General features: G+C 40.5%; 8 protein-coding genes across 11 annotated transcripts; 6 read left to right on the forward strand and 2 right to left on the reverse strand.

Annotated features, from left to right (window-relative positions):
- Positions 1–5,725: 5,725 nt before the first annotated feature.
- On the forward strand, positions 5,726–11,405 carry LOC5502806. Its single transcript, XM_048731527.1, has 7 exons — positions 5,726–6,024; positions 6,372–6,420; positions 6,668–6,703; positions 10,115–10,200; positions 10,669–10,755; positions 10,959–11,018; positions 11,319–11,405. The coding sequence occupies exons 1-7, from the start codon at positions 5,998–6,000 to the stop codon at positions 11,403–11,405; spliced, it is 432 nt and encodes a 143-aa protein (XP_048587484.1). The 5' UTR covers positions 5,726–5,997.
- A 344-nt stretch (positions 11,406–11,749) lies between these two features.
- Positions 11,750–12,972, forward strand: LOC5507435 (allatostatin-A receptor). Its single transcript, XM_032376093.2, has one exon. The coding sequence runs from the start codon at positions 11,764–11,766 to the stop codon at positions 12,871–12,873; it is 1,110 nt and encodes a 369-aa protein (XP_032231984.1). The 5' UTR covers positions 11,750–11,763; the 3' UTR covers positions 12,874–12,972.
- Positions 12,973–17,737: 4,765 nt separating this feature from the next.
- On the forward strand, positions 17,738–25,693 carry LOC5507442 (5-hydroxytryptamine receptor 1A-alpha). 2 transcript variants are annotated; one of them, XM_032376055.2, is made up of 3 exons: positions 17,738–17,964; positions 22,342–23,131; positions 24,722–25,693. In XM_032376055.2, exons 2-3 carry the CDS (start codon positions 22,388–22,390, stop codon positions 25,028–25,030), a joined length of 1,053 nt encoding a protein of 350 aa, XP_032231946.1. In that variant the 5' UTR covers positions 17,738–17,964; positions 22,342–22,387; the 3' UTR covers positions 25,031–25,693. The 2 variants fall into 2 exon arrangements, with proteins under 2 accessions (XP_032231946.1, XP_032231945.1); XM_032376054.2 differs by lacking the exon at positions 17,738–17,964 and adding an exon at positions 18,562–18,842.
- On the reverse strand, positions 25,692–48,519 carry LOC116614733 (ankyrin repeat and EF-hand domain-containing protein 1). Of its 2 annotated transcripts, XM_032376052.2 has the most exons (17): positions 48,117–48,519; positions 44,279–44,473; positions 43,418–43,527; positions 43,189–43,293; positions 42,549–42,983; positions 38,828–38,960; positions 37,736–37,848; positions 37,440–37,463; positions 37,244–37,285; positions 36,623–36,718; positions 35,981–36,068; positions 35,291–35,465; positions 34,203–34,400; positions 33,015–33,148; positions 28,992–29,089; positions 27,323–27,466; positions 25,692–26,973 (listed from the first exon to the last, which is right to left on the reverse strand). In XM_032376052.2, the coding sequence occupies exons 1-17, from the start codon at positions 48,244–48,246 to the stop codon at positions 26,842–26,844; spliced, it is 2,352 nt and encodes a 783-aa protein (XP_032231943.1). In that variant the 5' UTR covers positions 48,247–48,519; the 3' UTR covers positions 25,692–26,841. The 2 variants fall into 2 exon arrangements, with proteins under 2 accessions (XP_032231943.1, XP_032231944.1); XM_032376053.2 differs by lacking the exons at positions 25,692–26,973; positions 27,323–27,466; positions 28,992–29,089 and adding an exon at positions 29,937–30,821.
- Positions 48,520–48,581: 62 nt separating this feature from the next.
- LOC5507418 (peptidyl-prolyl cis-trans isomerase-like 1) lies at positions 48,582–53,483 on the forward strand. Its single transcript, XM_032376057.2, has 8 exons — positions 48,582–48,787; positions 48,904–48,969; positions 49,827–49,874; positions 50,625–50,686; positions 50,922–50,993; positions 51,517–51,578; positions 51,949–52,033; positions 52,880–53,483. Exons 1-8 carry the CDS (start codon positions 48,737–48,739, stop codon positions 52,917–52,919), a joined length of 486 nt encoding a protein of 161 aa, XP_032231948.1. The 5' UTR covers positions 48,582–48,736; the 3' UTR covers positions 52,920–53,483.
- A 4,510-nt stretch (positions 53,484–57,993) lies between these two features.
- On the reverse strand, positions 57,994–70,840 carry LOC5507417 (McKusick-Kaufman/Bardet-Biedl syndromes putative chaperonin). 2 transcript variants are annotated; one of them, XM_032376061.1, is made up of 9 exons: positions 70,675–70,840; positions 70,481–70,572; positions 69,946–70,125; positions 68,825–69,062; positions 63,327–63,548; positions 60,616–60,789; positions 59,704–59,858; positions 59,187–59,437; positions 57,994–58,866 (listed from the first exon to the last, which is right to left on the reverse strand). In XM_032376061.1, the coding sequence occupies exons 1-9, from the start codon at positions 70,720–70,722 to the stop codon at positions 58,094–58,096; spliced, it is 2,133 nt and encodes a 710-aa protein (XP_032231952.1). In that variant the 5' UTR covers positions 70,723–70,840; the 3' UTR covers positions 57,994–58,093. The 2 variants fall into 2 exon arrangements, with proteins under 2 accessions (XP_032231952.1, XP_032231953.1); XM_032376062.2 differs by having other exon boundaries at positions 58,644–58,861.
- Positions 70,841–70,881: 41 nt separating this feature from the next.
- On the forward strand, positions 70,882–74,820 carry LOC5507440 (ethylmalonyl-CoA decarboxylase). The gene is made up of 5 exons (XM_001628012.3): positions 70,882–71,565; positions 72,267–72,309; positions 72,627–72,802; positions 73,383–73,513; positions 74,334–74,820. The coding sequence occupies exons 1-5, from the start codon at positions 71,074–71,076 to the stop codon at positions 74,404–74,406; spliced, it is 915 nt and encodes a 304-aa protein (XP_001628062.2). The 5' UTR covers positions 70,882–71,073; the 3' UTR covers positions 74,407–74,820.
- Positions 74,821–75,284: 464 nt separating this feature from the next.
- Positions 75,285–94,651, forward strand: LOC116614735 (serine/threonine-protein kinase 31). The gene is made up of 31 exons (XM_032376059.2): positions 75,285–75,548; positions 75,968–76,020; positions 77,613–77,646; positions 77,957–78,007; positions 78,516–78,620; positions 79,082–79,156; positions 80,459–80,617; positions 81,227–81,305; positions 81,781–81,932; positions 83,123–83,148; positions 83,297–83,360; positions 83,844–83,957; positions 85,048–85,091; positions 85,384–85,534; positions 85,880–86,002; positions 86,330–86,357; positions 86,816–86,898; positions 87,225–87,314; positions 87,601–87,705; positions 87,827–87,921; positions 88,113–88,143; positions 89,475–89,600; positions 90,363–90,395; positions 90,489–90,557; positions 90,873–90,953; positions 91,385–91,516; positions 91,851–91,964; positions 92,430–92,507; positions 92,792–92,950; positions 93,321–93,479; positions 93,804–94,651. The coding sequence occupies exons 1-31, from the start codon at positions 75,438–75,440 to the stop codon at positions 93,840–93,842; spliced, it is 2,763 nt and encodes a 920-aa protein (XP_032231950.2). The 5' UTR covers positions 75,285–75,437; the 3' UTR covers positions 93,843–94,651.
- The last annotated feature ends 20,475 nt before the right edge of the window (positions 94,652–115,126 follow it).

Below are 115,126 nucleotides of genomic sequence, written 5' to 3' on the forward strand. Positions count from 1 at the left end.
GTTTTTATTTTGAATAAAAAATTATCTTATGAAAACTCTATTGTTGACATAAGTTTTATTTGAACCGAAACATTTTCTTGTGTCGTTAAAAATCTTAACTTTGCCGACATGTTTGAGAAAAAATCTTCATGGAAGTAAATGTTTTCACTAAATTAGATACCTAAACAGAATGTTCAATATTTCAATACATAGTTGAGAATGTTTCTTTTAAAAAATATATTAGTATAGGAAAATCAATCATCGTCAGAACTGGAGAGGACGCGAAGTCTTTTCCACAAACGGGCTTGAGGAGAAGTATAGAGATGTCAGCCTTTGGTGATTGATCCACGGTATTTATTGTACAGAAAACTGCCCGCCTTGAATCACTGCTCCACTAAATAAAGCGACCATTTGCTGACCTGTATAGCTTCTAGACTGCTGAGATTTAGCCATAGCTCTTGGAGGATGCTCAGAAATAATGGTTGCCATGCTGAGGTTTTCTTTGATATGTTAGCTAGCATATTTGACATGGACTGCTGCTGTTTGGTGGAAAGCGAGCTGTAATTCTCGATGCTTTTCAGATTTTTGTGCCCAGAAAGCTGTGCTATATGAGTCGGGGGAACTTCTTGGTCGCTAAAGCTTTGCACCATCGTTTTCCGAGCACTGCGATTCCTCAGATTTGGATTTTCAAGACCAGCTTTCTCTGCCATTTGTTTCATAAGTCCACCAAGCTTTTATCATGCCGAATGTGTGGCTTTTGAACCATGGTTTTTGTGAAGTGAATCTGTCCTTCACCGGGTTTACTGCCAAATAAAATGGATTATCAGCTCCTTTCATGTCATCAGGTCTTTTCTGTGCGAAAAGTTTGTAAAATGTTACAGGATCTTTCTCACTACCGTCTGTAGAAATTTTTTTTAGAGCGAATGGTCTCACATGGACAGATTGTTGCCGGTTCTTGTTTTCGTTTGGGGCTCATTATATTCCAAAAAACTTGACAGCACCATCCACAGCTTTTCCAATCTTGTGATCACCCCAGCACATACTATAATGTTATTTCATACATATTGAGATTTATTCACTCTAAAACGGCAGCGTAAATTTCGCACGAAATACGAACCTAACCAATCAGAGAACAGAACGATAAGGAGAGTCAATCATTCGGTGGTTTAAAACGTTTGGACCAAATTGTGAACCAGTACCAAATTGGGAACCGAGTACCAAACTGTGAACCTGAATACCAAACTGTGAACCTGAGTACCAAACTGTGAACCTGAGTACCGAATTGTGAACCTAGTACCAAATTGTGAACCCGCAGTACCAAATTGTGAACCTGAGTACCAATTGTGAACCTAGTACCAAACTGTGAACCTGAGTACCAATTGTGAACCCAGTACCAAATTGTGAACCTGAGTACCAATTGTGGACCTAGTACCAAATTGTGAGCCCTTAGAGTCGTGTCATTTTGTTTGGCGCATATAGGATATTATTGATTTATCTCGTCCGTTATTTTATGTTGTCATAATGGTTCATGAACATCGCTAAGTTTACTCAGTATGTTTACTGCTCTAGCCTAAGGTACATTTGTTTGTGTAACCAATCATTAGACAGGATGCTGGCGCTAGCTTTGTCGCTAACTTGGCGCATATCAAGTAAATAACATATCCTGGGGGTTGCCAAAAATCTGAGACTGAGGGTGGGGAGGTAGGGGCGATTTTTCTTAAATAAAACAACTATCAGTTATTACACAATAGCAACCAAAAACAGCTAAATGATACTTATTGCACATTTGTATAGTGTAACGATCTGTTTTTTTTTCTTTTCCCTAGGAAAAATTACATTTAAAAAAATTGATCAAATATTACACTACCTTCCCCCCCTGGGTATGCAGCTTGGTAACAAGCAGCATTAATTATAGGACTGGATCAAATATAAAGGTTATTGAACAAGTTTATGAACAAGAGTTTATGAAAAAACTGTAACAGGTCTGTAAAGTGAAAATCCTGACCTGTGAACCATATACTCACATTTTTTTTTTACTTTTTATTTTATTTTTCATTATTAATAGTGTTAAATACTACAAAAAACAATTACATAAAAAAGAAACAAAGAGAAAGTACATAGTGTAGTTACATAGTGAAGTTACGAAGTGAAGTTTTCCTTAGTTGAACATGATGCATTGTAAAAGTATTATGTTAATAACGGAATAAGCTTTTTCCATTTGTTTAAATGAACTATTGTGGAATTCTTATCTCTTGCAATAATATATTCAATTTTGTTCTGTTTGGATCAATTTCCTCAAAATTAAAGCGGAGCTCGCACGCAAAGCGCGAAGTGGTATATAAAACAAATATGGTAATATGGTAACAAATATTGGTAACCCATCGACTCGAGTTTTGGTGACGCGATGTCCATCCGTCCGTCCCCCAAAAGCATCGTATGGCAAACAAACTTGGCAGGTGTCATTTATATGTCAAGCAAATATGTGGTCACGTGATTGGTGACGTCATCGATGACGTCACTAGAAGCAAAAATATTATGACGTCATCAAAATAAAACATTTTTATATTTCAAGAAGGAAACATCGTATGACAATCAAACTCGGCAGGTGTCATGTAGGCGTCAAGGGGGGTGCAACAATATTGTCACGTGTTGTGTGACGTCATCGGTGACGTCACTAGAAGCAAAATATGCTGACGTCATCAAAATATAAAACATTCATATCTCGTGAAAGAAATATTGTATAACAACCAAACTTGGTAGGTGTCATGTACGTGTCAAGGGCGGTGCCAAGATATGGTCACGTGATGCGTGACATCATCGATGACCTCACTAAAAGAAAAACTACCCTGACGCCGAATCGTATGACAGCTAAACTTGGGGTTTAACAAATTGGGCGCGTGATTTGTGAAACCGTTGAAATCTTCAAAAACAGAAATATAATAATATTTAAAATTTCTTAAATTATAAAGGGAAAATGAAGCAAAGATTTGTTCGTTTGGAGCTCCGCTTTTAGGCAATGCCTAAATCTATATATTAGAAATTAAGAATTTGCGACTTGAGCTTACACGAAAAGTTGTTTTGCCGCCAAGATAATATGATTCAGCAAGGTCTGTTTAAAGCCCGATTTGAAAACTCCCACGATAACATACATCTCATTCAAATTTTTGTCTAGAATATCTCCCCCCTCAAGAAATGCTGTATATCGGCCCAATAATGATTCGACAAAGGGGCAGGTAAAAAACAGATGAGTGGTTGTCTCCTCTTCGCCATTACAGAAGGAGCAGAGAGGCTATTGCACTATTTTGAACTTATGAAGCATATCAGTTATAAAAATGATGCGGTGGAGGATCTTGTACTGAAATACTCGTTATCTAGTTTCAATAGAGCAATGAAATGGAATAGAGTACAACTTTTTCCATTTTATTTTAAAAGGAGAGAAATATCTGTCATAATGCGCTCTTGCTGTAGGGATCACAGAAGCAATATCGCTTAGAAACAGTTTGTACACAACGCGAGAAGATGCTTTACTTAACTCAATGCGACAATCTCCTTTAGTAAGATAAAAATATTATCAACAACTAGAGGGTTTGTATCATTTTGACTAGCGTTCTTGAGTCTAGTTTTCCAATCTCTAGAGATTGCATCATAGATGCCTTTTAACAATAGCCAGTCAAGCATGGTTAGGGCAGGTCTATCGATATAATTTAAAATGCACTGTCCGCTCTCATAAAAAAGTATCCAATTTTATTGAAGCCTTGTACTGAAAGCTTTCTGTTAAAAACAGAATATTTATCAATTCAAAAAAATTCATTATTCCAATTTATTTGGTTGGCTATATCAACTGTCGTATCTAGAGAGACCGGATTAATCTCTGACCAACCTCGTAAACATTCTCGATAGAACCTAGCCTATGTTAAGAATTGTTAGCTTTAAGTTTTGGAATAGCATATGCGCAAGAGAATAATAAAGGCCCTCCATAACCTTTGATATAGTGTTTAAACATAATTTTTCAAAAAGACTGCTCCTCTCCTAAAAATTTTCAATACACATTATTCTTTGAGTTTTGATCATGGAGACGATGTCTGGCTTTTTGAGTCATCCCTCTTCATAGTCGATTATAAGGCTAATCGTTTTATTTTATCTTTAACATTCGATATAAGATTATACAACAACTTATTTATTTTGTTAAAGAGAGCTTCTATCAATACTTATAATTGATGAAATAAACATTATTTTTGGAACGATAAAAGATTTAATAATTTGAATTTTCCCGAACAATGTTAAGCCCCTCCATTTCCATCCATTTAACTTATTTTCAATGAAATCTAAAAGAATCTCACAGGTAAGTGCCCTGGAGAGGCGGGGATTAAGGGTGAAGGAAACTCCCAATATTTTGACAGACTGCTTTATTTCTTTTACGTTCAACTCTTCTGCAGTAAAATTCGCTCGGCCTAAACAAAGGACTTCAGTTTTATCAGGATTTAGCTTTAATCCAGAAAAGGCCCTGAATTTGTCTAGCATTGAAAACAGCCTGAAAAACAATTTTTTACCCCTTACCACCGCAATATGTCGTCAGCAAAAGTGACCAATTTAATCTCTTTTCTATCAACAGTAATTCCCTTGATTTTACCGTCATCCCGAACTTAAATTAAAAGTAATTCTAACACCATTATAAACAAAAGCGGCGAAATGGGGTCTCCCTGCCTTACGCTAGGGGAGACAGGGAAGAAATTCGTGCTAAAACCATTATTTATAACGCAACTGGAGGTATTTTTGTAGAACATTCTGATCCATGAAATAAAGGATTCTCCAAAGTGATATCTATCAAGAGCCTTGATTATGGTAAGAGTGCTTTTAGTATGAATTTAAACAACAAAATATAACATTTTTACACGAAAACAAAGAATACGAAAACTATTGTAGTCGCAATAAATATATTTACTTTATGGACTTTCAATGGGATTATATTAAAATATTTTAAACAGCTGAAATATAGATATCATAAATGATGACGTTCTGCATTTATCAGATTTCATTGCTTTGAATTGTTTCGAAGTATCCCTAGCAACTAGCATCTGGGATTTAGGGCTGGGTGTCAAAATAATAATTATTAGCAAATAGCCAGTTGCCTATTTTTTTGGTGAAGTTTTTTTATTTGGTTGAGTTATTTATTGCCTGGCAAACAAAGATTTGTTCAGGCCCGTACCCAGGGGGGGGGGTGCAGGGGATGCGAATGCACCGAAACCTAAGTCCACTTTCGGTTCTCAATAGACGTGCTATTTGTAGACAAAACTATAAAGCATATAAGCTAGATCACTCTGGTATGTAGCCAAATCCCACAATAAACGTCCCGTGAAGATACTGCAAAAGCATAAAAAATCCCTTTTTGTTTTTTCGTGGGTGCTCAGATTTTTATCAGAGAACTCACCACCCCCCCCCCCCCCCTTATTGGATTGAAGTTGCACTTTCGCGTTAAATAGCGGCTGAAAAATAAGAAAAATCTTTTCTGAACCAAAGTTTTCTTATTCGTATAACTTTATTAAAAAAAAACCCGAATACCCTCTCAACGCGCTTTTGAATCCATGGCGATTTAGTAAAGAACACTATAATAGAAAAGAGGAAATCGTGAATAATCGAGCATTTCTTTTATAAATCTTCTTTTAGTCTCAACCAGACACCTGTTCTAAGACTCTTAAATATTTTTCAAAAAAAATATCTTACATCATTTTATGACTGTCTTGTAGACATTTTTGATAAGCGTAATAAAATCAGATCTCTAAAGTTGTTTTCACCTTTAGCGCAATTTCTATTTCAAACGAATCCTAACCCCACACGTTCTGTTTTTCAGTAATGACTGGACCAGGTTCTTGCGCAAAGATTCTTTTTGAAAATTGGTTTGAAAAGCAAATGTAAAGAGACAAAAAAAAAATAAATACTGAATAAACTTAGCGATATGCTCATGAACTGGACATCGCTAAGCCTCCGCGAACTAGAAGAGCTTAACACAAAATCCTCAGGATGAGCGAGGGTCAAATATTTAGTATGGTGAGTGGGTCATTGACAGCTGATAACACCCCTTTTTTGTATTAAGCAATTATGAGAACAAACACTAAATACGTAAACGGAGAGTTTGAGCAGTGTCTATTGTATCATTGTTTACAAGATACTTAAGTAAAATTTTACCGAAGAAAGCTTTTAGTTAGTTATAGACATGGAGAAGCTCCTTTGTACGCAATTGGTAAAATTATTAAATATCCCATACCCCTTCATTTGTCATTCATTTTTGTGTCATTCCGTACCATTATCCATACTTTACCTTTCTGACCCCCCCCCTTTTCCCCCTATACACATTCTCCCTACTAACCCCCCCTGTATCCCTCTATCCATCCCAGGTTCCATGGTACGAATACCAGCTTTTAACCAACATCATATGCTATGGAGGTGAGGTGGGAAAAGGGGGAGGGGTGCAGTATGGTACAATCAACTCGCAGCACGAAGGAAGGGATGGTGGTAAGGAGTATATTTTTGTTGGTATGAAAGTTTGGCTTGGTTTGTTTCAGGGTCCCTCCACTTTTAAGTGTCCCCCTTACCCCCTAAGTTATTGCACGTTTGTTTATGACGTATCCTGTTCTTTGTTTAATTCGGCTTAAGAATCGCTGCACCGAAACACGTCTCGCTTTTCCTTCAGGCCTCACAGATGAAAACAGCTCACCGAACGATAAAGGTAAGAATGCAAAATATATTTTTAAACAAGGATACATTCATCCCAGAACATGTCCTATTGCCCACGTTGGTCCGACAGTGTCATTTTGTTTGCCGCATATAGCATAATATTGATTTATCTCTTCCGTTTTTTTTTTATGTCATAATTGTTCATAAACATCGCTAAGTTTACTCAGTATGTTTACTGTTCTAGCCTAAGGTACATTTGCTTTTTTAACCAATCATTAGACAGAATGCTGGCGCAAGCACCTGGTCCAGTGAATGGCCATTTCTGAAAAGGGCAACGTGTGTGTTGGGGCTAGGATTCGTTTGATCTAAACATTACACTAAAGGTGTCTAAAATAAAGTTATAAAGGGTTATAAAATGCTTTTCTGTGGGGGATGGGGAATATAAAGAGTTTTAGAACAAGTGTCTATACTACTGTACTCGATAAAAATCACTCACTGGTTGAGTCTAAAAGAATATTTATAAAAGAAACTCACGATTTCCTCTTTTATTTTATAGTGTTCTTCACTAAATCGCCAAGAATTCAAAAACGCGTTGAGAAGGTATATAAGCTTCCCCTTTTTTCTAATCAATGAATCGTTTGCACGGGTTTATTTCCACTTCCTCCTCGTTAAAAAAATTAAACGAATTGCACTACAAAATGTTTTCACATTTGCATTACGCGCCAAAAAATCTATAAGATATATTTAATGTTTTTTTCCCCACAAATAATGTAAAGATTACCAATTGGTAATTTCTAGCATAAAATCATGTAGGATGACCAGCAGACCTTCATGCAGTCCTTGGGACGAACTGATAGATTTGTGACTTTATCACAGTTTTAACTTTCAAAAATATCAATAACATCCATTTTATTTATATTCTTGTTGTATGTATGTCGCTAGCTGGCCCAAAGTTCAGCCTTTGCTACCATTGGTTTCATTAAACGATTATTGATTTGATTAGTTGGGTTGAATTATAGTTCTATCAGAATGACAACTGTTTTCTGCAAAGTTGAATGAACCGTCATGGCTTGTCATTTTTTTTATTTTTCGCCTACTTAAGAGTCCCATTCTATAAGAAACGTTGGATTGCAGGCAAAGAGATGTAAAATTATACTTGATTTTATGCCTTGATATTTTTTTAATAATAATTTTAACACATTTCTTTTCGAGTGTGCTATAACTTGTATCGGCCAGAGCATGGCTACGCCTTGGCTGGCAATACGTCTTTTCTCTTTTCGGCTTTCTTTGAAATTTTGCATTTCTTACTTCTATATCATTGTTTTGTTTGTAAACAGGTGCTTTAATAAAACACTAAAAGTAATTTGGAGATTGTTTATCCAATTTGGGTCCAGATTGTATCGTCCTATTTTCCAATGGAAATTATAGCTATAAGCGCACCTAGGTTTTTCGGCGATTTAATATTATGATAGAATAATGATTTCTACTTAACCCCAAAATAAACAAATAAGGAATTTTTATAGCTCATTTTGCATGATAATACAAAATTTTCGATGCATTTGCCATTTCCTGACAAGTTCTTTATTAAGTGGTTAGCTATTTTAGGACAAGTGTTTATTTGAGAGTTTGTGCTTGATGGACGGTTCTCGTAAACGCATCAGCAAATTGTACTGAAGGAATCTTCTCAGAACGTCATTAGTGAGGAAGGTTTTTCCAACGATGACTATTTTTAGCTTCATGAAAAGGGGGTCGAAACTGAAATTGTCACTAAGCAAATCATATCACATGGGCATTAGGTCTTTTTTGTGCAAACTTCAAGTGCAAACGGTAATGGAAAAGAGACTGCCGGTTCCCAAAATGATTAAAAGATACATCAACTGAGACTTTTTAAAATCACGTCTGACTCAGTTTTGCCAAGAAAGTTTTTTCCTGAAGTAGCATTCTCATTCTCGCATATTCTAACAAACGTCTTTGCGACGGACAGTTGGACATTTGACATGCCATTATCTGAAGATAAGCGTTTTTGGTTGGTATGGTATAAGAACTTTGGTATGGTGCGGGCCGTTCTGGCAAATGAAAAATCAGTACCTAAAGGGCGAGCTTTTTCCCGAAAGTACTATCATTTAGCTTGGAAGAAACCTGGCTGTGACCAAACAATCGTTTCCTCTGAAAGGAACCCTAAAACTGTTCAATACTTAACCGAGATAATTCTGTATAAGATAGGCAATCTTATAAATCCATTCTATACATCACCTTGATTGGAAAAGGGAAAATTAGAAAATAAAACTTGCCGAGACATTAAAGGTGCTTATACTGATAATCTATTTTATTTATTTTTTGGGTGACAAAAGTCATAAACATGCGTATCGTTGCTCTACGGAGAGGTTAAATTTAAAGTTGACTTAGAGATGTATTTTATTTTAGTTTTTGACAGAATTCACTTTTTCGGTATATTTTCAAGCTATCGAGAAAAAAAATTACTTTTATTACCCGCCAACTAAAATAGGGTATAAATCAACACAAGGTTGAAAAGGTATGTGAAACGCCTCTGTGAAACAGAGTAGTTGCGCTGACGTTTCGAGCGTTCGCCCTTCGTCGGAGCAAAAGAAAAATGAGTTTCTTTTGCTCCGACGAAAGGCTAACGCTCGAAACGACAGCGCTGTTTCACAGAGGCGTTTAACATACCTTTTCAATATTGTGTTGATTTACCTTGTCTTCACCATGCCTACGCAGACCATCTAGTTTTCCTACAGCCTGCCTGTTATCTTTTCTAGTTATACCACCTGGAAATAGGCTAGTTATACTATTAGAACAAGTGTGTTGCGAACGCCTTAAACAGTTTAACAGGAAAGAAGAAAAAACAATAAGGAGAAAAGAAATGTACTCATCAGAGCGTTAACCTAATTATTTTTCAAGTCCTCACCTGATTGGCTAAGTAGTATTCAGAAACTAGCAATCCTAGAACTCGAGGCGAATTCCTTAGGCCGGACCAGTTCAGGTTGGTGCCGCTTTACGTTGACAAGTAAGGTTGATCTAAAACAAATCCCCTCAGCAATTTAAATTGGTTGCTATTCATTTTCCCAAGGTGGGTTACATCATAAATTCCGTCTAAAACAAGATTTACAAGAAATTCACCAGCTCCTGTTTTCTATTTATAGTGTTCTTTGCTGGAATGCCAAGGATTCAAACGCGCGTTAAAACTCAACTCCTCTTTTTCATCAATAAAGAAATGTTATACGGGTTTATTCCCACATTTTTCTCAATACAACTGTTAACTGAATCGCTCTTCAAAATATTTTCAGTTCTATTATACCCCCTACAAATCTATAATACATATTTTTCTGAAGAAATAGTGTGAAGATTAGTTTAAAGATTCCGATTGGGAATTTCTAGCATGAAATCTAAGTAATATAACTGTAAGAACAACAAAACTTCAATTCATAAAGCTATCGTTATTTTTCAGCCCCTATTCTTTGCGAGGGAGTCAATACAATCGCGACATCGAAGCAAAAGCTACGAAAAGAACTCCGCATCTCGTATCTAAAAAAGGTAAAACCCCAAACGATGGGATGGGCCTTTCCAAAACACGATTCGAAGCCAATGCTTATTCTTCTGATTCCAAATGATTTCACATCCATGCTACTTGATTTCCAAAGGAACATAAATATGATTTTTCAGTAAGGGGACGGAAATAGTACTACTGAAAATCGACCTAAAACCCTTGTCAGTAGCGGTGAAGAATGCAGCCAGGTGCGATAAGTAGCGTAAATTGCAAAATTCAGTGAATCATCGAATCTTTAAGGCCCATGGGATGGGATGGGGCTACAAGAAAGCCATATGTAACAAACAATTACCCCCTCCCCTCTTTGTCACTGAGCCAAACCCCCCCTTTAGCGAAAAGCTAGATTGCTCGTGTCGTACGATATTAAGAAATGGAGTGATATCAACAATTCGATTCGAACCTTGGTCTCCAGTCTTTATGCTACTTTAAATTTGATTCGAAAACCTTTTTTCCAGCGCTTTTATGCGAGTGTGAACAATTACAATCGCGACATCACAGCAAAAGCTACAAAAAGAACTCCGCATCTCGTATCTAAAATAAAGGTAAAAGTTAGATAATGAGATGGGCCTTAATTCCCAAGACACGGTTCGCATAATTTCAGATCCATGCTACTTGATTTCCAAAGGAACACAAATATGATTTTTGAGACAAAAGTGTTCGTGAACTGGTCGAGTCTCGGTGGCTTTTTTAAGGAAGAGTATGTGCTAGGGTCAATGAACGTATTTTTTTCGTTTGTTGTCCATAGCACGACCTGTCTCACTTCTGCACTATATACAGGGGAAGAACTTGTGTTGGCTTGACGAAGGTATGTAGCGAATAGATGTCTTTCTTTTTAGCAAATCTTCATTACCATTTCACACTTGCCATCTACTAGAACACGTGTTCTAGTAGATGGCAAGTGTTAATATGTCAGTTTTCTTTTGTGTATTTTAATATACAGCGGACAGATCGTTCGAGTTTTGAAAATGTTTGATATTTTTGCTAGTTATAGTATTATATATTTTGTTTTTCAAATGATGAACCTCTAGTACAAAAATCCTGACATTACCCTTGGGGTCTCGGGGAACATACTTTTTAGATGTATTCCTTTCTGCCTATTTTACAGCCGAAAGTGTTGTTGCCCGACTTCTCAGAACCGAAAAGGTTGCGCAAAATTACATCTGTGATAAAATATCTTAACATGTTGATGTGAAATTCTACGGAAGCCCAGCGAGGCCACTGCCCTATTTGGTTTCGGATTTCCATGTTTTGCAAACAACATCACGAGTTTGTATTTTGCTTTTGCGTGTTTGTACTTTGCTTTTGCTAGTTTGTATTTTGCTTTTGCAAGTTTTTTCTTTGCTTTTGCGAGTTTGTATTTTGCGTTTGCGACTTTGTATTTTGCATTTTGCGAGTTTGTATTTTGCTTTTGCGGGTTTGTATTTTGCTTTTGCTAGTTTGTATTTTGCCTTTGAGTTTGTACTTTGCTTTTGCTAGTTTGTACTTTGCTTAGAAATTCTACGGTGTTTGACTATTTCTACTTCCCTCGGCAGAGATACCATACAAAAGTGATGGCCAACGCATCAAACACGAATCACTCCCGCATCTACAAGCACAGCCCATTGCCAGTCCATACAAAAGCTACATTCGCGGCTGTCGTGTTACTCTGTGGAGCGATAGGATTTATAGGCAATACGTTAGTGTTAGTTTTCGAGAGAAAAAAACGCAAAGCTGCAGACACACCTTCAAAGCGAAGGGCCTTCGAGCGATCGCTTACGCTGTACCTATTGAAGAGCTTGGCGCTTACGGATCTTTTGTGTTCGGTAATAAACCCTCCTCTATTTTTGTATTTGATGAACGGAAACCACACAGCAAATTGGCACTGTGTTGTAAATAACATTCCTGTATTTTGTTTTCCTGCCATGACGATCTTGAATCTTGTTGTCATCAGTCTAGATCGCTACATGGCGGTTTTCCACCCTCTCCGAGCACTCACGCGCGCCTTCGCAAAAAAGCTTGTGATCGCTGCGTGGATCGTGGGCGCAATTCTAGCGGTCATCCTAGCTCTTCCGGTCAGAAACATGTATATTGAGCTAGACGGCAATGTGTATACGTTCTCATGTATAGGTAGCAGCAAGGAAGTGTGGGAAAAAGTGGATTTTGGTGTCATTACCTTACTAGTTTACTTGGTACCAAACGCCATTATGTTTTACACGGCTGCGACCGTATCTAGGTTTCTACGCAAGAGAAGCCGTGACATTCAAGACTCCGCAAATATCCATTCCAACAATTCTCAGGGCAGACGTTTTAAGGATACCAAAATGTTCATTAATGTCATTTTTGCATTCTGTATACCATACTCAACTTATTTCGTCTATAACTTGGTAAAACGCTTTGCAGGGTTAGAATTAAGTTATGAGCTCGAGTTTACGATAAGGATGTCAGGTTGTGTACTAGCGACATTCAATAGTTGTATTAATCCAATTATTTACCTCTTTTCTTATAAAGATTTCAGAAGAGAGCTTAGGAATAGAATATGCCCTCGGCAGGTCGTGAATGATGAGAGTAGACAAAGGCAAGACCTATACATGGCGGGCAGATCAGAAGGGCGCAATAGAACCGGTCCAAGCTTGCCAAATATACCTGAACAAGAAAGAAACACTATTGAGACAAGGCTCTGAGCATGCATGGGCCTTAAGCTTTCCAGAAACACATTAGGGTAGATACAGCCTTATTATGTATAATGTTATTCTCATAAATAAAATACGTTGTTTCTCTTGTTTGTTTGTGATCTTTTATGAATAAAATCCCCACAGGTAGTATCTAAATTCTAAAAAGCACTCGGCTATGTTAACATATAACTATATCTGCATTAATTTTGACCTAGTCATTCAAGATAGGAAAACCAGGCATACCACCATAATTAACCATCATCAGTATTGTTATCGTCTTCAACAATATTTATATCGTCATCATTACCACCACCAACAGCATGATTGCCACTGGGATCATCATCATCATCCTGATCATTTCCATGATCACCATGATCGACATAATTATTGGCGACATCATTGTTATTCCCATCATCATCATTACCATTACTAAACATCATCATCATAACCATCACCATTATCGTCATCATCTTCATTATTACCATGATTTCCATCATCCTTACCAACATCATTATCATCGGGTTGGTACAGTATGTGGATCATATCAAGAAAATTCAGCCAAAAAATGTCGTTTTTGCCATACACTTCCATATAAGGAAATTAATATATTCCTTATTTGGAAAAACTGCACGATTCTTGTTATTTTTAAGGTTACCGAAGCCAGGTGCTTGGTAAACTTTATGACTTGTTATCAGAAAAGAAAAACAGAGACTGTGACCATCTTTAGTCAATGGAGAAAGTATCTGAAAAGAAACTAAAAGTCCTCGGTACCAGTCCCTCAAAACGACAACGTTTTCTTCATAAAAAACCTAAAGAGCCTAATATTTTCTTTCCCTTCATATGAGATCAAATGACTCAGAGTCCGAAAAACTTTTTTACCCTGCTAGCAGAGGCTTTTCCCTTGTATCTCTCTTTACATTGGCTTGTTTATTCGCGATTCGGTGTGTGCGCGGTGTTTTGTTCTTGATACAAAAGACAACTCTGCTACGCGACACACACAGACGCAAATGACTACGATCCTTTGAGTCACAGAGGAGAAAGCTTTGCTCGCATGATGGATCGTTTTGCTCTCGATGCTCTGAAGTTTGTTTGGGTATAAACGGCCAAAAGTATGGAGGTTTTTTTTAAACATTTTTTTTCATTTGTAAAGAATTGGTTTTAACTTTTTTTCTCAATTATTTATAAACTTATTTTCCTATTCATTTTTTTTTTAAATTTATTTTTTCTTATGGACCTTTTCAACTTTTTTTCTTCTTACGAGTTATTTTTTTATAAATGTGGACTTTAAAAGCACACTAGCATACACACATTGGCACCAGTCGGGCCAAGACGGGACGCTAGCACAGTCTTTTACCCGTGCTAGCTGTGCTAGCTGTGCAAGCGTCCCGTCTTGGCCCGACTGGTGCCAATGTGTGTATGCTAGTGTGCTTTTAAAGTCCACATTTATGTATACATACTCGCAAGGATAGTTTGGCTATCCGACGGAGTTTTAGACTAGCAAAGGTCGCATGCGTGATCCGCACAATTGGCATCACGCTAGCCCGGTCGCAGCTCTAGATCCCACATGTTCGAAGCAGCTGAATTTGTAAACCAACTTTTATAGGCAAAAAAATTGTGATGGAAAAGAACAGCTCTAGGATATCAGAAGAGATGAAACTTAAGTTGGTCAACTGAGCAGTCTCCCGTTTGTACAAAATGATATCAGGTAAGAAAGAAACATACTTAACTTTAAGCTTACATATAAGTAATTATATACTTACTTATATAGCCCTATATAGCGGAACGACATCTGGGGTAGTGAAAAGCAGTGTTTAATCTCATATATTAGGGTTTACGGAGATAAGTTTCATCTTTACTTAAAAGCTAAACGTCAATTTCCCCTTATTGTTTTTGTCTTTTGAGAACTTGATTGAGTATTAACAGTATAGTAAAACTATATTTGTCGACTAGAAAATAAAAAAGCAATTTACAAGTTTAAACGATATAGATTTATTGATTTCTATTCTATTCATTTTATTTTTTGTTTTGGGTTTTTTTGATAAAAATGCTGTGTGTTTGCAAAGAATAGTGAAATGCTTTTAGGAAATAGGTATGAATGAAACTGTTGAAATGTAGTAATATCCATCAAAATAATCAATGGCCATTTACTACTAATACCAAAAGTTTCAAGTTCATGTTAGCTAGAATATCCTACATTTTATTTTAACGAAATAAAAAGGTTGGGTTGCTTTGTCATGTCAATGACTGTTTGGTAGCGGTGAGCGGCTGCACGGGCGCAAGTATCTACTAAATTTACATACAATTTCTGCATGGAGTTATCAAAACATGCTTTTACTGAATCAACAAAAGACAGGAAAAGTAATTAAACATATGAGAGCATTTTTTTTGTTGAGACGCAATTCCAAAATTAACTTAATATAAAAAAAAAGAAAAACATAAAAAAGGACGCAAACTGCAAACCGTGCACCGGCATTACCGGCACTTCATTACATAATCTTGTATTATGATGCAATAATTATTTAAGTTGTCTTTACCATAAATCATGACGCTCATTTTAACAAATTGATAATTTTTTATTACCATAATTCACCTCAAATATCGATGACCTTTGACTGTGAGTGTCCCTCCATTTCTTGTTTTGAATCTCCCGCGTAAATTCGCACTGAAGCGAGGCTTTCATATTCAGATTTTCCCGCGAACATTTAAAGGTAATGATAATTAAACGCTTTTGGATAGCAACAACATTCACATCAATTATATTCGGGATGCTCTCCATCTTTTACATCACCTAGATGTAGATTTACAACAGATATCATAGTTTGTATAGAGTACTTATCAAAGTTTCAATTTTTACTCCAGTTTTTATTCCAATTAAAAAACAGTTTTCTAATGCGTTGAGTTTGATCTAAAGCAAAACTAGTTGATTAATGAAAAATAATGTTCTTTAACCAATTCTGGGTCTTAAGAATTCCATTAGACATGTTTTTGGTAACGTAAAGAACTCCGTTCACTGATAATGGATGTTAGTTACATAGATACTTAGCGTCACCTTCGTTGCAGGCTGTGCTGCTTTTTTTTTGCTACTTACTATTTCTTACATAATTCTCTCAGTGAAGTGCGTATTTCAATAGAAATACACATTAAGGTGGCACTTGCATAATCTAGCCTAGCATAATCGGTATGAAATGTTACCATGGCAGCGGTTGTTACGTTAAGAAATGTTTTGGTAACGTAAAGAAAGCCGTTCGCTGATAATGTATGTTAATTACATAGATACTTAGCATCACGTTAGTTTGCAGGCTGTGCTACTTGCAAATGCAGGTTTACAAGAAAATATTTAAAACGCCATACAATCTCTTTATTTTCCTTGAAGTTTGTATATAAGGCATCGGTAGACCCAATATAGATCAAATCTTACATAAAAACAAATGAATAACAACAATATATGCGACTTTTCAAGTATAAACGGTGTAATTTTGGGGTACTTTGGGGGTAAATTGTCGCAACGGTCGCTATGGAAACTCGTACACTCACACATTCATCATATCTTGAATGGGATTAGTTACAACTATTCCTTGACCAAGTTTTCACTAAATTACTTTGTGCTACGGCACGCTATGATTGGATTCGTTTTTAAGGGGCTTAGCCAAGTAAAAAGAGGGGGACCATATGGGTGCCGCGTTTCAGGCCCTAGCAGTATGATGTCCCAATGTTCGATTAGTGCATCGTGCCTAAAATTGTTCTTTAGAGATGTAGCAATAATTCTATGATAACAGATTGCTTATGTACTACATGTGCTACGTTTTCCATTTTCTAGGCTAGTTCTGGAAATTTGCTCCCCGACTATATATTATGAACCAAACTCCGGTTACTTCTCCTCTTCGAAAAAAGAAAACAACTGTTCAATTTCAATCACCTAAAACGTCACTAGAAAAGCAAAGACGAGTTTTGTCTTGTTTGTGGGATAAATTTCAAGACATCTGAGCAGGCGAGTTTCTTCAATGTAAATATCGCACAGTTGGACTCGATCAGCTAATTCCAGAAGAATATGCAAACGCTGTAAACGGAAAATTCACTCATTAGTCAAAATAAAGAAAATTTTGAATGAAGATGAAGCATTGAATGGCCTCTTTTATAATTCGCCGCGTGATATTTCTACGGGGACGCCATTTCGAATGCGCTATACGATATACGCTTCACGCATGCGCTAGTCATTGTGGGCTCAAATAGTGGCCAGTAATTAATGAACGGAGTACATACGCCCTGGATCTCCCGTCCACGATCGTGGACGGCGGTTTGATCAAAGGAACTAGCGACCCATGACCCTGCGAAATAAAGAGAAAAGAGGACTATGCTAGCATGGAAGAAGCATCTACATGAACGCTATAAAAATATACTAATTTTGTATGAAATATACCGATAAAATGAATTCTTCATTGTTTGTGAACGTCAGTGAACTATTAATACAATATTCTCGAATCCTTTTACATACTTTAAATTCCTTGCTCCTCTCTGCCTTGCTCGGGGGCAGAACATATGATATCGCAGAAATGCCCGAATATAGATAAATATACGAGATTCTTGGTCAGGTACTGGTAAAACGACAAAGGAATAACTTCTAAAATTTTTGAACCGCATATCGAGGGTTTTAATGAAGTTTTAACAAAGATGTAAAATTTGAAACAATTTATAGACTTTCTTTTTTCGATCTAATGCTTGGTCGTTCGAACGGCTGGCTTTGAACAAATAAAACGCTTCACGTCATTTTTTTACTTCATTTAATTACATTTAACAGGGACTGATATTAGTTTGCTGAAGTTCTTGACACAACTGTCAGCTCTTCTGTCAATTCCCATTAATTTTTTTTGGTGATGAATTGAGGATAACGCTTCACATCATACAACGTTTCAAGGCGCTGTTTGGTTTTCCTTGAGAAGACATCATATATTTAAGCGCCCTCCTGCTAATATTGCATGATAGGGGGATCAACCGCTTCTGGCACGCTGCCTTTTTTGCGAGTTGAATTTGCACATATATAAATTAAATAACGAATGAAGGCAGCTGTAGAAAGACGGGAGCACTGTAAAGTCAATGAAATAGGTGAGTTATTTATCATTACTATTTCAATTTTTGTTCATGTGTTTCTGTGTTGTCTGTTTGTCTGTGTTGTTGTTGTTTCGTGTTTATATTTTAAGAGGATACAGCTTATTTCATAAGACTCAGGCTCAACTTAGTTTAACAATCTTAAGTTGTAAAGGTGTTCTTCGAATTTCTTATAGCGCATTCTTCGATTTTTTGTTATTTCCAATTATATTTCTTTATTTTGGCAAAATAGATACTAAGGGTTTTTTGTAAGATATTAACTTCTTTTTCTATTTAAAACTGCGTCTATTATTAATATCGTATAATCGGACAAAAAACTTATTTAAAGAAAAAAGAAATAAAAAAAGGATTAATTTAACGCTTTAAATTTAGTTGGGTTTTTTTTTCATTGAATTTTTATTGTTTACTTATTTGCGGCTCACTTTCGGCATTGGATTTTAATCATTTCAGTTTAGAAAAGAATAATAAAAGAAATAATCGTATTGCTTCTCCTGTGTTAGGATTTTGGAGTGCGCTCGGTGAAAATAATGACATTCAAAAACTCCATCAGTTTGCCACTAGTTTATATTATTAGGTGTACGTCCCGTGGCGATATGCTTCTGTTTGATTTTCATCTAATCCTACTCAGGTTCGGTACAAGATATCATCTGTTCAAACTAGAATCCAAACTTCATTTTCTTATCAAGGAAACATTTGGAAAGATAACATCAAAAGAAAACAAAACATGTTTCAAGATGCTGGTGCTTCCTTTAAAACATTGACATTAGAACATAGGCCATAGTATAGTGAAAGGCCAAATGTAAACACTGCAAAGGAAGGGCACGAAACCTGCCATCAAGAGAAGTGTTTACAGGCTTTAGAAGGTGGATTGAGAGGTAAGAATAGTTTTTTTATAGCTGCAAATGTGAGACATGTACTAAAATAGTTTTATGCCAAGTGACATTGTTTAAAAATGACTTAAAAACTTTAAAGCTCCTAAAAAATTGGAGAAAGAAGTTACTGCGCGAAAATTTCGCGGTTAATATAGGGCTGAACAATTTGATGTGATATTTTTTATAAGCATATTACTGAAACGGATAATGCCAGAAAAAGGTTAGTTACGGGAGATTCAATTGATCTTTGATAACGGCATAAAGAAATGCAAATCTTCAAAACTTGGTTTTGGCGTATTCGAAAGGTTATTAGCATGCTGTCATGCCGCTCTTCGGGTCAGGTTATAACTTGGGCCACCTGTGCTATCGACTGCCTATTACTCGGTACCATGTTACTGTCGAATCCGTTGTATCGTGACGCCGCATTTTCAAAACATAGATTTGTTTTTGTCTTTTGGGACAAGCCAAACAGATTCTTGCCATCTCTCGCCTAGCGCAGTTGGCTGGCTTTCTGTCGCGACACTGTGTGGTTTTCGTCCAGAGGATGGCCAGGGAAGTGCACAAAGCGAGACTATGATTGGCTCAGAATGGATTACTGACGACGGAACAGAAAACCAAAACAAATCGTGTTTTGAAAACGCGGGTCGCGATAAAAGGAATTCGACAGTAAACAAGCTGTCATAAACCACAAATATTATATACTTTTCATTTTTCTGCGCTCCTAGCCGACGATTTCACCGATAATTTTTCAAAATCGTTGAAGCGTTTTCATTGGCCAGCACTGAAATGGCTTCCAATAAGAGACCGGCCCCTCCCTAAGGCCCTGACCAATCAAAAGGCATCAAATGTTAATTCGTTTGAATGACGTAAGCCAGAGAGTGGTTTGGCAGTTGGAAATTAATTACGAGAGCTCGATTAAAAATCGCAATAAAAATAGATTAGTATAATATAGACGATAAGAAAATGGGTTTTGATGCCTGAAAACAGGTGTGTTTTAGCGAATGCAAGTTTTAACAGTCTTGAAATGTGTAGCTTCCAAATGAAAACATAGTATTTCTTTCATTTTATTTTTAGTATAAGGGATACTGCCATACAGTGGCACTCACACATTTAGCGGCCAATTTTTCAAACTCACGTAATATTGGTCACACACGCAATGTATTTTATAACCTGTTTTAAACGGCCTATTTTTTTTAAAGAACGTCTAATTTCAGTCGAGACTGGGCCTTTTTCATTTTTGAACAGCATTTTAAGGCTGAATATATTCTTAACTATGTTCTTATTTTAGTTTATAGAAAAATATAACACCAATGAGTTATTAGAAAGAGAATTACATAAATGATGAATAGCAAAAATATATAAGTGGACTTAAAAGCAAACTAGCATACACATATTGGCACCAGTCGGGCCAAGACGGGACGCTAGCACAGTCTATTGCCCGTGCAGTTCGGCAACCATGGACAGCTGTTTCGTCCTTATTAGGACTCGTCAGCATCGCATAGCCGGTTTGCCTCAGTTAAACTTCATCGCCAAAAAAAACTGCAGGGCGACTTCGACTCGAACGAAGTGCTTTAAACCACAGCTCAGATCCATGTGGGATCTAGAGCTGCGACCGGGCTAGCGTGATGCCAATTGTGCGGATCACGCATGCGACCTTTGCTAGTCTAAAACTCCGTCGGATAGCCAAAACTATCCTTGCGAGTATGTATACATAAATGTGGACTTTAGAAGCACACTAGCATACACATATTGGCACCAGTCGGGCCAAGACGGGACGCTAGCACAGTCTATTGTTGGCGGGTTTCTTTTTTTAGAACGCACATTCAAGCAAAACATTGAAGTATTGACAATTTCATTTTTCATCTTATTGCTTAAACAAACTGTAGATTTAAATAACTGATAGGAACCAAATTAATCCCCAATTCAAAATAAATAAATAAGTTCGTGTACTCGGGACAGCTGTTGCGATATTGCCGCCGTTTTGTCATTCCTCTTCTTCTACATTATTCGCCTTATTCCCTGTGTGATAAGTGAAACTCAAGGATCAGGTATCATTTATTTTACCTCTGCCTTATTTCACTTAAGTTTAATTCAATTCGAAACCTACGCCTTTTCAATCCATGTGGTACATGGTTGCATTTTCAATTCGATGGTGTGAGTTTTAGATGTTAACCACTAACTAATAATTACTGTTTGGCAGTTCAACAACTAACTCCACTGTCAAATGGCTTAGCTATCAAATGTAATGTTTTTTATCCACGTACTTGTGCGTTCTTTTTTACATCCTCTGCTACTACTAACATTTATTTCTTTTTGCAGCTTGGTGAAATTAGCTTACATAATAATCAGTGAGAATTTCCGGCAATTCTACTTTTGGCAATTATTTCGTTTTTTGTTGACGAAAAAAAGGTTATTTCTAAATTTCAACTTGTCATTTTGACATTGAATTAGAAAAATTCCTATGCTTTTTCGATATTGTCAATTTTCATTTTAAAATAGATATTTCCTACCTTTATTCAATTGAAAATTAGACATTTAAAAGAACTTCCATTTTACATTTGGATGTAGCCATTTTAAATATACCTACCATTATTTGATATTTCTGTTTATTTTCATCAACATAAAATAAGTCAGGGCGAATCTCCGGCAATTCTACTTTTGGCATTTAATTCATTTTTTCGTTGACGAAAAAAAGGTTATTTCTAAATTTAAACTTGTTATGTTTTTTCAATACTGTCAATTTTCATTTTAAAATTTATATTCCCTGCCTCAGTCAATTTCTGGCAATTCAACGAACAAGGTTTATTTATTTCAAGCTTCTATTCATTTCCTCCAATCACAGGCGGGCTACTTAGTACAACCATCACCCTTTGCGGTGTATTGATTCCCGCCTTTTTTCGTAAAAAAAAAAAAAAAATTCAAAATGGCAGAATACTTGAACGAGAATCAAGAAGCGATAGAAAACCTGGTTAAACAAAATAAGTCTTATAAGGAAATAAGCAATTACTGACAGAAACATTTCCAGAAGTTAGTCGAGGCTTTTCGGAGAGGAAAATCAGGCTGCGCAATTTTGGAGATCTGCTAGAAAATGTCTTGTGATCAAACAAACATTGAACATCAAACAAACATTAAACATCAAACATTTTAAATTTCTAATTTTCAATTAAATAAAGGTAGGAAATATCCTTTTTTAAATGAAAATAGACAATATCGAAAAAGCATAGGAATTTTTCTAATTCAAAGTCAAAATGAGAAGTTCAAATTTAGAAATAACCTTTTTTTCGTTAACAAAAAATGAAATAATTGCCAAAGGTAGAATTGCCAGAAATTCTCACTGATTCATAATGTACTGATATACAGTTGGTCGGTGCATAAGTATAATTAAAAGTGCAAAATTAACCTTTTTTCCATCACCATTTGCGTTTCTAAAAAAAGGAGAAAAAGAAAAGACTGCTCAACTCTGCCTAGAATCTAAGGGAAAATGTTGTCTTTTTTTTTCCAGAAGAACAAGAAAAGAGTCTTTTTGAAAAGTGGATCTAAATCAACTAATGGAGAACTGCACATCGCCAATCCTTGATGCCATTCCTCTTGACACAGGTTTACTTCACGAAGCTGCAAACATTTGCAGAGAAGCGGTTAATATAACCGTGAACAGCTCTGGAGGAGTCGCCGCTGCAGACAATGTTGACACCACAACGCTCTCAGTCTTCCTCGGACTCATCGCGCTAATTATCCTCGTCGCCAATTCATTTGTCATTTATCTTTTCATACGGACACGCTCTTTACGAACCATCACTAACGCATGCCTTGTCTCTCTAGCCGTCTCGGACCTGCTAGCAGGGCTTGTAGCTATACCGATGATCATACTGAGTTTTGTTTTACAATCTCCTGTTATTCGCATAGTAATGGACTTGGCGTCCCGATTCATCGCTATCTCTACCGTTCTCCATCTACTAGTGGTGTCACTGGAGCGCTACGTCATGATCGTATTCCCCATGAAGTACCACGCACTAGTCACTCCTCCACGCGTCTGCGCTGTCGTAACGATCGTATGGGTCTTTTCGCTGTTCGTAGACCTCATACAGATCGTGTGGATCGTCGATAGTGAGCCTGTGACGCTAGCGGATGTGGTGTACAGCTTCTCGTCGTTTTTCGGGATCGTAGTTCCCGCGCTGTGTGCGATGGCTGTTGCGTATGTGCATATTTTCATCGTGCTGCGGAAACAGATCCAACAAATCAAAAAACTTCACGTGATTATGGTGTGTATGACTGATGATGCCGAGAAGTCACCGGTAAGTAAGGGGGGGGGGGGGTGGGAGGGGAGGGGACTTGCTGCATATGCCGTGATCGACAGACCAAAAAAATTGGCAAGTTTTCCCAAAATAAGGTCTGGTTAACTTCGGTAATTTTTGCATAGACTTTCCTTATGTCATGTTAACCAACATATCAAAAAGTGTTTTTCTCTAATGGATTCGTCTTGGATTCGTGAAATTTTCAAATGTTTAAAGTATGAATTCTCCTCGTTTTTAGGGAGAATTCGGGCTCTGATCGGAAATTAAGTCAACTTTGCTCGCTAATATCTAAATTTCATATCTTCTAAATTTCTTTAAAATTTGGAATTAAGCTTTTGGTCAGAGGAACTCCTTGTTTGCGGAATCTTGAGCTTATATATTAAGAATTGGAGAATTTCATGCCATTTTTTTTGCTCTGTCGCCGTGATCATTATCTGAATGCCTGATAAATCTGAGGAAGGTGCCGTCAGCCAGGGGAGGGGTTTTTCCTAGTCACGTGACGAAGCTGTGTATGACGGCCGCGTGTAAGAAGCAAAAGTTTTTCAAGTCTGGCAAAACTGTTTTTTTTATTTTAGGGTACTTTCTTGAAGCAAAATAGATTCTTATTAGGTTTTTCATTCTTTTTCCAACTTTCTTAACTAAGGGTGTTGGGGCATTTCTCTGTCTCAACACCCTTAATCAACAGTAGGATTCCTAATTACAGAAGTATGACTAAATACAGAGCCATTTTGTTATAGAGATTTCCTGCAACCTGTATACTGTATTTATGTTAGGGCACAAAACAGATCTGTTCCGCAAAACATCTGTTCTGCAGCCCGTTTTTTAGCTGGCTGGGAAGATGTTAAAATATCCTCGGTTGCCGGGAAAAAATCGTCATGGTTCTGCTGGTAAATTTGTGGAGTGGAAATAGTTGTGTTGGGAATATTTTTTGGGGCGCCTGGGAACAAAAATCGTCCCGATCGGTTATGCGGGCAATTATTCATGTTCTAAAATGCCTAACCACTGCTGACTGGAAAACCAAATTTCTAACCAATGCTGGCTGGGAAAAAAGGAATGGTCCCTCCTGGGAAAAAGGAGCAGATGATTTTTCCCAAGCAACTTTTAAAATTGATATGTTCAGGATCAGAACATATTCAAACGACAAAATATGCCATTTTAAACGCATATATCGAGAAGGGCGGCTCGTTGTATGCCCTTGATGTTATATCTATATAATTTTACCTTTATTGAAAAAAATGTTTAGCAAATTTATATTTAAAGCCCCATAGTTTGTTTTATTTTTCATGGAGTAACCCATCATATAAGAACCTTTTGAATTTTTTGGCTTAGTCGGTTCTTTAATATTGAGATTTTGAAATCCAATCCAATATAAGTTCTTAAATCACTAGGTTCTTACACGCAGTTTTAACTGTTAACAAAAGGTCAACCCCGGATTTATAGCTACCATCATACATCTCACTCCAAAAGGAGGAGTTTAGTTCCCCCATTGGCGGCCCCATCGGTTTCAAGAGAGGGGTTTTTTTAGTTTTGGGGCGCTAAAACATTATTTGAAAGATAACAATTATAGTTATGAGCAACATTTCGTTTCAGAGTGGTCGCCGCAAAAGCACCCGCAGTGAAGGCCGTGCAATCATGATCTTTGCTTCCATGATAGCGGCGTTCATCTTCGGCTGGCTTCCTTACTTTATCATTGGCATGTTACAAGATCTACAGATCAACGTTTACGCCGTCCTACCAACCACTGTGATTATCCTGACCCTGTTTCTGAGATTTCTCTCATCGCTTGCAAACCCTCTTCTCTATACCTTCTTCAAGACAGATTTCCAGTTGGCCCTGAAGAAAAGAAATGAGCGAATCCGGCGCATTGCCAGAGAGTCGTTAAAGTTAAGTCAGGTCTAGAAAGAACGGGAAAAACCGTTAAAGTTTTATGTTACGGACGTCCAGTTTCCCCTCATCCGGCGCATTGCCAGATTGCGCCTTAGTGTTATTATCTGTGAGCGCAAGATCTTGGCAGGTGAAGCTAGCCAGGTTGACGTCGATTTGTCAGCAAGTTAAACCAGCCGAGCGTGTCAAACTAGCGAGCCATTATTCTACCTGCGGTTGACGGTAGAATGTGCGGGGGCAGGTATTATGTGCGGGTGCGGTTAGAAAAGTACGGGTGTGGGTATGATGTGCGGGTAGAATCTGTGGGTCTGGATATGTGCGGGTGCTGGTAGAATTTGCGGGTGCGAAAAGAACGTGCGGGTTTGGGTAGAAAGTGCGGGTAAAATGTGCGGGTAGAATGTGTGTGTGTGTGAGTAGAAAGGTTCGGGTGCGGATAGAAGTGCGGGTGCAGGGAGAATACGAGGGTGCGTGTAGAATGTACGGGTGCAGTAAGAATGTGCGGGTTTGGGTAGAAAGTGCGGGTAGAATGTGCTGGAAGAAGTCCACGAAAAGAATGTATACCTCAAAGATTTATGCATTAAATATCTTATGCAGCGTACTATATCAATCCAGAGAATTTTGTGCAGCGTTCTATGATTGAGAAATGTGTAGTAGTGCAATAAACAAAGATAAGACAAACGGTGTGATAATATTTATTGCTTCTTTAAATAATAGTTTAAAAATAAAAGGGTCGATAAGACCAAGAGATCCCCATTCTTCCCCTCACCTTACCCCTGACGGTCAATGAACCAAAAAGAAAAACTCTTCATTTAAACCTCCTCACTTAGAGTCCCTCAATTAGGGCCCTTCATTTGGAGTCCCCCATTTGGAGTCCTTTATTTGGAGTCCTTCTTTTGGAGTCCCCCATTTGGAGTCCTTTATTTGGAGTCCTTCTTTTGGAGTCCCCCATTTGAAGTCCTTTATTTGGAGTCCTTCTTTTGGAGTCCCCCATTTGGAGTCCTTTATTTGGAGTCCTTCTTTTGGAGTCCCCCATTTGGAGTCCTTTATTTGAAGTCCTTCATTTGGAGTCCCCCATTTGGAGTCCTTTATTTGAAGTCCTTCATTTGGAGTCCCCCATTTGAAGTCCTTTATTTGGAGTCCTTCATTTGGAGTCCTTTATTTGAAGTCCTTCATTTGGAGTCCCCCATTTGGAGTCCTTTATTTGGAGTCCTTCATTTGGAGTCCCCCATTTGGAGTCCTTTATTTGAAGTCTTTCATTTGGAGTTCTTTATTTGGAGTACCCCATTTGGAGTCCTTCTTTTGGAGTCCTTTATTTGAAGTCCTTCATTTGGAGTCCTTTATTTGAAGTCCTTCATTTGGAGTCCTTTATTTGAAGTCCTTCATTTGGATTCCTTTATTTGAAGTCCTTCATTTGGAGTCCCCCATTTAGAGTTCTTCATTTGAAGTCCTTCTTTTAGTGTTCCTCTCAATTAGAGTCCTTTATTTGAAGTCCCTCATTCAGAGTTAGAAGCCAGAACTATAATTATTTCTAAAATCAAAATCTGATTACAAATATATACATAATCTACGATCTAACTAAATTTACAATAAAAATATAATACTCTACTCTTCTAAGATGTGAAATTTGTGTATGGCTGATAAAAATACAAAATTTTCAAGCGAAAGATGTTAGTGCATTAAAACAATGTTGAAACGATACAGAAAGAGGGAAAAAATCTTTGCGTGATAGGGCTTAAGGGCCTCGTAAAACGGCCCCGGGATTTTCTAGCCCGAAAGCGATACGAGGCAACTAAACCAGAACATCGTAATTGGATGTACTCCTTGGGTTAATCGTCTTCCTTCTCTAGCGCTTCTGCCTTGATTGTGATGTGTTTCTGGAAAGGCGGCTTGTAGTCCACGAAATCGACATCAGTGCCAAAGCGTATGCGCTGAATCTCACGTGACTTGAGAAGATCCTCCTGTTGATTGGATAACAAAAGCGTGAAGATCGAGTTTTCACTTACATTGGGAAAGTGAATATGGGTGCGAGAAACGTAGACATGGACTTCATTGGCCAATTTGCCAAACGAGCAAGGCAAAGAAATGTTTCAGTGGACCAGAATACGGCGCAATTTATCTACTTTATCTACTACAATCAAATTCTCACATTCTAATTGGCAATAGTTCTCACAACTTTGTCCTGGTGGTGAAGGTAGTGTACTGCTTATCGGCATCTTCCTTGTGGGAAATAAGGACGCGAAGGGCAGTGCACGCTGCACTATCAAAATAATACCCCTGTACTCGCTTATGATATCTCGCAATACGTACCGTGGTGGGTTGCGGAAGCCATGCGCGTTTTGGCGTATACACTATGGACTGCGGCTTTTCGTTTATAATGCCGAGAGCTGAGGCTGCGCGAAGGACGGAGGACTTACGCATCACGGTCGTTCCTGACTGAGAAGCGGGAGGTAACTGGAGAGAATAAACACAAATCAGATACTCTAAAAGTTTCGTCTAAGATTGCATTGCGGATAAATAAAATCAACGCAAATTAAATGTGGGAGAGTAGGAAGGAATGACGCGCTAATATTCGTACGCTCGAAAATACAGTGCTCTCACTATGTTACTTTATATTGAGCTTTCATCTCATTAACACGTGACCGTAATCTCCAGTTCTCATTGGCTTGCCACATGGACACAGGACCTGGTTATAACAAACGTGCAACTTTATAAAGGTTATAATGTAATTATTGTATGGAGTTGTTTTCTAACACGTGACCGCAACCTCGAGCTCTTATTGGTGCACCAAATGACACGTGTCAGTAACCTCGAGCTTTCATTGGCGCGCCACATAACACGTGACCCCAAAAGCATGCAATCTTACAAATTTCTGATGGTAACGCCAGACGGCAGTGGGATCATCTTTGATGCTGATGGTGAAGTTACGAACGTACTCCTCCTGCAAGCACTTCACGTACGAACCGCCACGAACAACACAGGTTAGACAAGTTAGTTGGGTTAAACAGGTTAATCAAGTTAGGCCGGTTATGAGTTAAAGCCGCATTGTCAACTGTTTACTTCCGGAGGTCCGACGGAAACCTCAACCGTTAAAAGACAAAAGAATCTATTAGAATCCGAGATATTTAACAGGCCATCCGCTCTAAATTACCAATCACACCCTCAAAGAAACTTCCAATAGACACACTGCTTCCAATATTTTGAAATATTTTGCGCGTTTTCCATTAAAAATCATCGGATATTGTTAGGTAATCGACCGGAAGTAAACTGGTGACAATGCGGCTTTAAATAGACCAAACCATCTAACAAGAGAGGTAAAAAAAATAAGCAGTTCAAACAGTTTACACAGGCAGATAAGTTAAACGCGTGAGACGATTAAAGTGGTTAGAGGGTAAAGCAGGCTAGGCACACTTCATGAGTCAGTTCAGGAAAATCGACAGCTTTCCTTTAGACTAGTTTAGGTTGATTAAGCGTTAAAAATTAAAATTTAAACTCGCCATTTACAGTTAAAATGCAATGTCAAAAGACATTACCTTATTGTAACCACGAGCTCAGATTGGTTTAGCATGTTACACCTTATGTATTCTTAAGCTCGCTACCGTATTCTAGAGCCCTCATTGGTGCATCACATGACACGTGACCGTGTTCTAAAGCCCTCATTGGTGCATCACATGACACGTGACCGTGTTCTAGAGCCCTTATTGGTGCACCACATGACACGTGACCGTGTTTTAGAGCCCTCATTGGTGCATCACATGACACGTGACCGTGTTCTAGAGCCCTCATTGGTGCATCACATGACACGTGACCGTGTTTTAGAGCCCTTATTGGTGCACCACATGACACGTGACCGTGTTCTAGAGCCCTCATTGGTGCATCACATGACCGTATTCTAAAGTCCTTATTGGTACATCACATGACACGTGACCGTATTCTAGGGCTCTCATTGGTGCATCACATGACACGTGTTCGTGCCTACCTCTTCTCGTGGGTCCGGTGCGGTCTTGACACTGGGCATGTGTGTCTTGGTCTGACCAGGGGCTGATTTGGCCGCACGCTTACGACCAGCTCCACCACCTGGGAATAAAGCAAGTTATCACTTGAAATAACCAGGCAAGGGGGGGGGGAGGATGGGTCATCGGGGCCGTAAAAATTAGCTGGAGTATAGTCTTAAAGCCACATTGTCACCAGTTTACTTCCGGTCGATTACGTACCATTCTCCGATGATTTTCAACGGAAAACACGAAAAATAATTCAAAATATTGATAGCAGTGTCTCTATTGCAAGTTTCTTTGAGGTTGTGATTGATAATTTGGAACGGATGGCCTGTTATATATCTCGGATTATAATATATTCTTTTGTCTTTTAACGGTTGAGGTTTCCGTCGGACCTCCGGAAGTAAACTGGTGACAATGCGGCTTAGGGTGATAGATACCAAGACAGATACGAAAAAAGGTAAATAGCCACGATAAGTAGGTGAGTAGTGGTGAGAAGAGGAATAAACGACCAGAAGGGCAGAGAAAGGACAGGTTATTGGAAAGGCATCTAAGCAGGTTGCGAAGTATAAGAAGAAGCGAGGGAGGAGGGAATATGTAGGGGAGGCAAAAAGACAGAAAGAGTAATCAGAAGCAACTGACAAACATCCAGCCATTATAGAAAATGTAAATGGAGGGAAGGGGGATAGAAAAGGATGGCATGAACACAAGCCAGGCAAAGGAGTGATAAGGGCACGGAGAAGACTACATTAAGGAAAACAGGTGAGGTTGAAAAGGGAATAGGCAGAATCTTGTACAAATCAAACTGAAACTCGAAGGGAGAACACCAATAAATTAACGGGTGATGGATTTTCTCTACGTTGAAACATGGTGGGGACAAGGATTATAACGGGCAGAAGTCATTTAAAAATCAACTAATTCACAAACAATAGACGAAAATATATCTTTATTCACTTTGCTCGATCAGACCAGATCTTAAAATTTTCGACCATAATAAAACAATGATCGTTCTCAAAATTACATGGTTATATTCGAAAGACCACACCAAAATACAAACCGCGGCTTAATGACATTTATAATAACATTGTCTTTGAACACACAACCCAAGACTAACTACTTGAATGAATTATAACTGGTTTGCCTGTTTATTTATTGTAAAATAAAACAAGAAATAGAGTGTTTTTCAAAATCCCGTGAAATACTATTTAGTTTATTTAGTACTAATACACTGTAATGTCTTTGTTCTCTTTTGTCCTGGCTTGGCTATTACACTTTAACAATTACATACACAAATGAGGCATCTCCAATGTTTTAAAAACCTTACACACTACTCAAACTAACCCTTTGATATTTTCTAAAACACATCGTAGTTGTTATTGACCAGATTGAATTAGCGAAAATCGTCTCTTGGAGGTCAGAAGAGTCGGTAGATTACCATAATCTAGTCCACATTTGAAAACAAATCCATCACAAAAGAAAACTTTTATCAAGGGCTAAAATACTCGTCTGATACTTGGCTGGCCGTTCATGCAGCGCAATCGAATATAAACAACTTGTTTATAACCAGAAAAACTTCCTCCCTGAGTTTTGTCTCTTCGTAACTTCGCCAAAAACGGTAGGATCTCTGCTTCTGGTAGTACTACAAGCTAGGCACAAAACTGTCCAGCGTGTACACTCCACGTTGCCCATGCGCGCTAGACCTCAGTCATCATCGTCGTCGTCACCATCCCCAGGCCCTTCGTCTTCGTCACCGTCACCGCCAGCCGCGCCTTCACTAGACTGTGCGGTAGACTTGGGTCGAGGCGCTGGTTTGCCTGGTAAGCACAAACACGCATGCGTCACGGACAGTCGCTCCCAGTCTTCCACTGTGTGATGGCGTCTCGCGTTTTTATTACCCAAAGGAAACCCGTCGAATTTCAAATAATCGGAAAATGTTAAAGCTATGTGTATATAAATATAGAATTGATTCGGATTTTCAGTTTGCTCAAACCGAGGTTTCTGCATGGATCTAAGCAATAACGACATCACACAGCGCACACGTGATACCACAGGGATCCCACACAAGCATGCTATGGTAGATGTTACCCTAGGGGAGTCGGGGAAGCAAGTGCTGGTGTTAGGCGGGGGAGTGATTATTACGTGAACCATCAGGTTACGTGAGTGAGCAATATTCAAGCAACCTTTGTAAGGTTTACAGTTGACGAGAAAGGATCAGACAGGATTTGATACGTGATTGCATAAGAGTCAAGGTATTGGCATGTAAATGTAAATGAATAGGATTCAAGTGTAAACACTTTGTGAGGGTTAAGAGCTCGTACGTGTGAAAGTGGTACGTTTGTGATGACTTATGTTAGAGAGAACGTTGCGTGATCGTGATAACGTTATGTGTGAGCGTTGTATTGAGTGTATTAGCAGTAGCATGGCGAATACATGAGCGAGAGATGTTCCTGTATTGCCAACAACACAAACAAAAATCCTCGGCTTGTACAAACATTCTGGCAACTGTTGAAGACAACTCGGCAATTAGTGAAATGTCCCTTCAGAAGCTAGTCAGTACCAGGTATTCTTACACGGGTTTCTACCAAGAATTATGACGTCACAGGAAATCCGAGCTCGTCCCAGACCCCATGCTGCCTTACGGGTAATCTCTAAAGACAGGAAACCCGGTAGCTTTAGATAAAACAGCTTCTCTTTTGTACACACACAAGCTTTGAAGAGATGTAGAATCAAAACATTAAATACTAACATTCGGTATTTTTGAGTTGACGGAGAGGTAGAACATCATAACGGACGTATTCTTGTCGCCACACCATAAGGTCTCTTCCCTTTTGTTTTCGATGTCTAGAACGTTGAGTTGATATTTGGATATTCCTCTATTTCCCTTCGAGTGATCAATATCTTTGTTTTCTTAATTGTTATATGCGATTTCTTTTAGATAATTTTGAGCGGAGAAAATTTAAAGTACGAATAGTTACTGTTCCTGTTAAATCATTTGTAAATGATTTAAAAATTCTTGTTTATTGTTAGTTAAAATGTTATTACATATATAAACAGCTATTTCACAAGAACGCACAGAGGACATATCCCAGTCTTTCCTTATTTCATAATTTCCTGTAAATGTACAGTAATACCCAAACGATATGTAAAAAGCTTAAAATTAAGCTACCTTTATTCGTAAACGGATAAAAATTAAGGAAGGCCCAGGCAAAATACGAAAGCTAGACATTCTTATGTCAGAAACTGCGAATCACAATGATTAGGTATTATCTCAGTAGATCCATCGCTGCCGACATCACTAAGTGCGTCCCCCCGGAATTCAATATCAGGTACGCTGTCTTCTTCGTCTTTCTTTTCAAAGTAGTACTTGTACCACGCTTGGCGCAAGGGGGTTTGCGAGAGGCCACGATATCGGGCGTAAGACAGCGTGGAAGACGAGTCTATGGTAAGCACCGAGTTGCAAGTGGAGTCCTCGCTCAGTGTGAGCTCAGCTTTGCGATTCTTGGTGTTGTTGCGTGGCAGAGAGGGTTTAGCGACTGAGAGATAAGGAGAAAGGGAAAGAAGAAGAAAAAGATAAGAAGAGAAAAGAGTTAAGTAAGCCCAGAATACGAATGGGAGATAAAGAGTCAAAGATGAAAATCGAAAGGGTAGAGGGTGGGGGTAAGAGAGAGATCGAAGAAAAAGAAAAGGAAGTTAAAGGTAGAACGTACATTAAAGAACAGCAGAATAGAATGAGAAGAAAAGCGATGTTGGAATACTATCAAACTAAAATCTATATATATATATTCATTTGACGTAAAATTTTGAAATCGCGACTTTAGAAAATTGTCTTTTATATAGGGGGTGTTTGCTGAATAAAAGTCTATATAGAGAAGATGTTTGCTTAATATTAGTTCGTTACATGGATATAGAATGTAGAGGGAGCCCGCCTAAAAGGTTTGATATAAGAACGTTCTTCTGTTAAAAGGTTAATCACAGTTTGAATAGAAGACTGGAATATCGCTACTTACGTTTCTTCTTGTCGACAGGGGGCGGTATCTCGTCCCATCTTTTCTGCACCATCGCCACGACGCGCGGGTCGGCGTATGCCTTGGCGATATCCAGCGCCGTGTGGCCCTTCTTATTGGTCAACTGAATCTTAGCCCTGTAAGATACATATATAAGATGTGAAGTGATTGGCCGATCTTAGCCCTGGAAGATATAAGCAACTATGTGATTGAATGATGATCAGATATCGAGCTCCGTGTGGCACGTGTGGTGCTGGACGATACATATATAAGCTATGGAGTGATTGGCAGATATTAGCACTGAACGATACATATATAAGCTATGGAGTGTTTGGCAGATATTAGCACCGGACGATACACATATAAGCTATGAAGTGATTGGCAGGTATTAGCACTGGACGATACATATATAAGCTATGGAGTGATTGGCAGATATTAGCACTGGACGATACATATATAAGCTATGGAGTGATTGGCAGGTATTAGCACTGGACGATACATATATAAGCTATGGAGTGATTGGCAGATATTAGCACTGGACGATACATATATAAGCTATGGAGTGTTTGGCAGATATTAGCGCCGGACGATACACATATAAGCTATGAAGTGATTGGCAGGTATTAGCACTCGACGATACATATATAAGCTATGGAGTGTTTGGCAGATATTAGCGCCGGACGATACATATATAAGCTATGAAGTGATTGGCAGGTATTAGCACTGAACGACACATATATAAGCTATGGAGTGATTGGCAGATATTAGCGCTGGACGATACACATATAAGCTATGGAGTGATTGGCAGATATTAGCGCCGGACGATACCTTATAAGCTATGAAGTGATTGGCAGGTTTTAGCCTTCGACGATACATATATAAGCTATGGAGTGTTTGGCAGATATTAGCACTGGACGATACATATATAAGCTATGGAGTGTTTGGCAGATATTAGCACTGGACGATGCACATATAAGCTATGGAGTGTTTGGCAGATATTAGCGCTGGACGATACACATATAAGCTATGGTGTGATTGGCAGATATGAGCGCTGGAAGACACAAATCTCAAAAGCCACATAAAGATACCTCCGCCTGACCCTTACAACCCCATTCTATCCCAGCCTTAAAAATGTTCACCCGATCACAAACTCATGTCCCGCACTTTTCTAACAAATAACAGATAACATACCCTTTCGCAATGAGGTACTCAACCACGCCTTCGCGGGAGCTCTCCACCGCCCTCATAATGGGTGTACCCCCGTTTATGGTCTGCGCATCTAGCTCTGCCCCTCGGTCTAATAGCATAGTCACTAGGTCCAACTGGCCTGAATGACACGCGTGGTGTAGAGGAGTCCACTTAAAGTTATCTCGACAGTTGATATCAGCTCTGTAGAGGTTCAATGACAGGGCAGTTGTAAGAAAAAGCTAGTAGTATGATTATAGTGCTAAAAAGGAAAAGATATGAAGATATTACAAAGGTTTCGAGGCCTTTGCCTCTTCATAAGAATCTTGTGAAGTTGAAGCGGCAGTAACCTCGAAACATCTGCAATATCTCCTTTATAGTGCTCTATTACCAATCTCTACTACAATAGCTCGTTGCATCTTTTTCCAAGGAAAAGCTGCTACCCAAAAATGTAAAAATTTGATACCCAAAATTTTTAATCAAAGCATAATGTTTGATAGAAATTCTAAACATCTATCTAGAATTTGAGAAAAATAAGACTTTTTTAAGACTATTATCAAAATTGTTCCAAAAATCTTTAAGAACTTATCAAAACCTTAAAAAATGAAAATACAATTTAATAGATCAATTAAAATTTAATTAAAGACAATTAAAAGCTTTTGAAGGACCCACAGAACCATGTAAGTAAGTGTGCTCCCCTTCAAATAACTCTTCCCTCCCCTACCCCAATGAAAAACGTATGGTTGACCAAACCATCACAACTATGACCAAACGCAATAGTTTTAGCGCCCACAAGTCACTTTTTCTTATAATTCAACAGTGAAAGACTACTTAAAGCCGCATTGTCACCAGTTTACTTCCGGAGGTCCGACGGAAACCTCAACCGTTAAAAGACAAAAGAATCTATATTATCCGAGATATTAAACAGGCCATCCGCTCTAAATTATCAATCACATCCTCAAAGAAACTAGACACACTGCTTTCAATATTTTGAAATATTTTTCGCGCTTGCCGTTAAAAATCATCGGAGATTTTAACGTAATCGACCGGAAGTGGACTGGTGCCAATACGGCTTTAAAGCGTTCCGCCCTTACCCCAGGTCTATGAGGAACCTGGCCATATCTAGGTTGCCGTGTGCGCACGCCGCCATCAAAGGAGTCTTGTAGTACTTGTCACGCTGGTCAATAGGGGTGCCTCTGAAAAACGCAGCTTTCAGTGTCTCCAGATCTCCTAGCTTGGCGGCGTCACTTATGTTAGTATATGAGGTGTCTGGAAAAGAAAATAAGTTAGTGGTTAATAAACATATTAATCAAAACAGAAAGGTTTATAGTAGGAGATGAAACAAACAAATTTATTTAAAACCAAAATTAGAGGAAAAGTAAAGTAACTTTAATCTACGATTTGGAGATGTGAGAAGCAATGCTTCTACGCCACCGCTAGCAGATTATGTGACAGATCACAAGTGCCCTGGATTTTGGCGGCCAAATAACAACAACAAAAAAACATCTTTTTAGCGTTACGTTAAGCCAGGAAGTTTCTTTGTCAGAACGGGTTTTTATTCAATTAAATATTTTTGTCATTCTTTAACGTGGTGTGCGCATTCATTTCAGTGTTTATTTTGGCTTAAATTTGACAAAAAGTGAGTACAAAGTGCTTATTATTTAATCTCCACAAGGAGAGTAAGACTGGATCCGCTACTGCAAGGGATGTAGGGATGTATATTTGACATCACATATAGGAGGGGGAGTTATTGCTATTACTATCATTTTCCCCGTGATGACTACCTGGGAAGTTAAGGTACCAAGCCGAGTCGTCCTGAATAGGGTGGGAAGGAGGGTGATCACGATCAAATCGAGAATTGTCTGTAAAATGCTGAAAGGGAAGAGAAAATATTATAGTATGTCAAGCAGAGAAAGCTAGAATAACAAGCTACATAGCAATTATGATGACAGTGGCTATATAGGTTTCAGAAGCTGGGAGGCTGAATTACGAGAGTGCAGATACAAAATAGACAAATTGAAGAGGAAAGGCCACCCAATACTACTCAAGTATGACCATAATACACCCAGGCTCCAGGGAGGGGGGGTACTTCAGGGTAAAAGTGATAGGGATGCTCCTTGGGAAATTCGAAAAATACCGCTAACAAATACCGGCACATCAAAAAATGCTAACCTTAAAAATAACCGAGAAGCCCTTAATAATATCAATTCTAAGTAAAAAGCCTATTTTTCCTCGGATACTCCCTACAAATACCTGAGATACTATTTGATTCCTATTTTGACCCCTAAAAATGCGACTAGAATCCCTATCAGGTCGACATGGGAAGAACCCCCCCCCCCGACCCCAGGCTCCCTATACCTGGGCACAATAAGTGAAGTTGCATCAAGTACTTAGGTCTAAACAGATCATCAACATGTCTCTCTTACCACATATCTTTCAACAAAGTCTCCTGGGGGTCCCCCATGGCGTGTTCTAGGCCCGTCAGGTGCAGTGCAGATTGGAAGTGGCACTTTCGTTTTCCCCTAAAAACAAGATTTATAATGTTTTCACATACCTCTGAAAACAATGTTCTTACATCTTCAATAATAACTATCAATTGACAGCAGATTCTAAAATTAAACCACAGCACAACCAGTATAACCGTGAACACCTGAAATATGTGTGGATTGTTTCTCTTCTGATAAATCAGAGGCGAGAATTCAGACACCAAGACATGTTTCTAGTTGACTGTTTGAATATCTCCCGAGTGATTAGTTGAGATTGCATTCATAGAATCTGTGTATCGTAACCCGCAGTGCTTCATGGGTATCCAGAAAATAGAAAAATAAGTGGAAATATCCAGGTTATCCAGGTTTCAAAGGCTGCAGAATTCTTGTTTACATTCTTTTAAACAATCACATAGCTTTCAGAAACAAGGATTTAGTTGTTTATACACTACCCATGAAGCACCGCAGGTTACGACACATGGGTTCTCGAGTGCAACCTTATTTGAAATAGGTGTATCTTTCCAGTGTTCAGGGTTTTACTGGTTGCGCCGTAACACATACCTTCTTTTTCTTTCCCTTTTTTCCACCTTTCTTTTTCTTTTTCTGATAGAATAAAGTGAAAAAAATGATTGACACAGTCAATCTCTCCTCATTATTACAGACAGAAATATGATACTTAATAAACTGATATAAAAAAGGTTAAAACATCTCTTTTATAAAAGACTCTCACTATTAATAAAATTCATTAGTTATTTACCTTTCCTCCAGTTACCATGAATTGCTGAAAAAAGTAAAAATTGTCTGTCAAATTGCACAAAAAAGATGGTGTCTAAGAGGGTTACAATACTCATATGTAGCTTATTAAATAAGGTTGCCATTAGAACTAGGTCCGCCCTTAGGATTATACATGCAGGTAGCTAGGGGTTGGCAGAACTAGGTCCGCCCTTAGGATTATACATGCAGGTAGCTAGGGGTTGGCATGACATGGCATAATATCCATGACTTGCAGCCCCAAGAAAATCCTGGCTAAATAATGATTAATATAAATATTACCTTATTAATTATTTTTTTGCAAGTAAGAAACAAGGTATAGTCCGCTTTGTCCTCTTTGCTGGGGTCGTGAACTGAAGCTATCTTGTTGAGATCATCAGTCTCCACAGGACAGCCTGGAAACAAGTTCTCATGTTAGTCTATGAAAATAAAAAAGGGGCTATCTGGAAAGGATGAGGCATGAAATTGTGCTTGTTATATTATCCATGGGAGGGGTACCACCATACTTTGTGAATAAGGGGAGGGGGGAAGAAAGGGTAAAGGGGGTTTGAAGTGCTCTAATTTTTATCATGAAAAAAAGAGGGAAGGTTATCAGGGAGGGGCAGGGAATGGCGTAGAGCTTGCTATATCATGACTGGGAGGGGTAACACCTTATTTTGTGAAAAAGGGAAAGGGAGAAGTTAGGGAAGTTGAACAAGATCAAATTATGTCAATCTTCATCTATGGAAAAAAAGGGGAGACTAAAGGGGGATTTTCCTCCCATTTCCACTAGGGATGCTCACTTGTCATATTTTTAAGGGGTCAAAAATTGGCTCCCGGTATTATTAAGAGGGTTATCCCATGTCTGATAAATTTATGCGTGGCATGTCTGAAACAATTGAGGCCACTGAATAGATTAGAGAACACGGTAAAACAATGGAAGGGAACCACGAGAATTAGGATACTTTGTCAGTGATTTCTTAATAAAAATAAACAAAAATGCGTCTCAAATTTGTGTTGAATATTGACCTAAACAAATAAAATATTTCTAACCTTAATCCAAAATGTGCACTGTCTTCCAGTTAGCGAAATCCTTTTTTTAGCTGCCTTTTCTAAAAAAACCCTTGCGATCGTTGCTTTCAACTCTTGAAATATTTAAATGGTGCTGTGTAACCATAGCCTCTTTAGTGTTCGTGACAAGCTCAAGCCCTCTCCGAACCTAAATATGTATTTACATAGGTTCTGTATATAATAGGAATGGAGTGAAACAACACTCAATTCCATTGTTCAAAAACCTGCCTAGTTACAGCCTAAAAAGGGCAAATCAAATCAAGTTTCTTTGATCTTCAAGAGTTTCCAGGATGCTGTATTTTACTGGTGTTATCTGAATCATACTTATGGTTTGAAGGCACATGATGAAGTTGTCCTTATTGATATATCCTTTGCGGTTTCCCTCCTCATCCTCTGGATCAAACTGGTGGAACATGCCAAGGACTTTATCCTCGTGTTCCTGTAGCCAATCATATAACTACAGAAAATAATAGTCAATAAGTCAGTTGTATAATTACAAAACAAAATTGTTGATAAGTCAGTCATATAACTACAGAAAATAATAGTCAATAAGTCAGTCATATAACTGCAGAAAATAAAAGTCAATAAGTCAGTCATATAACTACAGAAAATAATAGTCAATAAGTCAGTTGTATCCTACAAAACAGAATTGTCGATAAGTTAGTCATATAACTACAGAAAAAATAGTCAATAAGTCAGTCATAAATAACTGCAGAAAATAATAGTCAATAGGTCAGTCATAAAACTGCAGAATAGTCAATAAGACAGTTGTATAACTACAAAACAAAATTGTCAATAAGTCAGTCATATAACTACAAAAAATAATAATCAAAAGTCAGTCATATAACTGCAGAAAATAATGGTCAATAAGTCAGTCATATAACTACAGAAAATAATAGTCAATAAGTCAGTCATATAACTGCAGAAAATAATGGTCAATAAGTCAGTCATATAACTGCAGGAAATAATAGTCAATAAGTCAGTCATATAAATGCAGAATATAATAGTCGATAAGTCAGTCATACAACTACAGAAAATAATAGTCAATAAGTCAGTTGTATCCTACAAAACAGAATTGTCGATAAGTTAGTCATATAACTACAGAAAAAATAGTCAATAAGTCAGTCATAAATAACTGCAGAAAATAATAGTTAATAAGTCAGTCATATAAATGCAGAAAATAATAGTCAATAAGTCAGTCATATAACTGCAGAAAATAATGGTCAATAAGTCAGTCATAAATAACTGCAGAAAATAATAGTCAATAAGTCAGTCATATAAATGCAGAAAATAATAGTCAATAAGTCAGTCATATAACTGCAGAAAATAATGGTCAATAAGTCAGTCATATAACTGCAGGAAATAATAGTCAATAAGTCAGTCATATAAATACAGAAAATAATAGTCAATATATAATTACAATAACAAAATTGTTGATAAGTCAGTCATATAACTACAGAAAATAATAGTCAATACGTCAATCGTATTCCTGCAGGAAATAATAGTCAATTAGTCAGTTATAAATAACTGCAGAAAATAATAGTCAATAAGTCAGTTGTATCCTACAAAACAGAATTGTCGATAAGTTAGTCATATAACTACAGAAAAAATAGTCAATAAGTCAGTCATAAATAACTGCAGAAAATAATAGTCAATAGGTCAGTCATAAAACTGCAAAATAGTCAATAAGTCAGTTGTATAACTACAAAACAAAATTGTCAATAAGTCAGTCATATAACTACAAAAAATAATAATCAAAAGTCAGTCATACAATTGCAGAAAATAATGGTCAATAAGTCAGTCATATAACTACAGAAAATAATAGTTAATAAGTCAGTCATATAACTACAAAATATAATAGTCGATAAGTCAGTCATACAACTGCAGAAAATAATAGTCAATAGGTCAGTCATATAACTGCAGAAAGTAATAGTTAATAAGTCAGTCATATAACTACAGAAAATAATAGTCAATAAGTCAGTCATATAAATACAGAAAATAATAGTCAATAAGTCAGTCATATAACTGCAGAAAATAATAGTCAATAAGTCAGTCATATAAATGCAGAAAATAATAGTCAATAGGTCAGTCATATAACTGCAGAAAATAATAGTCAATAAGTCAGTCATATAACTGCAGAAAATAATGGTCAATAAGTCAGTCATATAACTGCAGGAAATAATAGTCAATAAGTCAGTCATATAAATACAGAAAATAATAGTCAATAAGTCAGTCATATAACTGCAGAAAATAATAGTCAATAAGTCAGTCATATAACTACAGAAAATAATAGTCAATAAGTCAGTCATATAACTACAGAATATAATAGTCGATAAGTCAGTCATACAACTGCAGAAAATAATAGTCAATAGGTCAGTCATATAACTGCAGAAAATAATAGTCAATAAGTCAGACACATAACTACAGAAAATAATAGTCAATATATAATTACAAAACAAAATTGTTGATAAGTCAGTCATATAACTACAGAAAATAATAGTCAATACGTCAATCATATTGCTGCAGGAAATAATAGTAAATTAGTCAGTCAAATAACTGCAGAAAATAATAGTCAATAAGTCAGTCATATAACTGCAGAAAATAATAGTCAATAAGTCAGTCATATAACTGCAGAAAATAATAGTCAATAAGTCAGTCATATAACTACAGAAAATAATAGTCAATAAGTCAGTTGTATCCTACAAAACAGAATTGTCGATAAGTTAGTCATATAACTACAGAAAAAATAGTCAATAAGTCAGTCATAAATAACTGCAGAAAATAATAGTCAATAAGTCAGTCATATAAATGCAGAAAATAATAGTCAATAAGTCAGTCATATAACTACAGAAAATAATAGTCAATAAGACAGACACATAACTACAGAAAATAATAGTCAATATATAATTACAAAACAAAATTGTTGATAAGTCAGTCATATAACTACAGAAAATAATAGTCAATACGTCAATCATATTCCTGCAGGAAATAATAGTCAATTAGTCAGTCAAATAACTGCAGAAAATAATAGTCAATAAGTCAGTTGTATCCTACAAAACAGAATTGTCGATAAGTTAGTCATATAACTACAGAAAAAATAGTCAATAAGTCAGTCATAAATAACTGCAGAAAATAATAGTCAATAGGTCAGTCATAAAACTGCAAAATAGTCAATAAGTCAGTTGTATAACTACAAAACAAAATTGTCAATAAGTCAGTCATATAACTACAGAAAATAATAGTCAATAAGTCAGTCATATAACTGCAGAAAATAATAGTCAATAAGTCAGTCATATAACTGCAGGAAATAATAGTCAATAAGTCAGTCATATAACTGCAGGAAATAATAGTCAATAAGTCAGTCATATAAATACAGAAAATAATAGTCAATAAGTCAGTCATATAACTACAGAAAATAATAGTCAATAAGTCAGTCATATAAATACAGAAAATAATAGTCAATAAGTCAGTCATATAAATACAGAAAATAATAGTCAATAAGTCAGTCATATAACTGCAGAAAATAATAGTCAATAAGTCAGTCATATAACTGCAGAAAATAATGGTCAATAAGTCAGTCATATAACTACAGAAAAAATAGTCAATAATCAGTCATATAACTAGTCAGGTATAGAAAATGTTATATCTCTAACGTGTCAATACTAGGGAAACCAGTCACTACTTGAAGTTTTTAAAAAATGAACAATTCCCATGCTAGCAACTTCCAGAATGGAACCAATCAAAACACACGTCAGGTCATCCCATAGCAACCCAGCTAATCAGGATCCATTCCCTTGCTCATTTACTGTAACCAAACTTGTTATGATAAGTTCCTAATAGGACAAACAAATTTATTCTAAAATGTCCCTGCTTTAATCTGAAATTTGAATGGTCAAAGTAGTGGGGACTGTTTTTTTTTCTGGTTTGATTGTAGGCTGAAAATATCCATACTTGGTAATTTTTAGTAAAAAACCAAACAAAACTTGAATGCTCCACAATTCAGGTTTCCCCTGGGTACAAGGCAGCAGCCTAATTGTGGACCTACCCTAACAGAGTATGGCTCATTCCCTTTCACAGCTCCTTTGGTTAGCCTTGCAGAAGTCTTCTCTGCCTTACGACATTCCTTAATAGCGTCCTTGTGCTCATTGTCTTTAGCTAATAGTCTTGGCGTCTTACCATCCTTGTTTTTCAAACTAGCAGGGCAGCCTCTTTGGGCTAAAAATTTACAAATAGGTCCAAACCCCTGTGACGCAGCATGATGCATGGGTGTGTTCCCATCCAGGGCAACTTTCCCGAGGTCACTTCCATAGGCAGCTAGCACCCTTATCACATTAAAGTGTCCATTGTAAGCTGCCCTATGAGCGGGATGCACATTTTCGTTGTCAACAACATTGTAGTCTGCACCAGCTTCTAGAATATGGCGAACACATCCAACGCTGCCGGATGACGCTGCAAAGTGCAGAGCTGACTGACCAGATTTCTAAGAAAAAAACATTAATATAGTAGTTAGTTATTAGGTGCCACTTTTTTCCTGCAAAATTTTGACAAAAACTGAAGGGGGATGAAAACTTTTCTAGCTACATTTTGTGTTGAAAATGTGGTGTACTTTTTTTTTGGAGGGGGGTCAACATTTTACACTTTTGAAGTAAGAGTTGGGGTAGCAGAGCCTTTAGGTGTTCCCTCACCTCATGTCGACTATCTGGGTTAGCACCAGCGTCCAGGACACCCTTGACCATGTCATCCAGACCGGCCTCGGCAGCCAAAAGCAGCAAGGGCTGGCCATCCGTGCTCTTGAAAATGATGAACAAGAATATCGAACAATAAGGCAAAAGGGATATCTGAAATTGATTGCAATCATTCTCACATTGCTCAAAATCAAAGATAATCGTAGATATATGCAATTTTGAGTCTTACCACATTATTGACATTAGCTCCATGTCTGAGGGCGATTTGTAAACATTCCAGATGACGTTTGGTAGGTTGAATACAGTAGAATAAGATTCCTTTGCCTTCACTATCACAAACTAAAGGGACACAAAAAATTATGTGAAACAGAGCCAGGTATAAAAAATATCATGCAAACATTTGACTAAGACATTGCTTAATTTTTATTTTATTTTGAACAAAACCAATACTAAGTTCTAACCATCATCATTATTAAGTAAATATTGAAACTCTTTTTAAAGTAATGCCTAGTTTAAGATAAGGGGCCTTTTCTTGAATGTGCACCACTCTTGGGCACCCCTTCAAGTAGACCCCAACCAGCCCAAACCAGTAGGTAACAAAATTATTTTCTAATACAGGGCTTTCAGTGCACCCTTGTGTCAACTCACACTCTACATTCAGGCCCGTACCCAGGGGGGGGGGGTGTGTGCAGGGGGCAACGCACCCCCCCCACACACACACAACAGCCGAAAATCCACTTTCGGTTCTCAATAGACGTGCTTATTCGTAGACAAAACTATAAAGCATAAGCAGGAGACCATGGCATAAGCTAGATCACTCTGTGTATGTCATTAATCCATAAGTCAGACTTTATTTGTAGCCAAATCCGACAATTAACGTCCCGTGGAGATAATGCAAAGGCATAAGAAAATCCCTTTTTGTTCTTTCGGGCGTGTTCAGATTTTTATCAGAACCCCCCCCCTCCCCCAGAAAAATTAGGTCCACTTTTTTAGGATTTCGCATCCCCCCCCCCCAAGAAAAATCCTGGGAATGGGCCTGACATTTGATGCTTGAAAAGCTAATTGTCTGAGTAAATTGAATAAAACTTACCAGTCATGTCAGATCCAGCTTGTGCTAGCAACAACAGAGCCTGGACATGTCCGAATTCTGCGGCTCTCATGGCAGGCGTCCTGCTCTTTAGGTCGATCATGTTAGGACTGGCCCCGAGACTCAGCAGGAACGTTATCATTTTCTCGTTATTTTTACATGCTGCAAGGTGAAGGCCTGTCTCTCCATTCTCTGGCTCTACAAAGTAAGATGATATTCCATTAAAAAATTGAGGAAAACAGTGAACAATATATAGAAAGTAGTGGATGAAAGAATGCCAACAACCTGAACACCCTCCCGTCACCATGACCATAGACTTCTCGTAATAAAAAGTTGCCAAAATCAAAGACTTTCTGCATACAACACAAATGCCTGTGACCCACTCTCCACCTTAGAAAAGCTTCAAATCACTCATAAGTATAACTGTGAAGATATAGAAGAAGTACACAGTAAAATGCAACCAACAATTTTAAAAGGCAAAAATCGTGAAAGAGATCAGGGGTGGATCCAGACTAATTCAACTGATTCCAGTGAATCACTCAAAATCCCAGAAAAATGTTCTTTTTTTGTAGATTTGAATTTTAAAAAGTTCAATAAAAATAAACATCCATCTGTTGTCTGTCATTTAAACACTATAAGACCTGCTTCCGGGGTTATTTCGCTGTTATTTCCTTTAGCGCTTACACAGCATTTCCGGTCCACCCACGGGAAATATTGCTCCTGATGGTGAGCGATAAATCTAGTTTGGGGGAGGGGACCCATTTAGAAATTTTGTGCGTGTATAAAAATTATGCGCGTGTTCTGGAACTACTCAAGCTCTTCACCGATTGGCTACGGCCCACGCGTAACTACTCAAGCTCTGTTTTGATTGGTTGCTATAACGTGTGAATCACTTTTGAATCAGTTGACAATAAAATCCCGATGCTACCCTCGAGAAAGTAGGCCTTTGCTTGCTTTAGCGTGTGATCTCTTGTACACATCTCTCGAACCGAAATCTTAAAAGGGAAGCATGGCTTCATAAAATGCAGACGTTTCTCGTGGAGAGCCTGTCTGCCAAAAGGAGGAGTGTTATCCTTTTGATTATGGTGTAGAATTTGATCGAATTCAGATCCCGAGAAGTTGGAATTAATGATGAAAGTGTGGGGACAGGACGATAGATCTTTAGAATTCTCTATGAGTTAATTATGGCAATGGAAAGTTTTTAGCAAAACCCCCGGACAGTGTATTCTTAGTATATTAATAGCATTTCTGTTTGCCCTGTGTTTTATTTGGGAAGATTTTCGGCTGTTATTTTAGTAAGTCAAATAGGCTGGTAAGATACCACACATGAGCAAAATTGACCAGTACACAAATTTTCGATGCCTCTAATGGTTGAATCTAGGAGAAACATACAAAGAGGAGTAGTGCCAATAGATCAGCAACTAGATAGGATAATCCACCGTAAAATTGCTTAGAATTGAGAGGTCATGGAGTCAATTATTGATACGAGTTGCTGTCTGTGTGGCACAAGCTACGTTATAATGCAAGGGGAGGTTGTTTTTTAAGTATATATTACAATTACACCATTTGGATATTGCCAAGGGGTACTCGAAGAGAATAACTGGTACTTGCCTCGCCACACTTTCAAGAACACAAATTTGTTTAAATTAGGTAGAAATAGTGTATTTATTATCTGACTAATCGATTAATGAAGTCACTCAGTTTTAAATGACCAAAAGTTTAATACAGCACTGGTAAAACGTAACCTCGAATTTATATATCACTATATACTGTAAATTCCTAAAATGCCAAATGCATCCAAAAATTCTGCAAATTGCATGTTTCAAACACGTAATTTCATAAATTTCCTGTTGGGCATGCCTTTATACCCCTCCCCCCTTGATTGGTCCGTGACCATTTGGAATCAGTCAACTTTAGGCCTGGATCCATCCCTGGGGATACAACAAGTCTTATGGGAAGAAGTTAAACAACATTGACTCAAAAATGTAAATAACTTGAATATTGCCTTAACCCATTGGCTCCTGGCTATTTTTGAGCTGAATTTACAAAAAACAGACTGAAAACAGATACCTCCCCCCCTATTCTGAGTTTTATACAGCCTGTCAAAGTCAAACACAGCTGCACCTAGTCAGCGGTATCCAAGCTTTCCAACAGTGCTTTGCGGTCCCCACTTTTAATCCCCCGTCATTGTGCTTATGCCAGCACAAGTTGATGGTTGCTTGTATTTTTCATAAAAATACAGCTGTGAGCATATTGGGAGAGTGTCTCAGGACATCATGAAGTCTTTTGGGGCATAATTGAGTGCTTTGCTTATGGATATTTGCAAGCAAAGGTGGATTCATGATGATTTTTTCTTGTTTGGCTTTGCCTGGATGAGAAAATAATTTTCTAATGAATCACCACAGCTCTCCTAAATGCTGTCTTTTCTGAAACCAAATTGATTCCAAAATTGTTTACACTGCTATTCTGGGTGTGTATGACCTGGAATTGATTTGTTTGGCTTCGGGGTGAAAAGACTTATAAAAAACCATCTGACTTTGGGGAGAGGAGTGTTGACTGGCCCTCCCCTCGTGAATTTTTCCCTGGATCTCCCAGAATGCTTTGCAATCCGTAAAGGCATCTTCGTGGTTTTACAAGCCTTCAATGGACATTGTGTTTTGAGGCCATGGAAATGAACCTGGAGGATCACAATAAAGGTATCTATTTGTGTCTTGAGCTGTGTTTGCTGATTTCTCTCCCTTGTGTGGTATTTTGAGCGTTTTATTGAGGGGGGATTCTGCTTTTTTTCCCTTGTTCGATTTGAAATTTGTCAAAGAACCTGTGTTATTATTTGGCTTAAGAGTACTTGCCAACACCTAGGTTGGATGCATATCTTCAAGACCATTTATCCCTTAGACTGATGCCTGAGTATCTTCATCTTCTTGTGTTTAGTTTGCATTTATGAATTTTTTGGGTTGTGGGTACTTCCCAAAGCCGGTACAGGCTGGTTGAGGGGTCAATGTGTTAAATTTAAAGTTGATTCTTCTCTCTCAAAATTTGAAAAAAAGTATCAAATAAAAGGGAAAATTGTTTTTCAAAATTGTATTTTATTAATCTCTTCCTTGTCAAGCTACAAGGGATGATAAGAAAAATTACTACAGACAATCACGCACTGGGCTAAATTACGATGGTAATAGACTCTGGATTGTAAATGTCGTTTGATATAAAAACGATTAACACCGATTTGAAAAATTGACATCAAGTAGTGTTGATTTTTTTCCTGTAAATTATCAGGATTTGCACATTAAAAAAGCTTTTGTAAAAGTCCCTTTTTTAAAAAATCATAAATAATGATGGAGTAAAATAAAATTCAATAAGGACCCCCGAGGGAGTAATTAGGTAAACAGAGATCATGGATTAGAGAAAGGCTGAATTAGGAACACGGAATTAACTAATTCTGCTTGGCTAAAACTAAACCCAGATTAATAAAAAGCGAAGAAACACTATTAAGCAAGAAATAAATGCTAAAAATGTATAAATTTATGGCGCTCTAGACAATTAATGAGAAAAAGTGTTGGGGTTTTGCAAAGAGAGTGTTGTGATTTTGATTGGCCTTAACAACGACAACGATACAAAACATATTGGTCGAGTTGTGGTTCCAGGACAAAATTTACCGCAGTTAAAAGCTATAAATTTAGATTAAGAAGAAACAAAGGCTTTTCAAAGGGGAGTCTTGAAGAAGTCAAACTACGGGGTGGTTTTCATTCACGAACGAAAGGTTTTCAGTGTCGCGTTTCCATTCCTTATCTCCACTCTTAAGTTATTCTGATAAGCGAACACTTATAAGTTAATATCTACCAACCTGAGTAGTTGATAAGTTGTGGAATCCCATTTAAAGTCAGCTTTTCAATCTGGTCTTGATCCTCATTTCGGACAGACTGCAGAAGCTTTAGAAGCTGTAAATGTTCTAAGCGTTCCGTGGCTATCGGCATTTCTGGCACGTTTCAGACACAGCCGCAAAACTCGTCTTTCCTTTTAATTATATTAGCTGCAATTCCGCAGACTGTTACAGGAGTAGCTAAAGTTCGTGTAGACAGAAGACATTAGATGCATGGTTTAGAAATGTGAGGTTTTCATTGCTTGAAAGTTGAGAAGTCTTCAGTCTTGCTTAGTTTAGCGCGTTGTTGTTAGGAAACATCCAAGGAGGCTATCAGGTGTTTCCTGATTGGCTGATGCATAAGGGGCAAGATACGATCGCTCAAATGAGCCCCTTCAACATTCCAATACAAACAAACCGAAAATAAACCCTATCGGACTTCTTTTATAAACTGGTATCTTTTTTAAGCTGTACTTCCCAGAATTCGATGCTATTCTCATTTTTAAAGTATCAAATCTAGCTTCTATCATGCAAAGAGTACTACAGTGATCCCGAAAGCGTCCCAATATACGATACCCAGAATCCCTTGCTGTCATTATTCCAAGATGGCGGTCAACGAGAAGCAGCCCCCATTTGTTTTTATTGAAACTTCAATGGTAAACTACACACTGTTGTCATACTGCAATAAATCTGACCTCTTTTATTGTTTGAGTGCGTGTCTTTTTGTTGTGATGAAGGAATTTCACAATAACTTTGTTGTTTTGTTGTTCAGGGAAGTTTTGAAGTTGAACTCTACTGGCGGCATGCGCCAAAGACTTGTAGAAATTTCACAGAACTGGTGAGTTATTCTACTTTGATTAGTATATTCATCCATTCATAGCTAGATCTATGTGAACTTTTTTGTATGGTCCCGTTTTTGTATTTCAACTTGATCGAATAGATCTTAGAAAAATGTTTGACAAGTACTTATATCCCGAAGATTTGACAATCCAGCACGTGTTCACAAGATAAAGTGCCGCAACTCATAAACCAAACGCATATACGGACATGCCTATCTCCTTGGCCGCCAAAAAGTGGATCGTTTCTTATTGAGTGATTGTCAAGTACTATAATTTTTACATATGATACCCAGGGTTCAAAATAGCGGCCGGCTGCCAGCGATATCCGGCTGTTTTCTGGTCTTTGCTGGCTCTTTTTTTCTGTATTCCCCTCTCATATTTTAAGTATGCTGTTTTTTTTTTTTTTTTACCAAAAGCCACAAAGTAGGCAATCTCTAGCTGATTTAAAAACATTATTTTGAACCCTGGATACCTATGACTGTGCACCCCCTTCAGCCAATCCTGGGTAAGCCCCTTTTCAAAAAGGGCCAGCATCAGCCAGCATTTCTGGTACAGCTACACTCGGCTCGCCAGAGGACAAAAGATGCTGGCAAACTACTTTGTGCCAGGGGCCAATCTATCTTTTCGCTGAAAGGGGGATGTTTGTCTCAGTGACAGAGGGGTAGAGTTTATTATATTTTGTTACATATGGCTTTCTGGAAGGGCGTTTAAACCCCCTAAACTTTCCCCCTGGATCCACTACTGTGTACTAACAACGCGGAGTGCAACTGCATCACTGCAGCTGTTTTCGCCCTGTTCTCATGGGGCAAACTCTAGCCAGACAAACTAAATTCACAGGCACCTGAAATTTTTCTAGGCTCAAAGAGGATACTTTAACAACTGTAAGTTCCACAGAGTAATAAGGGTAAGTTGAAATGGATTTTAATTCCCACAGACCTGATACTTCATTGTACCACAGGCCTTATTTCGTGGCAAATACATACATTTGCATAAGCCAATACAGGGTCTTAAAGCCGCATTGTCACCAGTTAACTTCCGGTCAATTACGTAAGAATCTCTGATGATTTTTAACGGAAACACGAAAAATATTTCAAAATATTGAAAGCAGTGTGTCTATCGGAAGTTTCTTTGAGGATGTGACAGATAATTTAGAGCGGATGGCCTGTTTAATATCTCGGATTAGAATAGATTCTTTTGTCTTTTAGCGGTTGAGGTTTCCATTTGACCTCCGGAAGTAAACTGGTGAAAAAGCGGCTTTAATACAGAGTTGTTATGGGAGGGAGGGGGCGTACCCACATTGCTTTATTGAATAACTGGGGACATGGGTAGGGTTTGTCAGGCTCCATAATAATAAATCTGTACCTCTCTAATCATGTTTACTTTAGAAAACCTGGTCAAAGGATATTTCAAAATCTATGGACCTGTTAGACCCTTTATTGTTATTGTATGTGTTTTGATACCCATAATGTCAAAAAGTACTGTAAAACAGACAGAAACATTGAAAAAAAAGAATATTTAAATTATAATAAATTTGATATAATAGAACAAAGAAAAAAGACGAATGTAAAATGGTATGATGTTGGGGAAAATATGTACTGTTTTAAAATGAAATAAAAAAAGAGGAAACAAAAGTATGGTATTTTATTTCTTTCAGGATTTTATGATTCAGACTGGAGATCCAACGGGAACAGGCAGGGGCGGAGCTTCCATTTATGGGTAAGAGCGCTTACACTGATGGTTAATCTGTCCCCAAAGGGGGACTTTATTTATCAATTTTCTACTCCTCCCAGGGGTTCTTTATTGCCTTCCATATTAGATTGAAAACCTGCTGCAAGCTTAGATACTTCTATTTTTAAAAAAGAATTGAAAACTTTGCTATGTTGCAGACGTTTAAGATTGTGCTTGTATTATGTAAATCCGTATCAGGATTAAATTTTTATTAACGCTGCAGACCAACATTTGAAGATGAAGTCACAAGAGAACTCAAGCACACAGGAGCAGGGATACTTTCTATGGCCAACAGGTAATAACAGGTAAATAGACATAAAGACTGGTAGAAAACAGGTAAAAAGACATAAAAACTGGTACACAGAGAGACTACCGACTGATGAAAAAATGTAGACACAGAGCATATCAATTGGTAAATAGACATAGAAACTGGTAGACAGAGAGACTGCCGACTGATGGAAAAATGTAGACACAGAGAGCATATCAATTGGTAAATAGACATAAAAACTGGTAGACAGAGAGACTACCGACTGATGGAAAAATGTAGACACAGAGAGCATATCAATTGGTGGAGGTGGGCTCAAGGAGCTGTGGTTACCCTATTCTGTTTTAAAGAGTTTAAAAGAAAATATGTATGAAAAATAAATCCCCTGCCACACCCTGTCTTTGTTATTTTTGCTTAGGTCGTCCCCTTATGATTGGAACTCCAATAGCTTGGTCCCTGATATTTGACTGATGTCTTACTGTAAATGTCCTTCTTTCTGATTATTGCAATGTAAGTAGGACTACTTTCTGTTGTTTACTCCTTTATGTTATAGTGGGCCAAATACAAATGGAAGTCAATTTTTTGTCACCCTGGCACCAACACAGTGGCTAGACGGTAAGAAAAATATATTTATGATTTTAATTTATGAAATTGATAAAATGATATATATATAATTTTAATTAATAAAATTGATAATCATATTTTATATATACTACAAACTACTGTATCATAATCTGAAAAAACCTAACCTCAAACATAACTGTATATATTGTTTCTTGTTTAGGAGAACAAGTTGTCCTTTTTCTTGTTATAAAAAAGGGTCATAGTACAAGCATAAAACATTTCAATTAAATTTTTTTATGGTGGTGGTGGTGGGGGCGGCTGAGGTTTTTACAGTATTTTACATTCTAGGGGAGGGGGAGGCAGTAGGGGACTCTGGACACATGCAGCTTCAATAATATTTTTTTATCCTTTTTCTTTCCAGGAAAGCACACTATATTTGGGCGAATAAATAAAGGACTGGAAGTTGTTAAAAGAATAGGACTTGTTGAAACTAATGCAGATGATAGGTGAGGTGTTATTGTCATATATGAACAAGATAACCCAACTAACCACAAAACAAGCAAAATACCCTTCCACGTTCCATCTGATTTTAATTGTATGGATTGTTAAAAAAAACAATTTACTGTTAATGTGGATATAGATAATAGAGTTATTTTAGTGCCGCTTTGTGCTTTTTTTGTGAACTTTGTGATTTTCTTACAGTTGGGAGACATTGCTGTAGGGTGGGTTAAAAGAGAGAGGGATTATTAATAGTGAGACAACATGACGGAAAAACATGACGCTTCAAATAAGCCCATTTTACATCGAATAAGGCGGAGAATTTCTCTGAGTACTTAGTAACTTATAGCAAACAAAATATCAAGTATGACTTTTTGTAAAGTGTCATTGAAATTTGAGCTTCTCGTCCCTGAACTGAGCACAGGGCAATGATGATCAAGGAAAAATTATCTTAACAAGCCAAAATCTGGTTATGTGCACTTCGGCCTCACATTATTAAAAATCAGTTTTAAAAATCAGTCCGTAATACAAGGAACCTATAGCCACTGAAGAAAATGTGTCTTCTCTCTCTATCTGAAATTGCATGTTTTCCAGGTTTTTCCGTCATGTCTAGTGAGACAGCCATGCTACAAGCTAGCCTTCGTTTAGGCAACTGTCAACTGGCCCATGCAAGTTGTTGTATGGGCCAGTTGTTATCTAAAAAGAAATTAGATTCTAGTGAAGAGGAAAGCAATGAAAATACCTGGTATGCTCTTCAAGTCTGAAAAAAGCTGAGGAAACTGGACTTGAATGTGGTTCAAAAAACCCTTAAGTTGGTTAATTCCAACTTTTTTTTTTTTTTTTTTTCTTTACAGACCCTTACATGATGTGTACATCGTAAACAGCAGAGCATAAGAAGTACAAGGCGCCATAATCACTCAGATATATCAGGCACATAGCCAGCAGTGGGCGATAGGAACCTTCCTCGTCCATCAAAAACAGTCTTTTATTCATGAAAAATCGCCAAATCTTACACTTTTCAAGGGTGCAGCCAGGGGGGAGGGTCTAGAGGCCAGGGTCTCCCCCTTCCAGCAGCCAAAAAAAAACAGTAAATGGAGGAGACATTACTTAAAATAAATGGGCCTTTTGGGGACCCCTCCTGTTAAAAATCCTGGCTACGCCCAGCTGCTTTTCACACGTGATATCTATGACTGTCAATGCCCCTCATCACATCCTGGCTTTGTGTACATGGATTGTGTACTATGTGCCCAAGTCGCAGAACCTGATGGACCTCTCAACAAGCTAGCCTGGTGCCTAGACACAAGTTCCTTGTGAACTCTCGCTAGCTTTGATTAAGAGCTAAATTCAAGGCTTTGAAATCAAGGTTCATTTTAATTTGGGTGTGTTTATGAGATCAAGGAATGGATACATGTAAACTCAAGATCCATGAAAAAATAAACTACACCATGAGTTTTTTTATTTGATTTCATTATTATTCCTTTTTTGCTTTGCTTTTATCTGTCCTCTTTGTACATTAGAAGCTCAATGGAACTACTTAACAGTTCACTTAGGGGTCATTCACACTTACACAGATTCAAAAGTATCCGGATTCGTTTCACTGAAAACACTATCATTTTTGCAGTGTGTTCGCCTGAACCCAGCCGTCCACACTAACACGGATTCAAACATTTGAAAACACTGAAAGGTACTTGGTGACATCATTTTTATATGTGCATGCTCAAAGCATTGTGCACCTGCAATATGACACCACCATTTTCATTTTGATAGGAATTTGACCGTCCACACTACAGATTCATTTTCGACGACATTTTCAAAAGTATCCGGATTCGCTTGATCCAGCACATGTGTTCGTGTGGACGTAAGACTTAAACGTATAAAAAAATATATGGATCCAAACGAATCTGTGTTAGTGTGGAAGGCCCCTTAGAGAAATGTTTAATATCTCTTTAGGACAAATGCAGTATCTCCAGCACAGTCATGAAAATTTGCGGTTGAAAAACACTGCTTGGCTCGCTATGGCATAAAGTGGGTGCATATTAGATAAACAATTGATCATCAGTAACCCTCCTGCATCACCCAGGCATCAAAAGTGAACAAAGAAATATGTTGTTATTGGGGCATTTAATGAAAAAAAATCTTCGATAACTTTTTTCTGTACTTACTCTGTGTTTATAAATTATCCGATCTTTCAGATATTTTACTGATTTTCTTTTTTTTTAAGTTGATTATTTTTGATTTAATATGTTATTACTGGAGCAAATTATATATTTTCCCCTAAAATATATAGCCAAAGGATTTAATGTTTTGTGGGTTTTTCTGTCCCTGTAGAAGATGAAGCAGCCAGTTTGCCAACAGTGTGATTTGTTTTAAAGTAAGGTAATTAAGATTTGATGTAAGATAGATTAATTGGTGTGAAACAGTTTTATAGAATGAATATTCATGGAGCTTATACCCTCAATTCAAATCTTCCTCACATTTGCAGAATTTGGACTATTCTATACTATGTAGACACGGCTAGATGAGAAGCTAGTAAAATTGATAACGTTAAAATTAGGGTCTACTGAAAAAAATCCCCATATGACAACCTCAGACCACAACCTTATTATTCTTAGACAACAAAGACTTGAACACGATTGGGTTTGTTTGAGTGATAAAATGTCATATTCTTGCTGTCGTGTTTTATGCTTTTAATATTTCCTATAATATTATCAAACAATGGGCGCGGAAAGGATTTTTAAAAATTGCAAATTGCTAAAGTATGAATATATAAGTGAACTGTGGCTCAAATAATGTTAAGTAGATATTTGTTTTCATTTTTCATTTGATCACGAGAGTCCTAGGTTACTAAACTAAAATGTTCACAATGATCTCGCAAGCGTTGAAAGAAGACTTTAAGAAAGATGATGATTTCGCACAAATGCACATGATGTAAGTTCAATAAATCATATATTAGGATATGGTTCCACAGAAAAGTGAATGTATTACTTTAACTTTTAACATATTTTCAGTTTGCATTGTTTTAAAATCAAATCATCTTGACCAAAACACTATACCCCAAGCGATACTGATTACTATGTAGTCTGGTAGTGTTTTCAATGTTTATACTGAATGCATCATTCCCACTACAAATCGCTGATCACCGTGTCTATTTCTTGCTTTATCTCCTATTTCATACTGTTATAAGTTTTCGTCTAAACTGCTCACCCTAAATATTCATGTTTTCTTATCAAGAACTACTAGTCCCGAAGCTTATACCCAGACGAAGATATACCGTGATCGTGGCTTTACGATGCAATAGTACTGCTGCTGTTATTGTTTGTAAGATCATGCCTTGAACATCATACATCATTCCACCGTTTGACCGCACGGACATACAACACCGCCACTCTAAGTTCCATCTCAGCTTGCCAAGTTCATCTACGATATCCATATGGCTATGATAATCAACACAATTAAATAGTTCCCGTTATAGAATGCCGTCACCCCAACAAGAAGCATAAATCCAATAATCAGTGCAATTTGTGCGAACTCCTTTCCGCCAACTTGTTTTCCATCGGAGAAGCTTTTGGCTCGCGCGCTCCATCGCTTCTTCATTTGCGTTTAAGCATTGATTATTAGCTGCATCTGACCCGGAAGGTTATGGTTGATCAGGGAAAACCCAGACTTGAACTCCTCTGGCAATCTATCAAGTGTAAAACTGACCTCGTGCTTTAAGAGTAGAACAAATACTTAGATCGTGTCGTATCGTGGATCTATGTTATGACCCCCCGGGAGGTCACCGCTGACCAACTACTAAGTTATTTTTAGATTTTTCACGAGTCCGTCAACCGTCAACAATGCATATTCAAATGTGTGGAGTGGGACTGTGGGAGGGGGGCACTGGCTTAGACATGCCATAAAGGGGCGACGGAGCAGGCCTTGCACCACCAAGCCAGGAGAAAAGTTGATTTCGAGCCCATTTTTCAGGGGCTGTAAATAATATTTATAGGGGCATCTGGGGGCATACCTCCTGTGAAAAATTTGCAATTTTCAAATAATAAATAGAATAAAGCATCATTAGCCCCATCTAAAACAGAAATCTTATTTAAAAACATCTTTTCATATACCACTAATCTGAAAATTATTAAGGGGCTTCTGACATGAATCGAAATTCGTAATTCGGTGATGAAAGTTAATAAATCCAAAAATCTAAAGATAAAAATTGTAGAAGCCACATTTTAGGGGATAATAATTTTCAACGCCAGCGGAACGAACGTCATGAAAGTGCAAGCAGAAGGCGCGTCCCGTTCATTTATATATTTTGTAGGGGGTCTGGGGCTCTCCCCAGAAAAAATTTGACTGAAAATTCCCGACTTTTAGGAGGCTCAGAAATTGATCAAATTACCCTGTTCAAAAAAATAAGCCCCCCCCCCTAAACCCTGTATCTAAATTTGAGGCTCTCCCCCAAATCGACGCTCAACAAATCGCAACTTTCCCCAAAAAAATAGCAGCTCTCCTTCCCCGTTAAATAATGACCTTTTCTGTAGAAAATATTAACCACTACATACTAGGTACATGCACCAATCCTTAGTGCTCTTTATCTAGGCGGGCGATTTGCACTAAGCAATCACGTGACTTGAGGAGGCGAACTCTCGCTTTTAGGCGGCCAATTTCGAATTTGCAACTAACGTCCGATATTCCTTCACACTTTTACGAGTTTCCAGTTATTGTGTCCCAGAAATTATTATCTAAATGACTAATACCCGATTCAAAATTATAGTCTTGGAAGTAGTTAATTAAGATGTCGAGAATTCTGATCAGCTTTTGTAGTATACTAGTGGATACCCGTGAAATATTCACGAAAAGCAATTCTTTGTTTACAAAACTTTTTAAAGTATATCAATCCTTCAATGTATTGGGCTTCCTGGTGCTTTGGGGGAATAGTATGCGTCGTCGTAAATATTAGCGGAGCCAGCGCGACCGTAGGCCGCGCGCGGAGCTCCATAGGTATAGAAATATGGTATAACTATGCGACTTGGTTTTGTTGACATTGCGCGCAACTCCCAGGCCCCACTTTACCCCGTAATGGCGGCTAAATGCAAGCAACTTACAAGATAAATTTTCCTTACCGAGGATAAAAAAAAAAAAAAATTCAACCCCTATTGCCAATATGTATTGTTGTTATTGTCTGCATCTTGCATCTCATGTGTTTATTTATTTTTATTTATAGTTGTGGAAATTAGTCAGATTATAAATGTCTTGATGAAAAGATTGTTTTGAAAGAAATGTCACTCTTTTATGAACCAGGGACTACCTGAGGGCCAAGATGAATGCCAAAGACTGGAAGACATGAGAATTGAAAACCATGTCTTGAAAAATAACAGTAGGGAGTTCTTATTCACTAGTCATTTGATACCCCCACACACATGGTCCCTGGAAAGGGTGACTTTAATAAAAGCCTGTTTCCAAGTTAAGAGTCAAAAACAGTCAATACCACCACCCCTCTTGATATATTCTGGTTAAAAAGTAATCTAAAACCCCACATTAACCCCTGAATTTCCCAGGACCATAAGGGAGGGGTTGAAATGACTAGGGCATTAGTATGTGATTCAGCAGTACACACTCAATAGGTTTTTTTTAGAACAAGATACTTATATTATTTAAACTGAAAACAAACTTTTGCTTTTTAAATAATAAATCTGTAACGAAAACAGTTTCCTATCAACCTAAAGATAATGGGAAAGGGGATATTTTAGAAAAGTACTAAATATAATTATCGGATTATTGTTATTATATTTTCTCCGCTCTAAATTATCAATTACATCCTCAAAGAAACTTCCAATAAACACACTGCCTTCAATATTTTGAAACATTTTTTTGCGTTTTCCGTTCGTTCAATCATCGGAGATTGTTACGTAATCGACCGGATGTAAACAGGTGACAATGCGGCTTTAAACCCCTCTGGAACGCCGAAACTGTTAAAACTCAATTTTACAAAGTTTCTTTTTATTCATTTCATTTGTGTCCCATGGTAAGACATGTGTCGTATAGCTTTATACAGAATCCCAGCTGAGGAGGGTGATGTCATTTCAATCCATCAGCAGATGATTGATTCTCAGTATGGCCGTCGTCGTGTTAAATGCAGTTTTATATGAGTTCACCTTCACCTGCAAACTTTCAATAACTTGTCTATCAAACGTTCTGTTCTGCAAATCCGCCCACACCACATCTAACCCTTGCACTGCCTCCTGAATGCTGCCCAATGGTACTAAATCAGCGTCGCGTGAAGACATCAAACCACACATACAGCTAGAAAAGGGGACGTCATCAGACCTTACTCCCCCAATGCCATCGCTAGTTTTACTTTGGTTTAACACCACTGAAGGAGTCATGCTAACACTATCAGATGGCATATGACTTGACACTGCTTCCAAGCGTGACGTCATGCCATTGTGTAATACCGCGTCTTTGTATGACGTAATACTATTATGTGATACCATGTCATTTTGTGACGTCATATCATAACGTTTAACCATGTTTGAATCTGACTTCACAGAGTCTTGCTCCATAACAGAGGGTACTTTCATGAGGTGCGATGTTATGCAATCGTGTGATATCAACCTTGAATATGACTCCATAGAGACTTGATGTTCAGTTGAGGGCGCTTTCAAGGTGTGTGGCGTCATATTTTGGCGTCGTCCGCCACGAGACAACAAATCAGTGCATGGGTCTGTCCCAGGAGGCACACTCCACTGATGGTGTGACCGCGAGTCCAGGAAATGAAGACCTTGGTCATGTTCCAGGGCTGAGGCTAGGAATTCCAAACACTTGGCGATATTTGTTATGATGTCCAGGAACTGTGCTATAGAAAAAAGACAACCTGAACTCAACTTTATGTTGCAGAGTTACGCAGCTGGGACAAACAAGTAAATGAGCGCTGACAAGTACAAGTTCTACAATTCTAAGCCCATGAACAAGTAACAGTGGGCAGGCAAAGACATTGGGATAATGGTAACTGTTATAGTAACTGTTTAGCTCCCCTCCACCAAGCAGAAACAAGGGGAAACAAAGGGAAAGGAATGTATATCGGTTCGAAGCAGCCGTTTGGTGGCGGGTAACGGTGCGTGACTAGTAACTGTTATAGTTAGCTACCATAATGGTATCATCACATGTGAACATTACCTCGAGTACATCCCAGGTTCTTGGCAGCTTCTTCTTTCTCCCTGAGTGCCTTGGTCCTGAGAAACCCAGCTAAGTGAGTATCCATACAACCTGCCCCAGGTACTACCCATGGGTACGCAACCACTTGGGCAAGGACAGACATGGCGGATTGGCAAGTAGAGAGGAGCTCCTCAAGACTTGACTCATCAGGCGAACACAGGATGACAGTACACACTGATGTCATGGGTTGGGTTGGGATTAGGTGAAGATAGCTGTAAATATAAGGGAAAAAATGTTTGAAAAGCAGGGAATGGGGGAAGGATGGTACAGACTGGCTCCATGGATGGTAATGGAATGAGGTGAGGGTAGCTGTAAATAGAAAAGACAAACAATTGTTTGAGAAATTTGGGGATGGGAGATGGACAATGATTCAGACTGTCCAATGATTGAGACAGAGTCGACTGTGCAGCCAACTGTAAATTTACTGAGTAAAACCTCATTGTTATAGATCACATTACAATGTTACTATTTCATCTACCTTTTGTTTGCTATGACAGTGTATTCAATACTGTCAAGTTGGCCATACCAGTGCTCAGGGATGTCAGTTGTGAATGTACTGAGCAAGGTAGCACCAGTCAAACGTTGAACAGCATTGATGTGCATCACAGACAGACGGTCAAAAACATACACTTTCTGTAACACAAATTACATGGTTTGTTACTTTGTATGTAAACGTTTTGGAAAGAAAATCTCTTCTCTTTATTTACTAGCTGGAATGGTGGTGGTATTGCCAATTCAAGACATGACCATGACTATGTAAAAAATATATAAACAAATGAGTTGAAAAGAATTGACATCACTTTAAATATTTGTTTTGCAATTTCTAAGCCTGGTTTTCATAAAGTCGTAACAGTCATCTAGGGTTTGTCCCCCAAGGTAAACACACAACTTGTGATTTTTTGTTTGATCTTTTGTTTACGGGCCTCAGAATTCTGAAGGAGAAGCCAGTTTAACTGCCGATGGGGTCAGTGTGTACTGTAATTATTTTTTTGCAGAAAACTGTTAAGTCCCTCACAACTGTTATGACTATATGGGAAATCCAGGAAGGAAAACACAAATCAGGTTATCGTTTGACTTTCTGTGTAAAAAATGTCAAATGAGGAGAATGTGAAAACTGCGCCTTCCTTGTTCAAAAAAGATAATGGCTGGCATCGCACTCAAAGGGCTGAGATGAGAAAATGATATTGCTCTTCTTTTAAAAGTCAACTCTAAACTATAACACTGGTGGCTCATTAAACATGGCATAGGATGGCACATTGAAGGTATTTTTGAAAACTGCAAATTATCTGTCACAATGGAAACTAGCAATTCTTTAAAAAATATTCAAAGCTTTACATTGGTGTCATCTTTGACTTTTTGTACAACACAGTCTATATACTATTGTGCATACCCTATCTTTGAGAAACCTTTTGAGCGTTGGGTGGATGCACTTTTGACAGGCAACCAATCCCACTCCAGCAGACACCAGCACCATGGCAACATCAATCATTTGCTTTAAGATACCAGTGTTTAGCCCACTGTCTGAGACGTCTACAGTTGTCGTGGTGACATCACTGAACCATTCCTAGGTAAAGGAGCTCTAGTCAGCTAAACCTTTGTTATTGTTTTACTCAATAATGGAGGCCAAATTTTATTCTTAAAATATTAGAAACATCACAGGCCCGTACACAGGCGGGGTGCAGGCAAACGCACCCCCCCACAACGGCCTAAGTGCCACTTTCAGTTCCCAATGGGCATGCTTTTTGTAGACAAAACTATAAAACGAAAAATTAGGACCACTTTTTCGGTTTCTGCACCCGTCCCCCCCCCCCCCAAAAAAAAAAAATCATGGGTACGGGCCTGCATCACATTAGGGATCTTGTAAAGTTAAAAAAAATCAAGAATCTGAGAAAACTTCAAAGGGGAGGGGATGTGAAGAACCAACTTTTGGAACTTTAAAAGATCCCCAAAAAGAATCAAAAAATGAAAATGGATGCATTTTCACACTTGGCATTTTGCTAAATTGGTCTAGGTGTCGACACCTAAATCAATCATATGGTAAATGGCCAAGGAAGATTTTACAGTATCATGTTTCAGAAATGAGTGTTTCAGCTCTCAATGGCTATAGGATAAGAAAGGAAACTATAATTTGAAAGAAAAATTTCCCTTTGTGAGGTTGCTATTTTTGTAATTGGTCATGATCCAAAAAGGAAAGCAATAGTTACAGCACAGGCCTGTAGCCAGAATCAAAATTTTACCGAGGCAAAGCTAGCCACTGGATGATAAATACAACAAAAGCTGGTGTTTTATCTCAATTGTGATCAAATCGAAATTTTACCGAGGCACCTGCGTCACTTGCCTTATGCTGGCTACAACTTTGCATTAGAACGCTATTCATGTTAAATAAGGATGCTATGAAAACCAAGCACCTGGCTACAACCTTGCAGTAGAACGCTATTCATGTTAAATAAAGATGCTATGAAAACCAAGAACCTGGCTACAACCTTGCAGTAGAACGGTATTCATGTTAAATAAGGATGCTGTGAAAACCAAGCACCTGGCTACAACTTTGCATTAGAACGCTATTCATGTTAAATAAGGATGCTATGAAAACCAAGCACCTGGCTACAACCTCGCAGTAGAACGCTATTCATGTTAAATAAGGATGCTGTGAAAACCAAGCACCTGGCTACAACCTTGCAGTAGAACGGTATTCATGTTAAATAAGGATGCTATGAAAACCAAGCACCTGGCTACAACCTCGCAGTAGAACGCTATTCATGTTAAATAAGGATGCTGTGAAAACCAAGCACCTGGCTACAACCTTGCAGTAGAACGGTATTCATGTTAAATAAGGATGCTGTGAAAACCAAGCACCTGGCTACAACCTTGCAGTAGAACGGTATTCATGTTAAATAAGGATGCTATGAAAACCAAGCACCTGGCTACAACCTCGCAGTAGAACGCTATTCATGTTAAATAAGGATGCTGTGAAAACCAAGCACCTGGCTACAACCTTGCAGTAGAACGGTATTCATGTTAAATAAGGATGCTGCGAAAACCAAGCACCTGGCTACAACCTTGCAGTAGAACGGTATTCATGTTAAATAAGGATGCTATGAAAACCAAGCACCTGGCTACAACCTTGCAGTAGAACGCTATTCATGTTAAATAAGGATGCTGTGAAAACCAAGCACCTGGCTACAACCTTGCAGTAGAACGCTATTCATGTTAAATAAGGATGCTGTGAAAACCAAGAACCTTTTTATAAAGCATTTCAGAAAAAAATCTAATCAAACACCCCTTATAGTGACTTTGACCACCGCAATTGTTTTGTCTATAATCAAGACTTCTTCATGGCCACAATCATTATAAGTTTTAGCATGGCACGAGGGGAATTTAGTGATTAAATGACCCCGCAATCGAGGGATGATTAGTTGACTTCAACTAGTCATCCCGAGGTTGAGGGGACATTTAATCACTCCCCGGGATGCCATGCTATAACTTTGTAATACGAGTTATATTATAAGGTTGGATGAGTGAACATGGTTTAATGGGATCAGGGCATTGCATATGCATTGTTCTTTTTTATCCCTCTAGAGACCACCACATTTTCACGAACAATTCTCAAATCAAACTAGTTGATTTACATAGCTGCTCTACATATCTACAGTTTAGTTCTTTGATGTCATTAGCACACATGCATACAGCAATCAAAATCATACCAGATAGATCTAGTCTAACATTGTTTCGGTATCACCAGATCAAATTCTTTTGGTCTCTTGGCGCAGGGTCTATTCCTCTTCTGATCCTCTGCTGCTTTCTATTTGTTTCCCTGGTGGAAACTAGAAGACAAGCATCTTGGTTCTAAATTTCTCTTGTGTACTGATGTAGAAATCCAGAAGACAAAAGATTTTTTTGTCTTCTTCTAAATTTCCCTCATTTTTCATGCATGAGGGAAATTTAGAATCTAAATTTCCCTCATCATTAATGCATGATGGAAATTTAGAACTATCTATTGTTTTCATGGGGAATTTTGTTAGTAATCGCCTCTCAGAAAACAAAAGAATCTGAGGTGGTCATGGTATTAATGTAGTTAATATGGTATTATACCCCACTTACCTCAGTATCTGTTGCCATGGAGATGTTATACAAAGCCACCTTAACAGGTTGTTGTATCAGCTGATGGTGTGGCTGTAAAACAGAAGGAGCCTGTAGGAGGACACCATCTACCACCCTAGAGTCAATAACAGCGCTTCCTTCACACCGGAGGAATTGTACAGGTGAGGGTGATAGTGGATGGGAGATGGCATCTGACATTGATGGGAGAGAGTGAAGGAAAGCCTGTAAAATAAAACAAATGATTAACTGAACACCAACCAAGAGACAGATGAGAAGATACAGAGGTTAGAGAATAGAGAGAGAAAGAAAAGGCAATGGGGTAAATGCGATATTCCCTTGCAGGAGGAGGGCAGGATTTTGGCATATTTGTTTAGATTCGAATCCTTGGTATTTGTTAGGGTTAGAAAACTTTGCCTTATTGGGCATAGAATCCAGGGTTAGGTATTTGGGCAAATTTCTAAGTTTGGGGTTTAAAAATCAGAGGGTCAATTTTTGGGGCGGATGTGATCCTGCCCTGATGGAGATGTGATCCTGCCCTGATGGAGCAACATGGCGTCGGAAGCGGCTACAGAACACTCTGAACTTACTAAGTTCCTAAGTTACCTACCATCCAAGAAACAATTCAAATGGAATTCGAATGCAAAGTCACTTTTGGGATTTCGCATTAAAGAACTGCAGGATGGAGATCAAGACGCTTTGATATGTCATTCTTCAAAAGAAAACTCCGAAGTTTACCGATTCGAAAATATAACGGTGAACTTTTATCCGTCTACGAAGACCGTACAACTGCAGGGTATTGGTAAAGATTATCTCATCAAGAAACTGATGTCTTTACTTGATTACTCTGGACAGACAAATCAGACAACTGATTGTGATATTATCGAACAGGAATCTATTGTAACTGAGCAAGAAACAACGGATCCAGTCGAACTCTCTGAACCGTGTAGTTCAAAGGTCGCCTTAAAGGACAGCTCAGATCAAAAAGGTCATGATGACCGATATCAAGAATTTCTCGATTTCAAAGAAATGATGAAAGGCTTCATTGAAAAGTTTGACAAGAAATTATCCGATCTTAGTATGGATATGAACGAGCAACTAATTCTAATCAAAGATCTGGAATGCCAACAGAAGAATAGCCGGAAAGAATTAATTATGGAAATGGATCGGAAGCTAGACGAAACAAAGCAAGATAAAGTCCTTGCTGATCTGAAAGGTTTGCATAGCTCACATTCCAAACTTGGAAATAAAATTCGCGAGACTAAATTAGACCTCGAAAAATGTGAGCAGCGATTGACATTCATAGAAACCAAAATCGAAATGGACGCTGAAGAATCCAGCGACGATGACTCAGAGGACGAAGAGAGCGGCGAGCCATCGGATTCTGAACAAGTGGAACAGGTGGAACGACAAATTAATACACAAACAACACTGCGGACGACAGTGGCTAGCAGCTCTAGTATCGTAAACTCTCCAAACACGAACGATTTGCCGCAGCTTGCTTCTAGCGGTAATATTGAATCACCAATCAATGGAAATCAACAACAAATAGTCGACTCCTCTCGCACAACCAGAGGCGAAACTGAACCTAGACCAGCCCAGACAGCAACAGAGAATACGACAAGAGGAAATGCTACGCTCGCAGAAACCCCCGGAAATATTCTGATGCTCTCTGATTCTATCTTTGGAGGAATTATTCAAAGCCGGTTCGCGAGAGGTAGATATGTAAACAAACAATATGTACAAGGAGGCACGATTGAGATGCTGGACCACTTGAGCACAATGGGATGCGAGGCTGGCAATAAGTACGAATACGTCATATTGCATACAGGAACAAACGACATACGTGAACTTCCCACAGAACAAATCTGCTCTAATATCGAGAATATCGTGGAAGAGTGCATTAAATTATGGCCCCAAAGCAAAATAGTTGTATCTGGCTTAACGTTTCACTTGAGAGATCATGCTAAAAATGACATAATAGACGTCGTTAACAGTGCATCTGAGCGATTGTCTTCTAGGTGTGCAAAGGTGTATTTTGCAGACAATAGAGGTGTTTGCTTATCACGTAATGGAGATATCGACGAAAGTGTATACAGAGATAATATACACTTAAATAACCAAACGGGAACGAAAAAACTAGTCGCAAGCTTAAAAAGTCAAATTCCAGGGCTCAGAAGACAAAGGGATCCCGCTGTAACAATATCACATCAAGTTTTACAAAGCTGCTAGTTGAGATCAGTGAGAAAGCGGGTTTTAAATACGGAGACAAGCAGAAATGTCAAAAAACAAACGCACCATGGTTCGACGAGGAATGTCGATCAGAGAAGGCAAACCTTAAACGGTGTGGAAGGAAGATATGTAACTCACCCAATGACAGTGAGCTAAGGCGGGAGCTATTTTGGAAGAAGAAAAAATTCAAGAAATTATGTAAGCGTAAGAAATATCAATACAGAGCAAGCGGTATCAAAAATTTGGATTTCAAGGATAGCAAAAAACTTTGGCGATCACTTAAGAATCTATTCAGCGTAGGGAAAGACAAAAAACAACAAGAATGTGATTTAGAAATAGAAAGCTTACACTCACACTTCATGGACTTAAACAAAACTACAACTACAAATTTATCCATCCCTAAATGTAGAGACCAGACGGGTCCTTTAGACTCAGAGATACGGCTAGAGGAGGTAAAATTAGCTATAGAAAACCTTAAAAACAACAAAGCTCCCGGTCACGATAATATACTAAACGAGCTACTAAAATATGGTAAAGATACTTTACTACCCTACCTAACTAGGTTATTCAACATCATTCTTAGGTCAGGAGTGTTTCCACAAGAATGGAATCTGGGTTTTATTATTCCAATTTTCAAAAAAGGCGATCGCTCTGACGTCAACAATTATAGAGGAATAACACTTTTATCATGCCTCAGTAAGTTATTTACATCTATACTTAATTCAAGACTCTATGATTACCTTGTGCAGAAAGGATATCTAAAGAAGGAACAAGGGGGGTTTAGGAAAAAACACTCAACAGTAGACAGTATATTTATTCTGAAAACCGTTATCGACAGAGTAGTAAAAAGCAAGCCCAAGAAGAAAAACAATATGCTTTTCACTTGCTTCATAGACTTCCGAAAGGCCTTTGACAGCATTCCTAGAGATAAACTATTTGCGAAAATACAACAAGCTGGTATTTCTGGAAACTTTTACGAAGTTCTAAGATCAATGTACTCCAATGATATATCGTGTGGGAAGATAGGGGATTCAATTAGTGAAAGTTTTAGATGCATGGTTGGGGTAAAACAAGGATGCATGTTGAGTCCAACTCTTTTTAATCTGTTCCTTAGCGATTTACCTGATACCTTAGCGAAATCTTCAAGTGCCCACATCTTAGGCAACACAAAATTAAATTGTCTTCTGTATGCAGACGACTTAGTACTTTTCTCGGAAACAAGTAGTGGTCTGCAAGACCTTTTAAATAGACTTTCTATCTACTCAGAAGAAAATAGTCTAAAAGTCAATACTTCAAAAACTAAGGTGATGATTTTTAATAACATAGGCAAAGTAATGAATAACTATCAATTCCTTTTGAACAGGGAACAATTGGAAAATGTCAAATCTTATAAGTACCTAGGGCTAGTATTCAGCGCGGTAGGAAACTTTAACTTAGCAAAAGAGGAGCTTAAAAAAACCGCACTCAAAGCTTTATTTAAGTTAAGGAAAGATCTCGGTATTCACTTCAGATCAGACATTAATCTTACATTAAAACTGTTTGATGCACTGATCAAACCAATTTTATTGTATGGCAGCGAGGTATGGGGTGCCGATAATAAAAGCTGTGTTGATGATAGAGATCCGCTTGAATCAGTACATCTTAAATTCTGTAAAATGTTACTAGGAACTGGAAAAACGGCTGTGAACAATGCGTGCAGAGGGGAACTAGGCAGATATCCTCTTTGTATAAATGCAACATATAGGAACATAAAATACTGGATCAACCTTCGGTCAAAAGAAGAGGCCCTCTCAAAAGTAGTTTATACAGAGTGTGTAAATAACCCTCACGTGTCCTACTGGACCCACAAAACAAAAGAAATAATTTTCAAAGCGGGTTTTGGGTTTATGTGGCTCTATCAAAATGAAACCGACCCTACATTGTTCCTTGATATTTTCTCTAAACGACTTAATGATATGTATTTTCAGAAATGGCATGGGGAAATTTTCAATGACCAAAGGAAAAACAGTAACGAAATGAACAAACTAAGAACTTATAGAACTTTTAAAGACAAATATGAATTAGAGAATTACCTTGTAGCCATCCCTAATGTGAAACATAGAGTTGCGCTAACAAAACTAAGAATAAGTAATCACCAATTGCAAATTGAGAAAGGCAGACACACGAGGCCTTACACAAAGGAAAAAGATCGGATTTGCCCAACATGCAAAAATGACGTGGAAAATGAATTTCACTTTCTAGTACAATGCCAAACATACAAAGAGCTACGAAACTCAGTTATCCAAAATGTGCAGCGCAATCAAATTACACAAAAACGCCTTTTCAATTTACTAATAAATCCGCCAACTCAATTAGCAGGGATAGCTGCAAGGTACATTTCCGAATGTTTCAAGCTAAGGGAAACGCTAATAGGGGAAAAAAGGGAAGAAAAAAAGAAAAAAGAAAATACAATGTAAAACTAAGTAGTAACTAAAAACAATCAGAAAAGATTTAGAAAAAGAAAAAATGAAAGAAAGGAAATACAATGTAAACTAAAACTAAGAACAATCACATAATAGCTGTTGTACGTCTTATATACGTACTATTTTACCTTTTTTTACCTTTTTTTAAAATTTTTTGGTCACTAACCGATGTAACTTTACTGTTTCAAGGGACCAATAAATAAAATCTGTCTGTCTGTCTGTCTGTCTGTCTGTCTGTCTGTGATCTTGTTTTGTTTACATGACATGTCCTGCTCATTTGCCCTCCCTCATGTTAATATATTTTATTCCTAGGGTAAGGGGGAGGGGGGGGTAGAAGAAAACTGGCAGTCAAAATCTAGGTGGTCAGTGGTGGTACGTTAAAAGTGGCTGAACATCAGGCCCATACGCAGGATTTTTCTTTGGGGGGGGGTGCGAAATCAGAAAAAAGGCCTAATTTTTCTGGGGGGGAGGGGGAGTGACTTTTCTGACCACCCCACCCCCGAAAGAACAAAATGGGATTTCTTATGCCTTTCCAGTATCTCCAGGAGACGTTTATTTTTGTAATTTGCTAAAATACAAGTCTGACTTATGGATTAATGACAAACAAGAGTGATCTAGTTTATGCTATGAGTTTTGTCTACAAATAGCACGTCTATTGAGAACCGAAAGTGGACTTTCGGCCATTGTGGGGGGTGCATTCGCACCCCCTACACCCCCCTGGGTATGGGCTTGAACATTATTGTTAAATTAAACAAAGTTATGCTGCTGTAGTATTTTAGATAACAGACAGAATGACAAAGAGCAAACCTTGAGGAGTGTTGTGCACATGTGATTCAAATCCCTCTCTGTTAGACAGGATGCAGGCTTAGTATGCAAGACACTACGCAATAAGCACATCATACTCTTCATGTCCGAGACATCCAGCTTCATTTTCCATGGATGTTTCTCAGAGACCATGTAACTGGTCATTATACCCAGAGCATAGGCATAGACTTCTACCACCAGTTGGCGAGGAATTGCTAGTTTGATAGATGTTTCAATAAGCCTGAAAAATATCAACAATTAATAAATCAAATATTCTTTGCATGCCTTTATTGAGTTTTGAAAACCGAGTTTTTGCTTGGGAGAATTCAAGAGCAGATGTTGCCAAGGAATTGCTAGTTTATTAGATGTTGCCAAGGAATCGCTAGTTTAAAACATGTTTCAATAAGCCTGAAAAATATCAACAAAAGAAAAAGTTTGCTAAATATGATATGAACTTTATGTATAAATAAGTTATATACTTACTAAGGACTCAATTATAATTGTTTATATATTTAAAACTGTTTGACTTAGTCAAATCGTTATATCCGTTATATTTCTTCTACAAAATAATATCTGCTTTATATATATAATATAAAAGATACATGCTCAGGAAGGTATATTGGCTGTGACAAGATAGAGCTGGGTCAAATCATATGTGATGAAGACTGGATGTCAATCAAAACACATGAGAAAATAATATGTTGTGCTATAGTTGTCTCTTCTTCACACACAGATATGCATCACTTCCACACATAAATACAAAAATCCCAAATAGTCGTGTTCGTGAACCAGAGAATGAATACAATAAACCAAAAACTGGTATTCGACTCTGCCAAATTTTCGTCTCTAATAAGACTTCTTTAGGGCAGACTTTTTTTTGTAGTAGGAACCCACGTAGAGATATGTAAATTCGTTTTTGTCCATATAGCACGCCCTATTCTGGAATATTCAAGTTTTTGTCAGTTGTAATGTTTTCGCATCTTGCGCCACTATTCTGATGTAAATAAGCTTGTAACGATTCACTTTCTTCATTCTGCCCTAAAGAAGTCTTATTAAAGACGGAAACTTGGCAGAGTCAAATTCCAGTTTTTGGTGTATTCATTTCCACACAGATACACACTTACCTAGTGGTCAAGATACATGTTGCCAGTCCACCGTCCCCATATACATCCAGATGGCCTTTGACAGCAAGCATAACCAGGTGGACAATGGGGTGGCAAGAAGATATCAAGTGATGCAGAATGGTGGCACATGACGATGTCACGGTCACATGGCCTCCGAGGGCTGTTTGTAAAAACTTTAACCTAAAAAAAATGTTGTTGGTAGTCACATTGTTCAGCCTTTCCCAAAGGTCTTCTTTTCCACCCTATCACTATCTTAAAATTTTTGGGACCCTGGGGATTAGGTTGGTGAAGACTGGAGTGTAGTTAATGATGTAAGATATTTCAACAATAAAATAAAATCAAAGAAACGGCTAAACTATATAATTCAGGGCCACATTCAAACTTATTTACATTTCCATTGTATTTATTGCGCCATTCTATAGAAATCAAGGTGCATAGTTCAATTGGCGTTGCATTTTATAGTTGCTTCTTGGACTGTTGTACTTAAGTAAGTATTGAGGTAACTTTTTGTTGTTTGAAAAAAGTTCAACTTTACCTCCCTGTAGGGCCATATGAAGACTTGCAAAGTTTACCAAAAACAGCAAGTGCATCAAGAACAGTGGGGCTGTCTAGTGGCTTAGAATAGATCTGGATTCAAGATGAAATATTAAGTAAGTAATAAATAGTTGGTACTGTGATGGAATCAAAAAACGGAAACAAAAGCATAATCCCTGTCATATGCAATTATACCTGTTTTCTGGTCGTTTTCTCAACAGAGATCAACTCCCGTCGCGACATCGTTACTCTAGCTTCATTTCGTTATCTCTTACGCCCGAGAAAGACCTACACTCATTACAAGCTGAAATTAAATAATAGCAGCTAAATGTAGTAACATGGCCGCCATGTTGGACGCGCGAATGTTAGAAGACTGGTGAAGACTGAGGGGTTCCCTGTGCTTGAGAGGAGCAGTAATGGCGGCCTTTATGTTGTTCCTGACACGATTTTTCCAGCGTCTTTGACTCTTGAGGCGCGTCAAACCTAACAGATGTTAGTTTGAAAACTTTTCACCAAATCAAATTGACTAAAAATTGGAAGAACGTCTTGTGAGAAGGCGAGGGGTGCATATAGACGGCTAATAAACAAAAGTACATGATGATGTCAAACACTTTTACAAGAGTTGGTTCGCTCATCATTTTAAGGAGATGTTCCCAACGGCAAAGAAACTTTTGCTCAAAACCAAAGACCCTCTCGTTTGAGGAGAATGACCTTCGTGCCAAATTCAAGGCTTTGGGAAAAGGTGATGTTCAATTACACCATCTGTCCGGAGAGCAGGATGGGATATCGGTCATAACCATGTCCAACCCTTCGCGCAGGAATGCATTAACAGGGCATATGATGGTGAGACTGGCAGAAGTTGTGGATGAGCTTGAAAAGTGGCAGGCAGGCAAGGCTCTCATACTACATGGTGATGCTGGGACATTTGTATCAGGGGGAGACCTGAGTGTACTCAAAGAAATTCATACCCCAGGGGAGGGTGAACAAATGTGTTACTTTATGCACAAGACCTTTGCTCGTCTTCAAAGACTACCGCTAATTAGTTTAGCCGCCATCCAAGGTCTTGCTATTGGTGGAGGTGCTGAGGTAAAGTGTCATTAACTCATCAAGTGCCATCATTCATCATTCATATACCTCAGGCCCATACCCAGGGGGGTGCAGGGGGTGTGAACGCACCCCCTCACACAACAGCTGAAAGTCCATTTTCGGTTCTTAATAGACCTGGTATTTGTAGACAAAACTATAAGGCATAAGCTAGATCACTCTAGTATGTCATTCATCCATAAGTCAGACTTTATTTGTAGCCAAATCTGACAATAAACATCCCGAGGAGATACTGCAAAGGCATGAAAAATCCCTTTTTGTTCAGATTTTTTCAGAAAACTCCCTGCCTCCCCCCACCCCAAGAAAAAATTAGGTCCACTTTTTCAGATTTCACATTCTATTGAAAATCAACATTTTGCCTAATAATTCCTTGTATAGCGCCGTTTATTGAACATGCATGCGAGATCTATGTTGTGTACAAGTGCTTTTTAAATTGCAAATACCTGCTGATTGGCTTAATGAGCAATTTTGCTGCTTCGGCTTATGAGCACCCTGTTAGGGTATACCCCACCCCTCCCAAAAATATGACAAGAAGGACTACAGCCAAGGTGTAGAAAAACTAGGTGGTCTAGCTAGGTCTGGGGTAATAAGGGAAAAAAAATGAAAGCAAGGTTTAAATGGTATGCCTTACACCTCTGTTAAAGCTTGTTTTTTGTTAGACCTAACAAAAACTTTGTTTATAGGTTGCCTTGTCTTGTGATTATAGACTGTTATCAAGGACTGCAGGTAGGTGTAAAGGTGTAAACAATATTTTGATAGACACCTTTGAAATATCAAGAATTTCAAATAAAAGAAGAAAAACTCTTATTTGTACTTACCCTATAACTTTAATTTCATGATTTAGAGAGCAAATTTGTTGCTGTATTTAATCCATGATAAATTTGGTAAAATTCAACATGCTTATATCATATTTAAGCCAGCTGAAATTAGGCTGGAGAAATTTCAGTATGGGGATAAGCTGGAAATCAGAAATTCAACTGAAATTCGTATGTGAAAATTTCTTTTAGATATAGTGTTCTTTAGATGTACTCTATGTCCAACAGAAATCAAGTTTGTGCAAGCACGCATGGGTCTCACACCTGGATGGGGTGGAGGGGCGCGGCTTGTCCAGCTGGTCGGCCGGCAAAAAGCAATGGAGATCCTGCTGCAGTGCAAGTCTATGAAACTTGAGGAGTCTTTGATGTGTGGATTGGTAGATGGGGAACTCCCAAATGACAAGGTAAGATTCTTTCAGTAGTTATAATAAATATCGTATCAAGCACCTAAAAAGACAAGGTGTAGTTAAGGGAGTTTTGGAAAGTAAAAGTAAGCAATAGACAGGACAAAATGAAAAATATAGAATCATTTAAGAGGTAGCAAAACATTATTACCTGTATTTTTACAATGTCAAACAAATATACATACATTTTTTTTTATTTAGACACAGAAAGTCCGACCAATTTACATTGGTTTACATGGAATTTGTGTTACATAACTTACATATTACATTAAATTATAAAAGAATTACAATTACACATTGAGAGCTAAACAAAAGAATGCTTGAGTCGATTAATGCTAACTATAGAATTCTGATGTTCCGAGATGTGTCACAATGTATAAAATGTAAAAGACACAACAAAAGCTAATTCCTTTTGCTTGCTTTTGCTTTACATACAAAGGAAAAATGGAATATTACCTCCTCCACTTTACATCTGTCTAGATTTTGTGAGTAAAGTGCATCTAACCCCTTGTGACATAACCTTATACACATTCTACAAGAACACTGATTTCAAAGTTTTTTTTTTAATTTTGTCTGTCAGGATTTGGTAACAAGCTGTACTGACTGGCTGGCTCCATATCTCAGATGCAGCACGTCTGTTATCAGAGCCGTCAAGGGCGTGGTGTCTGCAGGTGATAGCTTCCAGCTCGATCAGGCTTTGCATGTTGAGAGGTATGTAAAGCAATTTGTTGTTGCGCTTCCTGTGGCCTGAGCCTGCATTTGGCCAGCAGATTTGTTAAGTAGACTAGCAACCAACTCTCTTCGACACTTGCATGAAACCAGGGATAAAGACATCTTGTTGACAATTTTGACCCCTGACTTTGGTTTCATATACTCGTCACAAAGAGTTGTGGGAAGGTGTGGGGAAGGTAAATTTTGTTTTTCACACTGTTATGGTTTTCTACTAGATGTACACTATATTGAGGTTTATCAGCCCTTGTTTGTTTGCCGTTTACAATTGTTTTGTGCAAACATGAGGTTTCTTTATGAAAAGAATGCAGTCCACTTTCATTATTTTTGTCAACAAAGCGTTCTAAGATATTTTCTACCCATTTGAGGTATTAGCAACAGTGAATTATAAAGTAAGGACTTGGGAATAGTGGATGTGGCCGCCTAATGAACCTTGCAGGCGTACACAGGGGGATGTGGAGGGTGCACACGCATCCCCCCTTAGAGGCAAAAAGGGGGGTTATTTCTTATTAAGGAATCTTCAAATACCATGCTTTTTCCATATGATACCTATGACTGTGCACCCCCCTCGGCCAATCCTGGGAACTCGGCTGCCTTGCCACTGCAGGGCCAGGTCTAGGGGGATCCAAGGAGTTATCTCCCCCCTGCCTCTTTGGAGTGATCTTCAATAAGAAATGTATTTAGGCTGAGATCCTCTCTTTATGTATTGGTGATGCACTACCATTCTTGATAGACCCGCACCAAACTCCTCCAGAAATCCTGGAGGTATAACCAGTAGTGATTGGTGGCTTGTCTTCTACAGGTCCATTTTCAGTACCATGTGGGCCGGCGAGGCTCACGACGAAGCCCTTAGTAAGAAGATCAAGCATAAATAGATACATTGAGACAAAGTCTAAATTGGATGAACTTCCAAACGAATCCAATGTTTACACGGGTCCACATGGGCTGTCAAGGCAAACCAGTCCCAAAGTGGAACTACTTTTTAGCTGGACAGATAAGGACAGTTCCACAGTCCCCTTGCGAGCGTGCAAGGAACCTAGCACTCGAATAAATGGTATAACTAAAAATAGTATAAAAATAAATTAGAAACTAGAAAAGTTCTAAAAAAAATAATTAAAAAGACATTCATGCTAACGTGCGGTTTGTATTTCTTATAATGCTACCATCAATATTGTCATTTTTCAACAAGCCAGAGCTGCGAGGGGCGGTGATTTTCTTGTTTGCACGATGTCTTTTCATGTGGAGTAGCTATGTTTGATCTTAATAAATTAGCCCGTTTTTGGTGTTTATTTCGGTTATGTTGACTCCCCCTGAAGCTGATTTCGATATGATCGCACTTTATCACACACGATCGCCATCACGAGTTTGCGCAAGGGAGCACGGCAGAATGTTTTCCTATTTAACGCGCGATTGATATTATTTTCCAAGTAAACAGGGAAAGCGGGTAGTAAAACAAGACACATTTCAGCCTATTTAGAGAGAATTTCGTGGTTTTATCTTACAAGGGCGGTAGGAACAGTAAATTCTGGTAACAAACCACGAATATCACTCTAATTTGGCTGAAATGTGCCTTGTTTGCGACCCACTAGCCGAAACGTGCGTGACTAACAAAAAAAAGTTATTAGTCGGGCACGTTTTGGCTAGCTCGTCGAGGACAGTAGCTCTTGTTTTTGGCGAACCACGTGAGAGCTTTTACGGGAAAAGCCGCTACCAATAGGGCGATGTGATTGGTAGATATCCCACCAATCAGAGCATCATAACATCTTGTCACCTCGGATCACACGTGCAATTTGCGGAACGTCGGGACAGTCCACAAGTGAGCAGAAGTTTGCAAAACTCCGACCCTCTAAAACCTTCAAAACACAACTAACTTATCCGAAATTCGGCAAAACATCTCAAGCTTGATATGAATGGTGTAGCGAGACAGCCAAGGGGACCGCTCTTCAACGCAGAAGCGGAGAGAAATGGGGAAAGTACTGCTACTTGGTCAAATTCTCGAAGGCGATTTTCAAGCGAGGTAGGCTGGGATTTTGAGCTCGTTTTCCGAATCTCTCGCAAATGAGCACCCATATGATAGTTTGTTTATGAGAGGAAAGTCATTCTGCTTGACATGCAAAGTCTTAATGCTAAAATTTGTATTACCTTTAAGTTCTAGCATCTGATTTCATATAGCTTCGTTATGCCGTAGTTGTCCTCTACATCGCCTACTTTGAATGAACGCGTTTTCAATTCTCAATAATTCAGCTACCATTTATACACATTTTGTTTTCAGGGTAACTAAAATCTCTATATTTTTAAGAATTTGTGCCTCTGTAATTAAACTGCGATGTTTGTCTTATCTTTGAATTTGAACGGCAGGAAATTAAGTTACTGCATTTTTTCTATGGCGGGCTGTCAAAAGTGAGCGCTTGTTTTATTGTCTCTTTTCCTTTTCAGAGCGGCGACTTCTATAGAGAGGATGGGCCGGATTTCTCTTACAGCGAATACAGGTAAAAAAGGAAAATAATTTTAAAAGTGTGTCGACACAATATAGTTAGTTTTAACTGTTTGCATAAAAAAACATTACAGTGACTTTCCATTGACTTACGAAGTGATGTTCAGTTTCAACTGTTGAAAAAAAAGTTCACAGTGATTTTCCATTGACTTACGAAGTGATGTTCAGTTTCAACTGTTGAAAAAAAAAGTTCACAGTGACTTTCCATTGACTTACGAAGTGATGTTCAGTTTCAACTGTTGAAAAAAAAGTTCACAGTGATTTTCCATTGACTTACGAAGTGATGTTGGCGTTTTTTTAAAATTTAGTTTAATAATGTTATTTTGTCGAGACATTTTGTTTGGTGTTTTGCTATTATTTGAATAAGGTTTAATTCAAGGTTGAGAAATCTGCGGCTGTAAAACCAAGTATTGAATTTTTTAGCATTTAAAGGGTGGAGTCCAAAACCATGAAAAACTAGTCTCCCTTAAAATAGGCATTTTGGATGGAAGTAATTTGGAAATAATTGAAACCTTGATGTGGTAACAGAAACACAGGTTCTCTTGATGATCAAGCACAGTGCTAGTATTTACTGCAACTTGCATGGTGTGTTGAGCAGTCTTGGTGCCGATTGCAAAGGGCATTGTGCTGACTTGCATGGTGTGTTGAGCAATCTTGGTGCCGATTGCAAAGGGCATTGTGCTGACTTGCATTGTGTGTTGAGCAATCTTGGTGCAGATTGCAAAGGGCATTGTGCTGACTTGCATGGTGTGTTGAACAATCTTGGTGCCGATTGCAAAGGGCATTGTGCTGACTTGCATGGTGTGTTGAGCAGTCTTGGTGCCGATTGCAAAGGGCATTGTGCTGACTTGCATGGTGTGTTGAGCAATCTTGGTGCAGATTGCAAAGGGCATTGTGCTGACTTGCATGGTGTGTTGAGCAATCTTGGTGCAGATTGCAAAGGGCATTGTGCTTACTTGCATGGTGTGTTGAGCAGTCTTGGTGCCGATTGCAAAGGGCATTGTGCTGACTTGCATGGTGTGTTGAACAATCTTGGTGCCGATTGCAAAGGGCATTGTGCTGACTTGCATGGTGTGTTGAGCAGTCTTGGTGCCGATTGCAAAGGGCATTGTGCTGACTTGCATGGTGTGTTGAACAATCTTGGTGCCGATTGCAAAGGGCATTGTGCTGACTTGCATGGTGTGTTGAGCAGTCTTGGTGCCGATTGCAAAGGGCATTGTGCTGACTTGCATGGTGTGTTGAGCAGTCTTGGTGCCGATTGCAAAGGGCATTGTGCTGACTTGCATGGTGTGTTGAGCAGTCTTGTTGCAGATTGCAAAGGGCATTGTGCTGACTTGCATGGTGTGTTGAGCAGTCTTGGTGCAGATTGCAAAGGGCATTGTGCTGACTTGCATGATGCCGGTTGCAAGGCTTTTGCGCTGACTTGCATTGTGTGTTGAGCAATCTTGGTGCCGATCGCAAGAGGTATTGCGTTGATTTATATTGATATTGTGTGTCGGGCATTGTTGGTGCTGATTCCAAAGGGCATACCATCATTTTGCACTGTGTTCAAGTGAGAACCAAGAGATTATCGTTTGTTTGTTGCAGTCTCTCTCTGAATAACAGTTCCCATCAAGATGAGGTTAGTTTTTATTGCTTTCTTTCTGGTTCGTCTTTACCATTAAATAACCCCAAATTTGTAAGGCAAGTCTGTGAAAAGCCAATAGGAAAAACTTTAAAGTAGTCACTCTACACTCCTTAATCTCTGACATTGCTTGGTTTTACCCCTCTCTAGCCATGTCTGCCTCCTGTGATTTTGAATGGTTTATCTATATTTATTATTTATATTTGAGTCTATAGATGGTTGCAAAATTTAGCTTCCATCCTTTTATTCCACATTTTCACATTGTTACTTCAAATGTGATTCTGAAATGGTTATTATTGCATAACAGCAGAATATATTCATCACACATGTAGAGAGTCCTACAACATTTTGGGCGCAGGTGAGTTTCACTGAACTTTGATCAATCAAAGTTATAACGTAAATAATGACAATTTGAGTTAGACCCATTCATTCTTGGGTCTCTGTTCTTTTGTGTGTCTTTCAAGGAAAAACTTTAACTTTAAACTTTAACCTTTAATCAGTCCCTGTTTAGAATTACTTTGCCCTCTCCTGTTTTTGTCAATGTCCATCTCGCTCCTAATGTATGCAACCTTAACAAAGACATTTGGTGACCTCTACCATCAACATCAATTAGTGTGTAATCTGAAGATGTGGCTGGATTGCTTCATGTTTTATCCAAATTTTAAATGACCTGCTTTCTGTGCCAAGTAAAAATAACCTCAACAAACCTTATTTTGCATTTCTTGAACTCTGCTTTCAATGTTTGCTCTTGTTCATACACACTAGATGAATTGCATTTTTTCTTTTAAGGATTTCCATTTTTTTTTCTGCTTAAAAAGATTGTCTTTTGTGTTTAATGTCTGATTAGTTTTTGTTTTCGCATTTAGGCTGCAGATCCAAAGACTGTGGAAGCTATAGAAAAGCTCACTGTGGAGCTCCAGATGTACTGTGCTAATAAACCCGTCCTTCAAAACCGTCCACTCATTAAAAAGGTGATCTTTCCTTTTCTCATGTTTTGGTTTAAAGGCATTTAAGTCACAAGGGAGATGTTAATGTTGTTTTTGATAAAACAAAAGGTATCTGTCAAATTGATTCTAAATGTATGATTCTATGATTAATTGCACTTTGGCGGAATTTCCCTATTCTGCTTCTTTGTCTCCAAGAAAGGACAACACCCTTAATGTTAGTGATCGAAATCTCTATGCTTTCAGGCATATAATACAATACAAACCATAGTCTTTATTTGTGGAGGGTAACACAATAACCTTAAAAAGTTTTTAACTAATGGCCCTCAAAGGTGTTATGTGCTTAATACCAAACTCCAAACCCATGATGGTTTATGTCACTGTTTCCATAAAGCTTATGCAAGCCACCTAGGATTTTATGACTGTAGTCTTTCTATATTTAGTCCCCTTTTGTGTAACTTTCCCCTAACTGGGATGGCTTCATGTAGATTTATGGTGGCATCTACAGCAGTGATGGCAGCTGGTATCGTTGCATTGTTGTCAAAAGGGATTCTGGACCAAAGGTAGGTAACACTTTGGTAGACAATGAGATTAACAACTTGCGATTGTTTGGAGTTTTTTATTCATTAGTGCTAACCGAGCTGGAAAAACTGCTCATGGAATGCTTAACTGTATTTCGGCAATTGCATGTGAAATTTCTGCTTTGCCAATCCTTGAGTTAAAAAAAAGATCTCAAATAAGTTTGATAATTTTGCCTTGACAAGATGTCAGTTTTGGGGTTGATATGGCATAATAAGGTTCATGGGGAAAAAGGAAATGAGCTCAGAGCAAGCTCTAGGTTTCCTTTTCTAAATCCTTGTTTGTTATTGAATAAAAAATTTAAAAGTTCATTTGTTTTCAAACCTTTTCATTCCCTGCTAGCAGAAGCCTCTTTTCTCTGTATTTCGCTGGGCTGGCGTTTGCGAGGAAAAGAGATCTCTGCCATGGGTCGAAACTGTTTTCGTTGCGCATGCATGAGCGTTTCTAAGCGACCGCATGACGTGCCAAAACCCGTACCATTGCACGCAAGCTGTCAATATGCTAATATGCTTTGCATGGGTTTAGTCGCAAATTATGAATCAAACTCCAGTTAGTTCTCCTCTTCGAAAAAAGAAAACAACTGTTCAATTTCAATTACCTAAAACGTCTCTAAAAAGATTGAACAGCAAAGACGAGTTTTGTCTTGTTTGTGGGAAAAATTTCAAGACATCTGCGCAGTCAAGTTTCTTCAATCTAAATATCCCACAGTTGGACTGGGAAAAAATGTTACAAAACTTTTTGGTAAACTTAGATCAGCTAATTCCAGAAGAATACGCAAAAGCTGTAAACAGAAGATTGACTAGTTAGTCAAAAGAGAGAAAATTCTGAATGAAGATAAGGCATTGAATGGCTTTTTTTTATAATTTGTTGCGTGATATTTCTAAGGAGGATGCTGTTTCGAATGCGGGCTTATTATCCCGCAGCTGATTACGCTTCATGCATGCACTAGTCATTGTGGGCTCAAATAGTTGCCAGTAATTAATGAACGGAGCATGCGCTCTGGATCTCCTGTTCACGATCGTGGAAAGCGATTTGATCAAACTGCCATCGCCAGCCCAACGAGATACAGAGAAAAGAGGCCTCTGCTAGCAGGGAAACCTTTTCAGATCCCTGTTCCATTTATTGTTAACACCATGAGTAGACCAATTCTTGGCCAATTATGTTTTCAAATGGAAGTCAAGCACTTGGGCTCCTGTTTGGTTCATTGTTCAAACCCTAAAGAATGTGGTCTGACCAATTATCAAATCTTTTAAATAAGAGTCAAGTTCCAGGTGTTTTTTTACCAGATCCCTGTTCGGTTTATTGACTTTGGCAACACTGAGGAAATTACCAAGCAGAACATGGTCTGTCTGTCCCTCTCCCTCATCAACCAGCCGCCATATGCACAGCGCTATAGTCTAGATGGATTAGGAGAACCTCAGCCATCCTCCTCACAGTATGCACAGGTATGGTGTACATGGCGATAGCTCAGTAAAAAAAATACAAAAGCTAGGCTGGGTATTCTGGGTTCAAGCCTGGGTCAGGATGCACTTGCTTGTTTTGTTGGACTTTAGTATCCAAATATTTATAAGATATCTATGTGGATGATAGAATTGTTTATCATGATTAAATACCGGAAGTGGATGTAGGCTGACTGGTAGGGATGCATTGTTCTCTTTCTCTGCCTAGAATTTGACTTGTTGAATGTTTTTGGCTTACTTGAAGCTTGTGTTTGTGAGTTCCAGTAGGGACGTTAGCCGCATTATCACCAGTTTATTTCCGGAGGTCCGGTGGAAACCTCAACCGTTAAAAGACAAAAGAATCTATTAAAATCCGAGATATTAAACAGGCCATCCGCTCTAAATTATCAATCACATCCTCAAAGAAACTTCCAATTAACACGCTGCTTTCAATATTTTGAAATATTTTTCTCGTTTTCCATTAAAAATCATGGGAGATTGTTACGTAATCGACCTGAAGTAAACTGGTGACAATGCAGCTTTAATGCAGATTAAGATTTTGAATGTAAAGTGCTTAGAGACTATGTTGTAGGTACTTACAAATGCTTTTTTTAGGCTATGGAGTACATGACTAACCTAGCAGTTGGGAAGATGCTCTCTGTGACTGCTAAAAGACAAAGGACTTCTATGATAGGTTAGTTTAACTGCTTTGTAATGAATTTATGTTATTAGCTTTCTCTCATGGGTGCATGGAAATACAACAGCAAGTGTCTTGTTACTGCTCACCTCATAGAAATGAAATGCAGAAAGTCTTTACTAGATGCATAGAGCTAATTTGTTCTTGTCACCTCTGCCAATCTCAGAATAGAACTAACTATTGTTATAACTAGTGTTACAACTGTTATAACTAACTGAATAGCTAGTGTTTTAAATCCTTGATATCATAAAACCCTTTTGCCTTGGTCATTTGTTGTCAGGTCTGGGGATAGGTCTCCAGGCTTTTGTTTAATCTACACTAAATTTGTTATATTAATGTTTTAGCTTTGTTATGAAAACTCAGTTGGACTAAAGGTTTATAGAGCTCCATTGTTTCAAGGGTGTCATTTTGATCCATGACTGCTTGTCATGTTCTTGCTTGTGCTCGTGTTGATCTATTCTTCCTATTGCAGATGCGGTCCCAGTTGAAATGATAGACAAAGAGGCTGGACTTAACATTAATACTGACATGAAAAGCAAAGGGCTTGCTCTGCATGCACTACCTGGATCAGGAAGGGTCAGCCCGTCATTGCCAAAGACTCCTATTTCACCCGTTATTAAGCAGGTTGGTTTTCAAAGATACAGTAAAGCTCTCGTAAGCGACCACCTTGGAAACTGAAAATTGTGGTCGCTAACAGAGCTGGTCTCTTACGAGAGCTTGCTCTCATAAGCGACCACTAGGCGCCAAAAACTTGAACAATAGGTGTTGTTCGCTTACGGGAGCTTAATAAAAATGGAATCTAAAAGATATTGTTATAATATTTTTGTTTATTGCTTGATTTTGAAACTAGGTATTTGACTTATCACGAGAATGAGTTGTTTTATTTAATAGCAATTAATTCTACGCAAAGTAGCTCGTGCTTGTTTATATCAATTTCTAAAGCGTGCAACAAACAAGTGGATGGCGATTGTAACTGGAAAAAGGATAAATTGTGGAGCTGGCAATGGACTAGAGATTCCTTGCATTTATACATTTTCTGGAGACAAAGAAATGTCAATCCCATGGTTAAAATTGAAGTTAAAAAATTGTAATTATGAAATTCTTTAATGGTTGCCTACTGGAAAGGCAGCTTTTGTGAAACATTACATTTCCGCTTTATATGTGATTTCAGCATGCATTGGATATGAAGTTTATCAGGTGTTGACTGATGTTGTAAAGCCAAAAATCATTGTGGTCGCTTACGTGAGCTTAAAAATAAAAGAAAATCTCAGTTGGTGGTTTGAAATTGTAGTTGTTAACGGAGCTGGTCGCACTGATAAGTTGGTTGCTAACGAGAGCTTAGAATTACAGAGTTTGTGTGACAATTCAATCGGTGATTCATGAACCGTGGTCGTAGTCGGAGCTGGTCGCTTATGAGAGCGGTCGCTCAGAGAGCTTCGACTGTACTTCAATCTTGACTTTTTTTATGGTTTTATAAGCAGCATCCACCAGAAGCTATTTTTTGCCCACAAAACTAAAGATAAAGTACCTATTCTTTCTCTTAGTCTTTTTTGCCCCAGTGTAAGCCTTATTTTGGAAACATCAATGAAACAGTTGAAACGGACTGTTTCAAAAAGATGTCATATGTATATAGGTATGGTAGGTAAAATGTTGGAAATGACACTGAAGGATTTCTATAGTGGATGCTTTACTGTGCTCACCATCTTCACCTTCCTCAGTTTTCATTAGGATTTGCTAATTTGAGTAAAAAAATGTTGTCTTCGCTAGTGGTTTTGTAGCTTGATCTCGTCTAATGATATTTCTTTGCTTCAAAGGTCCCATCATCTCCACTATCCACCAGGTAAGTTGGACTCTGAATCATTGGTAATTAATTTCAGACGTTTTACAGGTGCTAAGCATTTTGAAATAGCAAATATAAGATGCATGCATTTGTGGCAAATGTTTGCATGATCTGTATGATTAATTATATATAGTTTTTTTTGCATTAGCTCTCCAGTGATACGCGAGCTAGAAAACAATGCAGAATTACAGCGGCTCAGAGATATTGTTCAAGTGAGTTCCTAAGGATTATAAAACTTCATACCATCCAGCCATGGATGGTTGGAATTGTAGCAATATTTTCCCTAAATCTTTGTTGCATTTTTTCTCCAATAAACTGGTTATTGCACAGCCAAGAATCAATTGCACAATGATATAGATGGACACAACATTGTAAAAAACGAAATTTAGTAAAGAATTTGAATGAAAGATTTCACAAATAGTTGCAGAAACTGCAGAAATTGTAATAACAAGCCAAGGTATATTGCTTTTGATTGATTCATTAGATAGATGTTAACAGCTTACCTAATTACTGAGGGTTTTTTTACCGCTGGCTCTCATTTCTTCACACCTTCCTCCAACAGTATTCCCAATATTTAAAAAAACAAAACATTTCCAACTAACCCCAAATGCAATGAGAACCAGCTAGCAGGCTAGTCTTTAGGCAGTGCCTGCTTTTCAATTTGTGTTTTTCTTATAATATCTGGCTTTTATTAGGACCAACAAAACCAGATTCGCAGCCAACGTCAGCTGAACTTCCAGCAGAAAGAGAAACACCGGGAAGAGCTTACAAAACTTCAGCAATCAAAGATGCATGCCCTAAACACAAAAGTACTGTCACTCGATTATTGGTGGTTGTGGCTTTAGTGCACCACAGTCAAAGACCTGACTTGTGTTTTACTGTTACTGCAAACCTCTGCGAATGAGATGAATATATGAGTACTGAAGTGGTACTGTAAAGTTTCCTGAATTGATTCATTCCTATCAATGAGGCATAAAGTAATACCTCATTTCACGGTGTATAATGCACACCCGCGTGTAATCTGCACCCTAATTTTCAAGCCCTTTTCAAAAATATTTTGGATACCCGAGTATAATATGCACCATGACAACAAAAAACAAGGAAATGGGAAACAAAAAAAACAGAAGTATCAAGATGAGATAAATGCTCTAATTCACAACATTTTGTTTATACATAAGTACGGTAAATGCTTTTCTACTTCTGAAATTGAAGGTGATATAATCACTTTGAACCTCTTAGGAAAAAGAAGGGCATCTTAGTACAACTGTAAAGCTGTTATTCTCATAGCTGAACATGGAAGGATAGAACATCTAAATGCGAGCTTGTGTTCGTTCACGGCAATTACCGCCATTTTGGACGAGGGCAAAGAGACTGGGCAGAGTAAACTCCAACATGGCGGACATCAAGAAAATCGTGAAAGAAGCATAAATAATTGTTTTTCTGGCGAGTTTTTAGGCTTATTTTCTTACAAAACACATGATGAGGAAATTCTTCATTTGGAATACCTTTTACTTTGTTATTTTTAAGCGATTTTGTTTCTCACCTATAAGCGATTTTGTTTCTTACCTATAATGTGATCGATGCATTTTTTTAATTGATTTCCACTTTTTACCATACTTAAAACAATGGGTTCCGCGTATAATGCGCACCCCATTTTTCTAGGATATTTTGGGGGTAAAAAAGTGTGCATTATACGCCGGGAAATATGGTACATAGGTAACTTAAAAAAAGACTACTTTAAATCCCAAATAATGCTATTGGCAGTGTCGGGTAAGAATTAGGGTTAGCCTTCCATTAATATTCTTCCACTCTGACCCTTCCTTAGGAAGGCCTCTATTCTCAGTGATGACTTTCTCAGCTTAGTACTGGATATAATGATCAATACTTAATTTGTTGCAGTTTGAGACCTTAATGAGCAGTGTGAATGAAGTACGCAATCTAAGGTTCGTAATCGTTTTCTGTGAAAATCAAAGTTAACTACATGTTTAAACGTTTTGTGTGCAAAAATTGTCAATTGAGATAAGACCCCGTGAATAACATTCGTCTTTTTTGAGATGTAACATTTATTACAATATAATAAACTGGATAAGCCCTTCATATAAGGCCTGGTGTCAGTTGAAGTTTTATCAGTTAAAAACAATTCCTAATATGTTTGAGAAAAATGCTAGCGACAGGTTTGCAAAAATTTGACAAAACAAACAAACAAAATTTGACAACTTTTCTTGCCTCTTCTAGGCATAAGTCAGCCAAGTTCACATCTGAAGAGATATTTGGTGCAGTGAACGTCTTAAATGAGATGGCTGGGTTGGCTGTGCTCAGTAAAGTCAAGGCCACAGAAGAGTGTCTTGAACAAAAGCAGAATGCGATAAGGGCTTGTACTGACAAGGTTTGACACACAGTGCACTTTGCTTTTGAACAATTAGCAAATACACAGATACAGTCAAAGCTTTAAACAAATAGTTGCGTCCCTCACTCAAGTGATTGTCTCGTAGTAACACCAAATGTCATAGATGTAGGGACAAATGTAAGATATGCTAATTCATGGCATCTAAGACTTTTGTCTAAAAAAAAGCAAAATATATTTTGAAAAAAGCCATTTAGTATGTTTGGAGAGTTTGACTTTTTACAAATTGAACAGGAACAAGCGACGAAAAGATTCATGGATTGCCAAAGATGTCAAAAGAGGATCAACAATTCCTAATATACCATCTTGCTGTCCTATCATCTTTAGGAACTTTTGCAGTCTCTTGTTGAGGAGAGGAATACTTCCAGAACAGACCTGTTAGCTGATATTGAGGAACTATGCACAAACTTGTCAACTGAACGACTGGAGGAGTGGATGACAAATCTTCAGGTTGGTGCAGGTCTTTGATTCGGCAATAATCAAAATTATTGACAATAACTCAATATGTACTAATAGCCAACCTACATTTTTTGCTGCTCCTTTTTTTTATCATTTTGGCTATCCTGTTTAATGTATAATAAGTTCATCTAAGTTCACAAATATCGAACTAGAGTTCCTTGCCACCTGGGATAGAAGATTTTTAGTATTGTTTTTTTTTTAATTAAAAGTTTTTTAATGAAAAAAAAAATGTTTTCAAATAAAGCGCTTCATATGTAAGTGCTATCTACAATTTTTTTTCCTGGCACTTTTTTAATTCGTGATTTCTCTAATTTCTAGGCAGCACACAAGTCTCTCCAAACAGTTGGTAAGATAATATTTATTACCTTACAGGTCTCAAATGCTTTACTTGATGGAATCCCTTAAAATCAAAGGGCCAAGAAACTAAAAAAAAAATATTTGCTTGGAATATTTTGTACCCTTAATTGTTCTAGGCTTTCATAAATGTGTTGTATATGATTCAACAACTTATCAGTCACTATTTTGCTTGATGATTTATAACTAGCCCCAATAACATCAATGAAAATAGATATGAGTGTTGAACCAATTGCCAATGGTAATCTGTCTGTGATAGAGAAATCTTGCTTAATTAGCAGACCGCAGCAAGCTTCTACTGCCTAGCCTTATAACTGGCTAGCCTCGAAACTGGTAATAAATATCTTGCACACAAGGGTAGAGTGAAACAATGTAACTTTTTTATTAGCTAGAAATTAGTGTGAAATACTGTAGGTATTATTAATTGTGCAACTTTCCTTTTTACCATAGCTGAATCAGTAGACTGCCCATTGCCGACCCTTGATGAAAGCTTGTCATATAGTGATGTCATAAAGGAGTATGAGGAGTGGACAGTAAGTTACCAAACTTCAAGAATAAAATATGCTCAGGCATCTAGTTTCATTTAATATGTATAGTAGTGCTTTTCATGAAGCGGTTTCAGAAAAGGACATGAAGAGGTTAGACTTTGAAAAGGGGTTGCTAAGTAGAGTGCAAAGCAGAAATGAATGGCAGTTTGGCCCATCCTTATTGAACAATACTTCTCTTAACTCCTACACAGAACATTTTATTACTTTACACAACCATGCCCACATCATTAAACCTCTTTGCCCCCTTCTCTCGATAAACTCTTTTAAATGTACAATTAAATTTCCTTTAAAAAGATAGCATTTCCTTCTAGGAAATTTGCAAGCTGGATCTTGAGGAAGTGCGAAGTCGATGTGACAAGGAGCACCAGCATTTCAATGCAACATATGCAGATCTCATGAAGGTTACAAACTCTGTCCATGTCTACATAAAGTTACTGCAAGGGCTTTATTCTAGCATTGCTTGCCCTAGCTCAAACAGAAAAAAAACAAACAAGTTTTAATTTTTTACCTTAACATAATAGCCAATGTAAGCTGAAAGAATGCCAGTGGCAGAACTAGAGGTGACTGCAAGTGTTCAATAGGATCACCATTATTTAATTGAAATGATGTTCTTAGGGGAAGACTTGCATTTCCTACTTCAAATTCCTACTGATGTTGATTTATTTCCCTGTTTACATCCTCTTTTAGTTGATTGAATTTGTCGATCCTGATGACAAAGTAATTGAAGTTGACTTAGATTCTGTGATGGAAAAGTTTGTGTCTGTCATGAATGAAGAGATTTCTGTCACCAAGGTATGTTTTTGACTGTGCACTTAAACCTTCTCTCTTACACATCTTTTGTTTGTTTCAAATGCATAGAAAAATGCTTTGTTCTTTTAGTTTCTCCCATGAAAAATAATGTTATGTTTTGTAGCGTACTGGGGAAGACAAGGCAAAACACCTAAAGAGCAAAGTGCTTGCTGCTTTGTTAGGTCAGCTTTCAAAGGAGATTGAAGAGGATAGGTTGAGGTAAGAGTGGAGATGTTGCTTGATAGGACCACTACCAAATCCACATCACATGATGGTATATCCCAGTTTATTTATTATTCTAACCTCCAGAGGATTCAATCTAGCATGTTCCTAAACTCAAGCAAGACATTTTTTTGCATTTATGTATCTGTATATTAATCTCATTGTCTCTTTTGTGATTATTTTGGCAGACATGATTTAGACCACTTCAAATCACTGAAGGTAAACTTATTATAGCATCTTAAAAACAAACAGAGGCCTCTCAAACTAAAAGTTTGTTGCTTTGATTTGTGTGACAAGCAAATCAGAACGATTCTATTTCTGAAGTATCAAATAAAGGCATACTTTCAAGATGATGAGAGTTAAGACTACATTGTCACACAAGTAAAATCATTGGACTTCAACAATGGTGTCATACATAAAAAAGATGTCATCAAAAAGCCTATGCCTACTGTATGAAAACAAGAGACCATGATGTAAGAGAACAAATCTCCTGTATTAGGGTATTTTCCAATGATGACGTCCGTGAAAGATATTTTTAGAACAACCAGTTATTTTTAGATAGGCCTATGATTGGTCGACGCTTACGTTTCCTAGCAACATGAGTCTAACACGCGATCACATCTTGAGCGATGTGAACCGGCAAAGGCTGTTATGGAAATCTTTTTGACCGGAAATACCTTTCTTTTTCACAAACGCTGTGAAACTGATTTTCCAGAGAGTACGCTGGATTCAATCAACTGTTTCTTGGACATTAAAGACATTAAAATGCATAGATTGCATGATTTTAGGCATGGGGAACAACTTCCCCAGTAAACGTTTTCACACCTGATTCGCAATATAAAACAACAATAAATCAGAAATCTGTGTTTATAATACACAATTCTCTTCCCATTCTATATTAATGAAAAAGATACATCCAGAACTTAATACCATTATATTCACACCGATATTGTGGTTAAGACATGTATTTCACAAATAAAAGATTTCAAGACTTTATAATGAAGTAAATCTTCATCAAAGAGCCTTCTTGTATTAAAATACATAAAATATAGTCTGATAATGCCTAGGATTCTATCTCACCGAATTGCAGAGATAAATAACTTTTTAGGAGTCAGCCCGATTCATATTGAATGAACTCCAAATTCGCCGTCTCCTAGACGTCTTCCCGTTCAATTATTTTAATTTCATTTAGATAACTTAACATCAGATAACTTAACAGATACCAGTACACCACCCTACGAGTAGCATTGTGATCATGAGCTATGAGGAACAGCTAAAAGGATAAAAACAGGTAGCGAACATAGTAAATAGTGCAGAGGGAAAAAGTTTTTTTTGTGAAAATGTACTAGCTCGCGAAGTGCCCATAACCAAATATGGCGCGACGAACCATATATAGATGCTATGATTGACAAGCTCGCGCAATCTAAAAATAGCTTTCAAGGACGACATCATGGGCCACAGGGATTCGTTCTCTTATATCATGGTCTCTTGATGAAAGCCTATAAAATTTGGAATAAATGACCTTTACCCCTTCCTGCCTAACATCACAGGCTCATATCCATGAAGCAATATCGAGCACTCCAGATGTTCAGAAGGTGATAGCAACAAAGAAGACTATCCGAAGCCTAAAGTCCAAGATAGGTCACAAGCTGATTGATCGGGAGGACCTGCGTGAGGTTAGAAACAGTTTGACTTTATACACACCATGACTTTCTAACCACATGATTGCTTAGCTATCCACATTTGAGTGTAAAAATAAAGTCCTATTATATCAAACTAGTGTAGATTAGTTCTATTGTTTAATGCAATCCACTAGACATGATGATGACTAGGTTTCTTGAAGTTATGCTTGTGTGGTATTTGTAGGCTGTGTCTATAACTGTTCCGAGTTTGGAGAACAGTGAACTATTGCTGCCCAGTGCACTGGCCTTGATCTTACAGATCATATAGGAACCAGCCTTTGCGAAGCTGCTTATTATAAACATAAAGGGTTATCCCTAAAAAGTTGTCTGCTCGTTGGCTAGGTTGACGCCCTAGAAAGGGCACATATCCAAACACTTAGTAGTCGCCGTGTTGACGCATGTAAGCATTTTATAAGTAGGATACCTAAGATGAAACTGTACCAACTACCCTTTACTAATTAATACTGATTGCTATATCTTCTCTTATTTTGTAACTGTAAAGTACCAGCCTATTTGTTCTTTGTGCATTCAATATTTATTTATGTAATCAGCCTTTAATTGAGTCGTAACTGTAAAAGGTTTGAATAAACTATTGTTGTTGTTGTTGTTGTTACAATTTAACCAGCTTAATATGGTACGAATTAACAATCTAACTACTAACCAGCCATAATTAGCCGTCTATGACAGCTGGCTCTGAGGGGTAACGTTCATTCTGATTGCTCTTGAAACTCACTGTTTGCTTTTGGTTGATTGTAGAGAGACGATGCAGAAGAAGAAGAAATCACACAGGTGGGTTCAAAACTTTCTCTTCTCATCTTTAGTCTCTGTTCCTTATCCGTTTGCCCTCTGTCAAATGAACATGATATCTACTTCTGTTCCTAGTGTGAAGAGGAGCTTTCTGAAGCATACTTAAAACTACATGCGGCTTTTGATGAAGAGCAGAAACTTGTTGTAAGTGAAACAGGCATAACCTATATTGAGATAATGATTGTATTTACATCCTTGGTTAAGGTCAGGTCTTCCAGTAGCCCAGTCTTTTTCTTGTCCAGAGACTCCACTGGATTGCAGATTGTGTAATCCCTAAAAAGTTCCCTATCCCCAACCACCACCACCCCGAGTATCCAATCATTGCAGTTGGGCAAAAAAACGTATCATAAAGTGTTTGTATGAGGTAAACAGGTTGCTAATCGCCGAGAGATCATGGCTGAATGACAAACTTTTCTGGTTTGGTACATATTTTAGTAATCTTTTTATTGCCATTTGCAGGCTGAACTGGCTAATTTATCTTGTGTGCACTTTCCCGAGCTTCCTCTGAATCATCCAGAGCTGGACCTGAAGACATGGCTGGTAGGTGATCATAGAAGAGAAAGAATGTGATTTTTATAGTCTTTGCTATCACAAGAAATTATATTTTACATTAGGGCTTTAAGATCTTAAAGGATGTCAATCAGCCACTTCTTTGTTTTTGTTTATAATTGAAAATAGAACAGTTTATTCGCAAGCATATTCAAAATAATAATCTACGAGTGAAGTATGATACTTTATTGACAATATTTTATTGCAAATATTTTGGTGACTTGCCTGGATTAGCAGATGGACATGGAAGTTTAGTGTGACTTGGCATTGAGCTTGAGCAAAAATTGGCAGCGTGATTGGCTTTTTTTATGTAAAATATTTGACAACACAAACTGAGATAACTTAAGCTGACTTCAAGCTGCACTTTGGTTTTGTGCCAGTTTGCTTCTGTTCAAAATGTATCCACTTGTATATCTGCACAGGCAACTCAAGGATTAGTAGTTTCTGGACGAACCCTTGATCACTACCCTGTTGATAGTAAAGCTGCCAGTACCCCTTCCACCGGTTGCCATGTTATGGAAACACAATTTGCTGGTCAGAGGTGTTATATCAAGGTAGGCTTGCCATATTGTTTGTTACTTGCCTAAACCGATGAGTTCAATTTAAAAATTTAAATCCTTCAATATAATTCAGTGTTAGTGGAACACAAATCAATGCAAGACGAACAAACTCAGCGTTACCAAGATAAGAGACATACCAGATACGCAGTGTTTTTTGTTAATGTTGTTGCAGTTGTTTTCTTACCATTTCATGTGAAAAAAACCTTTCAGGACTTCCTTAAAAGAGACTCTGGTATTACAGAGCAAGGTCTTTAAATAGCAGTAGCAAGATGCAACAAATCTCACCAACATCTTTAACAGCTAAGTTTGTTTGTTATATAATTGCCAGGAATACCAGATGCTCGATGTTGCCAGCAAGGAGCTGTTTGAGAGGCAGGCTATAGAGTACCATAATGTCCAAAGCTTCAACGTGGCCAAATTGCACTCACTCTTCTATGCCAAGGTACACCATTGTAGCAGTTGTGGGTTTTATTGTGTTTTTTTTTTTTCTTTTTCTATTGTAAACTATCTATGTAACAAACCTCATTAGTATGCAAGCACAACATCAAAATATCTTAATGTTCTTCTAAAAACAAATAAAGCTAGGAATGTAACTGACTGGTTTCCTTGCACTTGTATTCCCCACGTGTGTTGCTTTTGGGCTTGTGCTCAAGTAAGAGCAAAACTTGATAAACACTCCTTTCTTCATCCCCAAATATAGTTCAGTAATAACCTTATTCTGAATAAAATGTGCTCAATAGAATGGGGAGTGTTGCTGAAACACCCCGCAAGTAAAAAGTAATTAGGTATAGCAGCCGCCTGAAAGTCCAAACAGTGATAAAACGAACCCTCTTTAATAAAAAGCTGGTTATTCTGAATATGCTACATGCCGAGTGAACAGGGTTGATCTGGTTGGTTCATTCCACAGCAAGCCTTCACTGCATACTTGCATATTCAGCATTATGTGACACTGGCTGGATGGCTTGAAACAGAACCTTCAAAAGAGGTAAGAAGTCTGGGCATTTGGTGACATTTGAGATGCCACTGGGACTTGTTGTGGTTTATTAGCGGCCCAAGCAGGCATGAACTTGCAAGCTTTTCTGTATCTAGGATTTTTTATCATTCAAGAAATTTTTCTTTAAATATTAAAAGTCTTTCACATTCTGGCTTAATCTGTTTTTTTTTTTAATTCTTCTCCTTTTTTATGTATGTCCACCTCCCCTCATGTGTATGTCGCTATTAACCCCATAACTAAGAATATTACACCCATTTGTGACTATTCCATTCTAGCATGTGGTCTCAGTGGTACATGGATTTCTAGAGGGTCTTGAATCTCTACATAAAGCTGGCCTAGTGCATGGGGGACTTACTGAACACTCTGTTCTAGTTGACACTGCAGCAACACCTCCCATCGGAGTGATCGGCCACTTTGACTTCTCCAAGCCCTTGGTAAGCTCTGTATATCTATAAAGGTGTATGTAGTATATTGGGTACTCAATTGGTCTTCTTTTTGCTGGGCATGGTGTTGTGCCATATCTAACGTATCTCATTATGGGTGATTTAAAACAGTCTTCTTCACTAAGTATATGATTAGTGATAAATTTAAGTTTCTTGCATTGTTAATGCCACAGTTAAGAAAAGACACCCCAGGGCAGATATTCATAACAATTTTTTAGGGCCAGACATTTTACCAACTATTAAAATTGGTGTTCAGTAGTTTGGTCGTCAAAGCTGATGGGCGTGCTGACAAATTTTACAATTCGCATTAGCTAAAGTTCAATGTCTAAGTAAAAAAAAACAGATGTTTTTTTTTTCTTAGTCGAACAGGATTTCTGACACTTCGAGCAGCTTGGGGCTGACAGTTCGCAGTGAAGATGCTGCCTTCGACAAAATGTGCCTCACCAAGATCTTCAACCAGTCTTACATTGACAAAATGTGCCTCACCAAGATCTTCAACCAGTCTTACATTGACAAAGAGGTAATCCATAATTTGCCAATTCACAGACACAGACAAATGCAGTAGACAAGAAACTCGGTTATCTTTTCGGAAAGCCATAATCGAGCTCAGAAATTGCAATGGGATAAGATGAAATGAGATAAATGAAATGAAATAAAAGTAATTCCTACGAAGGGAATTAAAAAGTCCGTTCCCTAACTTATTATTGAGTTTTATGTAGATTTTAGCTTTTCAAACATTGTTAGTCATTTTTACTTTATTGTGAAAGCAGGGACAAATCTAAAATTGTTCATCTCGGTTACATGTATGGGTTCACCGCGCTAATTCGTGTCTTGTTACTTGCAGGATCCAGATATAAAGACGATGATGAACTCGCTAGTCTAAAAGTGTTTTGTGAGTGCAAGGCCGTTTCTGGTACAACTAAACCTTGACGTTTGTTTGCCTGTTGCCTTGTCGCTCCTGGCATATACGACCCCACATGCCTGCCGTTCTCACTGGTGTCTTTCCCAAACAAGACGAAATGAAAGCGTTCCAGTTGTCCTTCTGCTGGGTCTACCATGTTTAAACCTATTCAAGCTTTCAAGGACGTTGTGTTTCTTGAAGCTATGATTTCAGAAATCTGAAAATGGCCATAGTAATTAGCATAGGGTATTATCTTTCAAAATTAAAAAAAGAATGCGCTGGACGGCCTCTTGCGATTTAGCATGTTTTATTGTGCATATTTACGCTGTTGTTACTGTTATATAAATCTGGTTTTGATTATCCGGATTTTTTAAGCGTGAGCGGTGTCAAGATAAAGTCGATTGTTGATTTCTAACAATTGCTGAGAAGCTGTACTTTAGACCCTGCTTCCGATCTTTTGAATCTTTTACTGTTGCAATAAAATGAACGAAACGAGTTGTGAATTTCTGTAGAACTTGGTATGTATTTAGAATGATAAAAGGGCGGACTGCGAGGCTAGCCAAGGTCCATTTGCTTCCCCTTTAATATTGTCAGCAGTTTATAGAAATCAAAATTCGACAAGTCCATGACGGTCAATATACCATGTTGTTCCTTAAATTGTTAAAAAGAAATTTATTACCATGAAAAAATAGATATTAAGAATTATAAATCCTTCAATTAAGGACATCAGTTTATTGATGGCTTATTATAGTGCAACGTTTATTTCAAGAAATAAATTGATATTTGACTGATATGCTTGGACTGGCCACTTGTAACACGGGCTCAAAATAACGCGCCATTGTTCGTAATTCACTATTTTCCGGGAATCACTTAAGCATTTCTGTTTACATTCCAAATCTTGCTCTCTAAATGACTTTTTTCTTTATTTAAATAGCTTTATATCTCAATGGATTTTACACCGATTGCAACCAAGTTTACCGGGAAATGTCAAGAGCTGCAAATTGTTATATTGCCATTTCAAAGAACATTGGATATTTTCTCTAAAATCTGCTAGATATCCAATTTTGTTATATATGCTTTTAAAGGATGTATACAGTATACATATCAGTGTTTATGTTACAAGGGAAGAACCTGTGGTACACGCTCTGTGTAATGCGCAGACCAAATAAACGCGGTAGATTCCTGCAATTTCATTTATAGCAAACACGGTGAATCAACATTTATTTGAATGCTATCGAAATCAATTCCTACAAATTCCGATCTCTTGTAAATTCACTATCCAAATACTAAAGCTTTAACAAGATTTGTTTTTCAGTCACAAATTTTTATTTAACCAAATGCCATAATGTCAATACAGTATGCGTAGTACTGAGCCCTGAAATCTCTTAGTGGTATTATAATTCTGCTTATTTTGTCGTACTCCCTAATTTTCAAAATAAATTACTCATGCTACCCATCTAAGCTAATGTTCATGGAACACACCTAGAGTTGGAATAGTGGTACAAAGCCTGCATGTTTTAGTAATTCGGTTTTAATAATTGCAATTCTCTGCAATTTCAATAATTTGTGACTAATTCACTGAAGTCTAGCTCCGCAAATCTAAGCTTGATTTCAACAGTTTAAGATAATAACGAACCTTTTACATCACGAAATAGCGTATGTTTATAAATTCTTTGGTTTCTACCTTCTAGATTGTATAATTCACATATGTAATATTCCGTCCATTCACGGGAATTAGGATACTTTGTCATCGATTTCTTAATAAAATAACCAAAAATGCATTCCCAATTTGTATTGAATATTGTATTCAGCGAATAAAATATCTCTAACCTTTGTGCGAAATGGGTTTTGAGACAAGAGAAATAGAAATATAACGAAAAAGGATTTCGCTGAATCGGGAGGCAGGAGACATTTCGCACAAAGGTTAGAGATATTTTATTCGCTGAATACAATATTCAATACAAATTGGGAATGCATTTTTGGTTATTTTATTAAAAATCGCTGACAAAGTATCCTAATTCCCGTGGTTTAACATCTTTGTAAACATCGTGAGTGAATCTCGCTACTCGGCCCTAGACATGGGATGTGATGCGCAGACAAATAGTCACCCTGTTCCTAGAGTGTAGGGGGATAAAGTAATGGGGATAGTGGGTGGAGCAGGGTAAAGTAGCAGACTCGAAAACAAAGGAACTTTAATAGAGTGGTTTTTATTAACCTGTGAAATAAAGTGTAATAGGAAAACACGTAAAGAGAACAATGGAATTAGATCACCTGATCACAATAAAGCGCAATACTCTAAAGTGTTGATCACGGGTTAATGGAAATCACTCTATCAAAGCCAGGGGTTTTTCATGGAGCTAATTCGGAACAAAGAACGTAACTTTGATAGGCAGCCGACAGTGCTAAAAAACGCAAGACTAGTTCCAGTACCGCGCGGTTAAACCAGCCTTTTTGTTTTCAAATGGCGGCATTTTACCGGCAAACTGTCACATTTTGGCGAATGCTAAGAAAACAAGACCAAACCTAAGGCCATAATTTTCTTTATGACTCCCTCATTATCAAACAAATCTGTCATCTTTTGTACAGTATGGTTTTAATGCTGTACAGTATGTCAAAACAGCTACCGAAGTCAGCCTTCCGTACCTTTACTCGAACGATTCAACACTGAGATTGTGTTTGTTTTCGCCAGAACACGCGCATGCGCATACGTTATTCAGCACTGTCTAGGCAGCCTTATTTTAGATTCGCAAGATCTTGGGAAAGGATAAAACAACAACGGAAGGATAAAACAACACGGCTGCAGTATACTCCAGGACGATCCAGTGACCAAGAAAACATGTCTAAGCTGCGCGCAAGATCCATCGGGCCCACAGTACGCCTGGAAACATCAACATTGCTTGTAAAACAAGCAGCATTTACCGACTGAACTAGCGTACGTATAAGGGTGAATTTATGATCCCTTGAAAGAATAAAATCGCCTGTTATTGCAGTATTCTTAGACCGTAAATTGTATAAATTTCTCAGCAACCGTATCTGTTTCTTGGTTACGTAGGGCGTACGTCTCTTTAGACTTCGTCAGGGGGGGCTAGGGGGCCCGGGCCCTCCTTTTAGCAGCCAAAAATACAGTAAATGTATGAGACATCTAAATTACAGGAGAAAATGGCTTGAAAGTCCCTTTTGGGCCCCCTCCTGTTAAAAATCCTGGCTACACCGCTGATGTAAAATAGTTGCCCACCGCCAGGATGTGCTAGTTGCCCACCGCCAGGATGTGCTAGTTGCCTACTGCCAGGATGTGCTAGTTGCCTACTGCCAGGATGTGCTAGTTGTCTACTGCCAGGATGTGCTAGTTGTCTACTGCCAGGATGTGCTAGTTGTCCACCGCCAGGATGTGCTAGTTGTCCACCGCCAGGATGTGCTAGTTGCCTACTGCCAGGATGTGCTAGTTGCGCACTGCCAGGATGTGCTAGTTGTCCACCGCCAGGATGTGCTAGTTGCCCACTGCCAAGATGTGCTAGTTGCCTACTGCCAGGATGTGCTAGTTGCCCACTGCCAAGATGTGCTAGTTGTCTACTGCCAGGATGTGCTAGTTGCCTACTGCCAGGATGTGCTAGTTGCCCACTGCCAAGATGTGCTAGTTGTCTACTGCCAAGATGTGCTAGTTGCCTACTGCCAGGATGTGCTAGTTGCCTACTGCCAGGATGTGCTAGTTGTCTACTGCCAGGATGTGCTAGTTGCCTACTGCCAGGATGTGCTAGTTGCCCACCGCCAGGATGTGCTAGTTGCCTACTGCCAGGATGTGCTAGTTGACTACTGCCAGGATGTGCTAGTTGTCTACTGCCAGGATGTGCTAGTTGCCCACTGCCAGGATGTGCTAGTTGTCTACTGCCAGGATGTGCTAGTTGCCTACTGCCAGGATGTGCTAGTTGCCCACCGCCAGGATGTGCTAGTTGTCCACTGCCAAGATGTGCTAGTTGTCTACCGCCAGGATGTGCTAGTTGCCCACCGCCAGGATGTGCTAGTTGCCTACTGCTAGGATGTGCTAGTTGCCTACTGCCAGGATGTGCTAGTTGCCCACTGCCAGGATGTGCTAGTTGTCCACCGCCAGGATGTGCTAGTTGTTCACCGCCAGGATGTGCTAGTTGTCCACCGCCAGGATGTGCTAGTTGCCTACTGCCAGGATGTGCTAGTTGCCCACCGCCAGGATGTGCTAGTTGCCTACTGCCAGGATGGGCTAGTTGCCTACTGCCAGGATGGGCTAGTTGCCTACTGCCAGGATGTGCTAGTTGTCCACCGCCAGGATGTGCTAGTTGCCCACTGCCAAGATGTGCTAGTTGTCTACCGCCAGGATGTGCTAGTTGCCCACCGCCAGGATGTGCTAGTTGCCTACTGCTAGGATGTGCTAGTTGCCTACTGCCAGGATGTGCTAGTTGTCTACTGCCAGGATGTGCTAGTTGCCCACTGCCAAGATGTGCTAGTTGACTACTGCCAGGATGTGCTAGTTGTCTACTGCCAGGATGTGGTAGTTGCCCACTGCCAGGATGTGCTAGTTGCCTACTGCCAGGATGTGCTAGTTGTCTACTGCCAGGATGTGCTAGTTGTCTACTGCCAGGATGTGCTAGTTGTCCACTGCCAGGATGTGCTAGTTGCCCACTGCCATGATTTGCTAGTTGCCCACTGCCATGATTTGCTAGTTGCCCACTGCTAGGATGTGCTAGTTGCCTACTGCCAGGATGTGCTAGTTGTCTACTGCCAGAATGTGCTAGTTGCCTACTGCCAGGATGTGCTAGTTGCCCACTGCCAGGATGTGCTAGTTGTCCACCGCCAGGATGTGCTAGTTGCCCACTGCCAGGATGTGCTAGTTGCCTACTGCCAGGATGTGCTAGTTGTCTACTGCCAGAATGTGCTAGTTGCCTACTGCCAGGATGTGCTAGTTGCCCACTGCCAGGATGTGCTAGTTGACTACTGCCAGGATGTGCTAGTTGCCTACCGCCAGGATGTGCTAGTTGTCTACTGCCAGGATGTGCTAGTTGTCTACTGCCAGGATGTGCTAGTTGCCCACCGCCAGGATGTGCTAGTTGCCCACTGCCATGATTTGCTAGTTGCCCACTGCCAGGATGTGCTAGTTGTCTACTGCCAGGATGTGCTAGTTGCCTACTGCCAGGATGTGCTAGTTGCCCACCGCCAGGATGTGCTAGTTGTCTACTGCCAGGATGTGCTAGTTGCCTACTGCCAGGATGTGCTAGTTGCCTACTGCCAGGATGTGCTAGTTGCCTACCGCCAGGATGTGCTAGTTGCCAGCCGCCAGGTTGTGCTAGTTGCCTACTGCCAGGATGTGCTAGTTGTCTACTGCCAGGATGTGCTAGTTGCCCACTGCCAGGATGTGCTAGTTGCCTACTGCCAGGATGTGCTAGTTGTCTACTGCCAGGATGTGCTAGTTGCCCACTGCCAGGATGTGCTAGTTGTCTACTGCCAGGATGTGCTAGTTGCCTACTGCCAGGATGTGCTAGTTGCCCACCGCCAGGATGTGCTAGTTGCCCACCGCCAGGATGTGCTAGTTGTCTACTGCCAGGATGTGCTAGTTGTCCACCGCCAGGATGTGCTAGTTGCCCACTGCCAGGATGTGCTAGTTGCCCACCGCCAGGATGTGCTAGTTGCCCACTGCCAGGATGTGCTAATTGTCTACTGCCAGGATGTGCTAGTTGCCTACTGCTAGGATGTGCTAGTTGCCTACTGCCAGGATGTGCTAGTTGCCCACTGCCAGGATGTGCTAGTTGTCCACCGCCAGGATGTGCTAGTTGCCTACTGCCAGGATGTGCTAGTTGCCTACTGCCAGGATGTGCTAGTTGCCTACTGCCAGGATGGGCTAGTTGCCTACTGCCAGGATGTGCTAGTTGTCCACCGCCAGGATGTGCTAGTTGCCCACTGCCAAGATGTGCTAGTTGTCTACTTCCAGGATGTGCTAGTTGCCCACCGCCAGGATGTGCTAGTTGCCTACTGCTAGGATGTGCTAGTTGCCTACTGCCAGGATGTGCTAGTTGTTCACCGCCAGGATGTGCTAGTTGCCCACTGCCAAGATGTGCTAGTTGACTACTGCCAGGATGTGCTAGTTGTCTACTGCCAGGATGTGCTAGTTGCCCACTGCCAGGATGTGCTAGTTGCCTACTGCCAGGATGTGCTAGTTGTCTACTGCCAGGATGTGCTAGTTGTCTACTGCCAGGATGTGCTAGTTGTCCACTGCCAGGATGTGCTAGTTGCCCACTGCCAGGATGTGCTAGTTGCCCACTGCCATGATTTGCTAGTTGCCCACTGCCAGGATGTGCTAGTTGCCTACTGCCAGGATGTGCTAGTTGTCTACTGCCAGAATGTGCTAGTTGCCTACTGCCAGGATGTGCTAGTTGCCCACTGCCAGGATGTGCTAGTTGTCCACCGCCAGGATGTGCTAGTTGCCCACTGCCAGGATGTGCTAGTTGCCTACTGCCAGGATTTGCTAGTTGTCTACTGCCAGAATGTGCTAGTTGCCTACTTCCAGGATGTGCTAGTTGCCCACTGCCAGGATGTGCTAGTTGACTACTGCCAGGATGTGCTAGTTGCCTACCGCCAGGATGTGCTAGTTGTCTACTGCCAGGATGTGCTAGTTGTCTACTGCCAGGATGTGCTAGTTGCCCATCGCCAGGATGTGCTAGTTGCCCACTGCCATGATTTGCTAGTTGCCCACTGCCAGGATGTGCTAGTTGTCTACTGCCAGGATGTGCTAGTTGCCTACTGCCAGGATGTGCTAGTTGCCCACCGCCAGGATGTGCTAGTTGTCTACTGCCAGGATGTGCTAGTTGCCTACTGCCAGGATGTGCTAGTTGCCTACTGCCAGGATGTGCTAGTTGCCTACCGCCAGGATGTGCTAGTTGTCTACTGCCAGGATGTGCTAGTTGCCCACTGCCAGGATGTGCTAGTTGCCTACTGCCAGGATGTGCTAGTTGTCTACTGCCAGGATGTGCTAGTTGCCCACTGCCAGGATGTGCTAGTTGTCTACTGCCAGGATGTGCTAGTTGCCTACTGCCAGGATGTGCTAGTTGCCCACTGCCAGGATGTGCTAGTTGTCCACCGCCAGGATGTGCTAGTTGCCCACTGCCAGGATGTGCTAGTTGACTACTGCCAGGATGTGCTAGTTGCCTACCGCCAGGATGTGCTAGTTGTCTACTGCCAGGATGTGCTAGTTGTCTACTGCCAGGATGTGCTAGTTGCCCACCGCCAGGATGTGCTAGTTGCCCACTGCCATGATTTGCTAGTTGCCCACTGCCAGGATGTGCTAGTTGTCTACTGCCAGGATGTGCTAGTTGCCTACTGCCAGGATGTGCTATTTGCCCACCGCCAGGATGTGCTAGTTGTCTACTGCCAGGATGTGCTAGTTGCCTACTGCCAGGATGTGCTAGTTGCCTACTGCCAGGATGTGCTAGTTGCCTACCGCCAGGATGTGCTAGTTGCCAGCCGCCAGGTTGTGCTAGTTGCCTACTGCCAGGATGTGCTAGTTGTCTACTGCCAGGATGTGCTAGTTGCCCACTGCCAGGATGTGCTAGTTGCCTACTGCCAGGATGTGCTAGTTGTCTACTGCCAGGATGTGCTAGTTGCCCACTGCCAGGATGTGCTAGTTGTCTACTGCCAGGATGTGCTAGTTGCCTACTGCCAGGATGTGCTAGTTGCCCACCGCCAGGATGTGCTAGTTGCCCACCGCCAGGATGTGCTAGTTGTCTACTGCCAGGATGTGCTAGTTGTCCACCGCCAGGATGTGCTAGTTGCCCACTGCCAGGATGTGCTAGTTGCCCACCGCCAGGATGTGCTAGTTGCCCACTGCCAGGATGTGCTAATTGTCTACTGCCAGGATGTGCTAGTTGCCTACTGCTAGGATGTGCTAGTTGCCTACTGCCAGGATGTGCTAGTTGCCCACTGCCAGGATGTGCTAGTTGTCCACCGCCAGGATGTGCTAGTTGCCTACTGCCAGGATGTGCTAGTTGCCTACTGCCAGGATGTGCTAGTTGCCTACTGCCAGGATGGGCTAGTTGCCTACTGCCAGGATGTGCTAGTTGTCCACCGCCAGGATGTGCTAGTTGCCCACTGCCAAGATGTGCTAGTTGTCTACCGCCAGGATGTGCTAGTTGCCCACCGCCAGGATGTGCTAGTTGCCTACTGCTAGGATGTGCTAGTTGCCTACTGCCAGGATGTGCTAGTTGTTCACCGCCAGGATGTGCTAGTTGCCCACTGCCAAGATGTGCTAGTTGACTACTGCCAGGATGTGCTAGTTGTCTACTGCCAGGATGTGCTAGTTGCCCACTGCCAGGATGTGCTAGTTGCCTACTGCCAGGATGTGCTAGTTGTCTACTGCCAGGATGTGCTAGTTGTCTACTGCCAGGATGTGCTAGTTGTCCACTGCCAGGATGTGCTAGTTGCCCACTGCCATGATTTGCTAGTTGCCCACTGCCATGATTTGCTAGTTGCCCACTGCCAGGATGTGCTAGTTGCCTACTGCCAGGATGTGCTAGTTGTCTACTGCCAGAATGTGCTAGTTGCCTACTGCCAGGATGTGCTAGTTGCCCACTGCCAGGATGTGCTAGTTGTCCACCGCCAGGATGTGCTAGTTGCCCACTGCCAGGATGTGCTAGTTGCCTACTGCCAGGATTTGCTAGTTGTCTACTGCCAGAATGTGCTAGTTGCCTACTTCCAGGATGTGCTAGTTGCCCACTGCCAGGATGTGCTAGTTGACTACTGCCAGGATGTGCTAGTTGCCTACCGCCAGGATGTGCTAGTTGTCTACTGCCAGGATGTGCTAGTTGTCTACTGCCAGGATGTGCTAGTTGCCCATCGCCAGGATGTGCTAGTTGCCCACTGCCATGATTTGCTAGTTGCCCACTGCCAGGATGTGCTAGTTGTCTACTGCCAGGATGTGCTAGTTGCCTACTGCCAGGATGTGCTAGTTGCCCACCGCCAGGATGTGCTAGTTGTCTACTGCCAGGATGTGCTAGTTGCCTACTGCCAGGATGTGCTAGTTGCCTACTGCCAGGATGTGCTAGTTGCCTACCGCCAGGATGTGCTAGTTGTCTACTGCCAGGATGTGCTAGTTGCCCACTGCCAGGATGTGCTAGTTGCCTACTGCCAGGATGTGCTAGTTGTCTACTGCCAGGATGTGCTAGTTGCCCACTGCCAGGATGTGCTAGTTGTCTACTGCCAGGATGTGCTAGTTGCCTACTGCCAGGATGTGCTAGTTGCCCACTGCCAGGATGTGCTAGTTGTCCACCGCCAGGATGTGCTAGTTGCCCACTGCCAGGATGTGCTAGTTGCCCACCGCCAGGATGTGCTAGTTGCCCACTGCCAGGATGTGCTAATTGTCTACTGCCAGGATGTGCTAGTTGCCTACTGCTAGGATGTGCTAGTTGCCTACTGCCAGGATGTGCTAGTTGCCCACTGCCAGGATGTGCTAGTTGTCCACCGCCAGGATGTGCTAGTTGCCTACTGCCAGGATGTGCTAGTTGCCTACTGCCAGGTTGTGCTAGTTGCCCACTGCCAGGATGTGCTAGTTGTCCACCGCCAGGATGTGCTAGTTGCCTACTGCCAGGATGTGCTAGTTGCCTACTGCCAGGATGTGCTAGTTGCCCACTGCTAGGATGTGCTAGTTGTCCACCGCCAGGATGTGCTAGTTGCCCACTGCCAGGATGTGCTAGTTGTCCACCGCCAGGATGTGCTAGTTGCCTACTGCCAGGATGGGCTAGTTGCCTACTGCCAGGATGTGCTAGTTGTCTACTGCCAGGATGTGCTAGTTGACTACTGCCAGGATGTGCTAGTTGCCTATTGCCAGGATGTGCTAGTTGCCTACTGCCAGGATGTGCTAGTTGCCCACTGCCATGATTTGCTAGTTGTCTACTGCCAGGATGTGCTAGTTGTCTACTGCCAGGATGTGCTAGTTGTCTACTGCCAGGATGTGCTAGTTGTCTACTGCCAGGATGTGCTAGTTGTCTACTGCCAGGATGTGCTAGTTGCCTACTGCCAGGATGTGCTACTTGCCCACCGCCAGGATGTGCTAGTTGTCTACTGCCAGGATGTGCTAGTTGCCTACTGCCAGGATGTGCTAGTTGCCTACTGCCAGGATGTGCTAGTTGTCTACTGCCAGGATGTGCTAGTTGTCTACTGCCAGGATGTGCTAGTTGTCTACTGCCAGGATGTGCTATTTGCCTACTGCCAGGATGTGCTAGTTGTCTACTGCCAGGATGTGCTAGTTGCCCACTGCCAGGATGTGCTAGTTGTCTACTGCCAGGATGTGCTAGTTGCCCACTGCCAGGATGTGCTAGTTGCCCACTGCCAGGATGTGCTAGTTGTCCACCGCCAGGATGTGCTAGTTGCCTACTGCCAGGATGTGCTAGTTGCCTACTGCCAGGATGTGCTAGTTGCCCACTGCCAGGATGTGCTAGTTGTCCACCGCCAGGATGTGCTAGTTGCCCACTGCCAGGATGTGCTAGTTGTCCACCGCCAGGATGTGCTAGTTGCCTACTGCCAGGATGGGCTAGTTGCCTACTGCCAGGATGTGCTAGTTGTCTACTGCCAGGATGTGCTAGTTGTCTACTGCCAGAATGTGCTAGTTGTCTACTGCCAGAATGTGCTAGTTGCCCACTGCCATGATTTGCTAGTTGCCCACTGCCATGATTTGCTAGTTGCCCACTGCCAGGATGTGCTAGTTGTCCACCGCCAGGATGTGCTAGTTGCCTACTGCCAGGATGTGCTAGTTGCCTACTGCCAGGATGTGCTAGTTGCCCACTGCCAGGATGTGCTAGTTGTCCACCGCCAGGATGTGCTAGTTGCCCACTGCCAGGATGTGCTAGTTGTCCACCGCCAGGATGTGCTAGTTGCCTACTGCCAGGATGGGCTAGTTGCCTACTGCCAGGATGTGCTAGTTGTCTACTGCCAGGATGTGCTAGTTGTCTACTGCCAGAATGTGCTAGTTGTCTACTGCCAGAATGTGCTAGTTGCCCACTGCCATGATTTGCTAGTTGCCCACTGCCATGATTTGCTAGTTGCCCACTGCCAGGATGTGCTAGTTGCCTACTGCCAGGATGTGCTAGTTGTCTACTGCCAGAATGTGCTAGTTGCCTACTGCCAGGATGTGCTAGTTGCCCACCGCCAGGATGTGCTAGTTGTCTACTGCCAGGATGTGCTAGTTGTCTACTGCCAGGATGTGCTAGTTGTCTACTGCCAGAATGTGCTAGTTGCCCACCGCCAGGATGTGCTAGTTGCCTACTGCCAGGATGTGCTAGTTGCCCACCGCCAGGATGTGCTAGTTGCCCACTGCCAGGATGTGCTAGTTGTCTACTGCCAGGATGTGCTAGTTGCCTACTGCCAGGATGTGCTACTTGCCCACCGCCAGGATGTGCTAGTTGTCTACTGCCAGGATGTGCTAGTTGCCTACTGCCAGGATGTGCTAGTTGCCTACTGCCAGGATGTGCTAGTTGTCTACTGCCAGGATGTGCTAGTTGTCTACTGCCAGGATGTGCTAGTTGCCTACTGCCATGATTTGCTAGTTGTCTACTGCCAGAATGTGCTAGTTGTCTACTGCCAGAATGTGCTAGTTGCCCACTGCCATGATTTGCTAGTTGCCCACTGCCATGATTTGCTAGTTGCCCACTGCCAGGATGTGCTAGTTGCCTACTGCCAGGATGTGCTAGTTGTCTACTGCCAGAATGTGCTAGTTGCCTACTGCCAGGATGTGCTAGTTGTCTACTGCCAGGATGGGCTAGTTGCCTACTGCCAGGATGTGCTAGTTGCCTACTGCCATGGCTTGCTAGTTGCCCACTGCCAGGATGTGCTAGTTGCCTACTGCCAGGATGTGCTAGTTGCCTATTGCCAGGATGTGCTAGTTGTCTACTGCCAGGATGTGCTAGTTGTCTACTGCCAGGATGTGCTAGTTGTCTACTGCCAGGATGTGCTAGTTGTCTACTGCCAGGATGTGCTAGTTGCCCACTGCCAGGATGTGCTAGTTGTCTACCGCCAGGATGTGCTAGTTGCCTACTGCCAGGATGTGCTAGTTGCCCACCGCCAGGATGTGCTAGTTGCCCACCGCCAGGATGTGCTAGTTGCCTACTGCTAGGATGTTCTAGTTGCCTACTGCCAGGATGTGCTAGTTGCCCATTGCCAGGATGTGCTAGTTGCTCACCGCCAGGATGTGCTAGTTGCCCACCGCCAGGATGTGCTAGTTGCCTACTGCCAGGATGTGCTAGTTGCCCACTGCCAGGATGTGCTAGTTGTCTACTGCCAGGATGTGCTAGTTGTCTACTGCCAGGATGTGCTAGTTGCCTACTGCCATGATTTGCTAGTTGCCCACTGCCAGAATGTGCTAGTTGCCTACTGCCATGATTTGCTAGTTGCCCACTGCCAGGATGTGCTAGTTGCCTACTGCCAGGATGTGCTAGTTGTCTACTGCCAGAATGTGCTAGTTGCCTACTGCCAGGATGTGCTAGTTGCCCACTGCCAGGATGTGCTAGTTGTCCACCGCCAGGATGTGCTAGTTGCCCACTGCCAGGATGTGCTAGTTGCCTACTGCCAGGATTTGCTAGTTGTCTACTGCCAGAATGTGCTAGTTGCCTACTTCCAGGATGTGCTAGTTGCCCACTGCCAGGATGTGCTAGTTGACTACTGCCAGGATGTGCTAGTTGCCTACCGCCAGGATGTGCTAGTTGTCTACTGCCAGGATGTGCTAGTTGTCTACTGCCAGGATGTGCTAGTTGCCCATCGCCAGGATGTGCTAGTTGCCCACTGCCATGATTTGCTAGTTGCCCACTGCCAGGATGTGCTAGTTGTCTACTGCCAGGATGTGCTAGTTGCCTACTGCCAGGATGTGCTAGTTGCCCACCGCCAGGATGTGCTAGTTGTCTACTGCCAGGATGTGCTAGTTGCCTACTGCCAGGATGTGCTAGTTGCCTACTGCCATGATTTGCTAGTTGCCTACCGCCAGGATGTGCTAGTTGTCTACTGCCAGGATGTGCTAGTTGCCCACTGCCAGGATGTGCTAGTTGCCTACTGCCAGGATGTGCTAGTTGTCTACTGCCAGGATGTGCTAGTTGCCCACTGCCAGGATGTGCTAGTTGTCTACTGCCAGGATGTGCTAGTTGCCTACTGCCAGGATGTGCTAGTTGCCCACTGCCAGGATGTGCTAGTTGTCCACCGCCAGGATGTGCTAGTTGCCCACTGCCAGGATGTGCTAGTTGCCCACCGCCAGGATGTGCTAGTTGCCCACTGCCAGGATGTGCTAATTGTCTACTGCCAGGATGTGCTAGTTGCCTACTGCTAGGATGTGCTAGTTGCCTACTGCCAGGATGTGCTAGTTGCCCACTGCCAGGATGTGCTAGTTGTCCACCGCCAGGATGTGCTAGTTGCCTACTGCCAGGATGTGCTAGTTGCCTACTGCCAGGTTGTGCTAGTTGCCCACTGCCAGGATGTGCTAGTTGTCCACCGCCAGGATGTGCTAGTTGCCTACTGCCAGGATGTGCTAGTTGCCTACTGCCAGGATGTGCTAGTTGCCCACTGCCAGGATGTGCTAGTTGTCCACCGCCAGGATGTGCTAGTTGCCCACTGCCAGGATGTGCTAGTTGTCCACCGCCAGGATGTGCTAGTTGCCTACTGCCAGGATGGGCTAGTTGCCTACTGCCAGGATGTGCTAGTTGTCTACTGCCAGGATGTGCTAGTTGACTACTGCCAGGATGTGCTAGTTGCCTATTGCCAGGATGTGCTAGTTGCCTACTGCCAGGATGTGCTAGTTGCCCACTGCCATGATTTGCTAGTTGTCTACTGCCAGGATGTGCTAGTTGTCTACTGCCAGGATGTGCTAGTTGTCTACTGCCAGGATGTGCTAGTTGTCTACTGCCAGGATGTGCTAGTTGTCTACTGCCAGGATGTGCTAGTTGCCTACTGCCAGGATGTGCTACTTGCCCACCGCCAGGATGTGCTAGTTGTCTACTGCCAGGATGTGCTAGTTGCCTACTGCCAGGATGTGCTAGTTGCCTACTGCCAGGATGTGCTAGTTGTCTACTGCCAGGATGTGCTAGTTGTCTACTGCCAGGATGTGCTAGTTGTCTACTGCCAGGATGTGCTATTTGCCTACTGCCAGGATGTGCTAGTTGTCTACTGCCAGGATGTGCTAGTTGCCCACTGCCAGGATGTGCTAGTTGTCTACTGCCAGGATGTGCTAGTTGCCCACTGCCAGGATGTGCTAGTTGCCCACTGCCAGGATGTGCTAGTTGTCCACCGCCAGGATGTGCTAGTTGCCTACTGCCAGGATGTGCTAGTTGCCTACTGCCAGGATGTGCTAGTTGCCCACTGCCAGGATGTGCTAGTTGTCCACCGCCAGGATGTGCTAGTTGCCCACTGCCAGGATGTGCTAGTTGTCCACCGCCAGGATGTGCTAGTTGCCTACTGCCAGGATGGGCTAGTTGCCTACTGCCAGGATGTGCTAGTTGTCTACTGCCAGGATGTGCTAGTTGTCTACTGCCAGAATGTGCTAGTTGTCTACTGCCAGAATGTGCTAGTTGCCCACTGCCATGATTTGCTAGTTGCCCACTGCCATGATTTGCTAGTTGCCCACTGCCAGGATGTGCTAGTTGTCCACCGCCAGGATGTGCTAGTTGCCTACTGCCAGGATGTGCTAGTTGCCTACTGCCAGGATGTGCTAGTTGCCCACTGCCAGGATGTGCTAGTTGTCCACCGCCAGGATGTGCTAGTTGCCCACTGCCAGGATGTGCTAGTTGTCCACCGCCAGGATGTGCTAGTTGCCTACTGCCAGGATGGGCTAGTTGCCTACTGCCAGGATGTGCTAGTTGTCTACTGCCAGGATGTGCTAGTTGTCTACTGCCAGAATGTGCTAGTTGTCTACTGCCAGAATGTGCTAGTTGCCCACTGCCATGATTTGCTAGTTGCCCACTGCCATGATTTGCTAGTTGCCCACTGCCAGGATGTGCTAGTTGCCTACTGCCAGGATGTGCTAGTTGTCTACTGCCAGAATGTGCTAGTTGCCTACTGCCAGGATGTGCTAGTTGCCCACCGCCAGGATGTGCTAGTTGTCTACTGCCAGGATGTGCTAGTTGTCTACTGCCAGGATGTGCTAGTTGTCTACTGCCAGAATGTGCTAGTTGCCCACCGCCAGGATGTGCTAGTTGCCTACTGCCAGGATGTGCTAGTTGCCCACCGCCAGGATGTGCTAGTTGCCCACTGCCAGGATGTGCTAGTTGTCTACTGCCAGGATGTGCTAGTTGCCTACTGCCAGGATGTGCTACTTGCCCACCGCCAGGATGTGCTAGTTGTCTACTGCCAGGATGTGCTAGTTGCCTACTGCCAGGATGTGCTAGTTGCCTACTGCCAGGATGTGCTAGTTGTCTACTGCCAGGATGTGCTAGTTGTCTACTGCCAGGATGTGCTAGTTGCCTACTGCCATGATTTGCTAGTTGTCTACTGCCAGAATGTGCTAGTTGTCTACTGCCAGAATGTGCTAGTTGCCCACTGCCATGATTTGCTAGTTGCCCACTGCCATGATTTGCTAGTTGCCCACTGCCAGGATGTGCTAGTTGCCTACTGCCAGGATGTGCTAGTTGTCTACTGCCAGAATGTGCTAGTTGCCTACTGCCAGGATGTGCTAGTTGTCTACTGCCAGGATGGGCTAGTTGCCTACTGCCAGGATGTGCTAGTTGCCTACTGCCATGATTTGCTAGTTGCCCACTGCCAGGATGTGCTAGTTGCCTACTGCCAGGATGTGCTAGTTGCCTATTGCCAGGATGTGCTAGTTGTCTACTGCCAGGATGTGCTAGTTGTCTACTGCCAGGATGTGCTAGTTGTCTACTGCCAGGATGTGCTAGTTGTCTACTGCCAGGATGTGCTAGTTGCCCACTGCCAGGATGTGCTAGTTGTCTACCGCCAGGATGTGCTAGTTGCCTACTGCCAGGATGTGCTAGTTGCCCACCGCCAGGATGTGCTAGTTGCCCACCGCCAGGATGTGCTAGTTGCCTACTGCTAGGATGTGCTAGTTGCCTACTGCCAGGATGTGCTAGTTGCCCACTGCCAGGATGTGCTAGTTGCTCACCGCCAGGATGTGCTAGTTGCCCACCGCCAGGATGTGCTAGTTGCCTACTGCCAGGATGTGCTAGTTGCCCACTGCCAGGATGTGCTAGTTGTCTACTGCCAGGATGTGCTAGTTGTCTACTGCCAGGATGTGCTAGTTGCCTACTGCCATGATTTGCTAGTTGCCCACTGCCAGGATGTGCTAGTTGCCCACTGCCAGGATGTGCTAGTTGCCCACCGCCAGGATGTGCTAGTTGTCTACTGCCAGGATGTGCTAGTTGCCCACTGCCAGGATGTGCTAGTTGCCTACTGCCAGAATGTGCTAGTTGCCTACTGCCAGGATGTGCTAGTTGCCCACCGCCAGGATGTGCTAGTTGCCCACCGCCAGGATGTGCTAGTTGCCTACTGCCAGGATGTGCTAGTTGCCTACTGCCAGGATGTGCTAGTTGCCTACTGCCAGGATGTGCTAGTTGCCCACCGCCAGGATGTGCTAGTTGCCCACCGCCAGGATGTGCTAGTTGCCTACCGCCAGGATGTGCTAGTTGCCTACCGCCAGGATGTGCTAGTTGCCCACCGCCAGGATGTGCTAGTTGCCCACCGCCAGGATGTGCTAGTTGCCTACCGCCAGGATGTGCTAGTTGTCTACTGCAAGAATGTGCTAGTTGCCCATTGCCAGGATGTGCTAGTTGCCTACTGCCAGGATGTGCTAGTTGCCCACAGCCAGGATGTGCTAGTTGCCTACTGCCAGGATGTGCTAGTTGCCTACTGCCAGAATGTGCTAGTTGTCTCCTGCCAGGATGTGCTAGTTGTCTCCTGCCAGGATGTGCTAGTTGCCTACTGCCAGAATGTGCTAGTTGTCTCCTGCCAGGATGTGCTAGTTGCCTACTGCCACAATGTGCTAGTTGCCCACTGCCAGGATGTGCTAGTTGCCCACTGCCATGATGTTCTAGTTGCCTACTGCCAGGATGTGCTAGTTGCCCACCGCCAGGATGTGCTAGTTGCCTACTGCCAGGATGTGCTAGTTGCCCACTGCCAGGATGTGCTAGTTGTCTACTGCCAGGATGTGCTAGTTGCCCACCGCCAGAATGTGCTAGTTGTCTACTGCCAGAATGTGCTAGTTGCCCACCGCCAGGATGTGCTAGTTGCCTACTGCCAGGATGTGCTAGTTGCCTACTGCCAGGATGTGCTAATTGCCTACTGCCAGGATGTGCTAGTTGCCTACTGCCAGGATGTGCTAGTTGTCTACTGCCAGGATGTGCTAGTTGTCTACTGCAAGGATGTGCTAGTTGTCTACTGCCAGGATGTGCTAGTTGTCTACTGCCAGGATGTGCTAGTTGCCTACTGCCATGATTTGCTAGTTGCCCACTGCCAGGATGTGCTAGTTGTCTACTGCCAGAATGTGCTAGTTGCCCACTGCCATGATTTGCTAGTTGCTCTCTGCCAGGATGTGCTAGTTGTCTACTGCCAGGATGTGCTAGTTGCCTACTGCCAGGATGTGCTAGTTGCCCACCGCCAGGATGTGCTAGTTGTCTACTGCCAGGATGTGCTAGTTGCCTACTGCCAGGATGTGCTAGTTGCCTACTGCCAGGATGTGCTAGTTGCCCACTGCCAGGATGTGCTCGTTGCCCACTGCCAGGATGTGCTAGTTGCCTACTGCCAGAATGTGCTAGTTGCCTACTGCCAGGATGTGCTAGTTGCCCACCGCCAGGATGTGCTAGTTGCCCACCGCCAGGATGTGCTAGTTGCCTACTGCCAGGATGTGCTAGTTGCCTACTGCCAGGATGTGCTAGTTGCCTACTGCCAGGATGTGCTAGTTGCCCACCGCCAGGATGTGCTAGTTGCCCACCGCCAGGATGTGCTAGTTGCCCACCGCCAGGATGTGCTAGTTGCCTACCGCCAGGATGTGCTAGTTGCCCACCGCCAGGATGTGCTAGTTGCCCACCGCCAGGATGTGCTAGTTGCCTACCGCCAGGATGTGCTAGTTGTCTACTGCAAGAATGTGCTAGTTGCCCACCGCCAGGATGTGCTAGTTGCCTACTGCCAGGATGTGCTAGTTGCCCACTGCCAGGATGTGCTAGTTGCCTACTGCCAGGATGTGCTAGTTGCCTACTGCCAGAATGTGCTAGTTGTCTCCTGCCAGGATGTGCTAGTTGTCTCCTGCCAGGATGTGCTAGTTGCCTACTGCCAGAATGTGCTAGTTGTCTCCTGCCAGGATGTGCTAGTTGCCTACTGCCACAATGTGCTAGTTGCCCACTGCCAGGATGTGCTAGTTGCCCACTGCCATGATGTTCTAGTTGCCTACTGCCAGGATGTGCTAGTTGCCCACCGCCAGGATGTGCTAGTTGCCTACTGCCAGGATGTGCTAGTTGCCCACTGCCAGGATGTGCTAGTTGTCTACTGCCAGGATGTGCTAGTTGCCCACCGCCAGAATGTGCTAGTTGTCTACTGCCAGAATGTGCTAGTTGCCCACCGCCAGGATGTGCTAGTTGCCTACTGCCAGGATGTGCTAGTTGCCTACTGCCAGGATGTGCTAATTGCCTACTGCCAGGATGTGCTAGTTGCCTACTGCCAGGATGTGCTAGTTGTCTACTGCCAGGATGTGCTAGTTGTCTACTGCAAGGATGTGCTAGTTGTCTACTGCCAGGATGTGCTAGTTGTCTACTGCCAGGATGTGCTAGTTGCCTACTGCCATGATTTGCTAGTTGCCCACTACCAGGATGTGCTAGTTGTCTACTGCCAGAATGTGCTAGTTGCCCACTGCCATGATTTGCTAGTTGCTCTCTGCCAGGATGTGCTAGTTGTCTACTGCCAGGATGTGCTAGTTGCCTACTGCCAGGATGTGCTAGTTGCCCACCGCCAGGATGTGCTAGTTGTCTACTGCCAGGATGTGCTAGTTGCCTACTGCCAGGATGTGCTAGTTGCCTACTGCCAGGATGTGCTAGTTGCCCACTGCCAGGATGTGCTCGTTGTCTACTGCCAGGATGTGCTAGTTGTCTCCTGCCAGGATGTGCTAGTTGCCTACTGCCATGATTTGCTAGTTGTCTACTGCCAGGATGTGCTAGTTGCCCACTGCCAGGATGTGCTAGTTGCCCACCGCCAGGATGTGCTGGTTACCCACTGCCAGGATGTGCTAGTTGTCTACTGCCAGGATGTGCTAGTTGCCTACTGCCAGGATGTGCTAGTTGCCTACTGCCATGATTTGCTAGTTGTCTACTGTCAGGATGTGCTAGTTGCCCACCGCCAGGATGTGCTAGTTGCCCACTGCCAGGATGTGCTAGTTGCCTACTGCCAGGATGTGCTAGTTGCCAACTGCCAGGATGTGCTAGTTGCCCACCGCCAGGATGTGCTGGTTACCCACTGCCAGGATGTGCTAGTTGTCTACTGCCAGGATGTGCTAGTTGCCCACTGCCAGGATGTGCTAGTTGCCCACCGCCAGGATGTGCTGGTTACCCACTGCCAGGATGTGCTAGTTGTCTACTGCCAGGATGTGCTAGTTGCCTACTGCCAGGATGTGCTAGTTGCCCAACGCCAGGATGTGCTAGTTGCCCACCGCCAGGATGTGCTAGTTGCCTACTGCCAGGATGTGCTAGTTGCCTACTGCCAGGATGTGCTAGTTGTCTACTGCCAGGATGTGCTAGTTGTCCACTGCCAGGATGTGCTAGTTGCCAACTGCCAGGATGTGCTAGTTGCCCACCGCCAGGATGTGCTGGTTACCCACTGCCAGGATGTGCTAGTTGTCTACTGCCAGGATGTGCTAGTTGCCCACCGCCAGGATGTGCTGGTTACCCACTGCCAGGATGTGCTAGTTGTCTACTGCCAGGATGTGCTAGTTGCCTACTGCCAGGATGTGCTAGTTGCCCACCGCCAGGATGTGCTAGTTGCCCACCGCCAGGATGTGCTAGTTGCCTACTGCCAGGATGTGCTAGTTGCCTACTGCCAGGATATGCTAGTTGTCTACTGCCATGATGTGCTAGTTGTCCACTGCCAGGATGTGCTAGTTGTCTACTGCCAGGATGTGCTAGTTGTCTACTGCCAGGATGTGCTAGTTGCCTACTGCCAGGATGTGCTAGTTGTCTACTGCCAGGATGTGCTAGTTGCCTACTGCCAGGATGTGCTAGTTGCCTACTGCCAGAATGTGCTAGTTGCCTACTGCCAGGATGTCCTAGTTGTCTACTGCCAGGATGTGCTAGTTGTCTACTGCCAGGATGTGCTAGTTGTCTACTGCCAGGATGTGCTAGTTGTCCACTGCCAGGATGTGCTAGTTGCCTACTGCCAGGATGTGCTAGTTGCCCACCGCCAGGATGTGCTAGTTGTCTACTGCCAGGATGTGCTAGTTGCCCACCGCCAGGATGTGCTAGTTGCCTACTGCCAGGATGTGCTAGTTGCCTACTGCCAGGATGTGCTAGTTGTCTACTGCCAGGATGTGCTAGTTGCCTACTGCCAGGATGTGCTAGTTGCCTACTGCCAGGATGTGCTAGTTGTCTACTGCCAGGATGTGCTAGTTGTCTACTGCCAGGATGTGCTAGTTGCCCACCGCCAGGATGTGCTAGTTGCCCACCGCCAGGATGTGCTAGTTGTCTACTGTCAGGATGTGCTAGTTGCCCACCGCCAGGATGTGCTAGTTGTCTACTGCCAGGATGTGCTAGTTGTCTACCGCCAGGATGTGCTAGTTGCCCACCGCCAGGTTGTGCTAGTTGCCCACTGCCAGAATGTGCTACTTGCCCACTGCCAGGATGTGCTAGTTGCCTACCGCCAGGATGTGCTAGTTGCCCACCGCCAGGATGTGCTAGTTGCCCACCGCCAGGATGTGCTAGTTGCCCACCGCCAGGATGTGCTAGTTGCCCACCGCCAGGATGTGCTAGTTGTCTACCGCCAGGATGTGCTAGTTGCCTACTGCCAGGATGTGCTAGTTGCCCACCGCCAGGATGTGCTAGTTGTCTACTGCCAGAATGTGATAGTTGTCTACTGCCAGGATGTGCTAGTTGCCCACCGCCAGGATGTGCTAGTTGCCAGCCGCCAGGTTGTGCTAGTTGCCCTGGTCCGTCCCGGTTAGGGGCTGGGTAATTTCAACCGCGCTTAGAGAAACACATACAACGTCTACACCAATGTCGTATGTCCTGAGTATAGCCATCCCAGCAGGCCTACTGCCATGTATGTCACGTAACACCACGTCTTTGTCATTTATGTCA

The sequence above is a fragment of the Nematostella vectensis genome, chromosome 8 (genome assembly GCF_932526225.1).
Source record: "Nematostella vectensis chromosome 8, jaNemVect1.1, whole genome shotgun sequence".
NCBI lineage: Eukaryota > Metazoa > Cnidaria > Anthozoa > Actiniaria > Edwardsiidae > Nematostella > Nematostella vectensis.

Coding starts and splice junctions, on each gene's coding strand:
- LOC5507442 (XM_032376055.2), top strand. CDS start 22,388: ATGGAGAACTGCACATCGCCAATCCTTGATGCCATTCCTCTTGACACA. Junction 23,132..24,721: donor ATGATGCCGAGAAGTCACCG/GTAAGTAAGGGG, acceptor ATTTCGTTTCAG/AGTGGTCGCCGCAAAAGCAC.
- LOC5507418 (XM_032376057.2), top strand. CDS start 48,737: ATGGCGGTCAACGAGAAGCAGCCCCCATTTGTTTTTATTGAAACTTCA. Junction 50,687..50,921: donor GGCGGAGCTTCCATTTATGG/GTAAGAGCGCTT, acceptor TTAACGCTGCAG/ACCAACATTTGAAGATGAAG. Junction 52,034..52,879: donor GAAACTAATGCAGATGATAG/GTGAGGTGTTAT, acceptor TTTTCTTTACAG/ACCCTTACATGATGTGTACA.
- LOC5502806 (XM_048731527.1), top strand. CDS start 5,998: ATGAGCGAGGGTCAAATATTTAGTATG. Junction 10,201..10,668: donor GCATCTCGTATCTAAAAAAG/GTAAAACCCCAA, acceptor CCTTTTTTCCAG/CGCTTTTATGCGAGTGTGAA. Junction 11,019..11,318: donor CTTGTGTTGGCTTGACGAAG/GTATGTAGCGAA, acceptor CCTATTTTACAG/CCGAAAGTGTTGTTGCCCGA.
- LOC5507435 (XM_032376093.2), top strand. CDS start 11,764: ATGGCCAACGCATCAAACACGAATCACTCCCGCATCTACAAGCACAGC.
- LOC5507440 (XM_001628012.3), top strand. CDS start 71,074: ATGATGATGTCAAACACTTTTACAAGAGTTGGTTCGCTCATCATTTTA. Junction 71,566..72,266: donor CTATTGGTGGAGGTGCTGAG/GTAAAGTGTCAT, acceptor CTTTGTTTATAG/GTTGCCTTGTCTTGTGATTA. Junction 72,310..72,626: donor ACTGTTATCAAGGACTGCAG/GTAGGTGTAAAG, acceptor TATGTCCAACAG/AAATCAAGTTTGTGCAAGCA.
- LOC5507417 (XM_032376061.1), bottom strand. CDS start 70,722: ATGTCGCGACGGGAGTTGATCTCTGTTGAGAAAACGACCAGAAAACAG. Junction 70,573..70,674: donor AGAAAACGACCAGAAAACAG/GTATAATTGCAT, acceptor TCTTGAATCCAG/ATCTATTCTAAGCCACTAGA. Junction 58,867..59,186: donor GAACCTGGGATGTACTCGAG/GTAATGTTCACA, acceptor TTTTTTCTATAG/CACAGTTCCTGGACATCATA.
- LOC116614735 (XM_032376059.2), top strand. CDS start 75,438: ATGAATGGTGTAGCGAGACAGCCAAGGGGACCGCTCTTCAACGCAGAA. Junction 87,315..87,600: donor CATATGCAGATCTCATGAAG/GTTACAAACTCT, acceptor ATCCTCTTTTAG/TTGATTGAATTTGTCGATCC. Junction 89,601..90,362: donor ATCGGGAGGACCTGCGTGAG/GTTAGAAACAGT, acceptor GGTTGATTGTAG/AGAGACGATGCAGAAGAAGA.
- LOC116614733 (XM_032376052.2), bottom strand. CDS start 48,246: ATGCCGATAGCCACGGAACGCTTAGAACATTTACAGCTTCTAAAGCTT. Junction 37,849..38,827: donor CATGTGCCTTCAAACCATAA/GTATGATTCAGA, acceptor ACTTGTTTCCAG/GCTGTCCTGTGGAGACTGAT. Junction 36,719..37,243: donor AAAAGGGAAAGAAAAAGAAG/GTATGTGTTACG, acceptor TCTTGTTTTTAG/GGGAAAACGAAAGTGCCACT.